Source organism: Myotis myotis, unplaced genomic scaffold, assembly GCF_014108235.1.
Source record: "Myotis myotis isolate mMyoMyo1 unplaced genomic scaffold, mMyoMyo1.p scaffold_m19_p_10, whole genome shotgun sequence".
In the NCBI taxonomy this organism is placed as follows: Eukaryota; Metazoa; Chordata; class Mammalia; order Chiroptera; family Vespertilionidae; genus Myotis; species Myotis myotis.
In genome coordinates, this window is record NW_023416314.1 from 40720784 (window position 1) to 40827789 (window position 107006).

Genomic DNA, 107006 nt, shown 5'->3' on the forward strand with positions numbered 1-107006 from the left:
CCACTGTTCACCAGCTCCTGAAGACTTTTGGTTCTATAAGTCAGTTAGGATCTTAGAAAACTTCCCATATTGTTTAGTCATATCTCCCCTCAACATCCCTGGCCTCCAGAAACCAGTTACTACAGTACTTTCCAAATATGTCATCACGCTCACAAACATATGTCTCAATGCCTTGGTGAGTCATCTGGACACTCTCAGGGGATGGAGTTGGGAGTGGGTGAATCACACTTAGAAATCTAGAAGGAAAGGTTTATAAAACAACATTCTCCTTATGTGTTTAGATTCTTATAAATAATACCAAAGGATCCTTGGCATCTCAATCTCATTTAACTTCATCAATGAACCCAGTTTTCATTCAATCAAGTGAAAACAAATCAACTATACACCCACCAGGATGGATAAAATTTAAACTTTTTGACACTGATGAGGATGATTGTAAAGCAACCAGAATTTACATACATTATTGGTGGGAGTATAAAATGGCACAACCACTTTAGGAAACAATCTGGCAGTTTCTTATAAAACTAAACACACATCTACCCTGCGACCCAACATTTCCAAGAGAAATGAAAACATATATCCACACAAAACAGACTTGTACATAAGTGTTCATAGCAGCATTATTCATAATAGTCCACAACTAGAAGCCACCCATAAATCCATCAACAGAATGGCTTAACAAGCTGCAGTATTATATTAGTGTTCTATTGCCATGTAAAAAATAATCCCAAACTTAACAGCCTAAAACAATATTCATTTACTCACAATCCTGTAAGTCAGAGTCTGGCATGGTTCTATGCTCAGAACATGACTTAGTTCTCATCTCAAGATTTCAGTGTCAGCCAGGCTGCATTCCTTTCTGGGGACCCTAAGGAAGAATTCACTCCCAAGTTTATTCAGCTACTTAGCTGAGTTCGATTGCTTGTGGTTGTAGGACTGAGGTCCTGTTTTCCTACTGGCTGTCAACTGGAAATCACTCTCAGTTCCTAGAGGTCACTGCTTGCTTTGCCATGTAGCCCCTCCACCTAATAATGAAAAATCTTCCTGTTGAGTCTCTCATGCTTCAAATCTGACTTCACTGTTTCTGATCTCTTGACCCAAATGTAAAGGGTTCATGTCATTAGGTCAGATCCACCCAAATAATTACCCTTTTTAAAAGCCATCTGTGAGCCCTAGTTGGTTTGGCTCAGTGGATAGAGCATCAGCCTATGGACCAAAGGGTCCAGGGTTCGATTCCAGTCAAGGGCACATACCTTGGTTGCAGGCTTCTCCCCGGCCCAGGCCCTGGTGGCCCAGACCCTGGTAGGAGCTTGTGCAGGAAGCAACCAATCTATGTGTTTCTCTCACATCCATATTTCTCTCTTTCCCTCTCTCTTCCACTCCCTCTCAAAATCAATGGAAACATATCCTCGGGTGAGAATTTAAAAAGAAAAGCTATGTGTGATATAAGACATAACCTAATCACAGCAGTGCTAGTCTCTCATAGTCACAAGGCTGGAGAGTGTGCAGGGCCTATACACCAGGAGGCAGGAATCTTGGGGGACATCTTAGAATTCTGCCTATACAGGTATACACTCAGCAATATACTGAGCAATATAAAGGAATGAACTATTGATACAACATTGATGAATCTCAAAAACATACTGAATAAAAGAAGGCTCACACAGAGTGCCCAGAGGAAATCAAGAAAAGACAACATTAATCTATAGTGGAAAAGAATCAAAAGAGTGGTTACCGCCCTAACCAGTTTGGCTCAGTGGATAGAGCATCAGCCTGTGGACTGAAGGGTCCCAGGTTCGATTCCGGTCAAGGGCATGTACCTTGGTTGCGGGCACATCCCCAGTAGGGAGTGTGCAGGAGGCAGCTGATCGATGTTTCTCTCTCATTGATGTTTCTAACTCTCTATCCCTCTCCCTTCCTCTCTGTAAAAAAATCAATAAAAAATATTAAAAAAAAAAAAAAAGAGTGGTTACCTCTGGGGGAGTGGGGTTGGTATTGATTTGGGAGAGGCATGAAAGAAGTTTCTGGGATGATGATAAGAGATTGGGTCACACATGTGTCTAACTCACTGAATGGTACACTTAAGATTTATGCATTTCACCCTAGCTGGTTTGGCTCAGTGGATAGAGCAGCCTGCGGGCTAAAGGGTCCCGGTTCAATTCCAGTCAAGGGCACATGCCCAGGTTATGGGCTACATCCCCAGTGGGGGGCGTGCAGGAGGCAGCCAATCAATGATTCTCTCTCATCATTGATGTTTCTATGTCTCCCTCTCTCTTCCTCTCTGAAATCAATAAAAATATTTTTTTTAAATATTTATGCATTTCACTATATGAAAATTTTACTTAAAAATTAACAAATAATATTTTTCTCTGCCTAATGATATGGATCTTGGGGCCAAGTATATGGATGTCTGCCACTTACTGTGAATGCATCTAAAAATACAATGGATTGACAAATGAATAGAAGAATGAATAGGTGAGTGGATAGGTGATCAAGTGAATATAATGTTATTTTGGACTCTAGGAAAAGATTAATTTTCTTTAAAAAAAGGAATGAGAACTCCCAGCTATTAGAATTGGCACATGGAATCCAGGCTCTATGGCAGCCGTGGGCAAACTACGGCCCGTGGGCCGAATCCGGCCCGTTTGAAATGAAAAAAACTAAAAAAAAAAAAGACCGTACCCTTTTATGTAATGATGTTTACTTTGAATTTATATTAGTTTACACAAACACTCCATCCATGCTTTTGTTCCGGGCCTCCGGTCCAGTTTACGAACCCATTGTGGCCCTCGAGTCAAAAAGTTTGCCCACCCCTGCTCTATGGTCATGCACTCATACTGATCAGTTTGGCCTGATTTTAAATTATGTTCCTCCTTCCTCGCCCAACACCCCCAGAATCCATTCCCACATGTATTTGCCAGATTTTATGAATATAAATTTGAAAAATCTTTTAATTCTTTTAGTGGGAAAGCTTTTTTGGAATTTGACCTCCTATTTGACCCCGAGGAATGTTAGAGTCTGATTCTAGTTATGAGTGTGGAGACAATGAAGTCAGTGGGATGGGGCATGAGGAGACTTGGCTTTCTCTTACCAGATAATTCCCCATGGGAAAGCCTGTACATGGTCTTCAAATAAGAGGAAGGCAATCCCTTTAGACAGAGAGAGGGTGCTATCATAGCTGGCTATTTTCAGGGGGAAGTTGGGGTTGTGGCAGAGATTGCTAATTGCAGGCTGTGGTAGATATCTCCTGACACGACTCCCAGTGATCCCTGCCTCCTGATGCTCATGCCTTTGTGTAATCCCCTCTTTGAGTGTGAGCAGGGCCTAGTAACTTCTCTTTATGTTTTTAAACGTTCTTTTAATTGATTTCGGAAAGGAAAGAGGAGAGAGAGAGAGAGAGAGAGAGAGAGAGAGACATCAATGATGAGAAAGAATCATCAGCTGCCTCCTGCACGCCCCACATGGGGGATCGAGCCCGCAACCCGGGCATATGCCCTGACGAGGAATCGAATAGCAACTTCGTTCATAGGTCGATGCTCAACCACTGAGCCATGCCAGCCGGGCTCTAGTAACTTGTTTCTAAGCAACAGAATATAGAATGTCATTCCTGGGATTAGGTTATAAAAAAGACTGACTTCTATCTTGCTGGCATTCTCTCTGGATCTTACATGCTTGACTTTATGAAGAGGCCCATATGGCAAGACACTGAGGGCAACCTCTGGCCAACACCTGGTAAGGACTGAGCCCTTCAGTCCAACAGCCCTGGAGGAACTGAGTCCTGGCAAGAACCATGTGAGTTAGCATGGAATCAATCTTTCCTTGGTCAGGACTTGGAGACTGCAGACGGAGCACCCTGAATGCAGCCTGATTGAAGACTGCAATGTAAGCCATGCCCGGATTCCTGACCCACAGAAACTATGAGATTTATTTTGTTACATTATTGTTATTTTGGATTTTCCCTTATGTATACCCAACCTGACTCTAACTACTAGAGGGCTTAAGTGTTCCACACCTCCTCACAATCCTTGCATTCCTCATTCCCTTTATACTGATCTCTGATACCCCCCCCCCCCACACAAAACTCTGCTTTTAATGGACACTTCATTCCAGGTGACCACTGGCAATAAATTGATGAACTGGTTTTGTTGTTGTTTTTTAAATATACTTTTATTGATTTCAAAGAGGAAGAGAGAGGGAAAGGGAGATAGAAACATCAATGGTGAGAGAGAATCACTGCCCAGATGCTTCCTGCACACCCCCTACTGGAGGTCGACCCTGCAACCCAGGCATATGCCATGACCGGGAATCGAACCATGACCTCCTGGTTCATAGGTTGACACTCATCCACTGAGCCACACTGGCCAGGCTGATGAATTGGTTTTTTTGTTTGTTTGTTTTTACCACTGAATGCCTCTCCATCTCTGAGTTTTCATTGCCTTTAATCCCAATCAGGTCACACAACTATTCCCAGAATCCAACCAATTCTCTGAGAGTCTGATGTGCTCAGCCAGCCTAGTACCAATTTCTATATCAGAGTCATTAGGTATAAGAAATAGAAATCAATTCCATCTTACTTGAGCAAAAAATAATGTTATTAAATTCATAAAATATATTAGATGTCTTGGAGAATTATTGGAATGACTGGGGGACCAGATACAGAGCACAGAACTAGAAACAATGCTCTAAATTAAGCTGCATTGCTGTCTCCATGAGGGACACCTGTCCCTTGCACAACTGACATGGTTGCCACTCAACCCACAATGCTTCCAAGATCAAGCTCTGTAGTGGCCCTGCTACACCTAGAACTGATATTGCTACAACCTCATTGACCTGGGGATAATTCTTAAGGTTCCTGAGTCCTCACTGCCTTACCTAGATTCCTTAGCTTAGACTGTGATCAGTGTACATGATTGGCTGATACTAGGTTAAGTGTCTGAATTTTGGTTGTAAGGGAAATTCAGAAAGTGAATTTCTGGCATCCATCAGGTGGGGATTTCCCCTAACTTAGAAAGTGGTTTCAGATGCCAGATGCCAAAAAAGAATAATAAATGTCAACTCTTTCCTGCTGTCAGGCCAGGGTACCAGGGAAGACGGGGAGAAACACACTTCCCTAATTCCTCTATCTTCCCAAATTTCATTTCACCTGTCAGACATTCACTATTTCCTAATCAATGTGGCAGAGAACATGGCTAAAGCCAATCAGCAAAGCACTTGATTATCCTGTTGCAATCTCAGATTGCTGGCCATAGTCAGAGGTTTCCTTACCAGAGTTACATCTGCTCCTCATCTTCTTGTGCCCCGCCCCCTTGAAGCACTTTCCTGAGGTTGCCAAATATAGGCAGTATACCCCAATATTTACCATTTTTCTATTTAATCCTCTGAAGTTGCAACCCCAGGGCAAGGGGGAAAGTTGAGGTCGAGTTCTAAGAGACAATATGCAGTAGAATTCCCAGCTACTTCATTATCACCTAACAAAGATATTTCATTTCCAGGCTCAATGGAGAGATTTTCACTGCATCCCACCCTACATCAACAGGGCCAGTTCCATATTTTAGGGTCTGTCATTTGCATTGCTACAGGCCTTAAATCAAATTTTTAGTTAAATCTTCTTGTTTGGAAGTGGTAGAAATCCAACTTGAAGTAGATTAAACATAGAGAAGAATGGCAGGGACACGACTGCACCTTTCTCCTCCCCCTTCTCCTCTTCATTCCCCAGAGGATCCATGCATCGCCTAACCTCTTAGAGACCCCATAAGGATTGGAACCAGGGAGGACAGCAATGGGCAGTGGCAGTTCATCCTGGCCAACCTCTTGAACCTGTCCCCAAAGCCCCCTTTTCTCTGACTTCTTAGTGAGCCAAAGCAGCCCAGCCCAGGTTCATTTCCCCACCTTGTCCTTCTCCTGTTATCCTAGGCCAGTGATGGCGAACCTATGACACGCGTGTCAGAGGTGACATGTGAACTCATATTTTTGGTTGATTTTTGTTAAATGGCATTTAAATATATAAAATAAATATCAAAAATATAAATCTTTGTTTTACTATGGTTGCAAATATCAAAAAATTTCTATATGTGACACGGCACCAGAGTTAAGTTAGGGTTTTTCAAAATGCTGACACGCCGAGCTCAAAAGGTTCGCCATCACTGTCCTAGGCCCCTTCTTGTTTCACTGTCCCCAGCTTTAATAAACATCCTCTAAAATTAAGAAGGAGGAGGAGGAGGAAAGGTAGGGGGAAGAAGGGGAGGGGGAGGAGGAGGAGGAGGAAGAGAAAGTACTGGATAATAAAACCCAGCAAAGGGCTGAACAACTAATTTGAATAAGGATGTCTCAGGAATAACTAGAACTAGGCTTTTAAATTCTAGCATGAGTCTATATTTGCTTCAACTTCTTATTCATTCTTTATATATTTTATTTTTGTTGTTGTTCATCCTCACGCAAGGATATTTTCCCATTAATTTTCGGAGAGAGTGGAAGGGAAGGGGAGAGAGAGAGAGAGAGAGAGAAGAATCGATGTGAGAGAAACATTGATTGGCCACCTCCTGCATGCTTCCCACTGGGAGCTGGATCGAACCTGCAACCTAAGCAAGTGCCCTTGACCCTTCGGTCCCCAGGCCGAAACTCTATCCACTGAGCAAACCGGCCAAGATTTCATTCTTTCTTCATTGAAGACGACCTTCCTTGTTTTGATGATAGGGAACATGGCTATAAACATTTCTTGAATTTCATATGTATAGCTTTCAGCATTCTAAAGAAAATAACATGTTTCTCAATTTAAATAAGAAAAGAAAAGATTAAGGATTTTATTGACCTACACGTACACACACCTGAACCAATTATAGCTGAGGGGTGGATTATGTAAGAACAATAGTTCCCTGGGTAGCCATGTGGATGGAGGAGACAGCTCCCAAAAGAAAAGGTGTGCTGGGCTGGCCACACCACACATGTCCACTATGGCAGCCCTTAGGCAGGCCCCTTCCCACCCACAAAAACTTGAATAAGCTTGTCAATGTATGGCATGGTTGGTAGGATCAAACCCCCCCCCCCCCCCCGCCCCGACCCACCCACCCCCACCCACCCTTTGTTTTGTAAAGGAGACAACTCACTTCACCCCCTATGTGCCATTCTCTTGCACAGACAATGAAAACATTCTGGACAGAACCTCCCTATAGATAAGTGCTCATCTGCCCACCAGATTGGGAGATCCTTAAAGAAAGCATGCAGGACTAGTTTATCCTCATGTGTCTGGTGCCCTACGAAGTTCCATCATAGATCAGACATTCAAAAAATATTTGTAGAACTAAATAAAGACCTTTCCTCATTCTTCAGGGATCCATGAAGGCTGAACACTTTTGGCCCGGGAAAGGCTTCAAACTAGAAGCTCAAAATAAAAATAGAAATTAGCCTGACTGGATGGTTCATTTGGTTGTAGTGTCCCGTACACCAAAAGGTTGCAGGTTTGAACCTGGTTAGGTCACATTCCTAGGTTGTGGTTTGATCCCCAGATATTCAAGTAAGGGAGACAACTAATCGATGTTTCATATCTCTCTCTCTCTCTCCCTCCCTCCCTCCCTCCCTCCCTCCCTCCCTCCCTCCCTCCCTCCCTCCCTCCCTTATTCTCTCTAAATATATCCTCAGGTGAAAATTAAAAAAAAAAAAAAAAAAAGAGGAAAGGAAATTACTTGACAACTGGGCAGCCGTATTAGTGGGAAGAGTTGTTCCCATAACAGAGAGACTATAGGATCTGATAGACGGGTTGGGAGACTATATAGTTAATGTGCTTGCCTTCAACCCTCCCTGGACCAGAAAGTCCTAGCAGGAGAGAATAGAGATTTGAGAATAGGGGCAGGGGAGGGGTGTATTCTGTTTATGAAGTTGGTAGATAAATAGGGTTGACAGTTCTAGGATCTTTAAGCAGAACCAGACAATGCTAATGTTTCACTGATAGATAAGCTTCATCCCTTATTAGAAGTTAGACATGGATGTCTGATCAAGCTTGGCTTCCAATCATAGTTGTACAATGATGACACTGAAGACATTGCTTCAGAGCGTGAGAAGATGCACTCCAGGGAGGAGCCGCTGCTCCATGCTCTCCCCTCACAGGAGAGCACTGCCTAGGAGTACATTGGGTTAATAAGTCAGCATGGTGGCCACGCCCTGGGGCCAGGAGATCCTTGCTCAGAGTTCTGAGGGGAGGCTAACTTCAGTGGCTGCTCTTAGAAGTGGGAATAAGGTGGTAGTCTCAGGCTACCATTCTCGAAAAGACTGCAGGCAGAAAGAGTTCTCCAGCGCATGGGTCCTTCCTCATCCATTCTCATGATGCTTCTACTAGCCAGGCTCACAGAATAAGTATCAAAGTTGGGATAAGAGCAGACAAAAAAAGGAACCTCCCCACGTTCCTTTTTGCATTGCTGCTCTCTCTGTGGGGGCAGGGGATGTCTTTCTACCTTGAAACACTCCCACTGTTTTTACTTCCACTCTTCCTACAGGACCCCTCTCTGGGCCTCAATCTCTTCATCTGCAAAAATTAATTAAAGGGCCAGGCTGGGTAACTCTGCAGGACCTAATATCTTCTGAAATCTTCAGGGAAGAGGTGATGCTGCCACCCATGCAAAGATAGGGTTCTGTGTCCAGATACATATCTAGGTGTCAGGTGTAACGGAGTGGAGGAGCCCGGCCAGTGTGGTCTGGGTCTAGTCCAGGGGTGGGCAAACTTTTTGACCCGAGGGCCACAATGGGTTCGTAAACTGGACCAGAGGGCCAGAACAAAAGCATGGATGGAGTGTTTGTGTGAACTAATATAAATTCAAAGTAAACATCATTACATAAAAGGGTACGGTCTTTTTTTTTTTTTTTTTTTTTTTTTTTAGTTTTATTGATTTCAAACGGGCCGGATCCAGCCCGTGGGCCGTAGTTTGCCCACAGCTGGTCTAGTCACACAGGGCTCAGTCACTTGGTGACAGGAAAGGGGGTTGTGGTGGTGATAGTAGCTAATTTATCTATATGTTTACCAGGTGCCAGGCACTATTTAGAGTGAGGGCTTGGATTTTATCCTGAGGGCAATGGATAGCCATGGGAAGTCTAAAGAGAGAGGTGGCACCATCTGATTTCCCAATTCTGAGATCCCTTGGGCGTCCGGTAGAGCAGTGGTTCCCAAGGTGGGGCACATGCCCCTCAGGGGGGGCAATTTGATTTTTAAGGGGGGCAATTTGAGAATGAATTATTAACAATGATTTTTTTTGCATTTCTTATGGTTCTTGAGGCCTCATATACAGTATATAAATATATATTGTGACATATTTATGCATTTCAGTTCTCATATGTTTTGAAACTTTATTTGCTATTTTTCATATCACTTCATATTATTATTATTATTTAACAATTTCTTAGTGATTTCTTTCTCAGTACTTCAACGGTCCTTTCATTCTTTTTGTTTTTCTCTTTCATGGATGCCATGTTCTTTGAAAGCATGTTTAGATTAAGTTAATGGCCTTTTAGGCTTCCTCCACATGAATAGGAATTCACTTTTTGAATAAGAATTATATGTCATGGGGGCGGGGGCATCAGGGTTTTAGAGATGCTTAGGTGGGGCGTGGCCAAAAAAAGGTTGGGAACCCCTGCTGTAGAGGATGTGTCAAGGGAGAGAGGTGAACCTCACACTTCAGTGGGGAGAATTTTTAAAGCAGTTTTACTGTAAGTTTTAAAAGTTCAGACCTAAAAAATAGTGAAAACATTTCAAAGAACCCCCCTGGCATGGAGATGTCCTTGTGTGAAGCAAGGAATGGGTGGCCAGAGAAGTGGGTGATCTGAGGGTGCGCATGCTCCCCATTGAGCTAGTAAACCGGGACAGGGGATGTATTCTGGGAGCCCTTCCCTTATCCCCAAGGACTTTGGTAAGAAAGGCGCCTCCTCCCCTGGCTTCTTGCTGGGTCTCCACTCCCCCATCTGCAGGACCAAAATTTGGGTAGAGGAGGCTGGGGGCTGGGTGAGGCAACTGTCCATTTACATAAGGTGAGCTGCTGAGGCAGAAGAGTTCTCTATTCTGTTCCCCTGGAAAGGGTTCTATGTCCCACCACCCCACGGTGTAGATGCGGTGGCTGAGTCTGCCAAAGGCCAGAGTGTCTGTGGCCAAGTCCAGAGTAAGTCTAGGACCTAGAGGTGGTTTTCCTGGAGGAGAAAAGATTCTCTGGAGAAGGGAGGTTAGAGGTTAAGGGAGAGGAAAGGTGCCACTGGGTTACTCCCTGTCCTGACATTCCTCATACACTTTGTGACGAAGGTGCAGGGAACCAGAGGGTCACATGCGATGGCAGTGGGAAGGAGGACTGAGATGGGGGAACTGGAAGGGGAGAGGCCGATCCGGCCATGCAGGTTCAGGACAAGGTTGTGGGGCCTTCAGGACAAGTCAGGAGGACAGAGGGACCTCGGCACCTGCGACCCTCCCCCTGAGCTGCAGATGGTTCAGTGGTCAGTCTTTGCAGGTAGGGAGGGGAGGGCCTGGTGAGGGCCTGGGACTCAACCGGCTGTTTCCTTGACCCTACCAGTGTGGGATCCGGATGTGGCAGCTGGGAAGGATGAGAGTGGGAGGCTCGGCGCTGCCTAGGTTAACCCCGTCTTACAGGGGGACTGAGGGTCCAGCGGGGCATGGGAGGGTCTGGCCGGGGCAGAGATGGTGGCGGCTGTGGGGGACTGTCTCAGTCACTGGAGGGGCAGGGAAGGGGCTGGGGGTTCCGCAGGATTTGGAGCGAGCGGTGCCTACACCACAATCCTTACTCTGGGCCCTCCAGCTCTGAGTCTCAGCTCGCCCAAGGCTCTTTCTCTCCGCCTCTCAGCCTCGGTTCCTCCTCTGTGTGGCTCCCTGGCCTCGTCTTTCTGAAACTGTCCCTCCGTTTGTGTCTGTCGCACTATCACTGCCCTGGTTCGTCTCATCTCTTTGCTGATCTCCATCACAATCCCTGTCTCATTCCTCGGCCTTCTGTCTCCGTGCCGCTGCCTTCCTTTCTCTGTCCCCCTCTCTGTCTCTGCCTTGTCCCCATCCCCACCCCTGCTCTTCTCAAGTCCATGTTTCACCTTTGTCTCCATCGCTGTCCCTGTCTTCCTCTTGCCCCGTCTCCAACCTTCCTCTCTCGTCCAGGTCTCATCCTTGTCTCCATCTGTGTACCTGTATCTGTCTTGTCCCTTTCGCTCCGTGCTTGTCTCCGTCTCCTCTCCTCATCCACGCCCCCGTCCCAGGCTCCGTCTCTTCCTCGGGCCTGTCCCCCTCCCCCTTCCAGGGCTGCCTCCTTGGTCCCCGCCGGGAAGGAACTCGCGGGGGGCGGGGCCGAGGGGCTGGATCGGAATAACTCGGTTATCTGGACGAATTGAATTAACTTCACACGAGCGCTGCCGGCCCGTCTCCCCTCCCTTCTGCGGGGCCGCAGGTGGAGCAGCCGGGGAAAGGGGTCGGGACCTTCTGGGCTGGCACGATGCGTACAGACCAAGGCCTGGGCTGGATTGGGGCGGGATGGGGACTCCCGTGAGGGGGCCTCGCGCAGCCCCGCCCTGAACCTCCGGAGCCTTCGGAAGGCGGCGGGTACCTTTTGGGCTGGAGGTGGGGTCGGGGGCAGCTGGGGCGGGGTCTGGCCCGTCTAGGCCCCGCCCCGAGGAGCTCGCTCCGCCCCCTCGGCGGGGTCCTGCGCGTTAAAAGGCACGCGGGCGAGCAGGGCTGCACTTGCGCTGCACCGGGGTGGAGCGCGGCCGCGACGGGGCGGGCGGGCTCGCGGGCGTTCAGAGCCGGACTCGGGTCCTTGGCGCCTGGCACTCGAACTCCCACCCCGACCCGCACCCGGCCCGGGACCCCGACCCCGACTTGGCCCGGCCCGGCCCCCGTCCTCGCCCCCCGGGCCGATGGACTACTCCTACCTCAATTCGTACGACTCCTGCGTGGCGGCCATGGAGGCGTCCGCCTACGGCGACTTCGGCGCCTGCAGCCAGCCCGGAGGCTTCCAGTACAGCCCGCTCCGGCCCGCCTTCCCCGCGGCCGGGCCGCCCTGCCCCGCGCTCGGCTCCTCCAACTGCGCGCTTGGCGCCCTACGCGACCACCAGCCCGCGCCCTACTCGGCAGGTGAGCCTCGCCCCAGCCCAATCCTCGCTCCAAATCCTGCGGAACCCCCAGCCCCTTCCCTGCCCCTCCAGTGACTGAGACAGTCCCCCACAGCCGCCACCATCTCTGCCCCCCCCCCCCCAGACCCTCCCATGCCCCGCTGGACCCTCAGTCCCCCTGTAAGACGGGGTTAACCTAGGCAGCGCCGAGCCTCCCACTCTCATCCTTCCCAGCCGCCACATCCCCATCCCACACCCTTAGGGTCAAGGAAACAGCCGGTCCAGCCCCAGGCCCCTCTCCAGGCCCTCCCCTCCCTACCTGCAAAGACTGACCACCGAACCTCTCAATCCCTGTATTCTTGGAAGATGCTCTGGGCTCAGTTTAACAGGCCCCCATCCTTAGCATCACCACCCACTTCATGCCCGACCCCCAGCAAGGACCCTTCCAGCAACGGAGCTGCCCAGATGAAAACCTTCCTAGAGCCCAGAGCCATCAGGCCCCTCCTGCCTGGCTTTGGACCCATCCTGCCTGTACCCACACCCTCTTCCACCACTGCATCCCATTCCATGCCCTGAGAAAAGGGTGCCCAGGTCATTAAGCCACTCTCATGTCCCTATTCCCCCTGGGGACTCTCCCAACTAGAGTCCCGCAGAACCCAGAAGCTGCCCCTACAACCCTTGGGACCCTTGATCCAAGTCCCCATCTGAACCCCAAGTCTCATGGAGCCTCTCAGCCATCCCCAGCCCCCCAATTACAGTCCAAGCTGCCCCACCCGATCTCCTTATCTCCTTCCTTCCGGGGAAGACCCCTAGGAACCAACTAGAAGATTGGGGCCTAGGGGTGGGGGTGAGGAGGATGGTAAGATAGGGACCTGGATTTGGAGAAATGAAATTCAGAGAGAAGAAGTCAGAAACTGGAACAGGGCTGGGGAGATTGGGTGCTCTGGGCCTCATGCGGATGGGGCCTGGAAAATGGAGAAAGGAAATGGGGAGATGGGCCCCAGAAAGATGGAGTTCTGAGCTGGGGGAGATAGGGACTGGATAGAGGTATGAGCCAGATGGAAGATTGGGGACCTAGGAGAATAGGGACCCAGGGTTGGGGAGATGGAGATAAGAGCCAGGTGGTGGAGACAGAAGTATGGGAGATGGGGAGGAAGGAAGATCAAACAGATGAGGAAGACTCGGGGACTGGATGGGGTGTTAGAGACAGGGATTCAGGGAGAGAACTAGGGTGATAGGACAACGATGAAGAATATTGGGGGGCCCTGGAAAATATGGAGACCTAAGTGGGAGTTGGAGAGAGGGATGGGGAGACAGTGTCAGAACACTGTCTATGGGACAGTGGGGACTGGGATGGGATAGATGGGAGACCCGGATGGGAAGAGAGTGAGGGGGAAGGGTGGGACCAGCACTGGGGGAGTTGGGACACAGAGCGGGGTGCCTGCGAGGAGGACGAGGGGCAAAGAGAAGATGGAGGAACCTAGATGGGGAGAAGCAAGGACACTTCCCAAAGGGCACCAAGAGAATGGTCCGCAAGAGGAAAGTTAGACGGAGGTTTGGATGGAGAGGAGGAAGAGAAGGGGCGCCTGGAAGATGTGAGATGCAGCTGAGGACATGGGGCCTGGGGAGGAGGGAGATGGCGGGGTAGGGCCAGATCGGGCACTGCCGAGGGGCTGTGGCAGGATTGAAAGTAGACCCGAGCAGGGGAGTCTCCCGGCCCTGCCGAGGTGCAGGACTGGTTCCTGGGGAGATTCTCAGTGCAGATGAGCCCTGAAAGCCAGCCAGGGCTCGGGGGGACCGAGCGGGACCTGCCGCCAGGCGGGCAGAATGGCTGAGGCAGAGACACGCTGATGGGAGGGTGGGAGCGGGTGGTGGACTGGCGGGAGGTGAGGGAACAGGGCGAAGGCCGACCGCAGGTAAGGGGCTTGGACGGGAGGGGCAGATTCTCGTTCCCTCGCGGCTGCTTTTGGGTCTCACTGCGCCATGTCCGCTGTGACCCCCGCCGGCCCCAGCGAGCCATAGAGAAGGCGCTCGATCCGAGGCCGAGGGGCCAGGCCAGGGACGGGGGACGGGAGCGACCCCCGCAGGGGCAGGACGCAGCCGGCTGAGCGCGGCCCCTCACGCTCCCCCGGTCGCCCCCGCTCCGCGCACACCGCAGTGCCCTACAAGTTCTTCCCGGAGCCGTCGGGCCTGCACGAGAAGCGCAAGCAGCGGCGCATACGGACCACGTTCACGAGCGCGCAGCTCAAGGAGCTGGAGCGTGTCTTCGCGGAAACCCACTACCCGGACATTTACACGCGGGAGGAACTGGCGCTCAAGATTGACCTCACCGAGGCTCGCGTGCAGGTGCGTGTTTGCGCGCGTGTGTGCGGGAGTGTGTGCTCGGAGGGGGCCGGGACGGAGGGGCCTCGCCTGGCGGGGGGCAGGTGTAGCCGCCAGGCGGAGGGCCAGGGCCCAGGTGCAGGGGGGGTAACCGGGCAGGAGAGGACGGGCAGCCTGGAGAGGCGCCTGGACCAGGGCCTGGCCGACCTGAGGCCTCGGGAGACGGAGCTGGCCCGGCCCGCGATTTCCCTGTAGTCCCCCTGGTAGGGCCGGGCACGCCGCGCGGTGCTGGGGGAGCGAGCACGGAGGCCGAGTGGGTAGAGGGGGTGCCCCAGGCGGCCTCAGGTCCCCGCATGGGGGAAGGGGGCGAGGGGAGCCGGGCAGCGAAGGTCCCCTCCCGGGCTCTGCAGCTGCGAAGCTCGGAGCCTGGAAACCCAGGCGGGCGCAGAGCCGGGCCAGGGCGGACGCCGATGTCTGTTACAAATCCGAGTGCACAGGGCCAGCTGGTCCGCGTTAACTGGAGACAAAAGGTTTCTCCTGGGGTCCTAAGCCGCGCTCGGCCGCCCCGGAGCACTCTAGGCGGGTCTCGGAGCGTCTTGCGGGAGGGAATTGGGGGGCAGGGCCTTTGGGTGCTGAGGGGAGGAAGGCGGAGTTCCCCCAGCGGGGTCTGCGCGGGGAGCTGACCCCAAGGACCTGGAGAGAGGGGCCAGCCGACGAGGAGAGGCGAGGAGGCCAGCGGGCGGGGGCGGAGGGGCCTCGCGGGGAAGCCTGCGGACCGTCCCGGCCCGGCCCTGCCCTTCCGGACGGAAGCCTCCCTCGCGCCTGGCGGCCCCGGGTTGACCGGCCCCTGTGCCCGCAGGTCTGGTTCCAGAACCGCCGGGCCAAGTTCCGAAAACAGGAGCGCGCGGCCAGCTCCAAGGGCGCGGCGGGCGTGGCGGGCGCCAAAAAGGGCGAGGCGCGCTGCTCGTCCGAGGACGACGACTCCAAGGAGTCCACGTGCAGCCCGACGCCCGACAGCACCGCGTCGCTGCCGCCGCCCGCGCCCGGCCTGGCCAGCCCGCGCCTGAGCCCCAGCCCGCTGCCGGCCGCCCTGGGCTCCGGGCCCGGGCCGGGCCCGGGGCCACAACCGCTCAAGGGCCCCTTGTGGGCCGGCGTGGCGGGCGGCGGGGGCGGCGGGCCCGGCGCGGGCGCCGCGGAGCTGCTGAAGGCCTGGCAGCCAGCAGAGCCGGGGCCAGGGCCCTTCTCCGGGGTCCTGTCCTCCTTCCACCGGAAGCCCGGCCCCACCCTGAAGACCAATCTCTTCTAGCCGCTGGACTCCGGAGGCTCCGGGCCGGGCCCCAGAGACGCCCCAGCCCCTCCAAGGCCTGACAGAGCCCCTCCCCACCCCGGCCGCCTGCCTGGAAGTCCCCACCTCCCAGTGTCTGACCCCTAGGAGCCCCCTCCCTAGTTTTGGAGACAAAGTTAGAGCCACTCCTGTCCTCACCCACCCCACCCGGCAGAGCGGGGTACTTTCCCTGGGACCCCCTGCCCCCTAGGAGAGCCCAGAGGCGCGTCTAGCTTGGCTTTCTTTGGAACCGGGATCAGATAACTGCCGGTCCCCAACAGGGTTCCAACGTGAGGTCCTCCGGGAGGACAGCCGGCCCCTCCCCTCCCTGCAGCAGGCTGGGCCAGTCCCCTCCTCGGTGAGCAGCCAGCGGCCCCAGCCCTCAGGCTCACCGTAATCAGCAGCCTGAAGGGCCCCACCAGCTTGTCCCCCGGCGTTTCCTCCCGGCCCAGAGGGTAGGCCCTTTAGAGAAGTGCAGGGGCTGCCAGGCCAATGGGGCAGAGGGGTTTCCTCTTGATTTTTTTTGTTTTGTTTTATTGTTGTTCTTTGAAAAACTTGTAATTTATTGAGGTGAGTTTTGCTCAATCCAAATAAAACTTAATTTATTGAAGACATCATGCTGCTAACCCCTCTGAGTGCCCAGGATGGGGACAGGCTGGCTGCTGGTAAGAGCTGGGTCTCCCTTGCTCCCAGAGGCTGCTACGCATGCAAAGACCAGGAGACAGTGAGAACTAAGCAAACTGGCACTTTATGGCAGAGATTCATCCCCTATTCCCAACTGCCCCGATAATATTAAAGTCCCTGCCCTCCCCAAACCCACACAGAACATCTTAAATTAAACCCAGCCCGGTACTTGGACTGTTCCTTCATTTCCGGATGGACACCCCAGATGGGTGTTGGGGAGAGGTCCCAACCAAGCCCCGCCCGCTGTGCTACAGGCCCAAGAACAGTGGTGAAAGTGAGGGTCCAGACATACCCAAATGGACCCCTCAGACACTCCTTAGGTCTGAGAGGAGGGGGCCAGAAAGGGAGGGCAGCACCAGAATAACCAAGGTCCTTGGTAACCATGGCAACTGATCTCTGGTGCCCTTGGTATAAAAGTAGGGGCAGGATGTCCTAATTAGGGCATTCCAAACGATCGGGTAGTGGGGAACACAGATTCCAAATAAATAGGTAGAGAGGTGCTGCCCACCCCTCATAAATTTTCAACTGTGGGGGGGGGGCATGGCTGGGTCTTCGTGGGGTTAGGAAGGGGCGCTGAATTCGCAGCTTCACAGTGCCACCGCTATCACTTGCTGAGCTGCAGGGTGTCCAGAAGGAGGCGCTTGTGAGCCGGGTCCTGCACCCCAGCCTCCTCCAGGTCCTCCTCGGTGATGTCGCTGTAGGAAGGGGTAAGGGAGGCTGAGAGCTGGGCGAGGTAGTCCAGACTCTGGACTGCAGAGGATCCGTGGCTCCACCCCAGGGCAAGCCCCACCCATCTGCCTCCAGCCCCAACCCCACCTGAGAAACTCCAGGTCGTCCCAGCCATTGTGCACCAGGCCCTCCTCATAGCGCTCCAAGCCGATGGCCCGCAGCCAGGCGCCCATGCCCGCCTCACCCAGCCCACCGGCCCGCCCGCTCTGCGGGCACGGGCACGGGCACGGAGCCTGAAGAAATAGGGCATGTCAGGGAGAGCATTGAAAGACAGCCACATTCTACCACATGTCCTGGGGTGGAGGGAAGGGAGGCAAGGACTGGGGCTAACCCATGTCTCCCAGCTCCCCAGTGCCCAGCTCAGGGTAGAGGGGACACCGCTGAGTGTTGAACGGCGTAAAAGGACACTGCAGGCCAGGGACAAGCACACACCTCCGGCACACAGCCAGCCACCCCTGGTCCACACACCTCCTCCGCCAGGTCCTCCTGGATGCTCTCTCGGATGCGAGGTGGAGGGAAGCTGAGCGGCCGGCCATAGTCTGAGGGCAGTCCCCTGGGTGGCTGCAGCTCCAGGGGGCCTGGCAGGAGCACTGAGCGGCCAGGCCCAGCAGGCGCGTAGTCCACCTCACTCAGTGTCTTGGCCATCTGCAGCACCGAGCAGGAGCGATCGTCCCCACTGGCTACCTCACCCAGGAAAGTGCTAGTGGGTGAGGGACCCGGGGGCAGTGGGGGTCTTGGATGGGCCTTAGGGGGTGGTGGGCCACGGGCCTCACCCCCACTGCGACCCCGGACCACTGGCCCTGGCAAAGGATCCAGGCTTGGAGGCAGGAAGATGGCCGAGTCTGGCAGTGGTGGGGGTGGAAAGTCTGGAGGGGGCAGTGTACCCCCAGGCTCCTCATCCGATGAGCTCCCCTCTCCCACACGGGGAGGCCGGTGGCGACCAAGCTGTGGAGCAGGCACTGTGATGGCCACCTTGTTCTTGGTGGCAGGTGGGACAAGAGCCCTGGCAGGCGGAGGTGGCTCTGGGGGCAGCAGCTGGTGTGGGACCCCTTCAAGGACGTAGTAGGCAGGGTTATTGAAGCTGTTCTTGGGCGGAGGAGCCGCCACCCCTTCGGGCTCTGGAGCCCCCTCTGGCTTCAACCTGGGTTAGGGAGCAGGATAACTAAGTCAGGACCCAGAAACCCAAAGTGAAGGTAGTGGGTGAGGTAGAAGGAAAACCAGACTGGGAGTCAGGAGACATGTGACCTTGAGCATATCACTTTCCCTCTCCTGAGGCATCAGAGACTGACCTACTGAGGACTCTTGCTCAGGAATTCAAGTTGGTTTTACACAAACCTGGCAATAAAACCAAGATGACTGACAACAGCTGAAGATGAGTGAAAAAGCACCCCCTGGACCTAGGAGTTTTTAGTTAAATGCAAGCAACAATTGGATGTAACCACTTTCCCAAGGTATGATCCACAGAACTCTGTAGATATTAATAGTTATTGTGTGGAAAAGAAGTTTCCTGGCCTGTTAAGTTTGGGAAACTATATTCAACGAAGTTGAAAAAGGGTTTCCTTCCTGTCTACATGCTCAGAGCTTTGGCTAATACTAATGTGCACTGGGAATATCTAAGAAAAGAATCTAGCAAGAACCGTTTCTCAAACTCATTTGATCACAAACCCGTTTCCAGGGGGCACTACAGAACAGTGAGTGCTCCACAGAGCGCGCAGAGGGAAACCCCGAGCTGGGACTGTGCCTTCTCCGCACGAGGCTCAGACGAGCTCTGTTTACGTGGAGGGAGCTGTTGCAGAAACCATTTCTCAGGCAGAATTGAGAGGAAAGGCTGACTGTGCTCCCTTTGACTCAGAGCCACACCTAAGGGAGGCCTGGCTGGCCAGTGGCCGTGGCGTAGGCCATGGGGCAGCAGAGCACCCAGGCAGCAGACAGTCCCCAGGCTGGTGCTGAAAGCCAAGCACAGTGATGGATGAAGTTCTCTCACCTGGGGGTCAAGGGCTCCTCCCGGGGAGTAGCTCGAGGAGGGGCTGGTGGCCTCCCAGTGGGTGGTGGTTTCTCTGGTTCTTCGAATAACTTGGACAGTGGGCAGAAGGCCTCTGTGGGGCCTGGCTTTCGGCTCCCTGACCTGCCAGGGGTGCACAGGGCAGGAGAGATGAAGTAGGGGCTGACCAAAAGCCCCCAGGCACCCCTTCACATGACACCGCACACAGCCCCAGCTCACCTGGGCTCTTGGCTGCCTCGGGACACAGAGGGGGCTTTGCCCTTTGTTCCTGCCTCATCCTTATCAATGCTGATCCACTCTGGGGGAGAAAGGGAGCGGGGACTCAGAGGGGACTTGGGGTCCTGGCACCCATTGACCTCCCAGCCTCTACCCAGCTGCTCCTCAGGGCAGGCCCTCTCCCAGCCATGGCTGCAGAACTTCCAAACACTATTCCAGGGATTCCAACATGCTCTCCCCACACCCCTGGTCCTTTCCTCCTAGGCCTACCCACACCACCTCATCTCATGCCCCACACCCCTCCCCATGGAGCCCCCACCGTAGAGTCGCTCACGGGTGCCCAGGCGCTCTGTGGGCACCCGCACCTTCATGGAGCCACGGATGTTGCCTGTCTCCTCGCCACGGTGGGACAGGAAGGTCAGGAACTGCTGGGCCGTGCTGCCAATCATGGACTTGAGCGCCACCACACACTCCCCTGAAAGGGCAAACCAACAAATCGCCAAACCTTTCTAGGGCCCCGTGTGGCTTCCTATGCTCCTTGGCACCCCTCCCCCCTCACCATAGGATTCATAGCCATCCATGGACTTCACTGTGAGCAGCAGGTGCTGGTCCTGCAGGTACTCGATGTCAGCCAGAATGGGCTTGAGCTGCGGAGCGGAGAGGCCCGGTGAGGAACAAAGCCCCCCCCCCCCCCCCCCCCCTGCCTGGCACCACTCACCCCTACCCTCAGGCTTACGCATGATCACCGCAACTCAACTCTTACGGAAAGAACCCAAATCCTTAATGTAGAAGACACAGCCCTAAACGGGCCTTTCCAGCACTTAAAAGCATTGTAACTAATTAATTTTCTGCATCCTCAATGGCCAAATTAGGACCTGACATTTAGCAAAGGTTCAAAAAGTAATGATTAAACAAATGAACAAACTGTAACTTGGCCCCAAATGAAGCAAACACCCTCTCCTCACTCATGCCCACCCCTGACCCGCTGACATGCACACAGACGCATGTGCTCTGCAGGCTCTGCCTGCCCTCCCAGGCCGGCCCTGAATGCGCTCCACTGCACCCTCTCTGTGCCCTCACCCATGAGCCCAGGCCCTGCCTGCAGCCTTACCGTGGGCAGCTGGCGTGAAGACCACTGCACTTTGAGGAAGTTGATGTTATCACTGCTCTGGGCATCGTTCTCAAAGCTCTTCTTGTATTCTGGGGTAGAGGTGGGGAACACCCATTAAGTACCACTTCCCGGCTACCCTTCCCCCTAACTAGGGTAGGGGGCTAACTGCTCTGGGCACATCTGGCCTCCTATGCCCCTTGGCCCACTCCAGCCCTGGGCCCCTTCTGACCCTCCAGGCAGGTGGAGTAGAACTCAATGAAGAACTTGGTGCGGCTGGCCGTTTTCACAATGGCCTCGATGCTCTCAAACTCAATGTAGGCCTGGTCTGAAGTCTTTGAGAGCCCTGAGGGGCAGAGAGCGGAGGGAAGACAGGAGGGCTGAGAAGGTGACTGGAGGAAAAGGACAGAGACTGAGCCCTGGGATAGGAAGTCAGGGGCCCTGGCAGGGCAGGAGGAGAGGCCAGGAGGTGCCTCCCCAGTCCCAACAAGCCAATAGGGAGTGAGACCCTAATGCCCAGACCCTAGATCAGAGCAGACACAACTCAAGGATGAGAGGTCATCTAAGAGGTGCTGGGGACCAGAATGCCTCAGGGATTGCCCACCAATAATCCACCACACCATCAGGCACACTCAGGGGCACACACGTGGCCCCAGGCAGATAGCTACTCACACATATACACACATACTCATGGGCATGTACCTCTTACAATGACCCAGGGAGACAGACACTCTCACACATCATATTCAGAAACATTCCACATGTACGTGTACACACACACATATATTCGAGCCCATGCACATCCCAGGTCTCCACCTGTGCCCCCCAGACGTGTGCAACAGCCACAAGCATATCCAGAATAGTCACCTTTCTTGGAAATGAACTGAGAGGTAACTCCAACTTCAAATGTCCCAAACACGGGGGAGTGGTCGCTGGTGACAATGTCATCAGTGCAACCTGGGGAGGGGGATAGGAATGGGGGCTCAGAGAAAACCTGTGTTCCCACTTCCCAAAGCTGGAGCAGAGTCAGGACAGTGACTACCCAGGATCGCCCATCACCCTCTCCGTGAGGCTCTGACCATAGGAATTGCAGATGATGTGGGTCTCAGGGTAAGATTTCCAGAGAATCCGGTCACACCATGAAGGCACGTTGGTCCGGACCTGGGCAGGGGATGGCAGGATGGTCAGGGCCAACAGCTAGGAAATGCTCAGCACAAGCCCCCCCCACCCCCCAACTCCCAGAGCTGATGAGGCCCCACATCCTTCCCCTTGGATCCTCACAAGACCTAGTATTACCCCTCCGGCCTCAGAGGGAACAGAGCACTGGAGTGATAACTGCAGATGCCTACGCCCTTGACCCCACAAGCACTCTTGGTTCACTGCAGCCCTAGGGTCCTAAGGCACACCTGTTCTCCTCACTCACCCCAGTTGGCTTCTGCTTATGCCAGGCATATGTGTCCCGGGAACCTCGCTCGTAGCGGTAGGTGGGCGGGAAGGAGATCTCCTCTTCACCTGGGGAAGGCAGGGAACAGGCTGGGGTCAGGGCTCAGGGATATCACAGACCTCTGGCCCTCAGACTTGGCCCACACTCACTGAATCGGAGGAAGACCTTGTGCTTCTCCCGCTCCAAGTTGAGCTGGTCCACCCTGAGCAGAGGCTCAAACTCCTTTCTGCTGATATAGTTCAGGATCTCCTGGGGTGGGGACACAAAGGCTGAAGACTGTCCCTCTGAGCCAGAGCCAGAGGTGAGAGCCCACCTGACCCCCAGCCCAGCCACCTGCTCGCACCTGGATATCCATGTCCAGACGGTAGTTGAGGTCCCCAAACCAGAAGAGGTGAGTGAAACGCAGAGAGATGTCAAAGGCACTGAGTTGGCGGTCGCCCAGAGAGAGCAGCCGCAGGATGTCCAGGTAGTTCTGGTTCCGCCTACAGTGAGGATGGGAGGAGGTCCCCAGGGTCAGGACTCAGGGACAGGCAGAAAGGTAAGAAGTCTCTGGGTTCAGGGATGGGGTAGGGATTAGGGTCCCTGAGGAAAGGGGGGGTCTTGAGTTGGGATAAGGGAGAAGGTGGTCTCTTGGGACAGGGACATAAGTAGGTCATGGACTGGGATATGGGAGAGGGAATAGACCTCAGGTGAATTAAGGGATGGGGGTGAAGGCACCCGCTCACCGGGCAGTCTTCTCATTTCCTGAGGTGAGGTGGCAATTCACAAAGCCAAATGAAGTGCCATTGAACATGAAGGAGACGCCCACAGCCCCCTTGTTTCCTGTCATGACACCAAGAAAAAAAGGCCTGAGTCACCCTTAGAGGACTCCCAGCTCCCCCCTTGAAGCAGCAGTGAGAAGGTTCTCCCAACACGCCCCACCCACACATTTGAGGAGGTAGGCAGGCCTCTGAGCACACACCCACACCTTCCCTGGAGATCCACGTGGGGCACACACAAGGATGGACTGAGTCTGTCTGCATGTGTGAGCAGAGCCCCTGGAGATCACAGGTGATTCCAAGGGTGAAGCTGCAAGGACCTACAGATTCTGGGCAGAATCTACCCTGGAGGAGCACTGCACTGCAAACCAACAGACCTGGGCACTATGCCAGGCTCCACCGCATGCAACCTTGAACAGATCACTCAACCACTCTGGGCCTGAGTTTTATCATCTACTAGAGGCCCTGTGCATGAATTCATGCACAGGTGGGGGGGGGGGGTCCCTTGGCCTGGCCAGTGATTGGGGGGGGCATCTGCCCCCTAGTGGTCAGTGCGTGTCATAGCAACCGGTCAACTAGTCGCTTAGGCTTTTATATATATAGGTGAAATGGAGGTAATTATCCTGGCCTGCCTTCCTGGTGGGGCCAGATGAGATTTAGAATAGGAACATACTTTACAAAGTTCAAAGAGTTCCATATAAGGAAAAGCTGAGACCACCCCAAAGGGGAAGATCCGGGGCTGGAGAGGAAGCAGGAGGTCCACGCTGCTCACCCAGGGTGTTGGCAATGCCAGTCTTCACGCTGGAGGTACTGACATGGCTGATGCGGTTCTCGTGCTCTGGCTTGACCAGCACAGCCACCTTGATGTTCCACAGGGACTGCATGGCAATCTGGGTGGAGAGTACAGAGTCACCTCTGTCCTGAGCTGGGCCACTGTCCACTACCCCCTCCCAAACAGCCCATACTGTATCAATTGTTCTGGCAGGCACAGGACAGGAAAACTTGCTATTTTTTTTCTGAGGGGCAGAAGAGAATCAGAGCCTCCCATATCATGAAGGACTCGGGTTAAATCTCATGAAGGATATGCCCAGAGGCCAGAAGAACAGCCAGTCAAGTTGTGTTCCCAGGGTCACCATAAGGTCAAGCAGGATCGTTTGGGATGGTTGTGAGGAGAGGGGATTGGACAAGATGACCCCCCTCACCGGGCGGTAATCCAGATCTGTGAGCTCCTTGAGGCCCCCGCGTAGCAGGTCCAGCCATTCTCGGTCACACACCGAGTTCTCCTGGGTCCCAAAAACATAGATGTCATGGGGTATGGCAACTGTGACCTCATCCAGGGTCTTCCCCAGTCCCTTCGATGTGAACCAAGATGTCACATTTTTCGGAGGAGGCACACTTCCTGGAGGTGGAGGGGATGGGAGTGGTCAGGCCCCTGTTCTGGGGCCATTTCTCCCTCCCACCTTGGCCCCTGCCCGCAGGCCTCACCCATGTTCCAGGTGCCTATGAAGACAGAGATCATGTCGGGCTCATCCTGCTTTGAGTGCTTGTTCTTCATGAGCTGTAGCAGCTGGCAGAAGGCCTCCCGCTTCTGGGGGAACAGCAGCCAGTAAGAAGCAGGTGAGCAGCCAGGGAACCCCTCCTTCCAGGGATACCCTGCTAGGTAGCAGGTACCGGGAGCGGAGGGTCATGCCTGTCTGGTGCACCACTATATAGTCCGTGCATAGAATAGGTGCTCGATAAATGTTCATTGAATGAGTATTTAAATCTACCCTCAGGCCACCCACTCTCCATACATGTACTCTCTGCCCTGTCAGACCCACCCGGCCAGGAGGGATGACAGGCCTATATCATGTGTTCCTTCTCTTCCCATTCCATGGAGACTCCTGCAGCCCCCAATGGCCTGGCCCAATCTGCTGCTCACCCGGGCACTGACAAAGATGAAGTCCTTGCGCTGTGTCCGGTCCTTCTCCTTCTCAAACACGACACCCAGCTTGTTCTGGACACGCTGAGACTTAATGAGCTGGCGGACTAGGGGATGGAGAATGAGTCACACTGGCCTATGTACTGAGGCCTGGGGTTGCCCTGTCCACCCCTCCCAGTTTAGGCCCTGGCTCACTGCGGTCATGTGTGAAGGTTGTCCAGTCCTCCTGTGAGTCTCGCTGTCTCCGCAGCAACACCAGCCGCCCGCCCTCGACATCCACGCTCAGCGTGAACTTCTGTGATTTCCCAATCTTGGTCAGATCGCCCAGGGTCACATCCAGCTTCACCTGCAGGCCAAGAGGTAAGGAGATGCTGAAAAGACCTCGGGGCAGGCAGCAACCCCTTCACCTCCAACTGTCCTTTGACCCATGAGACCCCACCTGGCACCCCCTGCAATGTACCTCAAAGGCCTGCACAGGGATGGTCTTGGCCTTACGTGTGCATGGCTGCAGTGGAGCCGGGGGGGCCGTGGAACTTATGTCCTGAAGGGCCTTCAGGGCCTGGAGAGGGCAAGGGCAGGACAAGGTCAGGGAACATAAGAGGACAGAGGACAAGGTCAGAGGGCTGCTCCTGAGAGGGGCATGATAGAGGTGCCCCTAAACTGTAATTTCAGGCTTCAGATCAATTAGGCCAATGGGACTGGTAAGGGACTGGTGGGTGAGGGGTCAGAGGTCAGGAGTCAGGCCACCTTCTTCTGGATGCCTGACAGGAAGTCCTTTAACACTGACAGTTTCAGCACCAGGCTCTCTAGTTCCTGCTCCCCCGTCTGTGGTGAGTTCTGCATTGAGAAGGAATAAGTCTTGTACATGAGGCCACCATGCAGGAGGTCCCCAACTCAGCCCCAGAACATGAACCCATTCCCCAAAGATGTTCCCACAACCCCACCTGTTGCTGCAAAAGGCGGGTCACCATGGGTGAGCTCTGCTGGTCAAACACCTTGGACAGAATTTCCAGGCCAGACAGGACCTTATCCACCTCACTAGGGGAGACATCAGGTCAGAAGAACTGCCCACCCCGATTCAGGTACAGGGAAGGGGGGCTTCAGCCTCCACCATGAGGATGCAAGGGTTCAGGTGAGGAAAAGTCAGGAGGCAATGACTGGTTCCCTGTTCAGGGCCAGAGGTCAGAGGTCAGGGCATCTGTGCAGCAGAGGAGAGCAGGTGAGGACAGGTCAGAGGGGTAAAGGTGCGATGCATGGTGTTGGATGTCCCAGGTACCTGTGTAGCCTCCGGCATGAGGTGGCAAGAGTGCGGGTGAGGTGGGGCAGGTTGCTGGCTCCACTCCGAACAGCTTCCAGGTCCAGCCCGTAGCTGCCCTTCAGGTACTCATGCGAGACAGTGCTCAACCCATTGGGAGCACTTGGAGGAGGGGTTAAGAAGTCAATAGAGGCCTTGCTGACCCTGTCCCGGCACCCCTCCCCTATCCTTACAGGAGACAGTACTATTGACGATCAGAGTACCATGGATCAGTACTGTCTCTGGGGCTGAGATGGGATGGGGGCCCCTGGGGGTGAGGCCTAGAAGGTCTCCCCACCTTTAATGAGAACATAGTTCTCAGAGGAAAAAGGGACTTCCTGCTCAGTGGAGGGGATTGGGGTCTTACCTCTCAGCAGCCGGAGTTGTGGGGGTCTCAGGGGCTGGTGGGGGGCTGCTGGGCCCCACAGAGGCACAAATGCTGGTGGAGCCAGAGCGTGGGGGCAGCGGGGGCTTCTCATCCTCCCCATCTGTGGACAGGGGTCAGTGGGGCATCCATCTGGGCCTCCCACCCTCAGTGAAGTATGGGGGAATGCCATGGTGATCAGAAACTTCCGTGGAAAGGGGGTATAGGTCCCTGGCATCATGGTTAGGGCTGGGGCTTTAAAGAAGGCAGGTTGAGAAAATGGGACGGAAAGAAGCAGGTAGTATTTGAACGCGAGGCAGGGCAGGCATTTGCACACTGCACACCGGGTGGCACCTGAGGCATCGCGGTCGTCTTGCGGGTCTGGCTCTCGCTCTCGCTCCACAGGCAGCAGCAGGGCGCACACCAGGCCCTGATTGGGCTGGGCATACAGGCCAATGAGCTCGCCCAGGGTCTGGAAGCGGCGCACAGGCACACCCTGCGAGGTCTGCAGCCAACAAGGGTGGGAGAAGGGTCAACAAACTAGTCCCAGGCCAAGGCTGGAATCAAGGTCAGGGGTCAGGGTCTAAGCCCTTACCTGCACAGCCAGGAAGTCTTCTCCATCAGGCAGAATTCGATATGTGTGCACATGCTTCTGGTACCTGATAGCAAGGTGGAGGTCAGAATCTGTCACTCCCAGGCTAGAGTCTAAGCCCCAAGGTTCCCTCTCCTCCTGCCACTGGACTCAACACCAGCCCTTTCAGCTTGGCTTCCCTATAACCATTTGCCCAAGCTGTATAGGGTTAATGATGGAGGCAGTCCACGTCCATCCTGCTAGTGTCACCAACAAGCAGGATCCCCCCCACCTCCCCCCGCCAGACCTACATAGTCTCCCCACCCACCACAGGGCCCGGGAAGTAACAGACAGCTCTTTTGTGGCCTCCACAGCTGTCTAAACAGCCCCTCTGGGCTGTGGTACCAGTCTGGGCCCCCCGCCAGATTAAGAGTCCTCAGAAGCCTGGGTAACCGCTGTTTGCATGCATGGGCAATGTGCTAACACACATGTGCCTGCTGTCTGTGTTTATGTTGGTGTCCAGCTCTGCTGAAGTTGGGTGTGTCTGGGGCAGTTTTGCTGGGGAGTATAGGGGTATCATCCTGGGGATTTCTACCCCCTTCCCCAGACACCAGGAAATTGGGATGACCTAAGGGGGCCTCCCCATGGTAGACCCAGGCCACTAGGAGCCCCAAACTGAGGAGGGGCAATAGGGGTGCTGACAGATGACAGCAACAGGTGACAGATGACAGAGCAGGTGACAGCTGAGCCAGGCCTGGGTGGCGAAGGCCACACTCAGTGGGGCTGGGAGACTCCCTCTGCAGCCATACCTCAGGGTAGTCTTGCCCAAGGGAGTCACCCAGACTGTGTATTAGGCAGGAGGGGGTGTTGGCTCCAGAGAGGACCAAATGCCTATATGAGAAGACCCTTTACCTTGGCCACGGGGCCATTCCCTTCCCTCAGGTGGGCCCCGTTTGAGGGCTCTCTTGGCTGCCAACCAGACACAAGCCATGCTGGTGTCTGTATGTGACTGGGTGTGTTGGTTTGTGGACTGTGGGCCTCTGTTTATAACAATAATAACATCCCATTAACTGAGCCCTGTCTCTGTGTACTTAGCACAGACATGATCTCATTAATCTTCACCTTTTGAGGCAGATATCATTATTATCTCCATTCTTTAGAAGAGGAAACTGAGACTCACAGATGAAACACAAAGCAAGTAAAAGGCAGAGCTGGGATTTAAAGCCAGGGCAGAGGCCAAGGCCTTATATCCTGGCCTGCTGATCGGATCGCCTGTGCCTGCTGAGGCAGGGAAGTGTCCTGTATACATGTGGGTGTGTACACAGGTAAGCAAGTATGTTTCTGATCGCCCACCCCCAGGCTCCTGAAATGCTAGGAGTAGCCAGAGTCAGCTGGCAAAGCTGAACTATCTCCCCACAGACCCTCACCCCACCCATCTCCTCTCCTGGCAATGGAGCCCGGATTCTCCCCTCCTGGGACAATAACTTCCTCACCCAGACACGGGCCCAGCTGTCCTCCTCTCACTCAACAGCTGACCCAACACCTGCCTCCCGCCCCTCCCTAATTAAGGGTTATGCCTCAGAGGGGGCTGGGAGGCAGGGCTCAAGGATATGCATCTGCTTAGTCTGCTCCTCTGTAGTCTTCCAGGCTGAGCCTCAGACTTAGGGCATAAGCTGAGACCCAGAGCACCCCTTTCTCTTCAGGTCCACTGCCTGCCTCAGGGTTTCTCGGCCTCAGCACTACTGCGGTTGAGACTGCATAATTCTTTGTTGTGAGGGGCTGCCCCATGCTTGTAGGATGCTTAGCAGCATCCCTAGCTTCTACCCACTAGATGCCAGTAGCATCATCCCAGTTGTGACAACCAAAAAATGTCTCTAGACATTGCCAAAGGTCCCGGAGGGTTCAAGTCAACCCCAGTTGAGAACCACTAGCCTGGGCCAATGCACCCCCGCCCCCCGCCCTCCAAAAGATGTGAAGAGAACAGAGAGGGAAGGGACAGAGGGATGGAGGTTTGGGAGAGCTCATGGGGCCAAGGAGAAACATAACTAGATCTAAACAAAGCAGCCGTGTGGCTCCCCATTCACCACCTCCCACCCCTGAGGCCCATAGGAGCCTACCCAGTGTCAGACCGAGTGGTGTGGGGGCAGCTCAGGGAGAAGAGTCCAAAAACTAAAAGTGCAAACTCACCCCAACACCACCGCCACCTACGGCGGATGGGTACAGCCACAGGGCCAGGCCCACCCAGAGAGGTGCCAAGTCTAGCCCCACACTCAGCACCCACAGTTCAAGGCTAGGGCAGCCGGGAGCCAGAGCACACACACTCACTCATTGATTCATGAAATAATGGCATGGCCCCACACAGCCTCACCCTCTTCTTCTGGACACCACCCTGCCCCCTAGCCCCAGCCATACAAGGCCAGGCAGGCCCCAACCTCAGTCTGGGGGCACAGCAACGCCCCCTAAGGGAGCTGCTGACCATCCTCACACACCCCATCAGTCCCTCTGCCCCCAACTCCAACTACACCTCTGCCTACCTCTCAGACACCCCATCTCTGTAAGCAGCCCTGCACACAACCATGCAATGCACATCCTCATCCTCCAGCTCCTTCTCTCTGGAGGGTGCCTGAGGGGGTCGGACAGAGACACCCCCCCCCCCCCCGCATTTTCCTCCCTTAGAGCCACCCTGGCAGCGGGTGGGCACTTGCTCTGCTTCTTCGCCCCAGAAAGTGCCCCCAGACACACAGCAGGAAGGAAGTGCGCCCGGCATCCTTCCTCGGCCTCAGCATACAGCCAAGGCCCCACTCTGGGGGGCGCTGGCGTCCACCGTCCCGAGCCCTCCCCACACAATCAAGGAACCCCAGCCCGCGCCCCCGCCCGCCGACAGCCCCAGCGCCACTCACAGGACGCAGAGCGCGAAGGCGCCCGCCACGCTCTCGCTGTCTCGGACCAGGAAGCTGCCATCGCGGCCTGCCCGGGCCAGCAGTTCCTCGGCAGCAGCGCGGCTCAGGTCTCGGTGGTACCAGGCAGGGGCCGGGCTGCCCAGCGCGCCCCCCGGCCCGGCGCCTCCGGGGCCCAGCGCCCCGCCAGCCGAGGCCATGGCTCGCGCTGGGCTTAGCGCCGCCCGCGCCCACCGCCCCGCGCCATAGCCTCGGCGCGCAAGGGGCTGAGGCTGGGGCCGCGCCCGGGCCCCGGGCCTGAGGATCGGCGGGCAGCCGGGTCGGGGATCGGGGCACCGCGCTTCGCCGCGCAGGCCGCCTGGTGTGCTGTGCAGCCGCCGCCGCCTGCAGCGCCGGCCTCAACTTGAAGAGAAAGAAAAGTTTGTTCAGAAGCGGCGGGAGGGGCCGGAGCGCAGCGCGCAGGGCCCGCGGCCGCCCCTCCCCCGCCGCGGGCCCCCCGCCCCCGCCCCCCGCATTCCCGCAGGACCCGGGACTTCCCAAACCGCACAATGGTCCGCCCCGCCATCACCATCCCGGGGAGATCTAGCCAACCCCCACGGGAAGCCCAAGTCCCTCCATCCTGTGCCCCGACAGAGTGGGGCCCCGGTCCCCTCCCCTGAGAGCGAGTCCCCTTTAATCATCGCCATATGACCCCCGGCTCCTACAGCCGTCTGATTCCGCCCCAGATCCTTTCCATTCCGCCCCCCATAACCTTGCAGAATCGAGTTCCCCAAACCCGTGGACCCCACGATGAACTTCCTTCCATCCCTCTCCCCATCATCCGAGCGGCCCCAACCCCCAACTCCCGTGTAATCCAACTCCCCCCTTAGACACGAGCCCCTAAACCACACTGGGTCCAGCTCCATACAAATTCCGCGAGGGAATCCCCTTCACAGAGATCCGATCCCCTACAAACCCCCTGACGAGGTTCGGTGTCCTCGAAACCCCACGCACGGTCCCTGGCAGCCCCTCTCGGCCCGGGCAGAGCCCTTCCCCCGTCTTGGCCAAGTTCCCTGGCACCATCCACCATCCCCGCAGGCCCTGGCCTCGAGGGGTTCAGCAGCCCGAACCCAGGCCTCCCTTTGCCCGTCTAGGAGGAAGTTCCCGCAAACCCGTGGGCTCCCGACCTCTCCCCAGGGCCGCGGCCGCCGCGCGCAGACCCCCACCTCCTGGGCTGCTCCGGGGCGCCCTTCCCGGGGGAAGCGGCCCTAGACTCTCCGCGGCCACTTAAGATGGCCAGCCGCCGCGCAACCCCCTTCGCCTTCCGCCCCGCCCGCCGCTCCGCCCCCGGGCAGCACCGCGCCCCGCCTCCCCGGCCCCGCGTCTGGATCCCGGAGCCGCCGACCCGCCTAGGGACCTCGGGAGAGTCTCGGCCCCACGCCGAGCGGAGCCTTCCCGCCCTGTAAGGTGGGGACGAGGTGATGAGGACAGACTCCATGGGGCTGCGCTCGGAAAGGTCTGGGCACCGGGCCTGGCACCCGGGAGGCGCTCCCACACGGCGGCTGTGTTTATGGTGAAGGAAGGAGTCCCGAGGTGACAGCTGTGTAAACTGCACAGCGCGGCGGCCGAGCGGACGAGTATTCTTAGCACCCGCCCCCGCCCCGGCCACTCTCTCCAAGTCAACAAACTTGAGCCTTTGTGGGCGGGATGCCGAGTGAGGAGCCCCCCCAAACCCGGGCTGATCCGACACCCCCGGCCCCCTTCCCTCCCCTCCCGCCTGGGGAGGGCCAGGCACCTGGAGGTCGGAAGCGGGGCGGGGCCCATGGCCCGGCTGCCCGCCCCATCCCAAAAAAGACCTAGCCCGTGGCGCCGCCGGGGAGTCCGCTTCCTGCCCCGCCCTCCGCCCCCTGGCTCCTTAAAGGCGCAGGCCTGCAGCCTGGCTCCCGCGGCTGCCAACTCCGGGACGGCTGCCTCAGGTGCCCCTTTAACCTGGGAGAGAACTTTCATTTTGCCGAATGGAGTGTCTGAGTCCCGACCAGCTCCTTACTCTACCGCATTTCAAATACGCGTTGACTTACTCTCGCTAGAGCAAAGCCTGGGACGCGGAGGGGGCTCGGTGGGACCTCCCCAACTTGGTAAATAGAGTCACTGAGAGACCCTCCCACGAACCCAGCAGTGCCGCCAGGCCCCTACAGGGACCCACTAACTCGTCCGCCAGTCTGTGCCCGACTTCTCTCACCGAGTCAGTCTCCTCTTGGTGTGAGGGAAGGTGAGTCTGCCAGGAGGGGGCAGCCAGGGCGGCAGGGAGAGACCTGGACTAGGAGCACTCAGGCCTCATTCTGGTTCTAGCTTGATCACCCGCCTGCCTGATGGTGTCAGACAGGTCTCGGTGCCTCTCTAGGGATAACTGCAGTCTGAGTTCGGAGACTCGGAAGGAAGGGGGAAGTGAGAGCCCCAGAAAGCAACCGAGGCCCAGTTCCTGGGGACTGTGCAAAGACAGAACCACCACCACCCAGGTAGGCGTCTCTACCGTTGCCAGGTGGGGACAAAGGTAAGAGTTCCCATCCCTCTTCCAGCCACACCTCCAGAATACAGCCTGACGGAACCAGCTCAAGGCACTTGAGTATTTGCTCCAGGAACCTCCCCGATTGCCCTCCTCCTACACTCTCTTCCTACAATGAGGGTCCCAAGCCCCAACTCTGGCCCTTTAGTCCACATCAGTTGTGAATTATTTTTTCACCTCTGGACCCCCATCCCTAGCTTTCTCGTTGCAGACCTGAGCACAGAGGCAGACAGACAAGGCCTGGGTGAAAGGGGATATTTACAGACCAATATAAATAATGAAGGCCTGGACCTGACTCTTACTTGGGGCTACAAGAGCAACAGGATCCCTCAGAACTGTTAATGTGCAGACACTGGGCTCACATACTTTCTCGGCAACAGCTCCTTTATATTTCACAACCCTGAGGGAGGGAAGGATTGTTAGCCCCATTTTAATGAGGAGAAAGATTGAGAGCAGTCAAGCAACGGCTTCCTTTCACATAGTGAGTAGGTGAGCTGATGTTGAAACCCAGGTTTCATTTCTCTAATCTGAAGGAATCCAAAAACTGCCCCAGCTGGTTTGGCTCAGTGGATAGAGCATTGGCCTGTGGACAGAAGGGTCCCAGGTTCGATTCTAGTCAAGGGCACATGCCCGGGTTGCCAGCTCAATTCCCAGTAGGGGGCGTGCAGGAGGCAGCTGATTAATGGTTCTCATGAATGTTTCTCTCTCTCTCTCTCTACCTCTCCCTTCCTCTCTGAAATCTATATATATGGATCCTATATAATAAAAGGCTAATATGCAAATCAACTGAATGGCGGAACAACCAGTTGCTATGATGCACAATGACCACCAGGGGGCAGACGTTCAATGAAGGAGCTGCCTCCTGGTGGTCAGTGCGCTCCTGCAGGGGGAGCGCTGCTCAGCCAGAAGCCCTGAGCTGGGCTAAAGTCTGGGGAGCCCCGTGGCAGTGGCGGGAGCCTCTCCTGCTGCTTCCACAGCAGTCAGACATCCCCCAAGGGCTCCCGGACTGCGAGAGGGCACAGGCCAGGCTGAGGGACCCCACCCCCAGTGCACAAATTTCATGCACCAGGCTTGCATATGCATATATATATATATATATATATATATGCAGGAATCCCAAAACTATGGAATCTCTCCACTGTGCACCCACAAACTCACAACCAAAATAATTCATCAGACACAAATATGTCTGTCTGTTTATTAGAACTGGCTGTCAGAGGAACCCCAAGCCCCACATGAGGAACTGGTTGACAGAGGGATGGGTAATGCATGGAGGCAAGCTTAGGGCTTCATTTGTGGACCTGTGCTGAGTCAAAACTGATCCTTGTGCCTCAAAGCTGGGGACAGACAGAGGGGACCTCTGGGAAGAGCTGGACTCAGTCAAGGAGCCAGAGTTGCAGCATCAGAGCCAGGCTGAGCAGAAGAGGCCCAGTCCCATGGAGCATGGCCCCAGAAGTCATGGCCAAGGCATAGAACCTCGCCACCTCTTCATTGGGGTTGCCCTGGGCCGGCTCAAACCACATCTGGATGCAGCGGCCACTCCCTCGGCTGTATTGGCTGACCCGGTAGGAGTGACTCCAGAGGCCCTCACACAGGGCCGCAGGAGTGGGGAAGTAGGACTCGAATGTGCGACAGACGGCCTCAGCTGGACACTTGTTAGATCCTGCAGGGGGAGAGAGGATAGACACGGACCTCCAGCCCTGCTTACCTGAGAGAGATTCAGGCAATCCCAATCCTCACACCGCCTTTGCCCAAACCCCACCTCCATCTCCCCACCCACCCAGCCCTCACCTGAGGTCCAGTTCCAGCCCTTGTGCCAGTCACTCTTGCAGGTGTAGGAGGTGCGGCAGTCTTCCCACCAGCTCTCACAGTCCTCTTTGCACAGGGGCACGTTCCGGAAACGCTCTCTGCGCCAGCTGTCGTTCACCTGGGTGGGAGGTAATATGAGAAGGTTCCTCAGCCAGGCCTGTTGGCAGCCACAGCTTTGACTGAGCTGGAGGGCAGCCTGCTGGGGCGGGGCGGGGTGGGGTGGGGTGAGGACACCCCTGTACCTGCTGGATCCAGGGCCCCAGGTTGGGGGAGCACTCATAGAGACAGGTGTCCTGGATGAAGTGGCGCTTGCAGGCGGGCTCCATCTTGCCACAGTGGTCCCAGTTGAAGTTATACAGGAGGGAGGTGTCCTTGTGCAGCTCCTGGCTGGTGCTGACAGAGCAGCAGGCATTCTTCCTCCAGGGAGTGCACTGGGGGGGAGGACACAGCACTGAGTGCCCCCTGCCGCCAACCTCTGCCACCTCCAGCCTCTCCCCACTTGGTTCCTGCTCTCCAGCCCCAGGCAGGTTGTTCTGGAAACACTCACTGTGAGGACCTCTCTGTTCTTAGCCTCCAGGAACTCTTATCTTAGAGGACACTCAATTGCAACAGTGTGATTAGGGGGTTGTGGGAGCCTGGGAGAAACCCTGTCTTGGGAGGACAAAAAAATTATCCTATACAATAAAGAGGTGATATGCAAATTTACTGTCACGCCCTCGCACAAGATGCCCCCCCCCATGTGGCCAAAGATGGCTGCCCCCATGTGGTCACAAGATGGCTGGCAGGGGAGGGCAGTTGTGGGCTATCAGGCCAGCAGGGGAGGGAGGGCAGTTGGGGGTGACCGGGCCAGCAGAGGAGGGAAGTTAGGGGTGACCAGGCTGGCAGGGGAGGGTAGTTGGGGGCGACTGGGCCAGCAGGGGAGGGCAATTAAGGACGACCAGGCTGGCAGGGGAGGGCAGTTGGGGGCAGTCGGCCTGGCAGGGGAGCAGTTAGGTGTTGATCAGGCTGGCAGGGTCAGTGGTTAGGGGGTGATCAGGCTGGCAGGCAGAAGTGGTTAGGGGCAATCAGGCAGGCAGGCAGACGAGCGGTTGGGAGCCAGCAGTCCTGGATTATGAGAGGGATGTCCCACAGGGATCAGGCTAAACCGGCAGTCGGACATCCCCTGAGAGGTCCCAGATTGGAGAGGGTGCAGGCTGGGCTGAGGGACAACACCCTCCTCCCCCCGCCCCCCCCCCCCGCCCCGCCCCATGCACAAATTTCATGCACTGGGCCTCTAGTCATTTATAAAGGCCTTAACACTTTATAAAAAGTTCTTAAATCTATTCATGAAAAAATTATTACTGAGTAGCTATTCTATGCCATCCACTGTTGTAGACAGAGTACAGCACACAAGGAAACAGAGAGAAATATGTGTTCATGGATCTTACATTCTGGTCAGGGGAGACAGACAGTAAGACACTAAAAGGGGAAAATGTGATATGGAAGGATATGATCAATTATATAGGGACGTTTACAGCAGGGAATGAGTCTGTGGAGAATGGGGTGATTGTTGAAATTTAAAATACTAGTAAGGTGGTTTGAAAAGCCTCATTGCAAGGTGACATTTTCAGTAAAGAAGGAAAGAGCCCTGACCAGGTAGCTCAGTTTGGTTAGAGCATCACCCTGATATGCCAAGGTTGTGGGTTTGAACCCAGTCAGGGCACATATAAGAATCAACCAATTAATGCATATGTAAGTGAAAAAACAAATAAATGTTTCTCTCTCTCTCACTTACTGTGTCTCTCCCTTTCTCTCTCTAACATCAATAATTTTTTTAAAAAAAAAAAAAAAGGGAGGAAAGAAAGTGAGCAATACAGTAATCTATTGTTGAATGACCATATTCTCAGCAAGTATTAAGATCTGTGTCTCTCCCCCCCCCCCCCATGGAAAGGACAGTATCAGAAACACAGAAACATTTGCTTAATAACGTGAAAAACGTATTTATGATTTCCTGATCTAAACTGAATTACATCTTTCATGTGAACACACCTTAGTTACCCGATTTTCCAGGACAACACAAACCATGAGATGGAAGGCTGTACTATATGTTTTATATTACTAGAGTTAATCCTATTGTAGAAAATTGTCTCCTCAATGGCAACACTGCTTGCAGTGGTTCTCAACCTTCCTAATGCCGCGACCCTTTAATACAGTTCCTCATGTTGTGGTGACCCCCAACCATAAAATTATTTTCGTTGCTACTTCATAACTGTAATTTTGCTACTGTTATGAATTGTAATGTAAATATCTGATATGCAGGATGTATTTTCATTGTTCGCGACCCACAGGTATTTAAGTTGCCAATAGAGTACACTTGTATAAATCTTCATTTGAGGCTGCCCCATTCATGTGCTGTTTCACAAGGACTTCTAATGTAGCCATACCAGAGAATTGACATATGAAATGTAGTTGGGGTGTGTTTTTTTTTTTTTTTTTTTTTTTTATGAATTGCTTTCTTTTTGCTTCTCCTTTGCATTATAGGTAATTATGTTGATATTTTTAAATTAATAGATTCTAGTAGCTTTGAACTTCATTCCAGGATAGAAAAGAGAGTCTAAACAATATTTTTCCTAAAAAGGAACTAGGGAAACTAATAGGGTGCAACCAAATGGCATAATTTTTTAAAGAATGTGTGAAGGTACTGCACCTCTGCCTCATGTTGCAGTCATAAGAGGCCTTCTCCTTTGCCCCTAGCACTCCATGGGACGGGCACATAGTCAGAGTAGGAAAACCATCCTCCCCCAAACCCCTGGAGGTGTCCGCCCGTCCTACCCCACCACGAGGGCTAGTCATGTCCAGGTTCTCTGTGTGTCCATAGGCTCCTCTGGGCCTCAGTTTCCACATTTGTGTCATGAGGAAAATGTCATCTGCCTACCTCAGAGGACCACCGCAAAAGTGAGATCATGGACAGAAAGCACATGACACCTGGTAGGTAGGTACTCATTAAGTGATCATTGCATGTGATTGCTGATATGGTATCCTGTTCTGAGGAGGCCACCCCGAAAATCTCCTAAACCACTCCCGACCTTTACCTTCTCAGCAGTAATCAGAACATGGGGTGTCTGGCCCCTCAACCCTTCCCGCACCACCCTCAGGTCCTCTTCCCTGTCAGAACCAGTCCCCTCCCCAACCACAGCCCCACTGCAGCCATACCTGGCCATGCAGCTTGTCCTCAGGGCCTGGCTTTGTCTTGTGGTGTTTGGCGTCCATGCAGACGTTGAGCAGGTCTGTCCTGTCTCTGGCACTGCACACGGGGGCTGAAAACCAGGCCAGCAGCAGCAGAGGCGGCATCAGTTTCCAGGCCATGTCTTTCTGTCCCTGCAGAGGAAGCTGTGGTTAGGGAAGGGAGGCCTGAGGAGAGAGCCCATGCCGCGTGCTCCCTTCACCCCCTCCTCAGTCTCCCCATCTGCATAGTGAAGGATGGGGCCAGACCCTGTTCCTTCAGTGCTGGGTCCTGACACTGAGATAGATGAGGATGGCAAAGGGGGCTCCCTCACCCCATTCTTGGAGGGTTCAGAGGTAGATCTGGGGTTTGTAGGTGGGTCCTCAGGGACAGCACCCAAGTTGGAGAAGAATGCTTGAACCCACTCATTCTCTCTGGATTTTACCTTTTTAAAAAAAGTAATTAAATGGTTTAGGTCCCTACTTCCTGGAAAGGGCCAGGGACCCACAGCACCCTTATGCTGTGTTCTGCAAGGGCCCTGCCATTAGACCCTGGATCACCTGGGTTCCCATGGCAGCTTAGGAACCCTGTTTGCCTGGGGAAGGCAGTGGCCCAGCTCTGCTGAGTTCTCCACATCAGCCTGAGGATCAAAGGATGTAACACAAACAGGACTGGTTTAATGATACAGAAGTGGAAATGGTCTTTTTTTTTTATCTTTAAAAAAGGAAAGTTTTTATTGATTGTTAGAAAGAGGAAGGGAGAGGGAGAGAGAGAAACATCAATGAGCTGCCTGCTGCACAACCCCTACTGGGGATCGATCCCACAACCCGGGCGTGTGCCCTGACCAGGATCATGCAGCAACCTCTTGGTGCATGGGATGATGCCCAACCAAATGAGCCACACCAGCCAGGGCAAGAGCGGTGGCTTTCAAACAGCTTTGCTCCCTCATATTTCTTCCCCATTTCCTGAAAGCCTTTCCTCCCTCCACCCCATCAGGACTCTGGCCCCTCAGCTCTCTGAGAGCTGGACTAATGCCCCAGATCGCCACCTGACTCCTCAGAAAACAAATGCAGACACCCTTGGACTGAGCAGAAGGACAACATAAAAGTCTCCCGTGTTAAAGGAGCCTACCCGACAGGCACTGAGTGGCATGGGCGGCACCCGGAAAAAGTGACAGCCCCTTGTCTGTCCAAGACTGCCCGCCACCCACCCCACCCATTACAGATCTGTTTCTTTGGGCTTAGTCGCTGAAGTACTAAGAGTTGATAGTGAAGACCCATTCCTCTCCCTCACCATTCCCTCACGCAGTTGATCACCAAGCCCTGGCAAGGGTCCCTCCAAATACCTTTCCAGAATTCACTTCCCTGGCTCTGTGTTTGGGGTCAGTTCACTCCTCCAATTTCATCCCCTTCAAGTCATCTTTCCCACAGGAGCCAGGGTGGTCTTTCTAAAGAAAGACGTGCCCCTCCCCTACCCACACACCCACCAAGTCCCCCCAGTGCCCTGTCACCCTTCCCTCCTGAGGGCATCTTGCCTGAGCCTCCTCTGCTGCTGGGAGCACACACAGCTGTGTCTGGACTGGCCTCTCTCGGGGCTGCAACAGCTCCAGGACCCTGGACTCCCCAGTGGTCTCTGTCCTCAGGGCAGGATGACTGTAGAGCTCTGAATGTGCTTACGCAGAATGTACCCTGCGGTTAGCAATTTCTGCTTCCACCTCCTTCCTTCTTTTCCAGACCCCTCTGTGTTCCAGGCTTCCTTAGTCTGTCAAATTAGCTAATTTTATATGATTTCATCTCTTTATTTGTTAATTTACTTATTCCAGGATCCACACATTCAACATTCATGACAATATAGAGAAACACTCACCTTCTCGGGGAATCTGATTTTTTGTACCTTTTTTTTAAAAAATATATTTTTTATTGATTTCAGAGAGGAAGGGAGAAGAAGAGAGAGATAGAAATATCAATGATGAGAGAGAATTATCAATGGGCTGCCTCCTGCACGCCTCCCACTGGGGATCAGGCCTAAAACCCAGGTATGTGCCCTTGATCAGAACCATACTGGGACTCTTCAGTCCACAGGCCAACGCTCTATCCACTGAGCCAAACCGGCTCGGGCGGGAATCTGATTTTTTAGGTTCCCCAACTGGCTGTTAGGATAAAGCTAACTTGAGGGGAATGAGGCAAGGAGGGGAAAAACCCAGGCTTTAGGGTCAGGCCTTGGGATCCAGTAATAGCTCCATCCCTCTCATAACCTTGGTAAATATCACTAAACCTTGCTGAGCTTTTGCTGGCTCATCAGAAAATTGTTGAGAATTTAACTGGAAAAGCCTGCCACATACCAGGTAGGCTTAAATGACAACTATCATGTTAATTTGTGCGCAGTGAAGTAGACAGAGGTAGAAGTTGAGGTTCAGAAGTCTAGGTACACAGAGAAAAGTTGTATCATATCTGATCAAATATACTATCTCACCAGATAACATTTCTTCAAACATAAATAAGGAATTTTTTATAATCTTTTGAAAATTGTGGTAGAATACATATTATATAAAATATACCGTCTTCACCATTTTTATGTGTCCAGTTCTGTTAAGTACATTCATGTTGTTGTGCAACCAGTCTCTGGTAAACTCATTTTGTAACACTGAAACGATTCCCATTAAGCAACTACTCCTGATTTCCTCCTTCCGCCAATCCTTAGCAACCATCGTTTGACTTTCTGTCTCTATGAATGTGACTACTCCGGATACCTTCTTTAAGTGGAAACATGTTCTTTTGTAACTAGCCTCTTTGACTACATTACAGTCATAAAGTTCATCCATTTATCAGAATGTCAGTCCATTTTATAGCTGAATAATATTTCATTCTATGGATATACCACATTTTACTTATGGATACTTGCGTTGCTTCCAACTTTTGGTATTGTGAAGAACACTGCTATGAGCAGGGGTGTACAAATATCTCTACAGGACCCTGCCTGCTGTTCTTTTGGGTACATACCCAGAAGTGGAAGAGCTGGATCATATGATAATTCTATTTTTAACATTTGAGGAACTGTCATACTATTTTCCATAGCAGCTGGAGAATTTTACATTCCCATCAACAGTGTACAAGAGTTCCAATTTCTTCCCATTCTTGACAACACTTGTTATTTTCTGTTGGATTTTTTTCAAAAAATAGAAGCCATCCTAATAGATGTCAGGTGAAATCTCATTGTAGTTTTGATTTGCATTTCCCTAATGATTAGTGACATTGAATAACTTTTCATATACCTATTGGTCATTTGTACATCTTCTTTGGACTTCATTTTCAAGTCCTTTTCCCATTTTTAAATCAGGTTATATGTGTTGTTGTTTTTTTGTTGAGTTGAAGGATTAGCTCCTTGTTAAATATATGATTTGCAAATATTTTCTCCTGTTCTGTAGGTTTCCTTTTCACTCTAATTGTTCACTGATGCACAGAAGTTTTTAATTTTGATGGAATTCAATTTAATTCTTTTTTTCTTCAGTTGCCTATACTTTCATTCTTCTATCCAAGAAGTCATTGCCTAATACAATGTCATAAAGCTCTTGCCCTGTGCTTTCTTAAGGAGTTTTAATGGTTTTGGCTTTTATAATTAGGTCTTTGATCCATTTTGAGTTAAATTTTGTAGATAGAGTACAATAAGGGCTGAAAGTAATTTTTTTTTTTTGCATGTGAATATCCAGGTGTGTGCCAGCATCATATTTTGAAAGTGCTACTCTTTGAATTGTTATTTATTGCATTGAATTGTCTTGACACCATTGTCAAAAATCTGGACTCAGGCCCTAACCGGTTTGGCTCAGTGGATAGAGCATCGGCCTGCAGACTGAAGCGTCCCGGGTTCAATTCCAGTCAAGGGCATGTCCCTTGGTTGCGGGCACATCCCCAGTGGAGGATGTGCAGGAAGCGGCTGATCAATGTTTCTCTCTCATCATCAATGTTTCTAACTCTCTATCTCTCTCCATTCCTCTCTGTAAAAAAATCAATAAAATATATTTTTTTAAAAACCTGGACTCTACGTTCTGTTCCATTGATGTGACATCTATCCTCATGCTACTACCACACTGTCCTGGTTATTGCGGTTTTGTAATAAGTTTTGAAATTGGAAAGTGTGCGTCTTCCAATCTGGTGCTGTCTTAAGATTGTTTGAGCTATTCTGGGTCTCTGGCATGTCCATATAGATTTTAGGTTCATATTGTCTATTTCTCAAAAAAAGTCAGCTGGAATTTTGGTAAGGGTTGATTTGAATCTATAGAGCAACTTGGGGAGAATTGCCTTTTAACAAAAGTGCCATCTGATTGATGAATATGGAATGACTTTCCATTTATTAGCTTTTTAATTTCTTTCAACAATGTGTAGTTTTCAGTGTACAAGTCTTTTAGTTTCTTAAATGTATTTTGATGTGTTTTGTTCTTTTTTATACTATTTGAATGGAACTCTAATCTTTTTTTTTTTTATTTTTTTTATATATTTTTTTTTATTGCTTAAAGTATTACAAAGGGTATTACATATGTGTCCATTTTATCCCCCCACCCTAGACAATCCCCTAGCCTCCCCTATCCCCCAATGTCTTATGTCCACTGGTTATGCTTATATGCATGCATACAAGTCCTTTAGTTGATCTCTTACCCCCCTACCTCCTGCCCCCCAACCCTCCCCGGCCTTCCTGCTGCAGTTTGACAATCTGTTTGAGGCAGCTCTGCCTCTGTATCTATTATTGTTCAAAAGTTTATAATGGTCTCTATTATCCATGAATGAGTGAGATCATGTGGTATTTTTCCTTCATTGACTGGCTTATTTCACTTAGCATAATGCTCTCCAGTTCCATCCATGACGTTGCAAATGGTAAGAGTTCCTTCCTTTTTAGAGCAGCGTAGTATTCCATCGTGTAGATGTACCATAGTTTTCTAATCCATTCATCTACTGATGGGCACTTAGGCTGTTTCCAGATCTTAGCTATGGTGAATTGTGCTGCTATGAACATAGGGGTGCATATATCCTTTCTGATTGGTGTTTCTGGTTTCTTGGGATATATTCCTAGAAGTGGGATCACAGGGTCAAATGGGAGTTCCATTTTCAGTTTTTTAAGGAAACTCCATACTGTCTTCCATAGTGGCTGCACCAGTCTGCATTCCCACCAGCAGTGCACAAGTGTTCCTTTTTCTCCACATCCTCTCCAGCACTTGTCGTTTGTTGATTTGTTGATGATAGCCAGTCTGACAGGTGTGAGATGGTACCTCATTGTTGTTTTGATTTGCATCTCTCGGATGATTAGTGACTTTGAGCATGTTTTCATATGTCTCTTGGCTTTCTGAATGTCCTCTTTTGAAAGGTGTCTATTTAGGTCCTTTGCCCATTTTTTGATTGGATTGTTTATCTTCCTTTTGTTAAGTTGTATGAGTTCCCTATAAATTTTGGAGATTAGGCCCTTATCAGATATGACATTGGCAAATATGTTTTCCCACACAGTGGGTTTTCTCGTTGTTTTGTTGATGGTTTCTTTTGCTGTGCAGAAGCTTTTTATTTTGATGTAGTCCCATTTGTTCATTTTCTCTTTCGTTTCAAGTGCCCTAGGAGCTGTATCAGTGAAGAAATTGCTTCGGCATATGTCTGAGATTTTGTTGCCTTTGGAATCTTCTAGAATTTTTATGGTTTCCTGTCGTACATTTAAGTCCTTTATCCATTTTGAGTTTATTTTTGTGTATGGTGTAAGTTGGTGGTCTAGTTTCATTTTATTGCATATATCTGTCCAATTTTCCCAACACCATTTATTGAAGAGACTATCTTGGCTCCATTGTATGTTCTTGCCTCCTTTGTCAAATATTAATTGAGCATATTGGTTCGGGCCGATTTCTGGGCTCTCTATTCTATTCCATTGATCTATATGCCTATTCTTGTGCCAGTACCAGGCAGTTTTGAGAACAGTGGCTTTGTAATACAACTTGATATCTGGTATTGAGATCCCACCTACTTTGGTCTTTTTCAGGATTGCTGCAGCTATTCGGGGTCTTTTTTTATTCCAGATGAATTTTTGGAGAGTTCGTTCCAGGTCTGTGAAATATTCCGTTGGTATTTTAATGGGAAGTGCGTTGAATTTATAGATTGCTTTGGGTAGTATGGACATTTTAATGATGTTGATTCTACCAATCCATGAACATGGTATGTTCTTCCATCTGTTTATGTCTTCCTCTATATCTTTTTTCAACGTCCTGTAGTTTTCTGAGTAGAGGTCTTTTACCTCTTTAGTTAAGTTTATTCCTAGGTAGCTTAATTTTTTTGGTGCGATGGTAAACGGGATTGTTTTTATAATCTCTCTTTCTGAAAGTTCACTATTGGTGTATAGAAATGCCTTGGATTTCTTGGGGTTAATTTTGTATCCTGCTACATTGCCAAATTCATGTATTAAGTCCAGTAGCTTTTTGATGGACTCTCTAGGGTTTTGTATGTATAATATCATGTCGTCTGCAAATAAGGACAGTTTTACTTCCTCTTTTCCAATTTGGATGCCTTTTATTTCTTCTTCTTGCCGAATTGCAATGGCTAACACTTCCAGTACTATGTTGAACAGGAGTGGTGAGAGGGGGCAACCCTGTCTTGTTCCTGTTCTTAGGGCAAATGGTGTTAGTTTTTGTCCATTGAGTATGATGTTGGCTGTGGGCCTGTCATATATGGCTTTTATTATGTTGAGGTATGATCCTTCTACTCCCACCTTGCTGAGAGCTTTTATCAAAAATGGGTGTTGAATTTTGTCAAATGCTTTTTCTGCATCAATTGATATGACCATGTGGTTTCTTTCTTTCAATTTGTTTATGTGATGTATCACGTTTATTGATTTGCGGATATTGTACCATCCTTGCATCCCTGGGATAAATCCTACTTGGTCATGGTGTATGATCTTTCTGATGTACTGCTGGATCCGATTTGCTAAGATTTTGTTGAGGATTTTGGCATCTATGTTCATGAGGGATATTGGCCTGTAATTCTCTTTCATTGTGTTGTCTTTACCTGGTTTTGGTATTAGGGTGATGCTGGCTTCATAGAATGAGCTTGGAAGTGTTCCTTCCTCTTGAATTTTTTGTAGTAGTCTGAGGAGGATAGGTTTTAGTTCTTCCTTGAATGTTTGGTAAAACTCCCCTGTGAAGCCGTCTGGTCCTGGGCTTTTGTTTGATGGAAGCTTTTTGATGACTGCTTCAATTTCTTCCATAGTTATTGGCCTGTTGAGATTTTTAGATTCTTCCTGATTGAGTTTTGGAATGTTGTATTTTTCTAGGAATTTGTCCATTTCCTCCAGGTTGTCTAGTTTGTTGGAGTAGAGCTGTCCATAGTATTTTTTAACAATCATTTGTATTTCTGTGGGGTCTGTTGTTATTTCGCCTCTATCGTTTCTGATTTTGTTTATTGGGGTCCTCTCTCTTTGCTTCTTGGTGAGTCTGACTAGAGGTTTGTCAATCTTGTTTATCCTTTCAAAGAACCAGCTCTTGGTTTCATTGATTTTCTGTATTGTTTTTTTGGTCTCTATGTCATTTATTTCTGCTCTAATCTTTATTATCTCCTTCCTTCTGCTCACTCTGGGGTTTTCTTGTTGGTCACTTTCTAATGTCACTTGCTCTCTTTCTAATTCTTTGAGTTGTAGAGTTAGATGATTTACTACCATTTTTTCTTGTTTTTTGAGATAGGCCTGTAGAGCTATAAACTTCCCTCTCAGTACTGCTTTCATTGTGTCCCATAGGTTTTGGATTGTTGTGTTTTCATTGTCATTATTTTCCAGGATGTTTCGAATTTCTTCTTTGATTTCATTGGTAACCCAATCAATATTTAATAGCATGCCATTCAGCTTCCAGGTGTTTGAGTATTTTGGGTTGTTTTTATTGTAGTTTATTTCTAATGTTATGCCATCGTGGTCTGCGAAGACGCTTTTTATGATTTCAATTTTCTTGAATTTGGGGATACTTTGCTTGTGACCCAATATATGGTCTATTTTTGAATATGTCTTATGAGCATTTGAGTAGAATGTATATTCCCTGGCTTTCGGGTGAAGTGTTCTGAAGATGTCTATTAAGTCCATCTGATCTAGTGAGTCATTTAGGATTGCTGTATCTTTGCTGATTGTTTGTCTAGAGGACTTATCCAGTGCTGTCAGTGGTGTATTAAAGTCCCCTACTATGATTGTATTGTTGTCAATCTCTCCTTTGATATCTTCCAGGAGCTTTTTTATGAATTTGGGTGCTCCTGCATTGGGTGCATATATGTTTACCAGGGTTATATCTTCTTGTTGTATTGATCCCTTTAGTATTATGAAGTGGCCTTCCTTATCTCTTGTTATGGCCTTCACTTTGAGGTCTATTTTGTCCGATATAAGTATTGCTACCCCAGCTTTCTTTTCCTTTCCATTTGCCTGAAAGATATTTTTCTATCCTTTCACTTTCAGTCTGTGTGAGTCCCTTCTAATGAGGTGGGTTTCTTGTAGACAGCAGATGTATGGGTCATGTTTTTTTATCCATTCAGCCACTCGATGTCTTTTGTTTGGAGCATTTAGTCCGTTTACGTTTAAAGTTATTATTGAAAGGTACTTGTTTGTAGGCATTTCTGTTTTTGTGTGGCTGTTTTCTTTCTGAGCTTTTTATTTCTTATTTTTATACCAGTCCCTTTAGCATTCCTTGCATTGCTGGCTTGGTGGTGATAAACTCCCTTAGCCTTTTTTTGTCTGTGAAGCTTCTTATATCCCCTTCAAGTTTGAATGATAGCCTTGCTGGATAGAGTATTCTTGGATTCAGTCCTTTGCTTGGCATCACTTTGTAAATTTCCGTCCATTCTTTTCTGGCCTGATGTGTTTCTGTTGAGAAATCATTTGATAATCTAATGGGAGATCCCTTGTATGTAACTTTCTGTCTCTCTCTTGCAGCCTGTAAGATTCTCTCTTTGTCCTGAACATTTGCCATGGTAATTATGATGTGTCTTGGTGTGGGTCTTTTCGGGTTCACCTTGTTTGGGACTCTCTGGGCTTGTGTGACTTTTTTCTTCCCCACCTCAGGGAAGTTTTCTGATATTATTTCTTCTAATAGGTTTTCTAATCCTTGTTCATCCTTCTGTTGTTCTGGTACCCCTATTATTCGTATGTTGTTTCGTTTCATGTTGTCCCAAAGCTCCCTTAGGCTCTCCTCCTGTCTTTTCATTTTTTTCTCCAATTGCAGTACATTTTGGGTGTGTTTTGCTTCCTTGTCTTCTAATTCACTAATTCGGTCCTCTGCTTCTCCTAGTCTACTGTTGATACTTTCAATGGAGTTTTTCATTGCAGCTATATCACTCTTCATTTCTTCTTGGGTCTTACTTAGTTTGTTGATTTTTTCATCTGTTTCTTCTAGCTTCTTCCATATGTTATCGATTTTTTCATCTGTTTCTTCCTGCTTCTTGCAGAGGTTGTCGATTTTTTCCTCCATCCGGTTTATGCACTCTAGGACCCTTATTCTGAATTCTTTTTCTGTCATGTTGCATGCCTCTGTATTACTTAGCTGCTTTTCTGGAGAGTCCTCCTTCTCTTTCCTTTGGGGGTTTCTTTGTCTACCCATGTTTGATCTCACTGACATATCTAGACGTTGAGTCGTTCAGTGGCTGCTCCCTTGGTGGCAGTGACTCCTTGGTCTGTGGTTGCTCTTCGGGCGGTTGCGGTAGCAGCTGCTCTTCAGTTGGCAGCAGCTCCTCTGGTGGGTGCTGTTCACAGCTGTGGTGGCTCTTCTGACTGGTGGGGCGAGGTTTCACGTACAGCTGCTGTTCCTCAGCAGAGGGTGTGGTGCTCAGGAGGTTGCTGTTGCTTGGATCTGCTGCGTTGATTTAAAGGCACAAAATACAACACAACAAGGCACCACGTACCAGGCACTATACACAAATATATTCACGATATTAATAACCCCAAATAAAGGTGACCACCTGAATTGAGAGAATTAGGGGATAAGGAAGAAGGAAGAGAAAAAGATAAAAGAGAAAAAAGAAAAGAAAAGTAGGGACCAAAAAAAGGAGTGCAAAAATGAAATTGGGAAAAAGGAGGGGGGAAAATAAAAGCGAGAAAGAAAGAAAGAAAGAAAAGAAAGAAAGAAAAAAAAAAGAGCGAAAAGAGAGAATGAAGTGGAAGAGGGGAAGAGACTTTTTTATATGAGGCGAATACTCCTATAGAACAGCCATTAATCCCAACAAATTCCAGCAACAGCTTCCTGGAGATGAATGCAAACTAGAAACAACCAATAATATAACGATGAAAATAGAATGGAGAAGACTAATCCCAAAATAAAATAAAGAGAAAATAAAATGGCACTTAAAAAAAAATGGTAAAATGGTAGCAGTAATAATACTGGTTAAAAATAAGAAGGTAGTTATTAAAAGGGTAAAATCAGGTGATGGAAAAAAGAAGAAAAAAAAAGAAGAAGAGAAAAAAAAAAGAAAAAAAATTGGTTTCTTAGTTAAAAGGTGAAAAAAGAAAAAAATATTGCAGTAGTGAAGGTCCTTCGGTTCTTCTATTCTTCAGTGTGGCTCGCCTTAGACCTGCCAGGTATTCAGGAGAGTGTTGAGTTTCCCTGCGATACACTGTTCCTCTGTATTGTAAACCACAGTCCTTATTTTAAAGCACGCCGCATTTGTTTCCCAGACTGCCTTATTTTGTGTTTAGCAAAGAGTCAGTTTGTGGGTCAGCCTCTGGGTGGCTGTGTTCTGGGGTTGGCCTCTGAGGCTATAGGGCCTCTCTGTCCAGTGGAAGTTCACTGCCCAGAGCTGGCTACGTAATAGTTACCGGTGCTGTGTTGTTGCTGGGATTCGGAACTCTAATCTTAAATTCATTGTTGTATTGTTCACTGATAGTGTACAGAAATACAGGGTTTTTTTTCTTAATATTCATTGGAGGATATTTTTCCCATCGATTTTAGAGAGAGTGGAATGGAGGCAGGAAAAGAGGGAGGAAGGGAGAGAGAGAGAGAGACATGGATGTGAGAGACACACATCGATTGGTTGCCTCACGCAAGGGCTCTGACCAGGGGCCTGGAATCTAACCTGCAACCAGGTCTTTTGCTATTCTGAGTCTTTTGTTTTCTGTTCCCTTGACAGAGAATCGATCCAGAAACCCTTTGGTGCATGGGCTGGTGCTCTAACCACAGAGTATACCGGCTAGGGCCAATTTATTTATTTATTTATTTATTTATTTATTTATTTATTTATTTATATTATACACTAGAGGCCCGGTGCATGAAATTCATGCACTGGAGGGGGGGCGGGTCCCTCAGCCTGGCCTACCCCGTCTCACAGTCCGGGAGCCCTCAGGGGCAGGAGGCGACCCAGCGATCAGGGGAAGGCGACACCCCATCACACCTCTGCTGCTGCCACTGCCAGCAGCACAAGCCTCAGCCAGCCCTGGTTACCTGCGCCTCGGGCCGGCCCTGGGCGGCTGGTCAGCCACCATCTGAGGGGTGGTGGACTCCGGAGGCAGGCGCACAGAGTGGCCAGGCCTGCCCCCAGGCTGCGTGCCTGCTGCCCCGGTAGGGCTGAGGGGACTGGGCGCCGCCATCTTGTGGCTGTGGGCGCCGCCATCTTTAAGAGCAGGGCAGTCAATTAGCATATTCCCTCCTTCTTGGCTGTGGGCACCTCATCTTTGCAACAATGTGAGGGTCAATTAGCATATTCCCTCTTGATTAGATAGGATTTTTTATTCATTTCAGAGAGGAAGGGAGAGGGAGAGAGAGCTAGAAACATCAATGATGAGAGAGAATCATTGATTGGCTGCCTCCTGCATGCCCCACACTGGGGATTGAGCCCACAACCCAGGCATGTACCCTGACCGGGAATTAAACCGTGATCTCCTGGTTGACACTTAACCTCTGAGCCATGCCGGCTGGGCAGGCCAATTTATTTTTATATATAGATCTGGTGTCTTATAAATTTGCTGAATTCACCTATTAGTAATACAATGTTTTATAGATTCCTTAGGATTTTTTATATACAATGTCATACCATCTGTGAATAGAAATAGTTTTATTTTTTGTTTGCAATCTGGATGACTTTTATTTCTTTTTCTTAAAAATATATTTTTATTGATTTCAGAGAGGAAGAGAGAGGGAGAGAGAGATAGAAACATCAATCATGAGAAAGAATCATTGATTGGCTGCCTCCTGCACACCCCCCTCTGGGGATCGAGCCCACAACCCAGGGAATGTGCCCTTGACTGGAATCAAACCTGGGACCCTTTCGTCTGCAGGCTAACACTCTATCCACTGAACCAAACCAGCTAGGGCGATTTCTTTTTCTTGACTGACAGCCCTAGCTAAAACCTTCAGTAAAATGTTGAATAAACATGATAAGAGTAAAAACAAAACAAAAATAAAACATGATGAGAGTGGCTATTCATGTCATTCCTGATCTTAGAGGGAAAGTCTTTTGGCACTAAGTGTGACGTTAACAGTGGGTTTTTCATAGATGTTCTTTATAAGGTTGGGAAATTTACCTTTTTTTCAAACTTATTTTTTTTTTAAATATATTTTATTGATTTTTTACAGAGAGGAAGGGAGAGAGATAGAGAGTTAGAAACATCGATGAGAGAGAAACATCGATCAGCTGCCTCCTGCACATCCCCCACTGGGGATATGCCCGCAACCCAGGTACATGCCCTTCACTGGAATCGAACCTGGGACCCCTCAGTCCGCAGGCCGACGCTCTATCCACTGAGCCAAACCGGTTTCGGCTCAAACTTATTTATTGTTTGTTTTGGTGTGTTTTTGTTTTGTTTTTGTCATGAAAGGACTTTATATTTTGTCAAATGATATTTCTGCCTCAATTGAGATGATCATGTGGGTTTTGCCCTTCATTCTAGTCATATGGTGTTTTATTAAATCAACTGTCTTTTGGATGTTAAACCAACTTGCATTCCTGAGGTTACTCCTGCTTGGTTATGGTGTGTAATATCTTTGACATGTTGCTAAATTCAGTTCACTAGTATTTTGTAGAGGAGAGTTATGACTTTATTTAAAATGGATATTGGGGTGTAGTTTTCTTCAATATGGATCTGCTTTTGGGCTCTCCATTCTGTTCCATTAATCTATTTGTTTATTCTTTGCCAATACCCACTATTTTGATGACTGTCTTTATAGTAAGTCTTGAAGTCAGGTAATATCAGTTCTCCAACTTTGTTTTTCTCTTTCAATATTGTGTTGGCTATTCTGAGTCTTTTGTTTCTCCATATAAACTGTAGGATCTGTTAATATCTACAAAATAACTTAATGGAATTTTGATTAGATTACTTGAATCTATAGATCAAATTGGGAATAACTGGCATCATGACAATATTGAATCTTCTTATTTATGAACATGAACTATCTCTCTATTTATTTAGTCCTTGTATTTTGTTCATCAGAGTTTTGTAGTTTTCTTTATATAGATCTTGTACATATTTGGTTAGGTTTATACATAAATATTTCATTTTTCTGGATGCTAATGTAAATTATGTTTTTTGTGTTTTTTATTTCAAATTCCACTTGTTTGTTGCTAGTATACGGAAAGGCAATTGACTTTTTAAAAAATATATTTTTATTAATTTCAGAGAGGAAGGACGAGGGAGAGAGATATAGAAACATCAATGATGAGAGAGAATCATTGATTGGCTGCCTCCTGCACGCTCCCCACTGGGGATCGAGCCCGCAACCTGGGCATGTGCCCTTGACTGGAATTGAACTTGGGACCCCCCGCCCGAGTCCACAGGTCCACGCACTATCCACTGAGCCAAACAAGCTAGGGCAGCAATTGAATTTTGTTTATTAATCTGTATCCTGCAATCTTGCTATAATCACTTATTATTTCCAGGAAATTTTTTGTCAGATTTTTTGCATTTTCTACATAGAAGAACAAGCCATCTATGAACAAAGATAATTTTATTTTTTCCTTCCCAAACTGTGTATTTTTTATGTCCTTTCCTTATTTTATTGCATTATCTGGAACTTCTAGTATGATGTTGAAGGGGAGTGGGAGAGGGAAAATCCTTGCCTTGTACCTGATCTTAGTGGGAAAGCTCCCAGTTTCTTACCATTAATTATGATTAGGATTTTTAAAATATCAAGTTGAAGTTCTAGTAAATTTTTAAGTTTAATTATTATACTCCAGGTTTTCTATTTGATTTTTTTTTAAATAATTTATATCTCGTCCTGGCTGGTGTTCCTCAGTGGTTAGGGTGTAAGCCCACACACCAAAGGGTCATGGGTTCAATTCCCCATCAAGGGAATGTACCTGGGTTTCAGGTTCACTCCCCTCCCCTGGTAGGGAGTGGGGCACGTGTGGGAGGCAACCAATCGATGTGTGTTTCTCACATTGTCCCTGTTTCTCTCTCTCTCCCTCCCTCCCCTCCTCTCTCCCTCCCTGCCTTCCACTCTCTGAAATGCAATAGAAAAAAATGTCCTCAGGACAGGATTAACAACAACAACAAAAATTTATATCTCTTTATTGATAGTCTCCTTTTGGTTAGACATCATTTTTATATTTTTCCTGACTCCTTTAGACATAGTTGCCTCTAGTTCATTTTTATAATAGACTAGAGGCCCAGTGCACAAAAATTTGTGCACTCGGGGGGGGGGGGGGTGGAGAGGAGGTCCCTCAGCCCGGCCTGTGCCCTCTTGCAGTCTGGGAACCCTCGGGAGATAACGACCTGCTGGCTTAGGCCTGCTCCCGGGTGGCAGAGGGCAGGCCCAATCCCTAGGTGCAGCCCCTGGTCGGGCTCAGAGCAGGGCCGATTGGGGAGTTGGGGTGCCGCCCCCTGTCATGCACAGAGCAGGACCGATCGGGAGGTTGCAATGCCACCCCTAGTCATGCTCAGGGTAGGGCCGATTGGGGGGTTGGGGCACTGCCCCCTGTCACACTCAAAGCAGGGTCGATAGGAGGTTGCGGCGCCACCCCCTGTCATGAACAGAGCAGGGCCGATCAGGGGGTTGGGGCACTGCCCCCTGTCACGCACAGAGCAGGGCCAATCAGGGGGTTGAGGAGCTCCCCCCTGTCACTCACAGAACAGGGCCGATAGGGGAGTTGGGGCACCGCCCCCTGTCACACACAGAGCAGGGCAGATCAGGGGGTTGGGGTGCCGCCACTGTCACACTCAGGGCAGGGCCGATGGGGGGGGGGGGGGGGTTGGGGCGCCGCACCCTGTCACACACAGAGCCACAGGGCAATCAGGGGGTTGGGGAGCTCCCCGCTGTCAAGCACAGAGCAGGGCTGATCAGGGGGTTGAGGAGCTCCCCCCTGTCACGAACAGAGCAGGGCGGATAGGGAGGATGTGGCCCCGCCCCCTGTCACACACAGAGCCGCAGGGCGATCAGGGGGTTTGGTCGCTACCCCCTGTCACGCTGATCCCGGTTCTGGGAGGCCTCGCAGCTCCGCTGATCCCGGTGCTGAGAGGCATATTACCCTTTTACTATATAGGATAGAAGCCTGGTGCGCGGGTGGGGGCCAGCTGGTTTGCCCTGAAGGGTGTCCTGGATCAGGGTGGGGCTCCCGCTTGGGTGCCTGGCCAGCCTGGGTGAGGGGATGATGGCTGTTTGCATCTGGTCACACACCCTTTAGGGTGGGGGTCCCCACTGGGGTGCCTGGCCAGCCTGGGTGAGGGGCTGAGGGCCGTTTTCAGGCTGACGGGTGACTGAAGCTCCCAACCTGTCCTTTTTTCCTTTTTTTTTATTCTGGGCCAGCTTTAGCTCTGAGGCTCGGCTCCAGCTATGAGACCTCCGCTGCTGAAAGCAGGTTTCTGGCCTTTGTTTACCTTCTGTATTTGAAACAATGTTGCGGTCCTGCTGGCTGAAGCCCGGGGGTTTTGTTTAGCTTCTATATTTGTTACAGTGTTGCTTAGAGTGCAGCTGAGAGGCCGGCAAGGCAGGTGGGGAAGCTTGGCTTCCTCCGTCACTGAAGCAAGCAAGCCTCCCTGTTCGCGTCAGCTGCCTGGCTGCCGGCCACCATCTTGGCTGGCAGTTAATTTGCATATCGCCCTGATTAGCCAATGGGAAGGGTAGCGGTCGTATGCTAATTACCATGTTTCTCTTTTATTAGATAGGATGATTTAAAAACTGTCTAATAAGTTCAACATAAGGGACAATAGCTGTTGACTGCTTTTTTTCTCCTTATATAGGTCATACTCTCCCATTTCTTTGCATGTCTTATCGTGTTGGGGAACAGTGTAAAAACTGGTAATTTTAAATGATATAATATGGCATCTTTGGAAATTAGATACTCCCAAGGCTCATATTTGTTCCTGTTTGTTTGTTGATTGATGTTCAAGGACTAAATCTGTAAAGCCTGTTTTCTTTGTCATGTGTGGTCACTGTCATTTCTGCCATTTAGCTTAGTGGTCAGCTAATGAGTGGACAGAGATTTCCTTAAATGTCTTCCACTCTTTGCCAAGGGATTCTGTGTGTTGCTTCAGGCAAGCCTTCAAAGCTCTGAAAGTTTACTCTTCCTTATCCCTCATTTCCTGCTTCACCCAGGCCTTAAGGTTATTAGAATTGAGAGACTGGGGCCTTTTCATGTGTTTCCTGGGTTTACATACAGTTTTGCAAACACATATGGATTTCTAGACCCCCAGGTATGTCAGAGCTTTTCAAAGCCTTCTATCTACATGTCCTTCCTAATATTTCTTTTAAGTTTTTTGGCCAGCTTCTGGTTTGTCTCAATTGGTTTTCCTGCCCCAGGGAGTTGGGATGTCTAACAGTTTGCTGATGATTGTTTGGACAAACACCTAGGGATGGGCCTTCTCACTGTGTGAGCTCTGAGTCAGTCAATAAGACTAGCACTATGAATGGGGCTCTTACCAGGTCCTGCCAGACAAATCAGTGACATTTCTCTAGAGATGGGGCTTTTGGAGGAATTCCACACCCACTCTGCCCCCTCTAGTGGCTACTAGGCTTCTCTTTTTCACAGTTACGATAGTCCTGAGACAACTGGTTTTGAAGGCTACCAGAGTTTGGGAGAGGAGGATGGGGGGAAAGCAAGTCAAAATGCCAAGAGCTTGCTGTTTCCTACTCAGATTCAGCCATTTTTCTGAAATAAGTGCTCCTTAGATTTAGAAAGTTTGGGTTAATTTTCAGACTTCTGGGAAAGTTGAGTTTGATGTCTTGCCAGTGTTCTTGCTTTCATGGAGGAATGGATTTTCATATGCCATCCTCTGCCATTTCAGGAGTGCATATTTAGGTTACTTTTACTTTAAGAGGCATAAAGCTTTTAGAAATGTTGGCCACTCTTATGAAGAAGTGGTCTTTGAGTATACATTCTGCACTTAACATGAAGAAATAAGTTCTTTTTTGTTTCCAGTGTTTTCCCTTATAGCAGTGTTAAGATCCTTACCCAACCGGACTGTGAACGTTTACTTTGCAGGAAACACATTAATTTTCATTTTATTTTGTGCTGGCTCACTCATGTCGTGCTCTTAGGTCATGATACAAGACAGTATGTTTCCTCACTTCTAGAGAAGTTAAAACTCTTAATGACAATGTTATAAGATAGAGTTCTCTTATTAATGAGACAGCCAAGACTCAGGCTATTTCCTGCCAACACTTCCTACAGTGGTCTTCTCTAAATCAGGCCCTACATTCAGGACAATAAAACTTATCAAGGCGTATTTTACACCGAAATCACCCTGGCACTTCCCGAACAGCTGCTAGAATACACCAAAAATGTGCTCTCTAATAAAGAAGTATTCAAGAAGGAATGCTAAAAATAATCAAATGTAATTGGTATGCTCCACGTTTGTAAAATTAGCTTCTCAGTATTATAAGAGCTGCCCTGTTCATAGTGTCCACAATGTGGAGGAAGATGACAGCAAAGGGAGGAGCTCATTTCTTTGAGATGAGTTTTATACAAGGTAAAGGGTTCTGACCGAATGGTCAGTTATTGTGGACTTTTTCAAATGGGTAAAATCACACTCATGTTCACAGGCAAGGGCTTGCATGATCACTGCCAACAAGTTTATTTTCAAGATGATTTGATGCCTTTATTTAAAATCACCTTTTAGCCCGGCCAGTGTGGCTCAGTGGTTGAACATTGACCTATGAACCAGGAGGTCACAGTTCAATTCCCGGTCAGGGCACATGCCTGGGTTGCGGGTTTAATACCCAGCAGGGAGCATGCAGGAGACAGCTGATCAATGATTCTCTCTCATTATTGATGTTTGTATCTCTCTCTCTCCCTCTCCCTTCCTCTCTGAAATCAGTAAAAAATAGTATATAAAATAAAATCACCTTTTATTATTGATAGGAATCTGGGTGCACATCTTACAAAATAGACTGTAAGGCACTCAAGATTTCCAAATATCTATCACCCACAGAGCTCTGGCAAATAGAGGAGATAAATGGAATTATCAAAAATAAGTTAGGTAGCCCAGCTAGCATGGCTCAATGGTTGAGCATTGACCTATTAACCAGGAGGTCACGGTTTGATTTCCAGTCAGGGTTGTGGGCTCAATCCCCAGTAGGGGGCGTGTAGGAGGCAGCTGATCAGTGATTCTCAGTATTGATGTTCCTATCTCTCTCTCCCTCTCCCTTTGTCTCTGAAATCAATAACAATATATGTTTAAAAATAAGTTGGGTAAAGTGGTTGAGAAAACTAACTCTCCTTGTCTACTTCTCCTTCCTCAGGTTCTATAATATGTTCTCTTGAAAGTAGCCATCAACTGAGACCTCATGAATCCCTTCCTCAGGAGGTTCATGCTCTGTTCTCTCTTTCATTCTGCTGTTGGAAATGAATACGTTGATCAGATCATTTGGTCCTTTTAACAAGTGGTTTCTATTCTCTCCTTTTGTTTCCCTACAGATCCTGCCATAATTGACTGATGGAAAAATAGACTCATGGGTCTGACATCACCCCCATAAACCAACACTTGAATAATTCAACCTATCAGAGCCCTGGTTCTTGTCCAGAAAAATTCCAGCCCCAAAGCAAAAGATTTCTCTGGAGGGAAATGCTCACCCACAAACAGGTAAAAAGAAATAGTGAAGTTGACAAAGGATATGATTGTGCTTATTATGTCGGTATTTTTGGTAATGTGCTTCATGTTCTTTTTTTAATTAGTCATATGATGCAGCCCTTTTCTTTCCCCTGGCTCTGATCGCTAACCCTCAATTTAGCAGACCACACTTATGCCAACTGGGATAAACACTCCTTCTAAAAAATTTTTTTGGTCAGGGGCTACGTTTTTAAATGTCTCAACTGGTATTGTCAACTTCCAGAGGTTCTCAACCTGTGGGTCGCGACCCCTTTGGGGGTCGAACGACCCTTTCACAGGGGTTGCCCAAGACCATTGGAAAACACATTTATAATTACATATTGTTTTTGTGATTAATCACTATGCTTTAACTATGTTCAATTTGTAACAATGAAATTGGGGGTCATCACAACATGAAGAACTGTATTAAAGGGTTGCGGCATTAGGAAGGTTGAGAACCACTGATCTACACCAAGAACAGACTCCCTCCTTGATTGCGATATCGATCCAACCAATGCCTCAAAGTTCATAATCAAATAGAAATTGCCTCAGCCCTAGCCAGGTGGCTCAGTTGGTTGGAGTGTAGTCCCCTGCACAAAAGATTGCAGGTTAGATTCTGGTCAGGGCACATACCTAGGTTGTGGGTTCAATCCTGGTCAGGGAACATATGGGAGGCAACTGATGTTTCTCTCTCTCTCCCTTCCTCTCTCTAAAATCAATAAACATAAACTCAAGGTGAGGATTCAAAAAAATTGTCTCAGATAATAGATTGTATGGAGCCAGATGACAAACTCCTTAGAATACAACCCTCAAGGGTGCAACCCACAGAAATCAGAATCATATGCTACCATTGCAAGAGAAAATACCCTATAGGCAATCATTTATTTATTCATTCATTTCACATGTCATAGAATTTACTTATTTAAAGTTTATAATGATTTTGCCAAGTGGTGCAACCTTACTGTAAAAGAGTTTTATTGTTTTTTGTTTTTTTACTTTTAATTTTTATTGAATTTATTGGGGTGACACTGGTTAACGAAATTATGCAAGTTTCAGGTGCACAATTACACAACACATCATCTATCTGTACACTGTATTGTGTTCACCACCCCAAGTCAAGTCTCCTTCCATCACCCTATACCTTCCTCTACCTCCCCCCAACCCCGTAGCATTTAGAACATTTTCATTCCTTCTCATACACATTTATAGTTAATCCCTGTTCCCAAATCCAGTCCCAGGCAATCACTAATCTACTTTCTGTCTCTATAAATTTGCCTTTTCTGGACTTTTTATACAAATGGACTTTCACTTGGCATAATGTTTTTGAAGTTCATCCATGACATAGCATGTGTCAGTAGCTCATTAGCTTTTCTTGCTAAAAAGTATTCCATTCTATAGATACAACACATTTTGTCTATTCATTCACCAGTTGATGGACATTTAGGTTATTTCCAGTTTGGGGCTTTCATAAATATGCTGTTATGAACATTCAAATGTAAGTTTTTGTGTGATATATATTCTCATTTCTCTTGATTTGCTGGGTTATAAGACTTTTACAATTAATTTTTGAGAAACTGACACTGTTTTCCAAAAGGCAGAACCATTTACATTCCCATCAGCAATGTATGAGGATTCCAATTTTTCCACATCCTTGCCAACATTTGTTATTGGCACTCTTATATATCATAGTCAGTCTAATGGGATGAAATGGTGTATTATTATGGTTTTAATTTCCATTTCCAAGCATCTTTTCATGTGCTTGTTAGCCACTCATGTACTTTCTTTGATGAAATTTCCATTTATTTATTTTGCCCATTATTGACAGGGCTGTTTGTTTTTATTATTGAATTAGTGGCCCAGTGCACGAAATTCATGCACTCGCGGCGGGGGGGGACACACACTCCCTCAGCCTAGCCTGTGCCCTCTCACAGTCTGGGAACCCTCGGGGGATGTCTGATTGCCACAGAGGCAGGAGAGGCTCCCACCACCACCGCTAGGCTTGCCAGCCGTGAGCCCAGCTTCTGGGGGAGCACACTGACCACCAGGGGCAGCTCCTGCATTGAGTGTCTGCCCCCTGGTGGTCAGTGCACATCATAGCAACCAGTCATTCAGCTGTTTGGTCAATTTACATATTAGCCTTTTATTATATAGGACTAGTGGCCCAGGGCACGAAATTCATGCAGGGGGTGGTGTCCCTCAGTCTGACATGCACCCTTTCCAACCTGGGACCTCTCAGGGGATATCTGGCTGCAGGATCGGGCCTAAACCGGCATCGGACATTCCTCTCACTATCTGGGACTGCTGGCTCCTAACCGCTCACCTGCCTGCCTGCCTGATCACCCCTAACCACTCGGCCTTCCAGCCTGATTGTCCCTAACTGCCCCCCCTTCCAGCCTGATCACACCCAACTGCCTCCCCCTGCCGGCCTGCTCATTCCCAACTGTCCCCCTTAGCTGGCCTGCTCACCCCCAACTGCCTCCCCCCGCCGGCCTGATGGCCTCCAACTGCCCTCCCCTGCCAGCCTGATCACCCCTAACAGCCTCTGCCTCAGCCCCGCCACCATGGCTTTGTCCGGAAGGACATCCAGAAGGTCTCCCAGTCTAATTAGCATATTACCCTTTTATTAGTATAGATTGTTGCCATTCTTTGCATAGTATGGATACGAATCCTTTATCAGACTTGTGTTTGGCAAATATTTCCTCCAATCTGTTGCCTTTTAAATTACTCAGTGGTTGAGCATTGACCCATGAACCAAGCGGTCACTGATTCTATTCCCAGTCCAGGTACATGTCTGTGTTTGGGCTCGATACCCAGTAGGAGGCATGCAGGAGGCAACTGATGGATGTTTCTCTCTCATCGATATTTCTCTCTAGTCCTCTCCCTTCTTCTAACTCTAAAAATTAATAAAAACATGCTTTAAATTACTCAATAGTATATTTTAAAGTGGAAAAATTTTGAATTTTGATGATGTCCTATTTATCAGTTTTTTCAGTTATACACTATGCTTTTAGTTGAAAAATAACTAGGAAAATATGGTAGAAGTTTTGATCTCAGAAAACTTTGCCTAACACTGGATCTAGAAAATGGTTTTCTAAGATATTTATTGTTTTAGCTGTTACACTTAAGTCTATGATCCATTTTGTGTTGATTTTGTTTTGTAGGTTATTTTTGTGTGGTTTTTTTTTTTTCTTGAGTTGATTTTGTGTATGGCATGAGTTGTAGGTCTAAGTTCATCTTTTTGCATGTGGGTACTCAATTGTCCCAGTACATTGTTGAATAATTGCCTTAGCAACTTTGTCAAAAATCAATTAACTATAAATACAATATTTATTTCTGGCTCTGATTCTGTTTCATTAATCTATGTATTTATCCTTATGCCAGGACCATTGCTCTAGATCTTGATATGAAAAATTATTAATACTTTCTGTAAGCCAATGACTCCTAAGAACTTGAAAATGATAGCTACAGAGGTAGGATTCAGACAAGTACTTTTATTTTATTTATTTTTTAATCCTTATCTGAGAATATTTTTCCATTGATTTTTAGAGAGAGTGGAAGAGAGAGGAAAATACAGAGAGAAATATCGATGTGGGAGAAACACATCCATTGATTGCCTCCTGCACGTGTCCCGACCAGGGTCTGGGCCAGGGAGGAGCCTGCAACCGCAGTATGTGCCCTTGACTGGAATCTAACCCAGAACCCTTCAGTCCACAGGCCACTGCTATATCCACTGAGCCAAAATGGCTAAGGCCAAGCATTTTTATAAATGATTCATAATCAGCACAGTAGACCTTTGATAAGGTATGTTGGATTGAGGTGATTCTAATCTTAAATTTCAGTAATTCTAATCTATAATAATAAAAGCATAATATGCTAATTAGACCAGACAGCCGAACAACCTTCCAGATGTCCTTCTGGATGACCTTCTGGGTGAAGCTGGGACTGGGAGGGCCGAGCCCCTTGCACGAATTTTGTGCATTGGGCCTCTATTACATCTATAAACATGCCATATTTGTAGTGTCACAAATTCTGTAGCAAATATGAAACATTAATTGACTGTCTTCACAAGACTATTTAGGGTGGTAGCCAGTAGATTGCACCACTTTTCATTTAAAGTTGGTCCTCCTCCTTCTTACCAAAACCAAGCCCAAAAAATACATTTGTAACCATGACCATGCCAGAAATATACTGACCATAGCGTAACAGTCTTTGTAGTAGTCATTAGGTCTGTTGACAAACATTCTGATCCCCCTCTCCTTCCAGGCACATGTAGGATTGTACTTCCCTGGTCTCCTTGAAGTTAGTCATGGTCATAACTTGAACTGGCCAACAAAATAAGTGATAGGTGGGTGCCACGCCAGTGTGGCTCCGTGGTTGACTATTGACCTATGAACCAAGGGGTCATGGTTTAATTCCTGATTAGGGTGCATGCCCTGGTTGCTAGCTCAATCCCCAGGAGCGGGTATGCAAGAGGCAGCTGATAAATGATTCTCTCTCAACATTGATACTTCTCTCTCTCCCTCTCCCTTCCTCTTTGAAATATATATAAGTGATGGGTGGAAGTTTTAACTGCCGGGGTGGATTTCACCAAGTTCCCTATTCCTGTCTCATAAAAGTGTGACCAGATGGAGCCTCCATCAACCTGCCTTGCTGAGTGCCCAGCAGTATCCCCCTGACAACCCACTTTAATCACTGTAGCTTGAGCAAGAAATGTTAGTTGTGTTAAGCCACTGAGATCTCAGGGATGGTACTGTAACATAACCCAGCTTATTACAACTGCTACAAACTATACTTTTTTTTAAAAATTGTTTTATTGCTTAAAGTATTACAAAGAGTATTGCATATGTCTCCTTTCTTTTTTCCGCCCTTGACAATCCCCTGGCCTCCCCTACCCCCCAGTGTCTTATGTCCATTGGTTATGCTTGTATGCATGCATACAAGTCCTTCGGTTGATCTCTTACCCCCCCCCCCCTTGCCCCCCAACCCTTCCCAGCCTTCCCGCTGTAGTTTGACAGTTTGTTCGAGGCAGCTCTGCCTCTGTATCTATTTTTGTTCATAAGTTTATAATGGTCTTTATTATCCATAAATGAGTGAGATCATGTGGTATTTTTCCTTCATTGACTGGCTTATTTCACTTAGCATAATGCTCTCCAGTTCCATCCATGCTGTTGCAAATGGTTAGAGTTCCTTCTTTTTTACAGCATACAAACTATACTTAATGTGAGATCACTGCCTACATATCTGTCAAATCATTGGTTTGGAACCTGTTCTAGGATTGGGATCCAGTCCAGCTCTGCCAGAGCAGCTCAGGCCCAGCTCCTCTGGTCTGGTGTGGGTCCAGTATACCTTTAAGATGCACACATTTACCCACTTCACAAAGGAAAGAATGTGTTCTCAACAGCCAGATTGCCTGGAGTGCAAGCCCAGCTCTTATGCAGGGGATGGCTTTGACCATGTCTCTTAATTTATGGGCCTGTTTTCACATATGTAATATACAAACCATAGTATCTACACCCTATGGGAATAAATATAAAGCATTTAGGACAATGCCTGGCAGGTAGTGTTTTGAGGGTTTTAGCTGTAGAGAGGTATGGCTCTTGCTGGCCCCATTCACCTCTTCCCAGCCAGCATCCAGAACATGCTGGTCACTCCCATTCCCTCTCTTCTACTGAAGAGCTGAGCTCAGGACAGAATAGTCAACCCTGGAAGGCTTTGGTCCAATTCAAATGACAAAGTCCTGGGCCTGACTCTACAGTGAAAAATGAAATTGAAAGCTGTGAATATGTCCTTGATTAGAAGAATAGTTAAGTGTCTGGCAAATTCCTAGCAAGTGTCAGAGCTGGGAACTGACCAAGTCTCAGTCAATGGAAACAGGGAAGCAGAAGTCACATTCCTATTCAGATCCAAATAATTTGCAAGTCACCTGCGGGGTAACTAGTTTATTCAAACTGTTGGACAGAGCTCTGGCCATGGGAGCTGAGCCATGGGGCTGAACTGGGTGGGGATGACCAGGTATCAGAAGGTAAAAGGAGCTCAGCTGAGCAGCAGGAGCAGCATTAGGGCCAGGCCAAGCAGGAGAGGCCAGGCCCCATAGAGCCCAGCTCCATTCATGGTCTCAGCATAGAACCTGGCCACCTCCTCGTTGGGGTTGCCCTGTGCCGGGTCAAACCACATCTGGATGCAGCGGCCACTGCCTCGGCTGTAGTTGCTGACTTTGTAGGAGTGACTCCAGATTTCATTGCACAGAGCAGCAGGCGTGGGGAAGTAGAAATCAAAGCGGTGGCAGGCAGCCTTCACCGGGCACTCATTAGACCCTGTGGGAGGATGGAAGGCCTTTAGCCATTGGGCCCAGAACTCTCTCTGGTTCTGCCAACTTCACAACTCTATCCCTTCACATACCCATCTCACACCCGCACTTTCCCCCTCTCGCCCCACCCACCAGGCTCTCACCTGAGGTCCAGTTCCAGCCCTTGTGCCAGTTACTCTTGCAGGTGTAGGAGGTGCGGCAGTCTTCCCACCAGCTCTCACAGTCCTCTTTGCACAGGGGCACGTCCAGGATCCGCTCTCTGCGCCAGCTCTGGTCCACCTGGGAGATGTCAGTAGGGGAAAAGGACTCAGGCTCAGGATTCTCAGTAGCTCAGCCCTAAAGGCAGGACGAAGAGATGTCTAGGAAGCAGGCATGGGGAGGAACTCATACCTCCTGGATCCAGGGCCCCAGGTTGGGGGAGCACTCATACAGGCAGGTGTCCTGGATGAAGTGGCGCTTGCAGGCGGGTTTCATCGGGCCGCAGTGGTCCCAGTTGAATCTGTACAGGTAGGAGACATCCTTATGGGCTTCCTGGCTGGTGTTGACAGAGCAGCAGGCGTTCTTCTTCCAGGGACTGCACTGGGTAGGGAAGACACAGGACAGTCCCAGGCCCAGCACAAAATATCTTCACAGGCAGCTTCTCCCATTTGAACCCTTAGTCTCCCAGTGCAGCTGGTCTTTCAGGGAAATAGTTGGGGGGCCCTCTCTTGGGGAGATGTAGTCATTACAAAATTAATTCAAATCTTTATTTTTTAAATATATTTTATTGATTTTTTACAGAGAGGAAGGGAGAGAGATAGAGAGTTAGAAACATCGATGAGAGAGAAACATCGATCAGCCGCCTCCTGCACATCTCCTACTGGGGATGTGCCCACAACCCAGGTACATGCCTTGACCGGAATCGAACCCAGGACCCTTCAGTCCGCAGGCCGACGCTCTATCCACTGAGCCAAACTGGTTTCGGCTAAACTTTCTTATATAAAGTACATGTCTAATGTACTGCTTAATCTATAAACATTTCTTTTCTAAAATTTATCAAACCACCCCCTCTTGCACACCCTTAGCAACATCAGCACTACTTTTTTTTTTTTTTTTATATATTTTATTGATTTTTCACAGAGAGGAAAGGAGAAGGATAGAGAGTTAGAAATATCGATGAGAGAGAAACATCAATCAGCTGCCTCCTGCACACCTCCCACTGGGGATGTGCCCGCTGCCAAGGCACATGGTCTTGGCCGGAATTGAACCTGGGACCCTTCAGTCCGCAGGCCGACGCTCTATCCACTGAGCCAAACCGGTTAGGGCAGCACTACTTTTTTTAATTTAATTTTTTTGGCCCTAACCGGTTTGGCTCAGTGGATAGAGCCTTGGCCTGCGGACTGAAAGGTCCCAAGTTCGATTCCGGCCAAGGGCACGTACGTTGGTTGTGGGTACATCCTCAGTGGAAGATGTGCAGGCGGCAGCTGACCAATGTTTCTAACTCTCTATCCCTCTCCCTTCCTCTCTGTGAAAAATTAATAAAATATATTTTAAAAAATAAAAAAAAATAATTTAATTTTTTTGTTGTTAATCCTCACCCCAGGATATTTTTCCTATTATTTTTTTTAATTTTATTGTTTAAAGTATTACAAATAGTAGTACATATGTCTCCTTTTTTCCCCCATTGACCTCCCCCCTGGCCTCCCCTACCCCCCATCCTCCACCCCCCTACCTCTGGCACATGCCCTCCCCTCCCCTCCCCTCCCCCAGCCCCAGTGTCTTGTATCTATTGGTTATGCTTATATGTATATATAAGCATATATGTATATATAAGAATATATGTATATATATTCTTTGGTTGAACTCTTACCTGCACCCCCAACCCTCCCCTGCCTTCCCACTGGGAGTTTGACAGTCTGTTCGATGCTTCTTTGCCCCTGTATCTATTTTTGTTCATCAGTTTATAATGTTCTTTATATTCCACAAATGCTGAGAAATAAGCCAGTCAGTGAAAGATAAATACCACATGATCTCACCCATTAGTTTTTAGAGAGAGTGGAAGGGAAGGAGAGAGACAGAATGAGAGAGACCCATTGATTGGTTGCCTCCCACACGTGCCCCAACCAGGGCTGGGATCAAGCCTGCAACCATGGTCCCAGCCCTAGATCTGGAATTGAAGCTGGGACCCTTCAGTCCCTGCCTACCCCAGCCAAGCCAGCTAGGGCTGCATTAGCATTGTTGATGGCCTTTTTATGTTTTAAAATTATGCTAATCATCATTTTCCGCCAGCAACAAAAGCATTCTTCTCTCCTTTGTTTGTTGCCTGAGAGCTGCTTTTTGACAAGCTGAGGTATCAGCATGAAAGGGTTGTCAGGTCTCAAACTGAAGTTTGGTTCAACAACGGAGACATATTTTCAGTTGGTCTAAAACCGAATTGTTCAAGATGGGAGACGTTTGGGAAACAAAGTTTGACCGTACTCAATACATTCTTATTGAATGAATAGAACCGATGGCCTAGAATGTAGTATAAACAAAATAATAAAATGTGCTCTTAAAGTATATATATAGGCTGAAAAAGTTCATGTCAATGCTGCTAGAAGTACCCAAGTTACACCACTACTGTAGTCAGTCTGCACTGCCAGCTATTGCTCAGTCACTCACAAGCACAACTGGGACTGAGATAATTACCTGTGGATGAGATCCAAATGGACATTTACATATTGGAATGCATATTACAAGTGACTTCCCTTTGTTTTGTTTTTGTTTTTTAAATATATTTTTATTGATTTCAGAGAGGAATAGAGAGGGAGAGAGCTATAGAAACATCAATGATGAGAGAGTACCATTGATTGGCTGCCTCCTGCACACCCACTGGGGATCAAGCCCGCAACCCAGGTATGTGCCCCTGACCAGAATCGAACTTGAGACCATTCAGTCCAAAGGCTGATGCTCTATCCACTGAGCCAAACCAGCTATGGCCCAACCTAAACATTTTTTTAAAAAATCAATATGATGCCAACATTATAAAGAAAAAAAAACAGCCCTGGTTGGTTTGGCTCAGTGGATAGAGTGTTGGCCTTCGGACTGAAGGGTCTCAGGTTCGATTCTGGTCAGGGGCACATGCCTGGGCTGTGGGCTTGATCCCCAGTGGGGAGCGTGCAGGAGGCAGCTAATTGATGATTCTCTCTCATCATTAATGTTCCTATCTCTCTCTCTCCCTCTTCCTTCCTCGTTGAAATTAATCCTATATAATAAAAAGGTAATATGCAAATTGACCATCATGCCCTCGCACAAGATGGCCACCCCCATGTGGTCACAAGATGGCTGCCACAAGATGTCCAGCAGGGGAGGGCAGTTAGGGGCACTCAGGCAAGCAGGGGAGGGCAGTTGGGGGTGATTGGGCCGGCAGGGGAGCAGCTAGGCATCAATCAGGCTGGCAGGGGAGTGGTTAGGGGGTGATCAGACTGGCAGGCAGAAGCAGTTAGGAGCAATCAGGCAGGCGAGCAGTTGGGATCCAGCAGTCCTGGATTGTGAGAGGGATCCCAGATTGGAGAGGGTGCAAGCTGGACTGAGGGACAGCACCCCCCCCCCCTCAGTGCACGAATTTCACACACCAGGCCTCTAGTAAAAATATATTTAAAAAATGTTTAGGTTGGTTCTGGTTATTAAAGGGGTGTAACATAATAATTGTCATAGGTAGACCTCCCCAGCGGAAATGTTTGCTAGATACATGAATCAAGGTGCCTCATTCCCAGCCTCACCACTGGGAGACGCTCTTTTCTTGAGCTGTTTGGGGCCGGCAGAAGTCACTATGTGCAGTGTACACTTCATCCTCTCAGATCCTTGGAGAGGTCGTTCCCGGTCTAAACTGAAATCAAAATCAACCTCTGAGCTCTAGCCATTTTTGGCTCAATGAGCAGAGCATTGTGGGCTCTGGACTGAAGTGTTCCAGGCTTGATTCTGGTCAAGGACACGTACTTTGGTTGCAGACTCAATCCCTGGCCCTAGTCAGGCACATGCAGGAGGCAACCAATCGATGTGTCTCTCTTGCATAGATGTTTCTCTCGGTCTCTCCCCCTCCCTTCCACTCCTTCTAAAAATCAATGGGAAAATATTCTCAGGGGAGGAAAAACAACAACAAAAATCAACCCCTAGGAGGGGTCTCCCCAGTGTCACTTCCCAGGCTCCTCTCTGGGCCTGCTTCCTGATTTGTGTAAGACAGAAAACCAACAGCCTAAGAAGCTGAGCTGTTGACAATGTATTGGCAACACAGACGCAAAGTTTATGTTAAACAAATAGCTGCCAGATTAGTTTTTTTAGATTTTTAAAAAATAGATCTCTCAGATTGCTAGTCTTTTTGTTTTTTAAAGGGGGGGGGGGAGCGAGAGATTTGTTATTCCACTTATTTACACATTCAACTGGTTGATTCTTGTATGTGCCCTGACTGAGGATCGAACTCCAAACCTTGGCATAGTATGGGGACAATGCTCCAACCAACTGTGCTACCCGGTCAGAGATTAGATTTTTATTCTGATGACAAAAATCACACAGGGAGCCCAGCCGGCATGGCTCAGTGGCTGAGCATCAACCTGTGAACCACGAGGTCACAGTTCGATTCCTGGTCAGGGCACATGTCTGGGTTGTGGGCTTGATCCCCAGTAGGGGACATGCAGGAAGCAGCCAATCGATGATTCTCTGTCATCACTGATGTTTCTATCTCTCTCCCTCTCCTTTCCTTTCTGAAATCAACAAAAAAACTATATTTAAAAAATCACACAGGGAAGAACAAATTACAAAATGGGGAGTGAGATGTGGGCTGGGAAATGTGGCAAATGGGTGCCCACAGTCCTTGGGATGCTTAGAATCTTAGGTTTCCTCCCAGGTCTCCCAAGTACCCTGACTGCCTCTTTAAGTCTCCCAGGGGTCCCCTGGAGCAGAGTTTAAGAACCAGCACTATAGCCTGGCCAGTTGCTCAGTGGTTGAGCATCGACCTATGAACCAGGAGGTCACGGTTGGATTCCTGGTCAGGACATATGCCCAGGTTGCGGGCTCGATCTCCATCCGGTGTGAGGAATGCAGAAAGCAGCCGATCAATGAGTCTCTCCCATCACTGATGTTTCTATCTCTCTCTCTCCCTCTCCTTCCTCTCTGAAATCAATAATATATTAATGATAGAAGCTTGAAATTTAAAAAAAAAAGAACCGTCACTATAGACCAAAGTCTGTCTAGGTCCGAAAATCTGTCTCCTCGGGCATAGGGAGCGTTTAACCTTTCATTTCCGGCTTTTTTTCAACTGAGTCAGTTCCTCCCCACAGACCACCCCTCCTCCACCTCGGTCCACCTGCTCATGCAGCTTGTCCTCCGGGCTTGGCTTTTCCTTGTGGTGCTTGGCATTCATGCAGACATTGAGAAGCTCAGTCCTGGGCCCGGCTGCCCATACTTCGGCCCCACACACCAGAAGGAGCCACAGCTGTGTTGTCATCGTCCGAGCCATGTCAGTCCCTAAAGGAAGAGCTGTAGTCAGTGACACCAAGTAAAGTGGAGGTGGGGCCTCAAGGTATATGAACAGATCCAGGTAGGTGGAGCCTCCAGGAAGTTTACACCCTACCCCCACTCCTCAGTCTTCCCGGCCTCAATGAGGGGTGGGACCAGACGCCATCTTCTGGGAGAGTTCTGGGTGGGGCCTCCCTGACTTCTCCATGTGGTCATGAGAAACAAGTGATACATACACTAAGGGGTGGATTGGGAAATATGCAGAAATAGCCAGGAGATAACATAGGTCCCCAATCCCTTGTTCACAATCTTTTTTAGGATTTTATAAAAGGTAACACAAAATCAGGTAATAGGATTTACATACACTCAGCAATCAGGCACTCACTCTGGTGAAATAGTTACACCGGTGGGATAAATAAAAACTATTGTAACCTCACATTAATTTTCAGGACAGATTTTTTTTACACCAAATGACTTTGTGTAAAAGTTTACAATATCTTCATTTTAGGGCTCCAGATAAACTGCAGACCTATGTGTTGTTTTTTTAAACAAAGCCTCAGTTCCACCTGGCCAGGTAGCTCAGATAATTAGAGCATAGTCTCCATATGCCAAGGTTGCGGATTCCATTCCGGTCAGGGCACATATAAGAACCAACCAATGAATGCACAAATAACTGGAATGACAAATCAATGTTTCTCTTTCTTTCTCTCTCAAATAATAATAATATTATTAAAAAGTTTGGTTCTAGCTCCTTCCAGCCTATCATTTGGCCTCTCCCAGAGCCCATGTAGCCTGAGGGAGGTCGCAGGGTACAGAGGCTTGGTGGGTGGGCATTGGCAGCCAGCTGGACAGTCCCTGGGGGAGGCTCCTGAGCCTCCGACCACAGAGGTGGCCTCCACTCAGCCTTTGTGGCACCTCAGTCCTCTAGCCTCAGACACTGAGCTTTGGGAGGTAACTGTTCCCTCACCCTCCTGGTCAGCAGATGCCTGGCCCTCCTAAAACACTCATTTCCCACAGCTCCTAAAGCTTATGCGTCCCCTGCTCACCAAGTTGCCTCGCCTCCACATTACACCCATCTCCTGTAGAACTCGGGTGTCATGCCTGGGCCTCATGGACAGGACCTGAGTTGAGTAGCCTCTAGGCCAGGGGTGGGCAACCTTTTTGTGAGTGTGTGCCAAAACCAGCAAAATCTCTGACTCAAAATTCTTCTGCGTGCCAACCCTAATTTTTTGAGAACATGTTACGCCTACTTGATATCTCTTAAGGTATACGTATGTGAAGAACCTTGAAGAAATAATAAAATTCATTCAAGCGACAAAAACACAGTATATGATGATGAAAAATACATGTTTTTTTAAAAATATATTTTATTGATTTTTTTACAGAGAGGAAGGGAGAGGGATAGAGAGTTAGAAACATCGATGAGAGAGAAACATCGATCAGCTGCCTCCTGCACACCTCCTACTGGGGATGTGCCCGCAACCAAGGTACATGCCCCTGACCGGAATCAAACCTGGGACCCTTCAGTCCGCAGGCTGACACTCTATCCACTGAGCCAAACCGGTTAGGGCAATACATGTATTTTTTTTTTTTTTTTAATATATTTTATTGATTTTTTACAGAGAGGAAGGGAGAGGGATAGAGAGCCAGAAACATGGATGAGAGAGAAACATCGATCAGCTGCCTCATGCACACCCCCTACTGGGGATGTGCCCGCAACCAAGGTACATGCCCTTGACCGGAATCAAACCTGGGACCCTTCAGTCCGCAGGCTGACACTCTATCCACTGAGCCAAACCGGTTAGGGCAATACATGTATTTTTTAATGTATACATGTACACTGATAGTCCGACAGAAAACTTTATGACTCCGTTTGATATTATCAGTGGGACTTTTGCTTCTGCATCACTGATGACAGAGATTTTACATCAGGTTTATATTTCGTGACCTTCAGAGATATGCACGAGCTACTACTTTCATCTGTCAGGTACTCCTATTACGAGACTTAACAAAATTCATCACTGAGAACAAAGATTCACAAGCGTATGTGGATGAAATCAAAACACTGATCGGATCTAGGAAGGCAGGGAGAGTTAAGGCAGAGGCGTAGAAATTGCTCTTCCCCTCTCTCGTCAATCCACGTCTATGGTCTTTAAGATAACTTGTTATGTAAAATTATTTATTTATCTAAGATGCACCTACACGGAATTTATCCGAAAAATAAAAAAGTCGATATTAAGAAAAAAAAATTGTAAATGGAAGATTATAAGAGAGGGTTTCGCGTGCCAGCAAAAGTTACTGGCGTGCCATGTTTGGCACGTGTGCCAGGGGTTGCCCACCCCTGCTTTGGCTGACTCTGCCCAGCAGGGCTCTGGGAAACTTGGAACTGACTTCCCACCTAGCTCTCCTCCTTCTCCTCCTCCCCACTCCTTCCCTCTGTCGACCTAAGAAACATCCAAACCTGTTGAGAATTTTGTAAGAGTTCATTTGAGTCAGAGGATACGCCTAGAAGCAAGATCTCAACAGAATGAAAAAAAAATGCTTTGAAAAATAAATTCGAAGTCTTTTATGATTAAGGTGGGAAGGTAAGAAAGGTTACATGAAGGTGGAAGAAGGCAAGGTGGCGATCAGATTACCTCTTACAAACTTTAGAAGGGGGGTCTGAAAGAATTGTCAGGTATTATTAGAAGGAGGGGTCTGAAAAGTGCATTCCAGAAGGTGTTAATCTAGTTACACAGAAACAAGGAACAGATTTGCTAAGGCAAAGATAATCTTTTTAGTAAAGAAGTTATATATGACCTGCCTAGTTAGGAATTCATCAGGTCACCCTGTGAAGTTACTTTCCATAGAACCCCCCTGTTTTGTCCACACCCCATACCCTTCCACAACCATATTCTGCTACTCTATTTGTTCCAGTGTTCATTCATGCTATCATTTGCTAACTCATTCATTCAGGACCCAATCTGTACTCTTGAGGACCGCCAGGTGATTCTTCCAATCAGGCTCCTTGGGGAAACAAAGTCTAGCAATTTAGGGCTCAGGGTTTCCGATCAGCCTGCCCACAATCCCAGCCCTCACACTGACCTCCTACTTGATCTTAGGGGGAAATAACTCAATTATCTTGAGGCTTAGTTTTCTCATCTGAGGATTACATGTCTGGGGAGGGGGCACTACGGGGAGGAGACCCCCAACTCAAGATAGCCAGCTGAGCACAGATTGAGGCATCAGTTGGGCACAGTTTGAAAGATATGCTCCAAGTCTGGGACCACCCAAGACTGACTCTGGGATCCTCAGGTCCAGAGCTCCTTCAGCTTGGAGCCCCTGTGCCTTCTCTGTGCTGAGGCCTTCATGGGTGCAACTGATGTAGAGTCCTGGCAGGGGGGTGAGAAAGCCCTTTCTCCAGGTTCTGTTGGATCCCACCTGGTCAATCAGTAGCTTTTCTTACTGTGGCTGCTTTCCAGAGCCAGAGGCCTCTTCCTCTCTGAGCCTGCTCCGTCCCTCCACAAACCCTCCCTCACTTTCCTAGGCTCAGCTTCAGCTCTCGGATCAGGTGTAACCCCACCAACAACAACCATCACCCTCAACACACACACACACACACACACACACACACACACACACACACACACACACACACCAGGGCCCCAGACTTAAAGCACTGAGAGCTCGGTGCTCTGCTGAAAGGCAAGAGCTCCGGGTTCTAGTTCAGGGATGGACACTAACTTGTACTTTAACCTTGGGCAGGCCCTGCTCTGCTCTGGGCCTCCGTCTCCACTGCCAGAATCTTAGCACTTTAGGCAAAGTGGACCCTCCCAGTCTAGCAAATCCTTTAACTCATGCTGGGAGTACCTGTGATGGGTGGGGAGTGGCATACCTGGGAGTGGAGGTGGCTCTCGGTGCCGCTCAGGCGTCTGCTCTGCTTTCCAGTTCCTTGCCCTTGCCTTACTTCAGGAATGGCTGGGGTTTAGTAGCCTAGGAGACGGCAGTCGGTCAGGCAGTGGGAATGTGGCCCAGGAGCGGAGCCTGGGATCGGGCGAAGGCCACTCAGCAGTTAATTATTGTCACCAGCCAGGCCTCCATGGGGGTGGGGGAGAAATAATAATAATAATAATAATAATAATAATAATAATAATCCTATATAATAAAAGGCTAATATGCAAATTGTCCCCTCGATGTGAGTTTGACAGGGAGTTTGACCAGGGGGCAGTGCCCGCCCACCAACCACCCTCGGCCCCTCCCCCCTGCCGGATGATGGGCCCCAATCAGGGCAGGCTGGCTGGACCCCACCCATGCATGAATTCATGCACTGGGCCTCTAGTAACAACAACAACAGTAATAATAATAATAATAATAATAATAATAATAATAATAATGGCCTAAGGCCATTCCCCAAGCCCCACTTACCCCATTTTCTTCCAAAAACTCAGATTTGATAAAACTGTGCAGCAGAGTTGCTGGGAACCTTTAACAGGGGTGGGGATCATCTGGTCCATGGGCCATATAAGACCCAAAAAAATCATTTGGTCTGGCTCTTACCAAGGCATTAGGAGTGAGTTAATTAAATGTTTGACCAAATATAGCAGGCTAATTTTTTAGTTGATAATTTTGTTTGGTCCGCAAATGATGTTATAAATATCCAAATGGGCTTTGGCAGAAAAAAAGGTTCCCAGGACAGAACCAGTTGCAGGGCAAGGGCTGGAGTGCAGGCTTCTGACCTCACAGTCAGCTGTACAGAGCAAAGAGCTCCCATGTCCCCAACTTAGCCACCAACTCCTCCAACCTCATCAACCCCATACATCCTTCACCTCCAGTTGCAGAATCACAGGTGTTCACTTGATAGCCAGAGCCTCAGTTGTTCCAAAATTCCAGCTCTCCTGCTATGTCCTACTCACTCACCCACCTACACAGGTACCCCTTAAAGATTTTTTTATAATGATTTGAGGAGAGAGAGAGAGAGAGAGAGAGAGAGAGAGAGAGAGAGAGAGAGAGATATCAATTTTGTTGTTTCACTTATTTATGCATTCATTGGTTGCTTCTTATAAGTGCCCTGACCTGGGATCAAACCAGGTCAAAATACCTTAGTGTATTGGGACAATGCTCTAACCAACTGAGCTTCCTGGCCAGGGTTACACAGGTATCCTTTCTACAGCATCAAAGAGTCTGGTCTAATTTAGATCCCACCATTCCCAGCCAAGGAGAGAAGCCTTCCCTTTTTCACTCCCTTAGGCTGTGGTGATACCACTGGTGGGGGAAGAGAAGAGGGAGGAGCAGACTTGGGCAGGAGGAAATACTGAGCTTGGTTTTGTCAAGGTGCCTGCGGGCCACCCAGGGGAGGGTGATTGCAGAGGCAAAAGCCCAAGGGAAGAGTCCAGCTTGGATGCAGATGTGGGAGCCATCAGCCTGTGGATAGCAGCGGAAGTTTAGGAAAGATGGAATCCCAATACCTTCTGGAAGGTCACAAGTCTGGGTCCCTGGAGCAGGAGGGGGCCGGAGAATCAGAGGAGGCAGATGGATTTGAAAGGACTTAGCTCAGGGGTGGGCAAACTTTTTGACTCGAGGGCCACAATGGGTTCTTAAACTGGACCGGAGGGCCGGAACAAAAGCATGGATGGAGTGTTTGTGTGAACTAATATAAATTCAAAGTAAACATCATTACATAAAAGGGTATGGTCTTTTTTTTTTTTTTTTAGTTTTATTCATTTCAAACGGGCCGAATCTGGCCCGCAGGCCGTAGTTTGCCCACGGCTGACTTAGCTTGACACGCAGGCAGGCAGGGTAGGGGTCCAGTGGAAAACAAAGGCAGGTGGAACATAGGCAGGGGCAGACACAGCAGTTTGAGCAGCCTAATCACAGAAACCAACCATGCAGGAATAACAAAATGTTTTTAGACTGGGAGTGGGAGGTATATGGAACTAGGGAGGGGTTGCAACAATAAAGTGAACTAATGCATAGGAACAGGGAAAGTTCAGGTCCATTGCTGGGCAAGCACAATGGAAGGAATCATTCAGGTGGCTACACTACAGGAGTAGATATAGAGCAGGCTTGTAGCAAAAATATACCCCTAGACGACAAGGCTTCATGGGCAACCCATTATTGGGCCCCCTTCCCGTGTGAGGAGTCTGAATCTGCTTGCAATAAATTTTCCACGTTTTTGCTTAAATCTTCTGGTCTGAGATCTCATTCTTTGGCTTCAAGAGATATGACCCCAGGACAAAAACCTCGGCTGGCCATTCCAGTTATCAGATTGTTGGAGGAAAATCAGCCAAGCTGATTTTTTTGTCCAGCCAGCCTTATCTGAATCCTGTGACAGCAGCCTGGGAGGGTTAAGCTCTCTGAAGACCTCAGCAGGCAGAGGGCCACTGGAGCCCTCAGGCTCCCTCCTGACTTCATAAGCCCAGCTCAGCCTGCTCCTGATTAGAGAATGACCAGTGAAAAGACCTCAGGATGGGACTTGCTCCTGCTCCTCACCCTCCATTCCGGCCCAAGAACTGATCATTTATGGGCTTTAAGCTCCTCCACCCCAGGCATGAGGTTTGAGCCAGGCCCTGGGCCCTGAGGGCTTCAGAAGTGACCAGCCAATGGATGATGAGTTGAAGTGGAGCTCTTATCTGTGGGTAGTCCCTGCCCTTGTTGAGCCTCAGGCCCTTGTTCAAGGTAAGAAACATCCAAACCTGTAAAGAATTTGTTTGGGTTTATTTGAGCCAAAACAGACAACAATTGCTCTGCGGAATGACAGTTTTGCAGTTTCCATTATGCATTTGAAATTAAGGAGGGAAGTAAAGATGATTACGTGAAGGTGAGAGAAAGCAAGGTGGGACAGAATTACAGGACAATTAAAATAGAATTGCAGGACAGATAAGTGGGTGGTTACCACTTATTTCAAAGGTGTATTAACCCAGTTACACAAAAACAATGGACAGAGCTTGCTTAAGGCAAAGATAAACCTTTTACTAAAATGTTATAGGCCTGGGCACAAATATCCACCATGACCCCCCCGCCCCCCAAGTTAGGAATTTATAATCAGATCACTCTGTGAGGTTACTTTCCATAGAATCCTTTTTTCCTTCCACACTCTGCTCGGAATCTGGGGTTTGGGTGCTGGGGCCATCTGGACAGCAGGGGGGAACAGGTCAAGCAGTCACCTTGGAGCCAATCCCAAGAATGTCCACCTAAACTGGAAGCTTAATACCAGCAAGATTAGTCACACAAAGATAACAGGAAGTTGCTTGACCTGCACAGCTCTGGGCTCTGGGCTGGCGGGAGTGGGGGTGGGACAAACCAGAGCTTTTCCTGAGTGCCAGCCCACCACATAGGCAATGGCTGCTCACTCATCCTCAAGCTGTGGGAACGGCATTCCCAGGCAGCAAGGAGGGGCTAGGATTCAGATCTGAGTGTGATTGCAAACCTGGCTTCCTCACAAAGAAAGGAGAGCTCTGTGAGGGACTCGGCATCAGCCTCAGGACTGCAGATCCAGTGCTTCTTCTCCAGGCCCGTTTCTTACCCTGGCCCTCTCAACTTCCTTCTTAGCCACCTAGAAATTCTGCTTGGGCCTCTGTTACCTTTGAGCCTTTGCACTTGCTGAACCCTCTTCCTGGAGTGCTGTTCCTCCCACCGTCTTCTGCTTGGCAAACATTACTCCTCTGGAAGCCTTTCCCTCACCTCTCTGGGCTTCCACAGAACTACACCACACTCTGGGCTTCCCAATAGCAAAGCCTTAGCAACTTGTTTTCTAATGCCTGGCCACCATGGCTCAGTGGTTGAGCGCTGACCCATGAACCAGGAGGTTACAGTTCAATTCCTGGTCAGGGCACATGCCCAGGTTGTGGGCTTGATTCTCGGTATGGGGCGTGCAGGACCCAGCTGATCAATGATTCTCTCTCATTTCTATCTCTCTTTCCCTCTCCCTTTCTCTCTGAAATCAATTATATATATATATATATATACATATATATATATATATACATATATATATATATATATATATATATATACACACATACACACACACACACACACACACACACACACATATATATATATATATATATATATATTTTTTTTTTTTTTTAAATAAGAGTTATTGGTTCTCAGGTCTACCTGCCCCCACCAGACTGTGCAAGGTACTCAGTTTCCTCCCTGTTGATAGAGACAAGCAGACTGGATGCTCAGAAAGCCTCTGTTGACTGACAGTATGAGTGCACGGATTCCTTAACGTCCTGAATACCTCCTCTCTGCAGGCACTGACTCAGGCTCAGGCATCTGTCACAAATGACACAGACATGGCCCCTGCTTTCAGATGTATGTTTTGTTAAGGAAAAGCCAGACACTAAACACAGCAGGTATATATCTGTACAAGGGGACTAAAGGGTTGTGATAGCCCTGACCGGTTTGGCTTAGTGGATAGAGCCTGTGGACTGAAGGGTCCCAGGTTTGATTCCGGTCAAGGGCATATACCTTGGTTGCGGGCACATCCCCAGTTGGGGGCGTGCAGGAGGCAGCTGATCGATGTTTCTCTCTCATCGATGTTTCTAACTCTCTATCCCTCTCCCTTCCTCTCTGTAAAAAAAATCAATAAAATATATATATATATTTTTTTAAAAAGGGTTGTGATAAGAAGGTGCCTCACCGTCCCTTTGCTGGTCTCTTCTGAAGCCCTGAGGGCCCAGGGCCCTGGCTCAGGGGCCAAACCTCATGCCTGGGGTGGAGGAGCTTAAAGGTGTTCAGAAGTCATTTTAGGAGGAAACTATAGGTTGAAATCTAACTGACTAGAGGGGAAAAGGCTGCAGAGGATAAAAGAACATTCTAGGAACACAAGGAGGGAATTGCTGAAGTTAAGGCCCCAAATGAAAAGTGTGAATGGAGCTCATATACGGAGGTAGAAGGGGAAATAATTTGACATGTAACCTAAGTAGAGGGATGGCCAAGGCCTCCTATGCCATTAGAGAAGTTTGGTTTTTACAACAGATACCATCAGAAAGCGTTAAAGGGTTGGTGAGGAGCTGTCATATAAATAGACCTTTTAGGTGTGTGTTTTTACTTTTTAAAAAAATGTCCATTGCATAGTAAAACTGATGGCTGAAAGTGTACTGATGAAGAGGATATCTGCAATTCTCAAAGTATCTCCCTACAACATACATATTAATTATAAGGGGGGGGGTAGTAAAGAAACCTGGAAGATGCAATATTAACTAAAAGATCAGTTAACATCATCAGATGGGCAAACCTGACACCATGTGGCTCCTGTTATGATGCACCAAGAAGGACAGAGTATTTATTGCTTTTGGGATATTTGTATCCAAAATGCTCAGCCTCAATCTAGTGATGAGGAAACAGATAAATTCAAAATGAGGGATATTCTACAAAATAACTGGCCAGGCCCCAGCCGGTTGCTCAGTGGATAGAGCATCGACCTGTGGACTGAAGGGTCCTGGGTTTGATTCCAGTCAAGGGCACATGCCTGGGTTGCAGGCTCAATCCCCACTAGGGGGTGTGCAGGAGGCAGCCAATCAATGATTCTCTCTCATCATTGATGTTTCTATCTCTCTCCCTCTCCCTTCCTCTCTGAAATCAATAAACAATAAAATAAATAAATAACTGGCCTGTGCTTTGCAAAATTGTCAGTGTCACAAAAGAACCTCCCTTGCTGAATTATCCATCAGTAGGTGACAGAATTAAAGGTAACATATACATAGAATAGAATATTGTACAGCAATTAAAAAGTTTGAACTAGATCTCAACAGATTAATATGGAAATATTTCAGAAACCATGTTCTCATGGTAAGGCACATGGCATATGACAACTACACCTATCAACTTAGCAGAAAATAAAAAGTTCGATGCCATACTGTGTTGACAAGGCTATGAGGAAATGGACACTCATATTTTGCTGGTGGGGGCTACATTGACACAACCCCTGTAAAGTTAAAATCCATATTAGAAAATTAGAAATCCACATACTCCTCTTCTGGAATTCAAGTATAATATTCTACTATGTACAAGATTATTCATTGTAACATTTGTCATTTTATTTATTTATTTATTTTTAAATATATTTTATTGATTTTTTACAGAGAAGAAGGGAGAGAGATAGAGAGTTAGAAACATCGATGAGAGAGATCGATCAGCTGCCTCCTGCACGCCCCCCACTAGGGATGTGCTCGAAACCAGGGTACATGCCCTTGACCGGAATCGAACCCGGGACCCTTGAGTCTGCAGGCCGACGCTCTATCCACTGAGCCAAACCGGTTCGGCAACATTTGTCATTTTAAAAAATATATTTTTATTGATTGCAGAGAGGAAGCGAGAGGGAGAGAGAGATAGAAATGTCAATGATGAGAGAGAATCATGGATCGGCTGCCTCCTGCACACGCGCTACTGGGGAGCCAGCCTGCAACTGGGGCATGTGCCCTGACCCCTGACAATGGGGAATCTAACCATGATCACTGGCTCATAGGTCGATGCTCAACCTTTGAGCAACACCGGCTGGGGTATTTGTTGTTTTTAAAAAAAGGAAACAATGCAGGTGTTCATCATTGAGACCCCTCCACCAATATTTCCATCCCACACCACATCTGGTAAGAGAAGGAAGGGGAAAGAAACTTGTTTCCCACCAGAAGCCTGATAAGGTCATCCATCAATTTCTGCCCACCTTCCCTCCACCAATCCCCTGGTCCCCTTGTGATGCAAGAATGATGAATTTAGCCCCAGACTAAGGGATTGATTTATACTCCCTGCTTGCTGGTGAACTTCAAGCTAGTCCCAGTCCTTCTCTGGTTCTCTCAACAGGAATGATGAATCAATGAGGCATGTCCCCCTACCGCCCCCTCTACCCCAGGACTGACTCACCCCACCCTCCGCAACCCACTCATCCCCAAATTATTTACAAGACACAGGACACATGTGGATCTCTCTATTTGAATAGACTGTCACCGCATAAGAACCAGGGCATTGTGAAGTCTACTAATTGAGAGAGCTGAGCTGGACTGAGCCCAGGTCACCCAGGGTGGGTGCAGGTAAGGAAAATGTCCAGGGATCAGTAGTGGAAGCAGTTCAGTCAAGGAGCCAGAGTTGCAGCATCAGAGCCAGGCTGAGCAGGAGAGGCCCAGTCCCATGGGGCATGGCCCTAGAAGTCATGGCCAAGGCATAGAACCTCGCCACCTCTTCATTGGGGTTGCCCTGGGCCGGCTCAAACCACATCTGGATGCAGCGGCCACTCCCTCGGCTGTATTGGCTGACCCGGTAGGAGTGACTCCAGAGGCCCTCACACAGGGCCGCAGGAGTGGGGAAGTAGGACTCGAATGTGCGACAGACGGCCTCAGCTGGACACTTGTTAGATCCTGCAGGGGGAGAGAGGATAGACACGGACCTCCAGCCCTGCTTACCTGAGAGAGATTCAGGCAATCCCAATCCTCACACCGCCTTTGCCCAAACCCCACCTCCATCTCCCCACCCACCCAGCCCTCACCTGAGGTCCAGTTCCAGCCCTTGTGCCAGTCACTCTTGCAGGTGTAGGAGGTGCAGCAGTCTTCCCACCAGCTCTCACAGTCCTCTTTGCACAGGGGCACGTTCCGGAAACGCTCTCTGCGCCAGCTGTCGTTCACCTGGGTGGGAGGTAATATGAGAAGGTTCCTCAGCCAGGCCTGTTGGCAGCCACAGCTTTGACTGAGCTGGAGGGCAGCCTGCTGGGGCGGGGCGGGGTGGGGTGGGGTGAGGACACCCCTGTACCTGCTGGATCCAGGGCCCCAGGTTGGGGGAGCACTCATAGAGACAGGTGTCCTGGATGAAGTGGCGCTTGCAGGCGGGCTCCATCTTGCCACAGTGGTCCCAGTTGAAGTTATACAGGAGGGAGGTGTCCTTGTGCAGCTCCTGGCTGGTGCTGACAGAGCAGCAGGCATTCTTCCTCCAGGGAGTGCACTGGGGGGGAGGACACAGCACTGAGTGCCCCCTGCCGCCAACCTCTGCCACCTCCAGCCTCTCCCCACTTGGTTCCTGCTCTCCAGCCCCAGGCAGGTTGTTCTGGAAACGCTCACTGTGAGGACCTCTCTGTTCTTGGCCTCCAGGAACTCTTATCGTGGAGGACACTCAATTGCAACTGTGTGATTAGGGGGTTGTGGGAGCCTGGGAGAAACTCTGTCTTGGGAGGACAAAAAACTTTCATTTATACAGGCCTTAACACTTTTAAAAGTTCTTAAATTTATTCATTAAAAATGTATTACTGAGTAGCTATTCTATGCCAGCCACTGTTGTAAACCGAGTATAGCAGACAAGAAAACAGACAGAAATATGTGTTCATGGATCTTATATTCTAGTCAGGGGAGACAGACAGGAAGTCACTAAAAGGGAAAAAATATGATATGAAAGGATATGATCAATTATATAGGGATGTTTACAGCAGGGAATGAGTATGTGGAGAACGAGGTGATTGTTGAAATTTAAAATACTAGTAAGGTGGTTTGAAAAGCCTCATTGCAAGGTGACCTTTTCAGTAAAGGAGGAAAGACAGTGAGCAATGCAAATATATATATATATAGTTGTTAATCCTTACCTAAGGATATATTTTCTATTGATTTTTAGAGAGAGTGGAAGGGAGGGGGAGAGACAGAGAATGAGAAACATTGATGTGAGAGAGACACATGGATTGGTTGCCTTCCACATGGGCCCAGACTCAGGATGGAGCCTGCAACCGAGATACGTGCCCTTGATCAGAATTGAACCCGGGACCCTTCAGTTCACAGGAATAAAATATATTTTTGAATAACCATATTCTTGGCAATAAATAAGACCTGTGTCCCTGCTGTGGTTAGGCCAGTACCAGACATAATGGGCCCACAGAAACATTTGCTAAAAGAAGCAAATGAAAGACATTTATGATTTCCTAATCTAAACTGAACTTCATCTTAGAAACAGACACATCATAGTTTAGCATGTTTTTAATATAAATCCGATTTTCCAGGTCAAGAAAACCATGAAATGGAAGGCTGTACTATATGTTTTGCATTATTGGAGCTAATTACCATTTTAGAAAATGGCCGCCGCTGGTGTGGCTCAGTTGACTATGGTTATTCAAAAATATATTTTATTCCTGTGAACTGAAGGGTCCCGGGTTCATTTCTGATCAAGGGCACGTATCTCGGTTGCAGGCTCCATCCTGAGTCTGGGCCCGTGTGGAAGGCAACCAATCCGTGTGTCTCTCCCATGCACCAAAAGGTCACCAGTTGGATTCCTAGTCAGGGCACATATCTGGATTGTTGTGGGCTCAACCCCATAGGGATGTGCAGGAGACAGCAATCAATGTTCTCTCTCTCTCTTTCTCTCTCTCTCTCTCTCTCTCTCTCTCTCTCTCTCTCTCTTTCCCTTCCTTTCTCTCTAAAATCAATAAAAACATGTAGGAAATAGTCATCAATGGCAACACGTCATAGTCTTTAAGTTGCCAATAGAATACACCTGCAAAAATCTTCATTTGCAGCTGCCCCATTCAGAGTGATTTTGTGAATAAAGAAACATATCCTATTTCACAATGACTTCTAATGTAGCCATACCAGAGAATTGACATATGAAATGTCGGTGGTTTTTTTTGTTTGTTTGTTTTTAATAAATTGCTTTCTAATTGCTGCTTCTTCGCATTACAGGTAATCACGTTGGTATTTTTATTTTTATTTTTTTAAGTTATTTATTTATTTATTTATTATTTATTTATTTATTTTTATTGTTTTATTGCTTAAAGTATTACAAAGAGTATTACATATGTCTCCTTTTTTTTCCCCGCCCTTGACAATCCCCTGGCCTCCCCTACTCCCCAGTGTCTTATGTCCATTGGTTATGCTTATATGCATGCATACAAGTCCTTCGGTTGATCTCTTACCTCCGCACCCCCCCCCGCCGCACCCCAACCCTCCCCAGCCTTCCCACTGTAGTTTGATAGTCTGTTAGAGGCAGCTCTGCCTCTGTATCTATTTTTGTTCATAAGTTTATAATGGCCTTTATTATCCATAAATGAGTGAGATCATGTGGTATTTTTCCTTCATTGACTGGCTTATTTCACTTAGCATAATGCTCTCCAGTTCCATCCATGCTGTTGCAAATGGTAAGAGTTCCTTCTTTTTTACAGCAGCATAGTATTCCATCGTGTAGATGTACCACAGTTTTCTAATCCATTCATCTACTGATGGGCACTTAGGCTGTTTCCAGATCTTAGCTATGGTGAATTGTGCTGCTATGAACATAGGAGTGCATATATCCTTTCTGATTGGTGTTTCTGGTTTCTTGAGATATATTCCTAGAAGTGGGATCACAGAGTCAAATGGGAGTTCCAATTTTAGTTTTTTGAGGAAACTCCATACTGTCTTCCATAGTGGCTGCACCAGTCTGAATTCCCACCAGCAGTGCAGAAGTGTTCCTTTTTCTCCACATCCTCTCTAGCACTTGTCGTTTGTTGATTTGTTGATGATAGCCAGTCTGACAGGTGTGAGATGGTACCTCATTGTTGTTTTGATTTGCATTTCTCGGATGATTAGTGACTTTAAGCATGTTTTTATATGTCTCTTGGCTTTCTGAATATCCTCTTTTGAAAGGTGTCTATTTAGGTCCTTTGCCCATTTTTTGATTGGATTGTTTATCTTTTGTTAAGTTGTATGAGTTCCCTATAAATGTTGGAGATTAAACCCTTATCGGTGATAACATTGGCAAATATGTTCTCCCATGCAATGGGCTTTCTTGTTGTTTTGTTGATGGTTTCTTTTGCTGTACAGAAGCTTTTTATTTTGATGTAGTCCCATTTGTTTATTTTCTCTTTAGTTTCCAATGCCCTAGGAGCTGTATCAGTGAAGAAATTGCTTCGGCATACGTCTGAGATTTTGTTGCCTTTGGATTCTTCTAGTATTTTTATGGTTTCCCGTCGTATATTTAAGTCCTTTATCCATTTTGAGTTTATTTTTGTGTATGGTGTAAGTTGGTGGTCTAGTTTCATTTTCTTGCATGTATCTGTCCAATTTTCCCAACACCATTTATTGAAGAGACTATCTTGGCTCCATTGTATGTTCTTGCCTCCTTTGTCAAATATTAATTGAGTATATTGGTTCGGGCCGATTTCTGGGCTCTCTATTCTATTCCATTGATCTATATGTCTGTTCTTGTGCCAGTACCAGGCTGTTTTGAGAACAGTGGCTTTGTAATACAGCTTGATATCTGGTATTGAGATCCCACCTACTTTGTTCTTTCTCAGGATCACTGCAGCTATTCGGGGTCTTTTTTTTATTCCAGATGAATTTTTGGAGAGTTCGTTCTAGGTCTGTGAAATATTCCGTTGGTATTTTAATGGGAAGTGCGTTGAATTTATAGATTGCTTTGGGTAGTATGGACGTTTTAATGATGTTGATTCTACCAATCCAAGAACATGGTATGTTCTTCCATCTGTTTATGTCTTCCTCTATCTCTTTTTTCAACGTCCTGTAGTTTTCTGAGTAGAGGTCTTTTACCTCTTTAGTTAAGTTTATTCCTAGGTAGCTTAATTTTTTTGGTGCGATGGTAAATGGGATTGTTTTTTTAGTCTCTCTTTCTGCAAGTTCACTATTGGTGTATAGAAAGGCCATAGATTTCTTGGCGTTAATTTTGTATCCTGCTACATTGCCGAATTCATTTATTAAGTCTAGTAGTTTTTTGATGGAGTCTTTAGTAGGGTTTTTTATGTATAATATCATGTCATCTGCAAATAAGGACAGTTTTACTTCTTCTTTTCCAATTTGGATGCCTTTTATTTCTTCTTCTTGTCTAATTGCAATGACATTGATATTTTTAAATTAAATGTGCAAATAGATTCTAGTAGCTTTGAACTTCATTCCAGGATAGAAAAGAAAGTCTAAAAAATATTTTTTTCTAAAAAGGAACTGTGGAAACTAATAGGGATGCAACCAAGTGGCATAATTTTTTATAGAATGTGTGAAGGTACTGCACCTCTGTCCTGTGTCGCAGTCATAAGAGGCCTTCTCCTTTGCCCCTAGCAGTCCATGGGACGGGCACATAGTCAGAGTAGGAAAACCATCCTCCCCCAACCCCCTGGAGGTGTCCGCCCGTCCTACCCCACCACGAGGGCTAGTCATGTCCAGGTCCTCTGTGTGTCCATAGGCTCCTCTGGGCCTCAGTTTCCACATTTGTGTCATGAGGAAAATGTCATCTGCCTACCTCAGAGGACCACTGCACAAATGAGATCATGGACAGAAAGCACATGACATCTGGTAGGTAGGTACTCAGTAAGTGATCATTGCATGTGATTGCTGACATGGTATCCTGTTCTGAGGAGGCCACCCCGAAAATCTCCTAAACCACTCCCGACCTTTACCTTCTCAGCAGTAATCAGAACATGGGGTGTCTGGCCCCTCAACCCTTCCTGCACCACCCTCAGGTCCTATTCCCTGTCAGAACCAGTCCCTTCCCCAACCACAGCCCCACTGCAGCCATACCTGGCCATGCAGCTTGTCCTCGGGGCCTGGCTTTGTCTTGTGGTGTTTGGCGTCCATGCAGACGTTGAGCAGGTCTGTCCTGTCTCTGGCACTGCACACGGAGGCTGAAAACCAGGCCAGCAGCAGCAGAGGCGGCATCAGTTTCCAGGCCATGTCTTTCTGTCCCTGCAGAGGAAGCTGTGGTTAGGGAGAGCGAGGCCTGAGGAAGAGAGCCCATGCCGGGTGCTCCCTTCACCCCCTCCTCAGTCTCCCCATCTGCACAGTGAAGGATGGGGCCAGACCCTGTTCCTTCAGTGCTGGGTCCTGGGGCTGCCTGACACTGAGATAGATGGGTGCTCCTTACCCCATTCGTGGAGGGTTCAGAAGGGGATCTGGGGTTAGTAGGTGGGTCCTCAGGGACAGCACCCAAGTTGGAGTAGAATGCTTGAACCCACTCATTCTCTCTGGATTTTACCTTTAAAAAAAAGTAATTAAATAGTTTAGGTCCCTACTTCCTGGAAAGGGCCAGGGACCCACAGCACCCTTATGCTGTGTTCAGCAAGTGCCCTGCCATTAGGCCCTGGATCACCTGGGTTCCCATGGCAGCTTAGGAACCCTGTTTGCCTGGGGAAGGCAGTGGCCCAGCTCTGCTGAGTTCTTCACAGCAGCCGGAGGATCAAGGGATGTAACACAAACAGGACTGGTTTAATGATACAGAAGAGGAAGTGGTGTTTTTTTTTATCTTTAAAAAAGGAAAGTTTTTATTGATTGTTAGAAAGAGGAAGGGAGAGGGAGAGAGAGAAACATCAATGAGCTGCCTGCTGCACAACCCCTACTGGGGATCGATCCCACAACCCGGGCGTGTGCCCTGACCAGGATCATGCAGCAACCTCTTGGTGCATGGGATGATGCCCAACCAAATGAGCCACACCAGCCAGGGCAAGAGTGGTGGCTTTCAAACAGCTTTGCCCCCTCATATTTCTTCCCCATTTCCTGAAAGCCTTTCCTCCCTCCACCCCATCAGGACTCTGGCCCCTCAGCTCTCTGAGAGCTGGACTAATGCCCCAGATCGCCACCTGACTCCTCAGAAAACAATGCAGAGACCCTTGGACTGAGGAGAAGGACAACATAAAAGTCTCCCGTGTTAAAGGAGCCTACCCGACAGGCACTGAGTGGCATGGGTGGCCCCTGGAAAAAGTGACAGCCCCTTGTCTGTCCAAGACTGCCCGCCACCCACCCCACCCATTACAGATCTGTTTCTTTGGGCTTAGTCGCTGAAGTACTAAGAATTAATAGTAAAGACCCATTCCTCTCCCTCACCATTCCCTCACGCAGTTGATCACCAAGCCCTGGCAAGGGTCTTTCCAAAAACCTTTCCAGAATTCACTTCCCCTGGCTCTGTGTTTGGGGTCAGTTCACTCCTCCAATTTCTCCCCCTTCTAGTCATCTTTCCCACAGGAGCCAGGGTGGTCTTTCTAAAGAAAGACGTGCTCCTCCCCTACCCACACACCCACCAAGTCCCCCAGTGCCCTGTCACCCTTCCCTCCTAAGGGCATCTTGCCTGAGCCTCCTCTGCTGCTGGGAGCACACACAGCTGTGTCTGGACTGGCCTCTCTCGGGGCTGCAACAGCTCCAGGACCCTGGACTCCCCAGTGGTCTCTGTCCTCAGGGCAGGATGACTGTAGAGCTCTGAATGTGCTTATGCAGAATGTACCCTGCGGTTAGCAATTTCTGCTTCCACCTCCTTCCTTCCTTTCCAGATCCCACTGTCTTCAAGGCTCCTTTAGTCTGACAAGTTAGCCAATATTGTTTGATTTCATCTCCCTTTTCTTTTTTTAATAAAGACTTTTAAAAAAATATTATTTTATTGATTTCTGAGAGGAAGGAAGAGGGAAAGAGAGATAGAAACATCAATGATGAGAGAGAATCATTGATTGACTGCCTCCAGCACATCTCCTCCTGGGTATTGAGCCCACAACCCATGCATGTGTCCTTGATGGGAATAGAATCTGGGACCCTTTAGTCTGCAGGCCGACGCTCTATCCACTGAGCCAAACCGGCCAGGGCTGATTTCATGTCTTTATTTTTTAATTTGCTCATTCCAGGATCCACACATTCAGCATTATGAAAATTTAGAGAAACACTCACCTCCTTGGGGAATCTGACTTTTGAGGTTCCACAAGTGGTTTTAGGATAAAGCTAACTTGAGGGGCATGAGGCAAGGTGGGGAAGAACCCAGGCTTTAGGGTGAGGCCATGGGATCCAATAACAGCTCCAGCCCTCTCACAACCTTGGAAATGTCACTAAACCTTGCCGAGCTCTTGTTGGCTCACCAGAAAATGGTTGAGAATATATCTGGAAAAGCCGGACACGTACGAAGTAGGCTTAAATGCCAACTCTCATGTTAATTTGTGAGCCTCGAGGTGGACATAAGTAGAAGGTGAGGTACAGAAGTCAAGGGTCACAGAAAAAATTGTCTGGGATCTGATTAAATATAATATTTCACCATATAACATTACTTTAAAAATAATTAAGCAATTTTTTAAAATATATTTTATTGATTTTTTACAGAGAGGAAGGGAGAGAGATAGAGAGTTAGAAACATCGATGGGAGAGAAACATCGATCAGCCGCCTCCTGCACATCTCCCACTGGGGATGTACCCGCAACCCAGGTACATGCCCTTGACCGGAATCGAACCTGGGACCCCTCAGTCCACAGGCCGACGCTCTATCCACTGAGCCAAACCGGTTTTGGCAGCAATTTTTTAAAAATATGTTTTTATTGAATTTTGAGAGAGGAAGGGAGAGGGAAAGAGAGGGGGAGAGAGAGAGAGAGAGAGAGAGAGAGAGAGAGAGAGAGAGAGAGAGAGAAACATCGATGTGAAAGAGAAACATTGATCAGATGCCTCCTGCAGGAGCCCCTGACATTTTGGTGCATGGGATGATGCTCAACCAACTAAGCCACACTGGCTAGGGCAGGGGTGGGCAAACTTTTTGACTCGAGGGCCACAACGGGTTCTTAAACTGGACCGGAGGGCCGGAACAAAAGCATGGATGGAGTGTTTGTGTGAACTAATATAAATTCAAAGTAAACATCATTACATAAAAGGGTAAGGTCTTTTATTTTTTTTTAGTTTTATTCATTTCAAACGGGCCGGATCCGGCCCGCGGGCTGTAGTTTGCCCACAGCTGGACTAGGGCCATAATTAAGCAAGTTTTGATAACCTTTAAAAATTGTGGTAAAATACACATTATGTAAAATGTACTATCTTAACCATTTTTAAGTGTACAGTTCAGTATTGTTAAGTACATTCATATTGTCGTGCAACCAATCTCTGGGACTTTTTCATCTTGTAACACTAGAACTCTATTCCCACTAAGCAACTACCCATTGCCTCCTTCCCCCAGTCCTTGGCAACCACCATTTGACTTTCTGTCTCTATGAACTTGACTACTTTAGATATCTTCTATAAGTGACATCATACAGTATTTGTCATTTTGTGAGTGGCTTCTTTGACTTACCATAACATCCTCAAAGTTTATTCATGTGTTAGAATTTCATTCTTTTTTTAAAAAAATGTATTTTATTGATTTTTTTACAGAGAGGAAGGGAGAAGGATAGAGAGTTAGAAACATCGATGAGAGAGAAACATCCATCAGCTGCCTCCTGCGCATCCCCTACTGGAGATGTGCCTGCAACCCAGGTACATGCCCTTGACCAGAATCGAACCTGGGACCCTTGAGTCCGCAGGCTGAAGCTCTATCCACTGAGCCAAACCGGTTAGGGCAGAATTTCATTCTTTTTTTATAGATGAATAGTATTTAATTGTATGTATATAATGTATTTATCCACTTATTCATAAATGTAGACTTGGGTTGCTCCCACCTCTTTGTATTGTGAAGAATGCTGCTATAGGCATGGGTGTACAAATATCTCTACAGGACCTTCTGGGTGTATACATAGAAGTGGAAGAGCTGGATCATGTGCTAATTATGTTTTTAACATTGAGGAACTCTCAGACTGCTGCAGACTTTTACATTTCCGTCAATAGTGTGAAGAGTTCCAATTTCTTTTCATCTTCACCAACACTTGTTATTTTCTGTTGAACTGGGGGGGGGGGGGGGGAAATAGAAGCCACCCTAGTATGTGTGAGGTAAAATCTCATTGTGCTTCTGATTTGCATTTTCCTAATGATTAGTGGCGTCCAACAGATTTTCATATGCTTTTTGGTCGTTTGTGTATCTTCTTTTAAGCAATGTTGTTTCCCCATTTTATTTATTTATTTATTTTTATTTTTATTTTTTAAAATATATTTTATTGATTTTTTACAGAGAGGAAGGGAGAGGGATAGAGAGTTAGAAACATCGATGAGAGAGAAACATCGACCAGCTGCCTCCTGCACACCTCCTACTGGGGATGTGCCTGCAACCAAGGTACGTGCCCTTGACCGGAATCGAACCTGGGACCTTTCAGTCCGAAGGCAGACGCTCTATCCACTGAGCCAAACCAGTTTGGCTGTTTCCCCATTTTATTTTATTTTATTTTTTAAATATGGAACGCTTCACGAATTTGCGTGTCATCCTTGCGCAGGGGCCATGCTAATCTTCTCTGTATCGTTCCAGTTTTAGTATATGTGCTGCCGAAGCGAGCACTGTTTCCCCATTTCAAAATTGGGTTCTATGTTTTTTGTTATTGAGTCGAAGGATTAGGCTCTTATCAGATAAATGATCTGCAGTATTTTCTCCTGTTCTGTAGGTTGCCTTTTCATTCTAATTGTTCACTGATGCACAGAAATTTTTAATTTTGATGTACTTCAATTTAACTCTTTTTTGTTGTTGTTGCCTGTGGTTTTGCTCTCATATCCAAGAAATCAATGACTAATACCATGCCATAAAGCTCTTGCCCTATATTTTCTTAAGGAGTTTTAATGGTTTGGGCTTTTATAATGAGGTTTTTTGATCCATTTTGAGTTAAATTTTGTAGATAGAGTAAAATAAGGGCTGAAAGTAATTTTTTTTTTTGCATGTGAATATCCAGGTGTGTGCCAGCATCATATTTTGAAAATACTATTCTTTGAATTGTCATTTATTCCATTGAATTGTTTTAACACCATTGTCAAAAACCTGGACTCTCAGTTCTATTCCATTGATGTGCATATCTATCCTCATGCTACTACCACACTGTCCTGACTATTGAAGTTTTGTAATAAGTTTTGAAATTGGAAAGTGTGCGTCATCCAGTTTGGTGCTTTCTTAAGATTGCTTGAGCTATCATGGGTCTCTGGCATGTCCATATAGATTTTAGGCTCATATTGTCTATTTCTCAAAAAAAAAAAAAAGTCAGCTGGAAAGGATTAATTTGAATCTATAGAATAATTTGAGGAGAATTGCCTCTTAACAAAAGTGTTCTCTGATTAATAAACATGGAATGGCCGAAGCCGGTTTGGCTCAGTGGATAGAGCGTCCGCCTGCGGACTGAAGAGTCCCAGGTTCGATTCCGGTCAAGGGCATGTACCTGGGTTGTGGGCAAATCCCCAGTGGGGGGTGTGCAAGAAGCAGCTGATCGATGTTTCTCTCTCATCGATGTTTCTAACTATCTCTCTCCCTTCCTCTCTGTAAAAAATCAATAAAATATATTTTTTAAAAAAAAAAAATAAATAAATAAACATGGAATGTCTTTCCATTTATTAGGTTTTTAACTTCTTTTAACAATGTTATTAGTTTTCAGTGTACAATCTTTTACTTTGTCAAATGTATTTCAATGTGTTTTGTTCTTTTTTATGCTATTGTAAATGGGATTCTAAAATTTATTGTTGTATTTTTCATTGCTAGTATAGAGATATACAATTTATTTTTTTATATAGATCTGGTGTCCTATAAACTTGCTAAACTCACCTTTTAGTAATACAATGTTTTGTAGGTTCCTTAGGGTTTTTTATATATAATGTCATTCTATCTGTGAATAGAAATAGTTTTATTTCTGGTTTTCAATCTGGATGACTTTTATTTCTTTTTCTTGACTAATAGCCCTAGCTAGAACCTTCAGTAAAATGCTGAATAAACATGATGAGAGTGGATATATGGGTCTTATTCCTGATCTCAGGGGGAAAGCCTTTTGGTATTAAGTATGATGTTAGTGGTGGCTTTTTGTTTGTTGGTTGGTTGGGTTTTAGAGAGAGAGAGAAGGGAGAGGGAGAAAGAAACATGGATGTAAGAGCAAAACATCAATCAGCTGCCTCCTGCATGCCCCCTAATGGGGATTGAACCCGCAACCTAGGCATGTGCCCTTGGCCAGAATCGAACCTGGGACCTTTCAGTCCACAGGCCGATGCTCTATCCACTGAGCCAAACTGGCTAGGGTCCTCCTCTCCTTTTTTAAAGATAAGTTTGTGAATGATTGGTATTATTTTTTAATTTTATTGTTCAATTGTCATTTCCATTCAATATTATTTTGCATTAGTTTCAGTTTTATAGCATAGTGGTTAGGTAATCACATACTTTACAAAGTGTTCCCCCTCATAGTTCCAGTACCCACCTGGCAGCATACATAGTATAGTATTATTTACCATATTTTCTATCTGCATGACTATTCTGTGGCTACCAATTTGTACTTCTGAATCCCTTTACCTTTTTACCCAGACCCCAACCCCACTCCCCTCTGGCAACCATCAGTCTGTTTCCTGTGCCTATAAGTCGGTTTCAATTTTGTTTATTCATTTCTTTTGTTCTTTAGATTCCACATATAAGTGAAATCATATGGTATTTGTCTTTCTCTGACTGGTTTATTTTACTCCACATGATACTCTCTAGGTCCACCATGTCGTTGCAAATGGTAAGATTACATTCTTTTTTGTGACCAAGTAATATTCCATTTATATATGTACCACAATTTTTTTTATCAACTCTTTTATTAATGGGCACTTGCATTAGTTCCATATCTTGGCTTTAAAAATAACACTGCAGTTAACATAGCAGAGCATATATTTTTTCAAATTACTGTTTTTGGTTTCTTTGGATATATACCTAAGAGTGGAATTGCTGGGTCAAAGGCAGTTCCATTTTTTATTTTTTGAGGACCCTCCATACTGTTTTCTATGTCCTCTTTGGAGAAGTGTCTATTCAGGTATATGTATATGTATATGTATATGTATATGTATATGTATATGTATATGTATATGTATATGTATATATATATGTATATGTATATACGTGTATATATATATATAAATTTTTTTTTATTGATTTCAGAGGGGAAGGGAGGAGAGATAGAAACATCAATGATGAGAGCAAATCCTTGATCAGCTGCCTCCTGCACGACCCCTACTGGCAGCCCAAAACCCGGGCATATGCCCTGACCAGGAATTGCACCGGATCTCCTGGTTCATACGTTGATGCTCAACCACTGAGCGATGCTGGCCAAGCCTCTGCCCATTTTTAAATTGGATTATTTAGGAGTTTTTTTATGTTAAGTTGCGTGAGTTCTTTATACATTTTGGATATTAACCCATTTTCAGATCTATCATTGGTGACTATCTTCTTCCATTCAGTGAGCTGTCTTTTCACTTTGCCACTGATTTCCTTTGCTGTACAAAAACTTTTAGCTTAATGTAGTCCCAGTTGTTTATTTTTTCTTTTGTTTCCCTTGATATATCAGGGAAAAATATTGCTAAGAGAAATGTCAGAGATTTTATTGCCAATGTTTTATTCTAGGAGTTTTATGGTTTTGAGTCTTACATTTAAGTATTTTTTCCTTTTTATTGATTTATTGGTGTGATACTGGATAACAAAATTATACAGGTTTCAGATGCACAATTCTAAAACACATCGTCTGTACACTGGGTTGTGTGTTTACTACCCCACGTCAAGTCTCCTTCCATCACCATTTATCCCCCCTCTACCCTCCTCATCTCCCCCACTCCCCACATTTAAGTCTTTAATCCATTTTGAGTTTATTCTTATATATGGTGTAAGAAAGTGGTCTAGTTTTATTTTTCTGCATGTATCTGTCCAATTTTCCCAGCACCATTTTTGAATAGACTGTCTTTATCCCATTGTATGTTGTTGCCTCCTTTGTCAAATATTAATTGACCATATTGGTGTGAGTTTGTTTTTGGGCTCTCTATTCTCTTCTATTTTTTTAGAACTTTTAAAAAAATATTTTTATTGCCCTAGTCCAGTGGTCGGCAAACTGCGGCTCGGCAAACTGTGACTCTCGAGCCACATGCAGCTCTTTGGCCCCTTGAGTGTGGCTCTTCCACAAAATACCGGCTCTTCCACAAAATACCGACTTCTGCGCATGGGCCACGAAGTTTCAATCACACTGTACGTGCGCGTCCATACTGATATTTTGTGGAAGAGCCACACTCAAGGGGCCAAAGAGCCGCATGTGGCTCACGAGCCGCAGTTTGCCGACCACGGCCCTAGTCAGTTGGGCTCAGTGAATAGAATGTAGGCCTGTGGACCAAAGGGTCCTGGGTTCAATTACGGTCAAGGGTGCGTACCTTGGTTGCAGGCTCCTCCCCAGCCCTGGCCCTCCCCAGCCAGGGCATGTGCAGGAGGCAACCAATTGATGTGTTTCTCTCATATCAATGTTTCTCTCTGTCTTTTCCTCTCTCTTCCACCCTCTCTAAAAGATTCAATGGGAAAATATCCTCTGGTGAGGATTAACAACAAAAAAATAGAATAAAATAAAATAAAAATATTTTTATTGATTTCAGAGAGGGAGGGAGAGGGAGAGAGAAACATCAATGATGAGAGAGAATTATTTGTTGGCTGTCTCCTGCATTCCCCCCACGGGGATTGAGCCCACAACCTGGGCATGTGCCTTGACCAGAATCAAACCATGACCTCCTGGTTCACAGGTAGACGCTCAACCACTGAGAAATATCCGCCAAGCACTCCATATAAATTTTAGAATTAGTTTGTGAATATCCACAAAATAACTTAATGGGATTTTGATTGGGATCACATTGAATCAATAGATCAGGGTGGGAACAACTGATATCATGACAATATTTAATTTCCTTATTCACGAGCTTAAAATATCTCTCCACTTATTTAGTTTTTTGGTAGGGACACTAAATGCTTTATTTACAATGAAATTCAATTAATAATTGCAAATGCTATAATTGGCAAAAATCTAAAGGCAAAATATTTCTTTTTAGCCATAAAGTGCTTTAAAGAGCATTGGAGCACTATTAAGAATTACTCTTTTCATGTATTTAGTTTTTCATGTATTTAGTTTTTCTTGTATTTTGTTCATCAGAATTTTGTAGTTTTCCTCATATTGATCTTTACAGGTTTTGTTAGATTTACACTTGAGTGTTTCATTTTTCTGGATGCTAATGTAAATAATATTGTTTTGTTTTTAAGCTGAAATTCCACTTGTTTGTTGCTAGCATGTAGAAAGGCAATTGCTTTTTATAGTAACCTTGTATTTTACAATCTGATAAATCACTTATTAGTACTAAAAGTTTTTTCCTTGTTTTTTTGGATAAAAAAGAAATACATATTACCTATAAACAAAGATGCGTGTATTTCTTCTTCCTGATCTGTTTGTTGAATTTTTCCTTTCATTGTCTTATTGCATTAGCTGGACCTTCCAGTACAAAGTTAAAGGGGAGTAGTGAGAGGAGACATTCTTGCCTTGTATATAATCTTTTTCTCCCCAATATGTTTTTATTGATTTCAGAGAAGAAGGGAGAAGGAGAAAGATAGAAACATCAATGATGAGCCCTAGCCAGTTTGGCTCAGTGGATAGAGCGTCGGCTTACAGACCGAAGGGTCCCAGGTTCATTTCATTCAAGGGCAGGTACCATGGTTGCAGGCTCCTCCCCAGCCTGGGCCCTGGTCATGGCTGGTGCAGGAGGCAACAATCAATGCGTTTTTCTCACATTGATGTTTCGCTCTCTTTCCTCTCTCTTCCACTCTCTCTAAAAGATCAATGGAAAAATATCCTTGGGTGAGGATTAACAACAACAACCAAAAAAGAAACATCAATGATGAGAGAGAATCATTGATCGGCTACTTCCTGCATGCCCCCCACCGGGGATGGACCCCAAAGCCCATGCATATGCCCTGACCAGGAATTGAACTGTGATCTCATTCATAGGTCATTGCTCAACTACTGAGTCACACTGGCCAGGTGCTTTTTATCTAATCTTAATGGGAAAGCTTAGATTTTCTTACCATTAAGTATGGTCTTAGCTCTGGGATGTTTTATAGATCAATTTTAGGAAGTTTTAGTAAAATATGAATTTCCGTTCAACTCCAAAATTTCCAGTTGACTTTTTAAACTAATTTCTATTTCTTTATTGATATTCTCTATTTGGTCAGACATCATTTTTATATTTTCCTTGAATCCTTTAGACATAGTTTCATTTCCTTCTTTTTTATACTAGCTGATTTTAAAACTTTATGTAATTAAGTTCAACATCCATGTTTTCTCAGGGACAGTTTCTATTGACTACTTTACTTTCTTCTGCATATGGTGATACTCTCCTGTTTCTTTATATGTCTCATTTTGTTGGAGGGATGTAAAAAATGGCATTTTTTTTTTTAAAGGTGACAGCTCAGGTTGTTAAATATATTTTTGGTGCCTTAGCCAGTTTGGCTTAGTGGATAGAGCATCAGCCTGCAGACTGAAGGGTCCTCCCGGGTTTGATTCTGGTCAAAGGCACATGCCTGGGTTTCGGGCTCAATCCCCAGTGGGGGGGGGTGCAGGAGGCAGCCAATCAATGATTCTCTCTCATCACTGATGTTTCTATCTCTCCCTCTCCCTTCCTCTCTGAAATCAATAAAAAAAAATTTTTTTTAAATATATATTTGGTGGTTTGCTGAAGTGTTTTCTTCTTGTTTTGTTTTTTTTTTGTTTTTTTTTTTATTATTATTGTTGACAGTATTACAGATGTTCCCCAACCTCCTTTTTAAAAAACAAAAATAACATAATATGGCATCTTTGGAAATTAGACTCTCCCAGGGCTCATTTTTGATGCTTTTTATTAGTTTATTAACGACTTTCAAGATCTAATTCTGTAGCTCCTATTTTCATAAATGTTTGCCCTTTTAGCTTAGCAGTCACCTAGTGACTACACTTATTGCCTTGGAGCCATAAGTCTCCTATTCTTTGCCAAGGGACTCTGTGTGCTGGTTCAGGCATGATGTCAGTGCTCTGGCAGTTTACTCTGCCCCATCCCTCACTTCCTGCTTGAGCAGGGCCTCAAAGTTAATAGAATTGAAAGACTGGGGCCTTCTCAGGTATTTCCTGGATTTACATACAGTTCTGCAGAAGCATGTGGATTTCTAGACCCCGGGGTATGTGTAAGAGCCCTCTAGTTTGTCTCAACTGGTTTTCCAGCCTCAGGGAGTTGGCATGTCAAACAACTTGCTGCTGATTACAGGGGTGAGGAACCTTTTTTCTGTCAAGGGCCATTTGGATATTTATAACATCACTTGCAGGCCATACAAACCTATCAACTTAAAAATCAGCCTGCTGTATTTGGTCAAACATTTAATTAGCTCACGCCTAATGCCTTGGCAGGGTGAGACCAAATGATATCTCGGGCCTCATATGGCCCACTGGCTAGCTAGAAGTTCCCCACCTCTGGTTAAGACAAACACCTAGGGATGGGCCTTCTCACTGTGTGAGCTCTGAGTCAGGTCAAATAAGACTAACCTTGTGAATGGGGTTCTTACCAGCGGCTGCCAGACAAATCAGTGACATTTCTTGAGGGGTAGGGCATTGCATTTTGGGGAATTCCACACCCACTCTGCCCCCTCTAGTGGCTACTAAGCTGCTGTTGTTCACAGCTACTGCAGTTGTGAGACAGCTGGTTTTAAAGGCTACCATCGCATTTGGGAGAGGAGGATGGGAAAAAAAGTCAGGCCCTAGCTGGTTTGGCTCAGTGGATAGAGTGTCGGCCTGCTGACTGAAGGGTTCCAGGTTCAATTCTGGCCAAGGGCACATGCAGGGGCTTTGGGCTGGAACCCCAGTAGGGGCTGTGCAGGAGGCAGCCAATCAATGATTCTCTCTCATCATTGATGTTTCTCTCTCTCTCTCCCCTCCCTTCCTCTCTGAAATCACGGTTTCATCTTTGCTTCTTCACAAGCTTCCCTGTAATTGCATAGTTGTTTGCTGCATTGAATTTCTTTTAGCGACAATGAAAAACATATTTTAATGTAGTCTTTAAGTTTCAGGCTATACATTAAAACATGGAGGGAAAGATCTCCTTCTGAGGAACACTTTATATATATATATATATTTTTTTTAATTAAATCTTTATTGTTCAGATTATTACATTTGTTCCTCTTTTTTCCCCCCATAACTCCCCTCCTCCCAGTTCCCACCCCACCCTCCGCCCTCACTCCCCACCCACTGTCCTCATCCATAGGTGCACGATTTTTGTCCAGTCTCTTCCCGCATCTCCCACACCCCTTTCCCCCCCAAGAATAGTCAGTCCATTCCCTTTCCATGTCCCTGATTCTATTATAATCACCAGTTCATTCTGTTCATCAGGTTATTTATTCACTTGATTCTTAGATTCACTTGTTGATAGATGCATATTTGTTGTTCATAATTTGTATCTTTACCTTTTTCTTCTTCTTCCTCTTCTTAAAGGATACCTTTCAGCATTTCATATAACACTGGTTTGGTGGTGATGAACTCCTTTAGCTTTTCCTTATCTGTGAAGCTCTTTATCTGACCTTCAATTCTGAATGATAGCTTTGCTGGATAAAGTAATCTTGGTTGTAGGTTCTTGGCATTCATTACTTTGAATATTTCTTGCCACTCCCTTCTGGCCTGCAAAGTTTCTGTTGAGAAATCCGCTGACAGTCGTATGGGTATTCCCTTGTAGGTAACTGAGTTTCTTTCTCTTGCTGCTTTTAAGATTCTCTCTTTGTCTTTTGCTCTTGGCATTTTAATTATGATGTGTCTTGGTGTGGTCCTCTTTGGATTTCTTTTGTTTGGGGTTCTGTGTGCTTCCTGGACCTGTAAGTCTATTTCTTTCACCAGGTAGGAGAAGTTTTCTGTCATTATTTCTTCAAATAGGTTTTCAATATCTTGCTCTCTCTCATCTTCTGGCACCCCTATAATTCTGATGTTGGTATGCTTGAAGCTGTCCCAGAGGCTCCTTACACTATCTTCGTATTTTCGGATTCTTTTTTCATTTTGCTTTTCCAGTTGGGTGTTTTTTGCTTCTTCGCATTTCAAATCTTTGACTTGATTCTTGCGCTCCTCTGGTCTGCTGTTGGGTGTCTATATAATATTCTTTATTTCAGTCAGTGTATGCTTAATTTCTAGTTGGTTCTTTATCACAACATCAAGGGTCTCATTAGATTTATTGTAGATCTCATCAAGTTTATCGGCAGTTTCCAGAAAATTATTGAAAGACCTTAAAAGTGTGGTTTTGAGCTCTATATCCCCCATTTCTGTCATGTTTCTTTGTCTCCGCATTTTTTATGCTTTCTTGGTGCACCCCCTTGTGGTCTTTGTGTGCAGTCTTGTTGTAGTTAAGCCTTGATTGCTGTAGGTAATACTGGGGAAGATTTGACCTCCAGGCCAACTGGCTATGAGAATCAGCTGCGTCTGCAGTGGGAGAACTTCTGTGCTGGATCTCTAGGGAGGTGCTAATCTAGCCTTTGCCTGAGGCTATCCGGCAAATGCCTTGTGCAGGGCTTGGGCAGGGTGGGTCCCAGGGGATCTACAGGGCAGGCTGAGCGAGCTGTTATGGCTGCTCTCAGTCCCGTCCCCAGGGGCTCTGCCTCTCAGAGTCCCAGCAACCACTGCAAACCTCGGAGAGAAAGCTGCCCTCGCGTTCCAACTGATGCCAGACAGTCCCGCTTCTCCCGTTTGAGTCTGGGTCCCTAGAGACTCGCCCGGAACTGGAGCTCAGAGCCTGAGACTCCCTCCCGATTGAAACAGACAACCGCGCCCTCAGCTGCCAGCCCGCTCCGCATGCACTCCTCACCTTAGTATTTTGCGCCCCCTCTGAGTCTCGGTATGCTTTTCTTTTTCCTCCTAGTTGTAGAGCTTCCACTCAGCCAGCCTTCCTGTGGTTCTGGATGATGTCTATTCCGTCTTTTAGTTGTATTTTTGAAGTGGTTGTTCGAGGCAGCAAACTCCGGCGTTAACCTATGCCACCATCTTGGTTTCTCTGGAACACTTTTTAAAAACCATTACAGTATAATGGGAATATTCATTCCTACACATCATATATTTCCCCCCTAAATGTTGTATAAAGAAATGACAGTTGCCGAAACCGGTTTGGCTCAGTGGATAGAGCGTCGGCTTGCGGACTGAAAGGTCCCAGGTTCGATTCCGGTCAAGGGCATGTACCTGGGTTGCAGGCACATCCCCAGTAGGAGATGTGCAGGAGGCAGCTGATCGATGTTTCTCTCTCATCGATGTTTCTAACTCTCTATCTCTCTCCCTTCCTCTCTGTAAAAAATCAATAAAATATATTTTTTTTTAAAAAAAAAGAAGTGACAGTTGAGTTGAGCATATGTTAATAAAAGGTCTGCATTAAAAAAAAAAGAAAGAAATCAATTTTTAAAAATATATTTTATTGATTTTTTACAGAGAAGAAGGGAGAGGGGTAGAGAGTTAGAAACATTGATGAGAGAGATCGATCAGCTGCCTCCTGCACACCCCCCCAGTAGGGATTTGCCCGCAACCAAGGTACATGCCCTTGACCGGAATCAAACTTGGGACCCTTCAGTCCGCAGGTCGACACTCTATCCACTGAGCCAAACCGGTTCGGCAAGAAATCAATTTTTTTTAAAAGTGCAAGTCAAAATGCCAAGAGTTTGCTGTTTCCTACTGAGATTCAACCATTTTTCTTAAATAAATGCTCCTTCGATTTTTGAAAGTTTGAATTAGTTTCCAGACTTCTGGGAAAGGTGAGTTTGATGTCTTGCCAGTGTTCTTGCTTTCATGGAGGAGTGGATTTTCAGATGCCCATCCTCTGCCATTCCAGGAGTGCATCTTCAGGTTACTTTTACTTTAAGAGGCATAAAACTTTAAATAATGTTGGCCACTCTTATGAAGAAGTGGTCTTTGAGTATATATTCTGCAGTTAATATGAAGAAATAAGTTATTCTTTTGTTTCCTGTGTTTTTCCCTTACAGCAGTGTTAAGGTCCTTACCCAACCTGACTGAACGTTTACTTTGCAGGAAACACGTTAATTTTTATTTTATTTTGTGCTGGCTCACTCATGTCGTGCTCTTAGGTCATGATACAAGACAGTATGTTTCCTCACTTCTAGAGAAGTTAAAACTCTTAATGACAATGTTATAAGATAGAGTTCTCTTATTAATGAGACAGCCAAGACTCAGGCTATTTCCTGCCAACACTTTCTTCAGGTTCTCTTCTCTAAATCAGGCCCTACATTCAGGACAATAAAACTATCAAGGTGTATTTTACACTGAAATCACCCTGGCATTTCCCAGACAGCTGATAGAATACACCAAAAATGTGCTCTCTAATAAAGAAGTATTCAAGAAGGAATGCTAAAAATAATCAAATGTAATTGGTATGCTCCACGTTTGTAAAATTAGCTTCTTGGTATTATAAGAGCTGCCCTGTTCATAGTGTCCACAATGTGGAAGCAGATGACAGCAAAGGGAGGAGCTCATTTCTTTGAGATGAGTTTTATACAAGGTAAAGGGTTTTGACCGAATGGTCAGTTATTGTGGACCTTTTATTTTATTTTATTTTATTTTATTTTATTTTATTTTATTTTATTTTATTTTATTTTATTTTATTTTATTTTATTTTTAAAATCCTCACCCGAGGATATTTTTCCATTGATTTTTTAGAGAGAAAGGGAAAGACAGCAAAATATTGATTGGTTGCCCCCTGCACCAGAGTAGGGGGGTGTTGGGGTTGGGAAGGGGGGTACATGCCCTTAACCAGAATTGAACCTGGGATCCTTCAGTCTGCAGGCTGACGTTCTATCCACTGATCCAAACCAGCTAGGCAGCCGTGGGCAAACTACGGCCGCGGGCCGGATCCTGCCCGTTTGAAATGAATAAAACTATTGAAATAAAAGACCGTACCCTTTTATGTAATGATGTTTACTTTGAATTTATATTAGTTCACACAAACACTCCATCCATGCTTTTGTTCTGGTCCTCCGGTTCAGTTTAAGAACCCATTGTGGCCCTTGAGTCAAAAAGTTTGCCCACCCCTGAGCTAGGGCTTGCTTTTTTTTTTTTTTTTAACATATTTTTATTGATTTAAGAGAGGAAGGGAGAGAGAGAGAGAGAGAGAGAGAGAGAGAGAGAGAGAGAGAGAGAGAGAGAGAAACATCAATGATGAGAGAGAATCATTAATCAGCTGCCTCCTGCACACCCCACATGGGGATCAAGCCCGCAACCCGGGTATGTGCCCTCATCGGAATTAAACCATGACCACCTGGTTCATAGGTTGACCCTCAACCACTGAGCCATGGCAGCTGGGCGTGGACCTTTTCAAATGGGTAAAATCATACTCATGTTCATAGGCAAGGGGATGGCTTTGACTAAATTCCTTAATTTATGGGCCTGTGTTCACACACGTAAAATGCAAACAATAGTATCTATACCCTATGGGAATAAATATAAAGCATTTAGGACAATGCCTGGAAGGTAGTGTTTTGAGGGTATTAGCTGTAGAGAAGTATGGCTCTTGCTGGCCCCATTCACCTCTTCCCAGCCAGCATCCAGAACATGCTGGTCACTCCCATTCCCTCTCTTCTACTGAAGAGCTGAGCTCAGGACAGAATAGTCAACCCTGGAAGGCTTTGGTCCAATTCAAATGACAAAGTCCTGGGCCTGACTCTAAGGTGAAAAAAGAAATTGAAAGCTGTGAATATGTCCTTGATTAGAAGAATAGTTAAGTGTCTGGCAAATTCCTAGCAAGTGTCAGAGCTGGGAACTGACCAAGTCTCAGTCAATGGAAACAGGGAAGCAAAAGTCACATTCCTATTCAGATCCAAATAATTTGCAAGTCACCTGCAGGGTAACTAGTTTATTCAAACTGTTGGACAAAGCTCCAGCCATGGGAGCTGAGCTGTGGGGCTAAACTGCGGGGGGATGACCAGGTATCAGAAGGTAAAAGGAGCTCAGCTGAGCAGCAGGAGCAGCATTAGGGCCAGGCCAAGCTGGAGAGGTTAGGACTCATGGAGCCCAGCTCCATTCATGGCCTCAGTGTAGAACCTGGCCACCTCCTCGTTGGGGTTGCCCTGTGCCGGGTCAAACCACATCTGGATGCAGCGGCCACTGCCTCGGCTGTAGTTGCTGACTTTGTAGGAGTGACTCCAGATTTCATTGCACAGAGCAGCAGGCGTGGGGAAGTAGAAATCAAAGCGGTGGCAGGCAGCCTTCACCGGGCACTCATTAGACCCTGTGGGAGGATGGAAGGCCTTTAGCCATTGGGCCCAGAACTCTCTCTGGTTCTGCCAACTTCACAACTCTATCCCTTCATATACCCATCTCACACCCGCACTTTCCCCCTCTCGCCCCACCCACCAGGCTCTCACCTGAGGTCCAGTTCCAGCCCTTGTGCCAGTTACTCTTGCAGGTGTAGGAGGTGCGGCAGTCTTCCCACCAGCTCTCACAGTCCTCTTTGCACAGGGGCACGTCCAGGATCCGCTCTCTGCGCCAGCTCTGGTTCACCTGGGAGATGTCAGTAGGGGAAAAGGACTCAGGCTCAGGATTCTCAGTAGCTCAGCCCTAAAGAGCCCCTGAGCTGCAGAGGCAGGACGAAGAGATGTCTAGGAAGCAGGCATGGGGAGGAACTCATACCTCCTGGATCCAGGGCCCCAGGTTGGGGGAGCACTCATACAGGCAGGTGTCCTGGATGAAGTGGCGCTTGCAGGCAGGTTTCATTGGGCCGCAGTGGTCCCAGTTGAATCTGTACAGGTAGGAGACATCCTTATGGGCTTCCTGGCTGGTGTTGACAGAGCAGCAGGCGTTCTTCTTCCAGGGACTGCACTGGGTGGGGAAGACACAGGACTAAGTTCTTCCCCCAGAACAGCCATCTTCTCCGTTTTCTGGCCCCAGTAGATCATCCAGAGGAAGACTCAGTGGGGAGGGTGCCTTTATGCCTGCCACTTGAGGAGCCCCTATTTGTGTTAAAGGCAATTATAATATTGGATTTTAACAGAGTAACAGGGGATGTGGGCAACCTGGAGAACCTCTGTCTGGAGAAGCAACTATTATTTGTATAGCTCTAAACAGTTTATAAACGTTTTTCACATCATTTAAGTTATTTATTTTACTCATGTTGCATCCAACCAATATTAATTGAGTGCTTATTATATATCAGGCGCTGGGCTAGATACTAAGAATACTACAGTGAACAAAACAGATCAAACCTCTTCTCTCATGTTGTGTATGATTTTCCTTCGGAGTTGGGGGAAGCCAAAGAACATTGTAGGCCTAGAAATAGCAGGTGCAAAGTCCCTGAGGCTTTTGTGCTTTATTCTCTCAACAATCCAGTGAAAACATCATTACTCCAAATTTTATGGAGTGTAAGTAAGCTGAACCCCTGGTAAATGGTGGGGTTAAGATTCAGGACAGGAGCCTGGTCCAGGTTGTGGTGGGAGGTGGATGTGAAGGGGGCTGGTTTGGCTGTCCGGGGGTCTGGAACCTCAGGCTCGGGGCTTCCAGGTAGTTTCGGAAAGCAGTGGGGAACAGAGGGAATATGGTCAGCACATGGGCCTGAATATTTGCCTGACTAAATGTGGGAGGCTATCCTAGAGAGGGAATTCATGGCACATAAAATGGTAGAAGTGGTGGAGGTGTCTCTTTAGAAATCACTCTAGCCCAGCCAGTGTGGAGTGGTTGAATGTTGACCCATGAACCAAGAGGTCACCAGTTCGATTCCTGGTCAGGGCACATACCCAGGTTGTGGGCTCAATCCCCAGTGGGGGCCATGAGGAGGCAGCCAATCAATGATGTTTCTCTCTCATTGATGTTTCTATCTCTCTATCCTTCTCCCTTCCTCTCTGTCTAAAAGTCAATAGAGAAGTGTATATATATATATGTTTTTGTGGGTTTTTTTAAATCACTCTAGATTGGGATTCAAGAGCTGTATGATCATGGACCAATTGTTTCAACTCTCTGAGATGGACTCTAGTACCCACAGTCAAGCAAGAGGGGAGATTTGTTTTTTAATTGATTTCAGAGAAGAAGGGAGAGAGAGAGAGAAATTGAAACATCATTGATGAGAGAGAATCATTGATCGGTTGCCTCTTGCATGTCCCCTACTGGGGATGGAGCCTACAACCCGGGCATGTGCCCCTGACTGGAATCGAACCTGAGACCCTTCAGTCCGCAGGCCGACGTTCTATCCACTGAGCCAAACCGGCTTGGGCTTCAGAGAATTCTTAAAAAGAACTTAAAAAGTTCTAAAAATGACAAGGTAGGTACCAACTTCAGGTGGGGAAAATGAAGTTGTTCTGGAGATGGGTGGTGGCGATGGTTGCACAACAATGTGAATGCACTTAATGCCACTGACCCGTACACTTTGAAATGCTTAAATGGCAAATTTTATGTATATAGGGTGTCCCCCCAAAAATGTATATACACACTTTGAATAGTTATAAAGGCTGTGTTTGTTAAAATACATTTCATTTTCAAAATTGAGCTGTCAGCTGTTAAAGTGTGTATACATTTTTTGAGGACACCCTGTATTTCACCACGTACGCACACAAAGCAATGAAATGTTGGAAACGACTCAGGAGTCATGGGGCTGCTGGGCTTCCTCCTCTTCACCTCAAGTTCCTGGAGTGAGTCCATGCCACAGTCTTTCCCAGAGAACATCCCCAGCCCTCTAGCAACGTGAAACCTTGTGGGGAGCAGAATTGGAGACCAGAAGGAACGAAATACTGGCATCTCTCATGAGCCTGGAGTTCAACTTCAAGCTCAGATCCCCTGAACTGCTTCCAGTGGCCTTATCTATGAAATGGGGACCCTGGTCTCACCTCTCCTTTTCTGTGGTCTCTGGCCCACAAGACTTGCCACTGTTTGTGCTGTCACCCTGCGACCCATGTACATGCTGTCCTCTTCTAGGTAGCCCCTTCCTGCTTTGTCTTCCTGGAAAAAGCTTACTTATCCTTCAAGGCCAAGTACATCTGATTTGTCACTGTCTCTTCAGAACCTCATGGGGGTGGGGGACCTGGCCTGTTTGTATATGTGAGCTTCCTGGTGACTGTGAGAGACCGGTTTCCCCTTCTACCTTACCTCTGAGCTCTGTGCGCTGGCCCAGAATGAAGGCTGGGAAACTTCCTGCCTGTCTCTCTCCTAGCCCCTGCTAATGATTAGCCTCTCAATCTCCACGGGTATCTGTGCTCTCTCTGGGCCTATTTCTTCACTTGTTTAAGTAAAGACCACCACCCACCAACCAAGTAGGACATTTGGGCTTATTCACTGATAAGATGTGAGGAAAGCACTCGGCCCATAGTAGGTTCCCCCCACCCCTGTTGTAGATTTGGTGGCCCCTGGAGAGACCCTCAGTATCACCTTAGTCACACTCCTTCCTCTATCACCCCCCTTAAAGTTGATCTTCCTATCACCCTACTTCTTCCCTTTCTGGGGTCAGTCCTTTCCCCACCCCACCCTCACCTGGCCATGAAGCTTGTCCTCGGGGCTTGGCTTTGTCTTGTGGTACTTGGCGTCCATGCAGACATTGAGCAGATCCGTCCTGCCCTGTCGAGTCCCGGGCGGAGCACCCCACACAGCAGTCACCGAAGCCAGAAGCAGCAGCTGTGTGATCTTCCAGGCCATGTCCATCTGTTCCTGCCAGAAAGCCACGGTCAGAGAGTCACAAGGCCTGAGAGGCAGCGACCATAAGACTCTTGGTCATATTTCTTGTCTCCCTCCCAAGCCCAGTTCTTCTCCCCACCCAAGCCCAGTTCTTTACCCCACAGAGCAGCTGAGGGGCATGTAGAGGCCTGGGCCAGAGGCAGGAATTCCTCTCCACACCCCCAACTCTCAAATGAGGACACTTCAACACTGGCTTGCTCTGTGATCTCTTCTGGATTTCACCAGCCAGTATTCCATCCACAATGGGAAATCTCTGCCAGCTTGGCAAGTCCTCCCAAACCTGTTCAAGAGAAACCACAGAGCATGGCCTGCCGATGGGGTGGGGGAGTGAGAGGAAGGGGCACCTGCCAGCCTTGGCAGCCTAGAGGCTTTTAGGTGCCCAGAGACTGCCAGTGGGGCAGACAGGGAAACTGTCCTGGGCCAGATGAAGGCCACTGAGTTGTTCATTTATGGCTCATGGTCCTGGACCAGGTGACATGGGATTGGAAGTAGGGTTGGGGGGCAATGTGGCAAGCCAGTGAGAGTGCAGACCCAGTCAGCCAGACTCCAGATCCTCAAGTATCAACAACCCCTCCTGCCACACAGAGGGGTCTTGGGAAGTTCCCCCAGCAGAGTCAGGCCTAGAGCTAGAAGGCCAACAGATAAGGGGCCTGTGGAGGAGAGGGCTGAGCCAGAGCAGTGGGCCATGGGGACACCAGAGGAAAGTCAGCAGAGAAACCAGCCTCCTGGGAGTCCTGTGGGAAACCCATCCTTGACTCCTACCTCCCATTCCCACTTACCCCCTCTCATCTGCCCTTACCTCTGCCCTCGGTCACCTGGGAACGTACAGTGGCTCCTCACCTCCCCGTCTCCCTTTATAAGCCCTTTCTGACTGCTTGGTCAGCCTCTCAGTCAGGGAAGACTGGCAGGCTTTGTCTAGGAAATAGCTCAACTGTCGCCCTAAGGGAGGGGCCAGTTAAATAAATTATGGTACATCCACCCAATGAGATTTAACTTGGTAAAAATGAATGAGAAAGCTCTTGCTGTATGATGTGGGAAAAATCACCAAGTGTATTGTTAAGTGAAAGAAGAAAGGTGCAGAAGGGTGTCTATAGGATGCAATTTTTGTTTGTAATGAAGGAGGAGGGAGTCATAGGATTCTGTACAATGTAAGTCCAGAATATTACTCTTTTTGTGATATTCCTGGTTCCATATGTAACTATAGATAGTTACTGATGGTATTCTAAAATTAAACTTTTTAGCCAAAACCAGTTTGGCTCAGTGGATGGAGCGTCGGCCTGTGGACTGAAAGGTCCCAGGTTCGATTCCGGTCAAGGGCATGTACCTGGGTTGTGGGCATATCCCCAGTGGGAGATGTGCAGGAGGCAGCTGATCGATGTTTCTCTCTCATCGATGTTTCTGACTCTCTATCTCTCTCCCTTCCTCTCTGTAAAAAATCAATAAAATATATTTAAAAAAATAAATAAAATAAAAAAAATTAAATTAAATTAAACTTTTTATATATTGGGAAAAAAAGAAGAGGAAGAACATATGTTTCCTTAAGAAAATTCTGGAATGGTACAACAAATTTTTTAAGTGGTTGCTTGGGGGGAGGGCACAGGTTTGGGATGAAACTTTCCGCTGTGACTCATTCTATGCTGTGTGTTTGTTTTCAATTACCGTTGACACTCAATATTATTTTATATTAGTTTCAGGTGTACAGTATAGTGGTTAGACATTTATATAA

The 107006-nt window shown here is 47.6% G+C and overlaps 6 protein-coding genes, 1 long non-coding RNA gene and 1 other non-coding gene across 13 annotated transcripts; 2 read left to right on the forward strand and 6 right to left on the reverse strand.

Moving 5' to 3' along the window:
• The first annotated feature begins 11738 nt into the window (after nucleotides 1-11738).
• PHOX2A (paired like homeobox 2A) lies at nucleotides 11739-16319 on the forward strand. Its single transcript, XM_036325107.1, has 3 exons — nucleotides 11739-12097; nucleotides 14234-14421; nucleotides 15257-16319. Exons 1-3 carry the CDS (start codon nucleotides 11881-11883, stop codon nucleotides 15701-15703), a joined length of 852 nt encoding a protein of 283 aa, XP_036181000.1. The 5' UTR covers nucleotides 11739-11880; the 3' UTR covers nucleotides 15704-16319.
• INPPL1 (inositol polyphosphate phosphatase like 1) lies at nucleotides 16297-31548 on the reverse strand. Of its 4 annotated transcripts, none has more exons than XM_036325098.1 (29): nucleotides 31484-31548; nucleotides 29713-30111; nucleotides 26837-26900; nucleotides 26596-26746; nucleotides 26245-26365; nucleotides 25860-26000; nucleotides 25528-25621; nucleotides 25331-25420; nucleotides 25044-25142; nucleotides 24779-24929; nucleotides 24584-24690; nucleotides 24148-24250; nucleotides 23865-24061; nucleotides 23435-23552; nucleotides 22630-22726; nucleotides 22248-22386; nucleotides 22054-22153; nucleotides 21884-21972; nucleotides 21540-21621; nucleotides 21328-21417; nucleotides 20693-20806; nucleotides 20464-20552; nucleotides 19912-19999; nucleotides 19672-19827; nucleotides 19356-19434; nucleotides 19119-19259; nucleotides 17567-18275; nucleotides 17222-17367; nucleotides 16297-17100 (listed from the first exon to the last, which is right to left on the reverse strand). In XM_036325098.1, the coding sequence occupies exons 2-29, from the start codon at nucleotides 29907-29909 to the stop codon at nucleotides 17010-17012; spliced, it is 3843 nt and encodes a 1280-aa protein (XP_036180991.1). In that variant the 5' UTR covers nucleotides 29910-30111; nucleotides 31484-31548; the 3' UTR covers nucleotides 16297-17009. The 4 variants fall into 4 exon arrangements, with proteins under 4 accessions (XP_036180991.1, XP_036180992.1, XP_036180990.1 ...); XM_036325099.1 differs by lacking the exon at nucleotides 31484-31548 and adding an exon at nucleotides 30915-31020 and having other exon boundaries at nucleotides 17603-18275; XM_036325097.1 differs by lacking the exon at nucleotides 31484-31548 and adding an exon at nucleotides 30915-31020.
• A 1869-nt stretch (nucleotides 31549-33417) lies between these two features.
• On the reverse strand, nucleotides 33418-38950 carry FOLR2 (folate receptor beta). Of its 2 annotated transcripts, none has more exons than XM_036325102.1 (5): nucleotides 38797-38950; nucleotides 37253-37417; nucleotides 34303-34491; nucleotides 34043-34178; nucleotides 33418-33914 (listed from the first exon to the last, which is right to left on the reverse strand). In XM_036325102.1, exons 2-5 carry the CDS (start codon nucleotides 37403-37405, stop codon nucleotides 33628-33630), a joined length of 765 nt encoding a protein of 254 aa, XP_036180995.1. In that variant the 5' UTR covers nucleotides 37406-37417; nucleotides 38797-38950; the 3' UTR covers nucleotides 33418-33627. The 2 variants fall into 2 exon arrangements, with proteins under 2 accessions (XP_036180995.1, XP_036180996.1); XM_036325103.1 differs by having other exon boundaries at nucleotides 37253-37429; nucleotides 38797-38933.
• LOC118664702 lies at nucleotides 36840-84256 on the forward strand. The gene is made up of 3 exons (XR_004970391.1): nucleotides 36840-37031; nucleotides 56087-56252; nucleotides 84157-84256. It is a non-coding gene; the product is annotated as an uncharacterized LOC118664702 (long non-coding RNA).
• FOLR1 (folate receptor alpha) lies at nucleotides 62154-72042 on the reverse strand. The gene is made up of 5 exons (XM_036325106.1): nucleotides 71912-72042; nucleotides 67886-68046; nucleotides 62956-63144; nucleotides 62709-62844; nucleotides 62154-62572 (listed from the first exon to the last, which is right to left on the reverse strand). Exons 2-5 carry the CDS (start codon nucleotides 68036-68038, stop codon nucleotides 62292-62294), a joined length of 759 nt encoding a protein of 252 aa, XP_036180999.1. The 5' UTR covers nucleotides 68039-68046; nucleotides 71912-72042; the 3' UTR covers nucleotides 62154-62291.
• LOC118664699 (folate receptor beta-like) lies at nucleotides 79072-86163 on the reverse strand. Of its 2 annotated transcripts, none has more exons than XM_036325105.1 (5): nucleotides 86032-86163; nucleotides 84492-84668; nucleotides 79762-79950; nucleotides 79502-79637; nucleotides 79072-79373 (listed from the first exon to the last, which is right to left on the reverse strand). In XM_036325105.1, exons 2-5 carry the CDS (start codon nucleotides 84642-84644, stop codon nucleotides 79087-79089), a joined length of 765 nt encoding a protein of 254 aa, XP_036180998.1. In that variant the 5' UTR covers nucleotides 84645-84668; nucleotides 86032-86163; the 3' UTR covers nucleotides 79072-79086. The 2 variants fall into 2 exon arrangements, with proteins under 2 accessions (XP_036180998.1, XP_036180997.1); XM_036325104.1 differs by having other exon boundaries at nucleotides 84492-84656; nucleotides 86032-86160.
• Nucleotides 86164-89017: 2854 nt separating this feature from the next.
• On the reverse strand, nucleotides 89018-89124 carry LOC118665643. The gene has a single exon (XR_004970720.1). It is a non-coding gene; the product is annotated as a U6 spliceosomal RNA (small nuclear RNA).
• A 12347-nt stretch (nucleotides 89125-101471) lies between these two features.
• On the reverse strand, nucleotides 101472-105502 carry FOLR3 (folate receptor gamma). Its single transcript, XM_036321727.1, has 5 exons — nucleotides 105378-105502; nucleotides 105080-105253; nucleotides 102257-102445; nucleotides 101992-102127; nucleotides 101472-101855 (listed from the first exon to the last, which is right to left on the reverse strand). The coding sequence occupies exons 2-5, from the start codon at nucleotides 105245-105247 to the stop codon at nucleotides 101623-101625; spliced, it is 726 nt and encodes a 241-aa protein (XP_036177620.1). The 5' UTR covers nucleotides 105248-105253; nucleotides 105378-105502; the 3' UTR covers nucleotides 101472-101622.
• Nucleotides 105503-107006: the final 1504 nt, after the last annotated feature.

Excerpts from the sequence above, each read along its gene's own strand:
- PHOX2A (XM_036325107.1), top strand. The coding sequence starts at position 11,881 with ATGGACTACTCCTACCTCAATTCGTACGACTCCTGCGTGGCGGCCATG. Across the intron at positions 12,098-14,233 it reads GCCCGCGCCCTACTCGGCAG|TGCCCTACAAGTTCTTCCCG; the intron begins GTGAGCCTCGCC and ends CGCACACCGCAG. Across the intron at positions 14,422-15,256 it reads TCACCGAGGCTCGCGTGCAG|GTCTGGTTCCAGAACCGCCG; the intron begins GTGCGTGTTTGC and ends CTGTGCCCGCAG.
- INPPL1 (XM_036325098.1), bottom strand. The coding sequence starts at position 29,909 with ATGGCCTCGGCTGGCGGGGCGCTGGGCCCCGGAGGCGCCGGGCCGGGG. Across the intron at positions 22,727-23,434 it reads TGGCATTGCCAACACCCTGG|GAAACAAGGGGGCTGTGGGC; the intron begins GTGAGCAGCGTG and ends GTGTCATGACAG. Across the intron at positions 21,973-22,053 it reads CAAGGTCTTCCTCCGATTCA|GTGAAGAGGAGATCTCCTTC; the intron begins GTGAGTGTGGGC and ends TGCCTTCCCCAG.
- FOLR2 (XM_036325102.1), bottom strand. The coding sequence starts at position 37,405 with ATGGCCTGGAAACTGATGCCGCCTCTGCTGCTGCTGGCCTGGTTTTCA. Across the intron at positions 34,179-34,302 it reads TGGGGCCCTGGATCCAGCAG|GTGAACGACAGCTGGCGCAG; the intron begins GTACAGGGGTGT and ends CCTCCCACCCAG. Across the intron at positions 33,915-34,042 it reads GGGCTGGAACTGGACCTCAG|GATCTAACAAGTGTCCAGCT; the intron begins GTGAGGGCTGGG and ends CTCCCCCTGCAG.
- FOLR1 (XM_036325106.1), bottom strand. The coding sequence starts at position 68,038 with ATGGCTCGGACGATGACAACACAGCTGTGGCTCCTTCTGGTGTGTGGG. Across the intron at positions 63,145-67,885 it reads AGGACAAGCTGCATGAGCAG|TGCAGTCCCTGGAAGAAGAA; the intron begins GTGGACCGAGGT and ends TTCCCTACCCAG. Across the intron at positions 62,573-62,708 it reads GGGCTGGAACTGGACCTCAG|GGTCTAATGAGTGCCCGGTG; the intron begins GTGAGAGCCTGG and ends ATCCTCCCACAG.
- LOC118664699 (XM_036325105.1), bottom strand. The coding sequence starts at position 84,644 with ATGGCCTGGAAACTGATGCCGCCTCTGCTGCTGCTGGCCTGGTTTTCA. Across the intron at positions 79,951-84,491 it reads AGGACAAGCTGCATGGCCAG|TGCACTCCCTGGAGGAAGAA; the intron begins GTATGGCTGCAG and ends CCTCCCCCCCAG. Across the intron at positions 79,638-79,761 it reads TGGGGCCCTGGATCCAGCAG|GTGAACGACAGCTGGCGCAG; the intron begins GTACAGGGGTGT and ends CCTCCCACCCAG.
- FOLR3 (XM_036321727.1), bottom strand. The coding sequence starts at position 105,247 with ATGGACATGGCCTGGAAGATCACACAGCTGCTGCTTCTGGCTTCGGTG. Across the intron at positions 102,446-105,079 it reads AGGACAAGCTTCATGGCCAG|TGCAGTCCCTGGAAGAAGAA; the intron begins GTGAGGGTGGGG and ends TTCCCCACCCAG. Across the intron at positions 101,856-101,991 it reads GGGCTGGAACTGGACCTCAG|GGTCTAATGAGTGCCCGGTG; the intron begins GTGAGAGCCTGG and ends ATCCTCCCACAG.